The sequence below is a fragment of the Lathyrus oleraceus genome, chromosome 1, assembly GCF_024323335.1.
Source record: "Lathyrus oleraceus cultivar Zhongwan6 chromosome 1, CAAS_Psat_ZW6_1.0, whole genome shotgun sequence".
Lineage (NCBI taxonomy): Eukaryota > Viridiplantae > Streptophyta > Magnoliopsida > Fabales > Fabaceae > Lathyrus > Lathyrus oleraceus.
Genome location: NC_066579.1, coordinates 191,805,505 through 191,949,683, shown reverse-complemented (window position 1 = coordinate 191,949,683; position 144,179 = coordinate 191,805,505). Strand labels below are relative to the sequence as shown.

General features: G+C 36.8%; 2 pseudogenes; both read left to right on the top strand.

The window, feature by feature from the left end:
• Positions 1–34,840: 34,840 nt before the first annotated feature.
• On the top strand, positions 34,841–108,180 carry LOC127098974 (elongator complex protein 1-like; annotated as a pseudogene).
• A 729-nt stretch (positions 108,181–108,909) lies between these two features.
• LOC127098958 (elongator complex protein 1-like) lies at positions 108,910–122,383 on the top strand (annotated as a pseudogene).
• The last annotated feature ends 21,796 nt before the right edge of the window (positions 122,384–144,179 follow it).

Here is a 144,179-nt window from a genome sequence, read left to right as displayed (position 1 = left end):
TTCGCTTATAACACAAAGCTACTCCAGTCCACCCGGCCGAGGTGATTTCGCCTTCAACAAGGACTTAATCCACTAATCTTGAAAGATTACAAACAACGTCTAAGAGAAAAATCTCTTAGTCCTCTCAAGTATACAGACTACACAGAGTCACTTGAGGAAATCAACAAACAATAGATGAAAGATTTATGTAATCTAGAGTGCTTCTAAGATAAGCTAATATTACAATAGTAAGAACAAAGTGATTCACGTTATAAGCAAAAGCTTCGTGAAGATTTAGAGAGCAAGAATGTTTTCTTGTGCGTTGATGTTTCAGTATAATTTCTGCTTATTGGCTTACTGATGCTTCAAAGTTGATTGCAGCCCATTTTATATATCAGTTGAAGTAGTAGTTGAAATTGGTGGATATTAAAATGAATTTACGCCATCACTTAAATAGCTTCTGCAGGATAACTTTCTCTCCTTGAAATGACTACTTACCACAAGTAGTATCTTCTTTATTGAAATTGGAGATTAACGTCTCTTTCTTAATTAGGAAAACCATTTGCAAATCTTTACTTGACTTTAACGTTACTCTTTCATGATTAGCAATTCCATGCTCAGAGTATTTGTGTTTCTGGAGAATCTTGGAATCTTGCTTCTGATGTTAATCTCTTGTGAGTTCAGATAGTTTCTTCAGATAGCGCTGATAACTTCTGGAAGTTAGAGATAACGTTGTTCAGAGTCAGAACATCTAGAGCTTACTTCTTGTTTAGATGCTTCTGATACTTTGCTGTTTTGCTCAGAGTTAGACTTTTTGAACGTGTTTCCACTTCAGATGCTTCTGATCATATGATAATATGCTTCTGATCTGGTTCTGTATCTGATGACATCATCAGATTTCTTCCTTCTTTCTTTAGAACCCTGCACACTTAGAAACTTTTCGTTAGGGTGCCATTTTTGGTTTCATCCTTTGTTATCATCAAAATTAAGGAATCTGTTGTAGAACAATTTTTGTTCTTACAACACATTCTACTTTTTCTATCCTTTCAACTAAGTATCTCAAACATTGTTGCGTTCATCAACTAGAGATGTATGTGCTTCCTTAATAGATTCTAAAGCACGATTAAGATGATTTATCTCATGTTCAAGTTTTAAAATCATTTCTTTTTGGAGAGGAATTTTATCAAACGCTTTTAAAGAATCCACATACATGTCATTGAACTCTTTCGACAATTCACTATAATAATACTCATCATAGGGTTCAGAAGTATATACCTTTTAAGTTTCACATTTCTTACGTGCCATCAAACAAAAGTTGGCACACTCATCATCTAAACAAATTAGAGGATGAGCTCTCATCCTCTTCTTCTCATGCTATGTAGCCTCTACGAATTTTGGAGCTTTTTCCTTTCGTCTTGTAGAATTTCTTATCTTTATTTTTATGATGTTTGGTGAGACTTGGAAATGTGGTTCTATAATGTCCCGATTTTTCACATCCGTAACACATGATATATTTTTCTTGTGTTCTTTCACATCCGTAACACATTTCTGAAATTTACTAGTCCTTTGTCGGAATGCTTGAGTGTATTTCTCTTTAAGTATCTATTGTAGCGTTTGACAAATAAACCCATCACTTCATTTTAGAAGCTTCTTCGTTAGAGTTGTCACTTTCTTCCTTTGACGTCTTCCCTTTAGATGGCGAAGTTTTCAAAGAAAGATCTTGTTTCTGTTCTTTAACTTTCTCTTTTTTTTTCCGACTTTACTTTTCTATCAGAGAGTTGCTTAAATTAATTCTCATGCTCGGCTAACTTTCCAAACGGTTATGTAATATCCAAAGTACTAAGATCATTTGATTATTTTATAGCAGTAACCTTTGGTTTCCAGTCCATGCAGATAGATCTCAATATTTTTGAAGTATAATCTTTGTTAGAAAAGGTTTTACCCAAGTTGCTTAGTTTGTTGATTAAGTGGTGGGATCTAATTTTCATGGAATGCACGGATTCTATGGGTTCCACACAAAATAGTTTAGACTCCTCTATAAACATATTGATTTTTGAATCCTTGACGTCATTTTTTCCCTCATAGAGAGTTTGGATAGCGTCCCACATACCTTTAGCACTGGTATGATGTGAAATTAAGTAGAACACTTTCACGCTTAAAGCATAAGTATGTTCCTCTCTTTCAAATCATATGAATCCTTTTTGGTTTGATCAACTAACGAATCTTTTGAATGTTTAACAACGTCGTTCTCGCCCATAGGGATAAATGGTCCCTCGGTGACGACACACCACAAATTTTTGTCAACTAATAATAAGTGTATGTACATGTTCGCTTTCCAATAAGTATAATTTTTTCCTTTGAAAATATGTGCTCTATTATACGCTCCCTTAGGATCATCATCGTCCACCATATTCATAACTTTTGGATGTCTATTAGACACAATCAAAAGAGTGTCTCTTTAGAGGGGGGTGAAATGACCCTTCTTAAAAATTCAACCGTTTTTTCAAAAAAATAGAATATTAGATATTTTACAAAAGATGCGCGCGGAAGGTTTGAAGCAAATATATGAAAATTATACTATTAAAAATTTGATCATATTAACACTAAATTGATTCACAAACACCAAATATGATTTTATGGTGATACACAAGGTATTCAATTGATTTATTTGTATATTCCACGAGACGTGGTTATACAACAATTCAATGTTAATGAATTCTAACCTCAATTGTTTCTCAAATTTTAATCACCAATTCAGCTCGACAAAGTACCAATTCCAACAAAACCTAAGCTAACATAATAAATCGTTATCAATTGAATAAATGATAAACTACACTAGAATTGAAATGCATAAGCATGGAAATCCTAGGAAAATTCAATTCAAGAGTAAGGGAGAGAGATGACACCGAGATTTATAGTGCTTCAGTGCTCGTCCTCACTTTGCCTACGTGCACTCTTCAATGGTTTCCCATTGGTACCTGTATTTTACCTTTTTATTTTTACAAATATTGCAAGAGTTCATAAAATCACTGATCCATAATAATGCTAAGAAATATTAAATCCCATATATCTATCTTGACTTGTATACAATGTGATGTCAAACTCTCCTGCATAATCTTTACTCGATTAACGCTTCTTGAATCTTCCAATATCACAAATCTGCTCCAAGACTTTATGTGCAGCAATCAACCCTTTGATCCTACTGGTTCCTCGAGCAATGAATTGTCCTAATATTTGAGAAGAACTTGCCTTCCATACAGTCACTACTAAGATAATCTAGAGAGAAATACCTTCTTCTTTTCATTGGAATTTGTCAGCATTAATGACAACTGTAAGTTGAGTATGCGCCTAAGAGGGGGGAGGGGGGGGGGGTGAATTAGGTTCTTTGAAAACTTTTTCTGGTTTTAAGAAAAATTGTTCTTTCTTTTCTGGTGTTTGGTTATGCAATGAAACGGTAAAGTGCATAAAGTAAATAACACCAAGACGTATATGGGTTCCCCTCACAATCCGAGAGTACTTCAGTCCCCTTACCACATGTAAGAGATTTTATTATAGTTAGATCTTATGGACAAGACAACCTAGTATTTCTATACAGACTCTAACAAGAATACCAAGAACAATCCTCTTGGATTTTTCACTAAGTCCACTAAGACAATAATTCTCTCTTAATGACTCTTTTCTTTCCAACGGTCCTGGACAACAAGGATAATAAGGATAATGTAAGTTTTTACAAGTTTTTGATAGATGGAATAATATATCAATCTATTGATTGATCTTCTCCTTTTAAGTAATCAATTTTCTTTATGACATACAAGTGCTCTAACACTGATATTGATGAAACTATATGAATGTATATTGAAAATTATGTGTAGAAAGTTTCACTAGAAAATTTAATCCAAAACACTTGAGAGAATTTGAAAAGATGAAGAAAAAGATTGTTTGAAATATTTGTGTAAAGGAGGTGTGTTCAAATTCTGCAGAAATGTGTTATATATAACCGTTAGACACCTTTATAAATGATCATAATTCATGAATGGATGCCATGCTTCAAGAACACATTTCAGAAAATATTTTCATGAAAGAATACATTTATTTATGCCACTGGTTCAGTGGTAATTGATTACCCAATATGGTGTAATCGGTTACATCTGAGCCAACATTAATAAATTTGAAAATTTTAACTGTGTAATCGATTACCCATATCATGGTAACTGATTACTTGTTGTAAAATTGGTTACAGAAGGAAGCACGCATAGCTGGTAATCGATTACCTCAACCCTGGTAACCGATTACCATCAGGGCAGAGAGACATAATGAAGTAAAATTGAAATGTAAGACCAAATGAAAATATTTAAGAGGCCTAAATGAAACATGATATGTATGTATGAAAACCTTGAGCACTTGAATGAACATAAAGAGGTTGAGAACTTTATACCTTAATAATTTGATAAAATCAATAGAGATCTTCAAGACTTGAAATTCTTTTATAAGTGAAGCTTGACTTGTGCTTGAGTCTTGAACCATTCTTTTTGCGATGCACATTTTCTTGTAGAGCATTTCTTCATCAAAAACACTTTGAGAAGCTTGTCTTCACATTCTCCCCCTTTTTGATGATGACAACTCTTTATTGAAAGTTTTATTCAATCTTGCTTTCTCCAACACATGAAAACTCCCTCTTGCATTGTTATAGAGACATATAACATACAACAACCAAATATACCTTCTCCCCCTTTATCATTAGAAAAAGGATGGGAAATACTATATAATAAACAACATATATGTTGTATGATGATACGACATATAATATGAACACATACATACACTTCTAAAATAAAAGATTTAGGTAATGCGAGAGTGTACCTTTGTGTTTGCACTGATTAATTTTGAAGAATCAAATGTCACAATTATCTAAAATACCAAGTTCCCTTCAGATTTTGTAAAATGATTCCTTCGGGAGAGGTTTTATGAATATGTCGGTAAGCTGATTATGTGTATCCACGAATGAGACTTTAACATCTCCTTTGAGCACATGATCACACAAGAAGTGATGTCGAATGCCTATGTGTTTAGTATAAGAATGCATGATTGGATTCTTTTTTATATTTATTGCACTTATGTTGTCGCATCAAAGTGGTATACATCCGAGATTTAGTCTGAAATCACTCAGTTGTTTCTTTAGCCATAGAATATGGGCATAACAACTTCTTACTGCTATGTATTATGCTTCTGTTGTGCTAAGAGAAACACATGCTTGTTTCTTACATGCCCAAGAAACTAATGCATTTCCTAGGATGTGACATGTTCGACTTGTACTTTTTCTATCAGTTTTGCAACCTGCATAATCCGAATCAGAATATCCAACTAAATCACATATACTACCTTTTGGATACCATAGGCCGACATTCGTTGTTCCTTTGAGATAATTCATGATCCTTTTAACAGCGGTGAGATGCGATTCCTTTGGATTGGCTTGAAACCACGTACAAAGGCACACACTAAACATTATATCAGGACGGCTTACCATCAAATATAGTAAGGAACCAATCATACCTCGATACTTTGTGATATCAATCGAAACACCTGATTCATCTTAATCAACATAAGTTCCGGATCCCATTGGAGTAGACATTACCTTGCAACTATCCATGTCGAATGTTTTCAACAACTCTTTATAGTAATTTGATTGGTTGATGAAGATTCCATCCTTTAGTTGCTTAATTTGGAGTCCAAGAAAATAGTTCATCTTACCCATCATGGATATCTCAAATTCTCCTTGCATCGTCAATGAAAATTCTTCACACATTTCTTTGTTTGTTGAGCCGAATATGATGCCGTCAACATAGACTTGAACTGATAAAGTGTTACCTTTAATTTTATTAATAAACAAGGTCTTGTCAACTTTACCTTTTTCAAATCCCTTTTCACAAATAAAGTTGCTAAGAAGATCATACCATGCTCTTGGTGCTTGCTTTAGGCCATAAAGATTTTTCCTCAATTTGGAGACATGTGAAGGATTCTTGAAGTCTTTAAAGCACGGGGGTTATTTGACATAGACTTCTTTATTGATGTAGCCATTCAAGAATGCTCTCTTGACATCCATTTGGAATAACTAAAAATTTAATGAACAAGCATAATCAAGTAATGAACTGATAACTTTTAACCTTGCAACTGGAGCGAACGTTTTTTCAAAATCAATGCCTTCCTCTTGATTGTATCATTGGGCCACCAACCTTACTTTGTTTCGAACAATTATACCATTCTCATCAAGCTTGTTCTTAAACACTCATCTGGTACCTATGATGTGTTTACCACTTGACCTAGGGACAAAGTTCCCAAACTTGATTCCTTTCGAATTGGTTTAACTCTTCTTGCATAACAATTATCCATTGGTAGTCTCCTAAGGCTTCATCAACTTTAGAAGGTTCAATTTGTGAAAAAAAACACCATACTCAAGCATGCATCTTTGAGATTTAATCTAGTTTTTTAGGTAGATCATTATCATTTGACTCTTGTTGGATTGGTTCTTCATGATGTTCCGTTTGATTATCATTGATGACTTTGGAAGTATCTTCTTGAGGAACATCTATAATATTATCATCATCATCACACAAAACAACATCCTTCTTGGGAGGGTTAGTTTCATAAAAAGAAACATGCATAGGTTCTTCAATAGTTAAAGTTCGTTTATTATAAATTCTATATGCTTTACTAGAGAGATAATAGCTAAGAAAAATACCTTCATCAGACTTTTCATCAAACTTACCAAGGTTGTCTTTGTCATTGTTTAAGACAAAGCATTTGCATCCAAAGATGTGAAAATGAGCAATTTTTGGTTTCCTTTCTTTGAAAATTTTATAAGGAGTCTTTTTCAAAATAGGTCTTATAATAACTCTATTACTTACATAGCATGTCGTGCTTATCGCATCCCCCTAAAAGTATTTTGGAAGTTTCGAGTCGCTAAGCATTGTTCTTGCAAGCTCCACTAGTGACCTATTCTTTCTTTCCACCACTCCATTTTGTTGAGGAGTCCTTGGTGCCGATAAATTGTGAAATATTCCATGTTCTTCATAAAATTCGTCGAAAGGGGCGTTTTGGAATTCTCCGCCATGGTCGCTTCTTATGGAGGCAATTTTTAGTGATTTCTCATTTTGGATTTGCCTTGCATACTTCTTAAATGCCTTGAATGCATCACTTTTATGTACTAAAAAGAATGTCCAAGTATATATAGAGAAATCATCAACAATAACTAAAGCATATACATTACCTCCGAAGCTTCTTGTTCTTGATGGACCAAATAAGTCCATATGTAACAATTGTAGTGGCCTTGAAGTGGACACCACATTATTAGGTTTGAAAGTTGATTTGGTTTGCTTTGCCTTTTGACATGCATCGCATAATCTATCTTTGACAAACTTCATCTTAGGTAATTCAATGACAAGATCATGCTTGACTAGTTTATTCAAGTGTTCCATATGAATGTGAACAATTCTCTTATGCCATAGCCATGCGTCTTTTTTGTTCACCATAAGACATTTTACCTTCAAAGACACATCATCAAGGGAAATCATAAATATATTTTTAAATCTCGTACCTTTTAGTATTACATCATGTGTGACTTCATGTTCAATCAAGCACTCATCCTTGGTGAACTTGATTTTTAAGCCTTTGTCACAAAGTTGGCTAATACTTAGATGATTGTGCTTTAGTCCTTCAACATAAAAAAACATCTTCAATGGATGTGAAAGATGGTACTCCAATTTTTCCTATACCAAGAATTCTTCCTTTGTTGTTATCACCATAAGTCACATAACCATTGGCCTTTAATTCTAGATTTGAAAATTTGTTAATATCTCCCATCATATGCTTGGAACAACCACTATCGAGATACCAAAGATTTGATGTAGCTTTCAAGCATACCTACAAAACAAATTAAGTTTTTTAGGTACCCAAATTTCTTTGGGTCCTTCATAATTAGTGCCTTTCTTTACCCATACGTAATTCCCACTTCCTATGCTAAAGTTTCTAACATAGCATGCATTAGGCGTATGGTCAACTATTCCACAATAAAAACAAGTAGGTTCAAAATTTCTTATATATCTAGGAACATAAGATTTATTTTTAGCAAATATTTTCCTTTTAGGATAGTGATGAACAACTTTTTCTTTGGTTACTTTCTCTTTGGTAGATTGTTCACTAGCCTTAACAAAAATGGTTTGGTTAGAACTTGGTTTAGAAAATTTTGAGTAACCAAGACCACTTTTGTCATTTGAATATCTTTGATGGCTAAGAACATCTTCCAATCCAACTTGTCCTTTTTCATATCTTTCTAAAACTCTTTTTAGTTGGACAATTTGAAATGAAAGTGACTCACATATTTTACGTACAAAATTTGGTTTTTCACTAATCATATTTTATTTTTCATCATTGACATCTTTTTCCATTGTCACGACTTTTTCTTATAGAGATGAAATTTGTTTCTTTTGAGATGATATTGTTTTATACAAAATTTTGCATTCTTTAAGAAGTTCATTTATAGCAACTTATACATCACTATCATAAAGAGAACAATTGTTACTAACCTCATCTTCTTCATCATCAGAATGGTGTGAATCCATTAATGCTAGATTTGCACATTCATCGCTTTCCGATTTGGATGAAAAACTTAACTCATTATCTTCCCATGCAATATACGCTTTTTTACTCTTGGATTCCTTCTTGCCTTTAAAGCCACATTTCTTGGAGAGTTTCGGGCAATCCGGCTTTATATGACCTTGATTTCCACATTCATAGCATGTGACATCTTGTGTAGATGTGGAAGCCTCCCTTTTCCTGAAAGATTTCTTTCTATTTTCATAGTTAAATAATTTTTCATTTTTACCAAAGAACTTTCCGAGTCTTTTAACAAGAAGCATAAAATTCTCATATTCTTCAGGATCATCATTTGTTCGTTCTTCTTTTGAGTCGACTTTTAGAGCGATACCTTTGGACTTTTTCTCTTAATTTTCATGTTGTTCAAGTCTTCCAAGTTCCAATTCGTGTTCTTGAAGCTTTCCAAACAATGATGTGGATGTCATGGTCGAGAGACTCTTATTCATGGATATGGTTGTTACTTTTGGTTGCCATTCTCTTGTCAATGATTTAAGCACTATAAGGTTGAGATCATCATTTGTAAAGGTCTTTCTGAGTGTAATCAAATGATTCGTTAAATGGATGAATCTCTTCTGTAATGAAACAATGGGTTGTCTGGGAAGCATTCTGAACATTTCTTATTCTTGACTCATTGTGTTTAATCTGGATCTTTTAACTTCAGCGGTTCCTTCGTGAGTCTCCACCAAAGTGTCCCATATTTCTTTTTCTGATTGACATTGAGATATGCGGAAGAACTCATCCATACTTAATGCACTTTGAAGTATACTGATAGCTTTCTTTTCATGAAGTATTCTTTTCTTATGGTCTTCATCATATGAGCTGTTAACCTTAGGAGTGCCAACACCATTGACCATACTAATTGGATTATACGGACCATTTTCAACGGTTTCCCATATACCATCTCCTTGTGCTTCTAAACGTGCTTTCATGCGAATTTTCCAGAATTATAAATATTCTCCAAAAAATAGAGGGGGTTTGTTGCTACTACCACCATCTTAGAAAAACCGGGTTTGCGCTTGCGGAAGTCATCTTCTGGATCTGAGAAGCAAGTTACCAATAACCCGCTCTGATGCCAAATGTAAGTTGAGTATGCGCCTAAGAGGGGGGGTGAATTAGGTTCTTTGAAAACTTTTTCCGGTTTTATGAAAACTTGTTCTTTATTTTCTGGTTTGGTTATGCAATGAAACGGTAAAGTGCAGAAAGTAAAGAGCACCAAGACGTATACTGATTCCCCTCACAATCTGAGAGTACTTCAGTCCCCTTACCACATGTAAGAGATTTTATTATAGTTAGATCTTATGAACAATACAGCCTAGTCTTTCTATACAAACTCTAACAAGAATACCAAGAGCAATTCTCTTGGATTTTTTTACTAAGTCCACTAAGAGAACAATCCTCTCTTAATGACTCTCTTGTTTTCAACAGTCCTGGACAACAATGATAATAAGGATAAATTGAGTTTTTACATGTTTTTGACAGATGGAATAATATCTCAATCTATTGATTGATATTCTCTTTTTAAGTAATCAACTTTCTTTATGACATATAAGTGCTCTAACACTGATATGGATGAAACTATATGAATGTATATTGAAGATTCTGTGTAGAAAGTTTCACTAGAAAATTTAACCAAGAACACTTGAGAGAATTTGAAAAGATGAATAAAAAGATTGTTTAAAATATTTGTGTAAATGAGGTGTGTTCAAATTCTGCAGAAATGTGTTATATATAACCCTTAGACTGAAGGAGAATTGCGACCCAAAGCGCAGCGGAAATTAAAAATTTCTCCTTTAGAGATCCTTACGAATGGTCATGATCAGTGATAGAATATTTACCTCTTGTGACGGTTGAAACCTTTGGTGCAGATCTCTTGTGCCAATCAAAACCTTTGATGCAGATCCACGGAACGATCACGAACGTTGAACGATGACAACGTCTCTACTCAGTCCACACGAACGGGTTCCTTCAATCTCAGTGCTAGCTGGTACGAATGAAGGCTTTGAGTGAGAGAGAGAGAGAGTGATAGAAAACGAAAATAATGCAACCGCAAATTTTTGCTTCTGCACAAGGGTTCTATTTATAGAACCACTTGTGTGGGCTTCAAGCTAAAAGCCCACTTAAGTGTATTTTGGCCCATATCTTATAATATGCCCAAAATCACTTAAGCCCATGGTACCTTACCATATTTCGTATTCTACTCAAGTACACCGTACCTTACGATGTTCTATAATCCACTTAAGGGCACCGTACCTTACGATATTCCTTAGTTACTCTATCTCTCATCAATCCGTCCTTTGTGTGTGACCCTGTAGGTTTTCGTGACGTTGGCAATTATATTAAATCACGTATTTAACATAATAAACAGTGAGCGGTATCTAGCAACACATCACTGCTACCCAAGACACGAAAATGTCAAGTGATCTGACACAACCTTCTGTGATAATAATTATGTGTATAATTACCCTTTTGCCCTTATGTCTATATTGAACACAAGGCATAGACCGTGTCATCCTTGTCCAGTTCAATATTGGGCCCGTAGACATTTATCCTGTTATGCAGGATGGGCAAATTCCATCTAGGTCACTCATGTCCCTCAGCATGCTTTGTGGAGTACCCATCAACTGTCTTTATGGTTATCCAGTTACGGACAACGTTGGATCAGCAATAAAGCACTCGACTCTACATCTAGGATCCATAGTGGTTTCAGGTCGAAGAGTGGAATACACTATTATCACCATGAGAATAACTTATGACACCTTGCATAACTTTCTATATAGTATTCTCATAGCGGGTCAATCCGGTATAAATATTACTCCTAATATTCATACCTATGTTTAAGACTTGATAACTCTTTATCCATGATCCATGAGATGTGATCATCAGTCTACAAACATAATAGTCTTAATGCTTTAATGTTATCCCACTTCACACTAAAGCTCGACTACGGATACTTTAGGAATAGTGTCCTTATGTTCAATGTGTTCTCATGATTAAGTCACACTTAATACATTAAACGGACTATCTATTCCAGGGACTTTATTAATCAACCATAATAAAGAGAATGCCTTTTATTATTCGATACAAGTACCAAAATGTATTGGCCTCTAGGGCTTACACCAACACTGATATGGATGAAACTATATGAATGTATATTGAAGATTCTGTGTAGAAAGTTTCACTAGAAAATTTAACCAAGAACACTTGAGAGAATTTGAAAAGATGAATAAAAAGATTGTTTAAAATATTTGTGTAAATGAGGTGTGTTCAAATTCTGCAGAAATGTGTTATATATAACCCTTAGACGCCTTTCTAAATGGTCATAATTCATGAATGGATGTCATGCTTCAAGAACACATTTCAGAAAAGGTTTTCATGAAAGAATACCTTTCTGCCACTGGTTCAGTGTAATCGATTATCCAATATGGTGTAATCGGTTACACCTGAGCCAACGTTAATAAATCTGAAAATTTTAACTGTGTAATCGATTACCCATATCATGGTAACCAATTACCTGTTGTAAAATTGGTAACAGAAGGCAACATACACAGCTGGTAATCGATTACTTCAAACCTGGTAACCGATTACCATCAGGGCAGAGAGACAGAATGAAGTAAAATTGAAATGTAAGGCCAAATGAAAATGTTTAAGAGGCTTAAATGAAACATGATATGTATGTATGAAAACCTTGAGCACTTGAATGAACATAGAGAGGTTGATAACTTTATACCTTAATAATTTGATCAAATCAATAGAAATCTTCAAGACTTGAAATTCTTTTATAGGTGAAGCTTGACTTGTGCTTGAGTCTTAAACCATTCTTTTTGCGATGCACATTTGCTTGTAGAGCATGTCTTCATCAAAAACACTGTGAGAAGCTTGTCTTCACAACAACAACCTCAATCTTGCAAGCTACCTGAAAATATTTACCCACACTTCAAGAACGATTAGTTTTAAGATAATGTCTCCTTCAATCGATTATAAATCTATAATAATCAAGATCTAAAATCAAAAAGAAGTTGAAAAGGAAATAAAATTGTTGCACGAGTTTTGAACTTTCAAAAAATAGAGGGTGTTGGTTTTCATAGAAAATTATAGTGTTGATTATGAGATTCACTTTTGAAAAAAGATTTTATATGTGCTTAAGACTAAGCACTAAAAAAGGTTGAAAAAGCTAGTTAGATTCGAATCAAGAGAATTTCATGATTTGAATCAAATGAAACAGTGAAGTGGAATAAGAGAAAAATAGAGTTTTGACCCATTTTGCTATTGATTCAAATCAAGAGAAAATTTTGATTCGAATTGGAGACTTTGTGACTCGAATCTAGTGTTAATTCTGATTCGAATCAACTCAAGCAATACTAACATAAAAATGAGAGAAAACTTTCTAATTCAAATTAGGTGTAAAGTCTGACTCAAATCAAATTAACCATAGGTGACTAGAAAAATTCTTGATTCGAATCAGGTGTAACTTCTGATTCGAATCAAAGTGTTTGAAATTTTTTAGTTTGAATCAGGGAATCTGCTTGATTCAAATCAAACACGTAAATCTTAATTTTTCATAATTTTCAAAAGACTTTGAGATTTATCTTCCACCTGAGTTGAATCAATAACCCTCATAGTTTTTATTCCACTGACTCAGGAAATTGATTAAATGCATCACGATCAAGTTCAAACATAACTAATGGTTTATGCATGCTAAAAATGAATCACTTCAAAACAAGATCCAGAGAGGTGCAATCATGAAGGAGACTTAATAATCAAAAGTAAATGGGAATGAAAGTGATAAGACAATCAACAAAATCACTGTATTAGGGTACTCCCCTTGAATATATTAGGGACATGCAACTACACTGCTTGCTTTTGACTTTCAAATAAAAATATCACGATTACTTTATCCATATCATCGTTCATATAATCTATGAACATTTTTGCAATACGAAAAGAATTGGAAGAATCCATGCGAAAAAAATTAATATTGAATAATATGACATGTTATAGAAAGTGAAAAAGGTTGAGAAGGATTGTGAGACTTATTGTGTCATTAGTGATTACTTACAGGCCTAGTTTGAATAACTGTTAGTTCTAAAATACATAATCATATCAATTATAAGAATAGTTATAAGAATGTGTAATCCTACTAAAAATATTCAAAATACATAATCATATTAGCTAAGTCCATATTTTTCTCTAATCACGTCGCAAAAAAATACATGAGCTTGTAGTACTCTTTTGTGAGGATTTGTAGATTATTGATCTTCAATTTTTTTCTCTTTTTTCTCAGTCTCCTTAATATTTGCACCGACCTTTATCCTCTCGATCTCGACTTTTTCATCCTCAGTACATGAATAGTCTTATGCAAATACGGACATCAAATCATTTTTTTTAATTCATCTTTGGAATCATCATATTTGACATTAGGAGTAGACATTTCCACAAGTTTTTCTTTCCCCTTCCTTTTGGTTGTCTTTTGATTGATTGGACGGTGTAATAAAGTAGGTGATGGTGAATTCGTTGGTGTCGGTGGGTTATAAGGCGCATAATATGCTCTTGAAATTGGATTCTTTGTTATTTTTGGAGAACCTTATGATGAACTTGCAAGCCATTTAGGTTTATCTTTCAGTTATCTCCATGCACACTCAAATATAAACTTTTAACCTTCATCTTGGAAATAGATTTTAAGTGCAGATGCATGATACTATTCTCTGAGCTTTCACTTTTCTGTGTAGATACAACTTAATTGTAGAATCAATTTAAATTTTGAACAAATGGATTAATTTTGTGTCATCTACCTTTTAGGATAAGAGATCCATTTCTAAAATATGTGTTGATTTGTTGATTTAGAATATAAGGAGGACTTCTATCATTTTGTGTAAAATTAGAGCAATTATTATGTTGATTGGGGTTCATTGTCATATGAAACATGTAGACAAAAAATTAAAATGAGATAAAATAAATTGATCAAATCTAAACTAGATGTGAATGAAAAAATGTGATGGAATGAATTATCTATTTATACTAATATTAATAGTATTATTATTATTAGTATTTTTTATACAAGGGAGGGCCTAAGCCCCAAAAATAACAAACTAGACAGGAACAAATCTAGCCACAGCAGACCCAACTAAATCACCCTAAACAAATGCTCTATATAGGTCGAACACGATTCAAAGAAACAAATGCCCTTAGAATTTTGGATTCCTTTCTTTACAAGGGCATCCGACAAAGGTTAGATTCACGAAAGACATGTATGACTTTGATATCCTTGTCATCTTGAAAAAAAGATCTTATCTTCCTGAAGAGATTTCTTCCCATAATATTACTAGCTGAAGGCCTTCTAGCAAATCCCACAACTCAGCAATATACGCTTCACAGGTTCCTATATGCTTTGAAAAGTCCCCTATCTATTCTCCTTCATTTACTCTAACAATACAGCGACAACCAACTATTCCTCTATTGTCTCTAGCACCGTCAGAATTCAGTTTCACTCTCCCCACGCTAGGAGCTTCCCACTTGATATAGATCCATTCCTTATGAGGGTTCCTAGTTACAATAGTTGAAAGTTTCCCCTACATGGACTTGTTTGTAGATGATATTCACCATGTTCGAACGTCGAGAGTAATCTTCAGCATGATTCTCTTTATTATGCCAACACCATAAATTATAGGACGCCGTAGCCCAAAAAGACTTCCACTAAATATTTGAATTCCATCCCATATTATAATTCATGCTGTCTTCTATCCAATTGTCCAAATCACCTGCAAAAAAGAGCAAACGCATGTTAGTGTGCACCGCCGACAATCAGAGCAGCATATTCAGTTGGCAATCTCGGAGAACATGAAGTGCATCTTCCTCCTCATTGCCACAAAATCCACACATTGCACTGCCCAAACCCATCATGTTCTTCTTGCTATTTTCAAAAGTTTAGGTGTGGTAAATCCACCCACGAGATCATGTCCACATCCATCGTCCATCATGAATTGTCTACAAGAAGGGTGCATAATTTTCCCACGAGATTATGTCCACATCCATCGTCATAATTGTTCTTGCGACTTTAATTCGACTTAGTATTTTCTTAACGTGGAAAAGTATATGCATGGAGCTGGTCAATATCTCACGTCATGTTCATTTATGGAATAGGTTTGCTTGAGATTTGATGCCCGTAGTTTCACTAATTAATCTCACTAAATATATTATAACCAAATGAAGGGTATGTCTCTAGTAAATAAATTGTTGCTATATTATTTTGACAAATTTATTCAATGTAACGACATAAATTTTTCTTAAAATATTAGCTTAAGATTCTATTATGTATTTTAATTATTCTTGACAAACAATTGTTATTGTCAATATAAACTAATTTTTTGAGAAAATAATTATAACTTTTTGTGTTTTTTAAATTAAAAGAAACTTTGTAAAGGAAATTCTTGAATAATAAGAGGTGTCAAACAAACACCTACTTCTTTTATTATATATATATATATATATATATATATATATATATATATATATATATATATATATATATATATATATATATATATATATATATATATATATATATATAATATATATATATATATATATATATATATATATATATATATTATATATATATATATATATATATATATATATATATATATAAAAAGACAAGAAAGGAACTGAAGAAACGAAAGCTAACATGTTTTTCTTAAAAAATATTTTCCAAGATATCTATTTACTAATTCATTTTTTTTACTTATTTCCTAATGAATAAATAAAATAAATTGAAAGTGTCTGAATTTTATTTCTCCTAATTCAGTTATTCCACTAAGAATTTAAAATATGTAAACAAAGACACATTTTTTTTTGGATGTATACATATATTAAAAAAAGAATATAAAGTTCCAACAATACATACAAGAGATTTTGATACACATAAGAGATATCTAACTTGGCCAAAAAAAAGAAAGAAGAAAAGGACTCAAACCTTCCAAAAACATCCAACCCAACAATAAATACAAATAAAAGCACATCCAACAGACGGACCTACAAAAAGAAACTCTATATAAAAACACCATACCATTATGAGAAATAAGCTACATCCCAACATTAAGAACCATTATCGATAAAAATAGAACTCTGTAAAAATACATTAAGAACAACCTAACTTCATAAGAGTTTGAAGACACTCAAATCCCTATTGGTTCAAACAGAGAATATAGTTCTCCATATAACTAGAGAAACGATGAGAGTAGTTGATAGACTTTTAAAGATATTATTTGTGAAATATTTGATTGATCTCTAATATGGTCGAACGGTAGTTTCTTGGTTCGACAATCCGACATGATCATTAACATGTCGTTGAAGTCTGTTCACATGTTGTAGTTGAAGTATGCTAGAAATATTAGCTTATCGAATTGAGCATGTTTGTTATGCCCAATTATTTAAGTTAACTTATGTAATGGGTATGTGTGTAAAAGTCCATTAGTTTAGTGTGTTAGTTTTCTTATAAATATAATACTAGTCTCTCCTTATTGTATAACACAAATTCTAATTAGGGTGAGAGAGGTTATTTGCTACTCTGTAACACTTGTAATCTTATTTCCAAGAGAAAGTAAAGAATAACAGTTTATAACCAACTTGTTATGTTCTTCATGCTTCCCGTTTTTTCTACCCTTCTGGGTTTCTTTCCGATCAAGAAACCGATTATATTTTATTATTCTGGTATCGTTTTCACAATAAATTGGTGCGGTGAGCGTGGAGAAGATATCGTCAACAAAATATGACATTGAAAAGTTCACCGGAGTGAACGATTTCGGTATGTGGCGCTTGAAGATGAAAGCCCCCCTGGCTCAGCAGGATTGTTTAGAAGCATTAAAGGGAGCCGAAGTCATGGACGTTGCGTTAACAGACAAATAAAGAATGATTATGGTAGAGAAATCCCACATCGCTATCTTATTGAGCCTTGGTGATAAGGTTCTTCGACAGGTTTCGAAGGAGACGATGTCGTTGGGGTTATGGGTGAAACTCGAAAGTTTGTACATGACCAAATCATTGGTGAATCACCTCTACATGAAACAAGCTTTGTATTCATTCAAGATGAGTGACGACGAAGTTCTGGCTGAGCAGTTGGATATATTTAACAAGCTGATTCTTGATCTTGAAAATATTGATGTCAAGATCGAGGATAAAGATCAATCATTATTGATGTTGTGTGCTTTGCCTAGATTACATGCTCACTTCAAAGAAACTTTCTTGTATTGAAGAGAGAGTCTAACCTTTGAAGAAGTTAAATCAGCCTTGTATTCTAAGGATTTGAACGAACAAAAGGAGCACAAGCCATCTTCGACGGATGAAGGTCTGCCGATTAAGGAGAAATTCACAAAGAGAGGTGACAAGTTCGACAAGAAGAAAGGTAAAAGTCAGCAGAAGTCTTATAGTGGTGATGCATCTGGTGTTCGATGTTATCACTATAAGAATGAGGGTCATACAAGAAAAGTGTGCCCTGAACACCTGAAAGATCATAAAGGTAAGGATAATGGCAACACAACCATTGTTTAAGATGATTTCAACTTATTTGATGTTGTTGTGGTTTCAAGTTGCGACTCAAGTAAAGAGTGGATTATAGATTTAGGTTGCACTTGGCACATGACTCCAAACAAATAATTGTTCGAGGAACTATGTGATCAAGATGGTGGATTTGAATTGCTTGGAAACAATAAAGCTTGGAAGATTGCAAGTGTTGGATCTGTGAGATTCAAGCTTCATGATGAGTCAATAAGGTTGTTGACTGAAGTTAGGTATGTAACTGATTTAAAGAGAAAATTGATATATCTTGGTGAATTCGACAAGAAAGGATATATTTTCCAAGGAGAGAAAAGTATTCTAAAAGTCATGAAGGGGTCGAATGAAGTCTTAAGATGCGTGAAGAAACAATGTTTGTATACCCTTGAGGATGAAGTTGCCAGTGGTTATGCAGATGTTGCATCCACGAAACCTTTATCGAAGACAGAAATTTGGCACATGAGATTGGGTCATGTCAGTGAAAGGGTTCAGGTCGAATTGGGGAAATAAAATCCTCTTAGTGGAGACAAAGTCGAAAAGCTGAAGTTTTGTGAACCATGTGTACTTGGAAAATCTTGCAGAGTGAAGTTCAATAAAGGCAAACAAAGAACACATGGATCCCTTGATTATATCCATGTTGATCTTTGAGGGCCTCTAAGGTGTCCATCACATTCAGGAGCAAGGTATTTCCTATCCATAGTTGATGATTATTTTAGAAAGTTATGGGTATTCATCCAAAAGACTAAGGATGAAACTTTTAAGAACTTCAAAAGTTGGAAGACTCTGGTCGAAAATCAGACTGGCAGAAAGGTCAAGAGGTTGAGAACCGACAATGGCCTTTAATTTTACAATGAGGCGTTCAATAGTTGTTTTGCAGCCTCTGGTATTACAAATCACATAACTACTGCAGGTACTCCCTAACAAATGGTTTGGGTGAAATGTTTAATCGAACCATTTTGGAAAGAGTTAGATTCATGTTGACTAGTGATGGGTTAAAGAATGTGTTTGGGGTAGAGGTTATTTTGATAGTAACATATCTGATAAACAAATGTCATTCGATTGCGTTAGATATGAAAACACCTGAACAAGTTTGGTCGGGATACCCATCAGATCTCGATAAACTTAGAGTATTTGAATGCATAGTCTATGCTCTTATTAGGAAAGACAAGGTTGAACCTAGAGCTCTGAGATGCATATTGATGGGATACCCTGAAGGACTCAAAGCTTATAGACTATGGTGCCTAGAGCCAGGTCACAAGAGGTGTATCACCAGTCGAGATGTAGTTTTCAATGAAGCTTAGATGTCTTTCAAGAAAAATAATGACATTAATCAAAGTGCACAAATATTTAAAGAAGAGATAGAACAGGAAGACATTCCTGTTGAGGTGTAGCATGTTTATGTTGAATTGGGTATCCCAAATCAAGTCAAATAAGAAGCACAAGATGCTAAAGATACTGAGGAAGTTGAGAAAACTATCGATGACTACCTATTATTAAGAGATAGGCTGAGAAGATTCATCAAGCCACCTCAAAGACTTAGGTATGCACATCGCATAACTTATGCCTTCATCTCTGTAAGTGAGGTTCTAGATGAAAAACCTAAAGACTATAAGGAAGTTATGAGGAGTCAAAATAAGACAAAATGGATAAAGGCCATGGATGATGAGATGAAGTCTCTTCATGAAAACCAAACTTGGGTACTAATCAAGAAATCTGTTGGAGCCCGGTTAGTCAGTTGTAAGTGGGTTTTCAAAGTTAAGGAAGGAATCAAATGAGTGATGTCGAAGAGATACAAGGAAAGATTGGTCGCAAGGGGTTTTACTCAGAAAGAAGGTGTCGAGTTCAATGATGTATTCTCTCCTGTTGTGAAGCACAAGTCCATTTGAATGTTACTTGCCATGATGGCACAGATCGACCTAGAATTGGAATAAATGGATGTGAAGACTGCTTTCTTGTATGGAGATCTAGATGAAACAATTCTGATGAGGCAACATGAAGGGTATGCAGAAAAGGGAAAGGAAGATTATGTGTGCTAGATGAATAAATCTTTATATGGACTAAAACAGTCTCCTCGACAATGGAATAGGAGAATCGACAAGTTCATGGCACACATGGGTTTCATTAGAGGTCAGTTCAACCACTGTATTTACTTTAGATTTCGACATGAAAATTCATTTTTTATTTTGTTGCTTTATGTGGATGATATTCTCATATCAAACAACAATGTCGAGGATGTAATGAAGGTGAAGGTTGAACTTTATAAGGAGTTCGATATGAAGGATCTGGGAGATGCATCTAAGATTCTTGGGATTGACATCCGAAGAGACAGAAAGCAATCAAAATTATGTTTATCTCAAGAGACATACCTATGGAAGATTTTCGAAAATTTTGGTATGTCAAATTCAAAGCCTGTTGTGACTCCGACAAATCCTCAATTCAAGATGAGTACAGATCAGTGTCCCACTATTAAGGTCGAAAGAACTTATACGAATAGTATCCCATATGCTAACATAGTAGGTTCTTTGATGTATGATATGGTATGTACTAGACCCGACATAACATATGCCATAAGTCTTGTAAGCAGGTACATGACGAATCCTGGAAAGGCTCACCGGCAAGTATTGAAGTGTATTCTAATGTACATAAATGAGTCTCTAAACAGAGTACTGATTTATGGTGGAGCATGTGGTGAAAATAATAAAGCAGAAATCGAAGGGTATGTTGACTCTGATTATGCAGGTTGTATGGATTCCAGAAAAACTATTCCTGGATATGTGTTCACTATGTTTGGCACAACAATAATTTGGAAAGCAATACTTCAGAAGGTTGTTGCCTTATCAACCACTAAATCAAAATATATCACCCTCACTAAAGCTATGAATGAAACATTATGGCTTGAAGGTTTTTCTAAGGAGATGAAACTTCAAGGTCGAGTTATCAATATTAAATGTGATAGTCAAAGTGTTATACACTTGTCGAAGAATTCAACCTATCACGAGTGAACCAAGACAATCGATGTGAGGTTGCATTTCGTCAGAGGGTTAATCGAGCGTGAAGAAGTCCAAGTGTTGAAGGTTTCGACATATCACAATGTTGCTAATATGATCACCAAGACATTACCAAGTTGTGAGTTTTTCCAATGTATGCAGTTGATAAAGTTGCATGAAGAAAACTAGTTTGATCCCTTGATGTTATAGAGTTTGTTCTAAGGTGGAGATTTGTGAGATATTGGATCGAACTCTATTATGGTCGAAGGGTAGCTTCTTGGTTCCACAATTTGACATGATCATTAGCATGTCGTCGAAGTTTGTTCACATATTGTAGTCGAAGTATGCTAGGATTGTTAGCATGTCGAATTGGGCTTATTTGTTATGCTTAATTGTTTAAGTTAGCTTGTTCTCTGAGTTGTTAGACGGTAGGCCTAGATCTAGAGGGGGCGAATAAATCCCAAGTTAAAACTTTATCCGAAAATTTGACTTAGAAAAATTTATGGCGCGGAAGCAAGTTTCAAATATTTCCCGGATCGAAAATCGTCTAACCGAACCTGCTATTGAATATCCCTAATATGCGTAAATATGCCAATGTGATGATAATAATCTACAAGTCAATCAAAAAAAATTAAGCACAACTAATTGAATACTCTACAATAGTAAAAGTCTATCTCCAATGATATCCACACACAAAAAACTAAGTCAAACAATTTGGCGAACACTTGGTGTGCGGAAAAAAAGTGTGGAATTTTATATGGTGTTTGTTGTTTTAAGAAATCCAATCACAACCAAATGGTTAGGGATCAATACAATAAACAGAAGATTCAAAATATAATTAAAATTATGAACCAAATTATATTGATCCGATGATGAAAGCAATTAACAATTTGCAAAACAAAAAATAAAAGAGATAGAGATAGATAGAGAGAGAGTACACACGTATTTGTTTAAAAAGTTCCCCAATCGACCTCTTTATAGGTATGTTTGCCCTCAATTCGAATTCGAATTGAGATATTATTATAATAAATCTTACTTTGCAATTGTATGTATACAAGAGATGAGAGATTAAATCCCACAAACCTTAAGTTTGTTCTTAACTCTAGCACCTCCCAAAACCTTGATCAAAGATTGATCAAGACACCAACAATGCCGCATAAATTCACCTATTGTTTCTACTTCCTTCCACGGCCTCCTTGTCTCAAGGCTTTCACCCGATTGAATTAATCCCAAGCGCACACTTGTTGAATCCAAGATTTGTCAATATGATCCACTGTTTCACGCTACTCTCTTGCACGACACACCTAATTTCACAATCTTGTCTAAAACCTTTAAACCCTAAAGATCTTGAAGGAAATTCCCAAATCGGTTTTCTGATTTAAATCCCTCAAAGATATCAACCAATATTCTCAGTACAATAAACCTAATTGGACATTATCAATCCTAATCTAGATGGCGCCCAATCAAAAAATGATTATGTGTAGTTTGATTGTGTGTATGCATAAATTGAATTGAAGATGATGAGATGCTTTAAAATCATGGATTAACGTACGTTTTAGTCACTCTAGAAACCTTATTAGAGAATGATACATGTATATGGTATTTATATGTATATGACCAATAGAGAGCAAGAGGAATGCAAACAGAATGAAAACAAGAGTGATTTTTCAACTTTTTTGTTAAATAGGTCGACCTGTATGAGCCATGTGTCGACCTATTGAAGCAATGTGTCGACATGTATGAGGTCATGTGTCGACCTATCAAGGTAATGTGCTGCTTATAAGTCGGCCTATTCAGTTTGTACATAAAATAGAACCTTTTAGGCTTTAGTACTGCAGCATGTATGTCAACCTATTCCGCGCATGTGTCGACCTGTAATGTGAAATTTTCACCTAAAACTAGTTTTTCATGAATGATGCAATATTTTGATGCATAATCTTTTTCCAAACCATTTCCCTAATGCAAGAATTCTAAAGTGAACATCTACACTCAGATGATATCGTCCAATATACATAAACGCTAATTCCTAGTTTTGACAACATAAAAAAACTTATCTAAACGGAAATATGCACTCACATAAGTTAGCTTTTGTCATGGACCTGTGTGTAAAAGCCCATTAGTTTAGTGTGTTAGTTTTCTTATAAATAGCATACTAGTCTCTCATCATTGTACAAAGCAAATCTTAATTATGGTGAGAGAGGTTATTTGTTACTTTGTAACACTTGTAATCTTATTCCTAAGAGAAAGTAAAGAATAGAAGTTTATAATCAACTTGTTGTGTTCTTCTTGCTTCCCCATTTTTCCTATCCTTATGGGTTTCTTATCGATCAAGAAAACGATTATACTTTTTTATTCCAGTATTATTTTCACAACACTATTTATAAGTTAAAAATACTCATGTTCTACAAGTCCTTCATAGTTTGGCACCTATTTAGGGATACCAATGGGAAGGGTACTATAATTGTAACACCTCGATAAAACACATATCTAGAATAACATTATACAAAGAGTTAAATGGTAGTAAAATATACTAAATATGTTCCTTTATATAAGAGAAAATTCACTTTTTAAATTCATTAAATAATCAATGTATCTAGTATGTAAACCGACCAAATACATTGGTTATTCAATGAACCTAAAAAATGAGTTATCTCTTATACAAAGGAACAAAGGGAGTACATAAGTGCCTAGATGCCATTGTAAAATCATGTACAAATACACAAAAGGTATAAAATACGGTACATGATAAGCATCAATTCCTACACAAAATACTAATAAGATCAGCACAACGGGTGACAAAATGAAACATCAACATCATAGTCTTCAGGCGAGCTTGCCTTTTCCTTTCTCCTGTATCGAGCTGCCTGAATTCAACAATGAAAATGAGGTAAGATATTAATTTTAGTAGATTTTCCTATCTTATGGGTCCACTCAGCTCAACAGGGTTCACTAGCCTTATTTGTGTCTTAACAACATTACTTTCACGTGTTATACATAAAACTAAGGATATAAGAATTTAGCTTCACACAAACGTGAAATATAATTTCCTACTTAACTTTTCCATGCAGAACAATAGAAGCTACAAATTTTATCCATGCTGAATCGAATATAAGAACAACTAAATTTGTTACCCTCAAGGTAGGTTCTTAAGGAAATCATTACCCCCTTAGCATGACACCATGTCCACCTAAACAATATACATCGTTACCTGCCTCATTGGTTTCAGGATCAAGTCCTATTAAGACGATATCTAGAGGCCGCGTACCTTCCTTCTTTTGGGACTTACTCTCCTACTTTTCAAACTACAAAATAGGCAAGACACATGAATCAAACTTTCACCTACCCATTCACGTTTTCTCAAAATCTTTACATTGATTTCTATCAAAGGTTAAAGTGTTATTACTTCCTAACTTTCTCACCATCTGATTCTTTGTTAACTCCAAGCTTACTTACTCACCAAGTGTTATCCCTTAGGTAAGAATATGTATTCGTATCATCAGGGTTTCTCTCAACCTAATTGGTTTAGTATAGAGTCTTACTCTATCATTCATCACCGATTAAGCATCCAACTTCCTCACGAGTACGGGTACATTCTTACAATTGACTAGGGTTTCATTTATTGCACTTAGATTCAATGAGTCTCCAAGTGTTTCCGTTAGTTATCTTAGATAACACTTTCACACCTTTAAATCCTATAATACAATAAACATCCAAACATCGTCTAGGGTTTGGTTCGGGTTTATGCCACTTCATCATAATTTACATGCCAATAGATTTCAAGTAGTGGAACATGGCATGTCTACATGATATAACATTATTCATACTAGTACACAACTCCATTATTGCACAAGGAGGTCAACAAGTGAAAGTATGAAGAAAATAGGGGTTGCAATCGATTGACTCAAGGGATAAATCAATCATTGGGTCTGTGTTGTTCAAAAAAACTCCAAAGAAACAAGGGTGTCAATCGATTGAATCAAGGGAGCATCCAATTACTCGTTACATTTTGTAAAACAAAAATTGAATAATTTTAGGATGCTAATCGATTATATCAAGGGATCAATCGTTTTCTTCTGTGTAATTTTCCAGAAATTCACCCCTTATAATTGATTGCCTCGAACAATCAATTGATTGTAGCCATGAAGTTCATCAAAAAACCCATTCATACCCAGATTCCCCTCAATGAAACACACGATTAATCACTCATAACATTATCTAACATGTTCAAACAGGCCACAACACATCCAAACAACATATGCATGTCAAAGTTCAACAAAATTCCAAGAATTTCAAGCATTTCATCAAACAAGCAAGAAACATGATATTCAATCTAAATCCCACATGCACTATTTCCTAGAATTTCTACCCCGTGTGCTATATGCTAACTATGAAACTACCTAAGGATAGAAAAACCTGAGACTTGATAGAAAGAAGGATAAAAAGATGTTGATAAACACTTTCAAAAATTCAACTTCCTCCAAGAACCCCCAAGGCTTGAGCATGTAAGAATAACTTGGCTTGGTGAAAAACTCTCTCTCTCTCTCTCTCTCTCTCTCTCTCTCTCTCTCTCTCTATATATATATATATATATATATATATATATATATATATATATATATATATATATATAATATATATATATATATATATATATATATATATATATATATATATATATATATATATATATATATATATATATATATATATATATATATATATATATATATATATATATATATATATATATATATATATATATATATATACACACACACACACACACACTCACGACTCCCCCTCCACTTCTAGGGCAAGGTTCTGATTTCAATTAGAGTGGAGAGAGAATGAAATGGATAAAATAAGAGTTTTCTCACAATTTGGATTTTATGCACTCTCATGGATTTGGCCATTTTCCATTTGTCCATTAGCCAAATTCACTAATGCATGTCATTCACTCCAATTGTCATTAATCTAATGTATTTCCACTTAATTTACCAATTAGTGGATGATAAACATGTTTTGATGAAATAAGTTATTACACCCCCCTTAAATAAAAAATTTACCTCAAATTTAAAACACATATGAATAGGTGAGGGTGTGATTCTCGCATCTCAGACTCTAACTCCCAAGTTGCTTTGCCATGGTGTGAGTCTCCTGAGAGGTATTTCCTTCTTCCTTAATGCCTTAATCGTGCAATCCACAACCCGGCTCGATTGAGGTTGGAAGGAGAGGTATGATTCTACTTCAATAGTATCCGGAAGGATAGGTTAAAAATAATCAGGGACAACTTTTTGGAGTTGCGATACGTGGAAAAAATCATGAAGATCGGATAATTGAGGCAACAACACTAATTTGTATGCCACTTCACCTATCGGTCTTATGATCTGATACGGTCCAACGTATATCAGACTCAACTTCCTTGACTTGAAAGGTCCCTTTAGTTTTAACTTTAGGGTAACCTTTAAGAATATATGATCCCCCTCTCTGAACTCCAACATCCTTCTTCGTCGTTCTGCATTGCTTTTCTGACAATCTTGAGATTTCTTTATCTTGTTACAATTCCTTTTTATCTTTTCGATGGTTCCTTGGATAGTTTTCGGTCCAAGAATCCCTTTATCACTAAGGCTTGCATGTTAATTACATATTTTTTCATACAAGGCTTCAAAGGGAGCCATCCTGATGCTTGCATGGTAACTATTGTTGTAGGAAAACTCAACCAATGGTAAGTGATCCTCCTAACTCCCTCAACTTTCTAACACACAGACCCACAACAAATCTTCCAAGGTTTGAATCATTATCTCGGTTTGATCATCCCATTGAGGATGATTCGATGTGCTTAAGTTCAAATTCATCCCCATGGCATGATGAAAAGCTTTCCAAAATCTTGAAAGAAATTTCAAATCCCAATCGGAGACGATGCTAGAGGGAATACTATACAACCGTACAATTTCCACAATGAATAGTCTTGTGAGATGGATGACCTTTTACGTGGTTTTCACGACTAGGAAATGACTTGGTTTGGTTAACCGGTCCACAATCACCCAAATCGAGTTTGACCGGCGAGTGTACGCGGTAATCCCATAATGAAGTCCAAGGAAATACCTTCACATTTCCATTATGGAATTTCTAACGATTGTAGCATACCACTTGGCCTTTGGTGTTCGATCTTTACTTGCAGGAACACAACACACCTGACCTTTGATGTCGAAGAATCTTACAAGTCCTTACTTCTACCTCAAACATCCCTCTTCGACGGTATTACAATCTCGTCAATATCTGTTAAACTCCTCATACATTTAATTTTCTTTACGGTCGTCATTAAATGAGGTAAAGAAAAATAGTACTGTGTTGGTTGGTCTCCTATACGCCATTTATGTTCATCCTTATCGATTACTCTTTAATACGTTCTTAATGGTGGTGTTAGAAAATTAAAGCAGTTCGTTTTTTGTTTAGTTTTTGAGTTAGAAAAATACTAAATAGAAATTGGACATTCTTTCATTAAGATTGTTCAAAGACTTTAGGGTTTGAAAAGTCTTTAATTAATTAAAAGTATGGAAGGAAGTACATATTGATCCTTTGAGCCCGTAAATTAAAATATTTATGATCTTATTTATAAGATAAAATTTATTTTTTATATTTATTGGATAATCAATGTATTTAAATTGTATAATAGACTAAATATATTAATTATTTAATAAATTTAAAAAGTCAATTAAAATAATTCATATTTTATGTACGACAAGTATCTGAGTCATATTTTATTAATTAATCATTCAATTTTTTATTAAAATAAAATAATTGAATCTTTACCCGTACAATGACTTATAGTGAACTTATATGTACACAGTACTTTGACAGCATTCAAAACTTCTTTTTTCTCTTCCAAATACTTATACTATTGCTTAACCAAAGTACTTAATTAGTGATTAAATGTCATTATCAAATTTGAATAACGATTCGTCTTTTTTGAAATTATGTTACAGATTAGCTGGACATCATAATATACAACCAACCATGAAATTGCGCGTTAACATTTTTTATTGTTTACTGTCTAATCATCAGGGGAACCTATCCGGCGGCTATAGAAAATAATCATATTACTATTAAGCATAGTAAAGTAACAAATCTTGACAAAACATAAAACATATTTTGAATTTTATTTTAAAAATAATCAAAAATTTCAAATTAAATATTTCAATAACCAACATTTTCAATTAAATATCAAATTAGTCATGATTCAAATAAAAAAATATTATCACATGACAATGGCATATGCATATATTGATAAAGATGTGTGTCATTTCTACTGACGTATGAATGTATTATGCATTTTTTTTAAATTAAAATTATTATTAATTTTAAAAAACAATTGTAAAATAAAAAAAATACTAATATTATTAAATTTAAATAGAATTATAAGAAGGAAAACTTAGTAAATATATTTTAATCTAATTATTTGTGCTATGATTTTTTTTTGTTTAAAAGATAATTTTTTTTTGAAAGTTGAGTCTTTTACGCGAGTGGCCATTACAATAAAAAATCCGGGTGTTGATTTGTTAAAAAAACAGAAAATAAATCCAAAATCCTATGAAACATTTATATCCATGAGCGTTGCTAAAATATGTTTATACAAATTTTCTTTTTGTAATTTTATTTAAATTTAATAATCTTAGTCTATTTTTTTAATTTGGAAAACCTGTTTTTTTTTTTAAATTCACACGTTTATATGATCTTATTTTTTATTAAAGGTCATTTTCTACTATTCTATGATAAAAATAGGCGGATCGATACAAATGACCTTTATGGTCTTATTTGTTTTTACTAAAGGTCATTTTCTTGAGTCTTATGGTTTAATCTTAGTTTATTAGGTTGGATTGATAAAATTAGACTTAAAAATGTTTTCATTTTAGTTGGGAAATAATTTTTACCTCAATTGAAAATCCAAAATGATATAGAGCAAGGTGAAAAGTGTGTCATTTTTTTATGGATGACCATTAATTGAGACAAAAAACAATGATATATGTTATTTTTCTTCTCGATTGGGATATTAAAATGGATATGAATTTCTTTTTTTTACCTATGTTGAGATTGTTACTCGAGAGGATAGTAATTATTTTTTATCTTAGTTGAATAAACTGTAAGAGGTTATTTTTCAATTTAATTGTGATGCTAACCGATGTGAAATTTCTCATATTTTAAAAATATTTTTTCTTTAGTTATAATCTGTATATTATTAAAACATAATATATGACAAACATTACGATATATTTAAATGGATACAAGGTCAAAATAAAAACTATAGATATTCAAACATATACAAAGTGTCACAAAAATTACACATATTCAATTTTATAATAAATCTCAAACATATCAAATAGTTCAAAATCAATAAGGCAACAATCAACACACCATAAATTAGGGTGATTCATAAAACTCTAAAAAATAAGTTTTTCAAGGTAAATAGATAGCATATAAGTCTTCTTCTATGATTCATGTCATTAAATAACTATAAGTTGAACAAAATGTAAAAATACTTAGACTAGTAATAAAGTGGCATTCTATAAAAATTATCAATATATGTTTAATGAATCAAGAATAGTATATAAGTCTTCTTCTACATGCTTTCATGAATCAAGAATATCAAACGGTACAAAGTTTAATATATGTTTGATCATATAATATCTAAACTTATGTCTTGAACGGTACAAAGTCGTATAGTAAATATCCACTTACTTTAGGAATAATAAACTTAAATTTTTTATATCTAATACCATGCAATAAATGGTGTCTCTCTATAGTTTTATATGTTAAAAAAATTAATATTAAAATAAAAATAATTAATAATAAAGTGCACATTTTAGTATATATATATATATATATATATATATATATATATATATATATATATATATATATATATATATAGAGAGAGAGAGAGAGAGAGAGAGAGAGAGAGAGAGATAAAGAGAGAATATGAAATGACATAAAATATAAATTTATGTGTTAATTATATCATTTATATTTGAAATAATTAATATGTGTCTATTGAAAATAACATAATTACGCTATTTTTTACTAGGATAGCTAATTATTCCAATGATTAGCTCATGAACATGAGAATAATTAGTAAGGGATATAAAATTTATTGATAAATTAAAGAAAACAAAAATTCATATATACTCACACATGCAAAAATGATGCTAAGTAAAAATTATTATTCAACTCACTTAATTGATTTTGTATATAAGATTGAATATCGCTTGGTTGATTCCCTGAATATTGAATAAGTTAGGGGTCCAAAAATCCATACAAATAAGGCATATTTGTTTTTCTCCAAAAATGATGTATGTTCCAAAATGTTAAAACGAAAGTAAAATATTAAATTGAAATATGACATTAAAAACAATTGAGAAAAATAAATATAAGTTGACATTGTTGAATTGCAATTCCTTGTGTCGAATCAGGTTGCTCGGTAGAACAAGGATGTGTCAAATAACTTAGTGTGTCGAGTTGTATTAGTTTGTCGAAGTGTCGAAGCATGTTACTTCACATAGGATTTCGACTTAGGCCTATTTTTAGTAGTGTTAACTATTTTGGGCTTTTATAGTATTGAGCCTTGACTTAAGGAGTAAGTTAACCTAAATCTATAAATAGAGGGAGTAACCCCTATTCTTGTATGTAGATAATACAACATTACATTCACAGAATTTTGCAGTTGCAAAGTGAATAAAGAAGTTTTCCACAAGTTGTGGGCAGAGAGAAAACTCTGTAAGAAAATATTCTTCTTCTTCTCCATCGTTCCTTTCTTTCTTTTTCGATCGTTCTTTTCTTTTCATTGTCATTTTATGATTGATAACAATATTGTTCATTAAGATTGATAGAAATTATTCATAGGTTGTGGTGGATTTCCAACATCTGGTATCTAGAGATCCAGTTTGAGCGATCCGTGGGAAGAAAATCACGAAGGCAACGAATCATCCAAACATGCATTTTTCAGCGAATCTTCTGATTCTCAATAACAATAATTATGAGAATTGGTGCAAGTAGATGAAGGTTGTGTTATATTATCAAGATCTTTGGGATCTTGTGTAGAAAGGAGTAACAACGCTTGCAGAAAACGTGACAGATCAAGAAAGGGTTGCACATAAAGAATTGAAAAAGAAAGATTATAAAACTCTCTTTATAATCCATAAATGTGTTGATCCAGATAACTTTGAAAAGGTTAGTGATGTAGAGTCAGCGAAAGAAGCATGGAAAATTCTAGAGAAGTCGTTTGGAGGAGTGGAGAAGGTGAAAGAGGCGAGGTTACAAACTCACAAAAGGACGTATGGATTTCTTCGGATGGAAGATAATGAAAGCATAACTGATTTCTTCATTAAGGTTACGAAATTGGTGAATCAAATCAAGGTATGTGGAGAAGTGTTGACATCAAGATTTGTTGTTGGAAAGATCTTGAGGTCGTTGGCTCCAAAGTTCGGCCACGTGGTAGTAGCCATAGAAAAGTCAAAAGATTTGTCAAAACTGACAAAGGAAGAGCTTCAAGGGGCGCTTGAATCTCATGAACAAAGAATGGCTGAAAGAACTGCAAGAAAGTCGAAGAGTGATGTGGCTTTGCAGGCACAATCAACAAAAGAAAGGAAAAGCAAAAGAAGTTGGAATGGCAACAAAGGTAGATGAGGCTACACAAATTTGACTGGTCGAAATCATCAAGAAGGAAACTGGTTGAATCAAAGAAAACCCTGGAACCAAGGCAACCGCATCCAAGCTTAGCACAATCTTGATCACTAATATTATCGATCAAAGTTATAACTCGTCACATCGAGGGGTTATAACCCAGAGAGTATTGAGTTTGTATGAAGTTTGGAGCATTTTATTTGCCTGCATTTTAATTTTTCCGCCATTTATATTTCTTTACAAGTCTTCAGCAATTTATTTTGTACCAGATTCAAGCCTCCGTTTGGAGCAGGTTTTTATCATATTTCACATTTTATAACCGCTTTATTTATTTACTCGAACTTTATTTTCATCGCCTCGCACTACCTCTTTTATTTCCAAGCCTTATTTATCGCACCATATTATTTTAAACTACTTTTCTGTAATGTCTACTTCTAAGCTTCAAACTTATGTTTTCATGTTTGTCATAAACTACTTTTCTGTTTGTCATAAGCAAAGCAACTTGGGATATGAGGACCGTCACTTGACAGTACTCTAACTGTTGTTTCTTTAAGATTTTGATTGTGGGTTGTTTTGGTTTGAATACAATCTTTCTGAACTTAATTAAATCGGTCGCTACGAAAGTAGAGCCGTGAAAATGTCGGGTAAGATCGAAAGCTGTCTGATATTAAAGAATAAGATTGGTTTGTTTTTTATTAATGGATACCTCAAAAGCACTTTGTTAATTAACTAGGAAAGTCGAATATTTCTAGAAGGAGGTTTTAAAACTATTTGTGGACGCGTTTGTAGGTTTAGGATCCGGTTACCAGAGCGAAAGCTTGAGACCCTTTAAAGCTAAATTTTCCAATCAAAATTATTTTTCAACTGAGTAAAGAGTCTGATTTCTTAAAATAGGATTTACTATTTTAACGCAAAAAGTGTCGGTCACACGTGACAGTGGACGGTAAAAATTAGAAAGTCGAATCCGGTTCTGAATACGTGAAAGCGACAGTTCCTATTCAATTACATTCTTTTCAAAGTAGAAAATATTGCCCCATACAACGGTCCTATTTAGAAATAAGCTAGAGTATTGTTGTTTGATGAGAGCCACATCCCGATATTATTTATCTGAATTTATTAAATTTAATTATTTCATCTCTCATTTGCTTAATTAATTCTCCTTAGATAAACATTGTAGCAATTAGAAACGATAGATTGATAGTTAGGTTTATGTTGGATCGATATCTTTAAAACTACGCAATAGACTGTACACTTGTAGTTAGTTATTCCGATAGACTCGTAATCTCGCGAACAAGCTTTTGGCGTCGTTGTCGGGGACCAATAACATCATATTTTGTAACCTGTTATTACACCGTCTAAAGTAAGGCAACCCTCTCCAGTCAATACGAAGAACTCGCAGCATCGGAACTTTAGAAGATCCAATAAATGAACCAGAAAAGTACGTAAGAGCTCTACTTTTGCTCTAATGAATCAAAAGAGTAATGGTAGAAGACCAAAACCATAGGCCACTCAAAGAGTTTGCCCTACCCTCTAACGAAGAGCCTCATTCAAGTATTGTCAACCCATATATTACATCTAACAACTTTGAATTGAATCCTGCTTTGCTGCAAATCGTGCAACAGAACCAGTTCACTGGTCTCCCAACAGAGAACCCAAACCAGCACCTAAAAGTTTTCATTCAACTAGCCAAAACACTAAAATGCAATAACGTTGCTCATGAAGCGATACGGCTACGTTTATTCCCTTTATCCCTCAAAGACAGAGTGCGATCATGGCTAGATTCCCTTCCATCAAATTCCATCACTACTTGGAATGACCTGAAGAAAGTATTCCTTGCTAGATACTTTCCACCCAGTAAGATTGTCGTCATACTAGCTGAATCAAACCCATACCAGGCCAACTATGCCCAAGGAAACCCCTGTTCGAACACTTATAACCCTGGATGGAGGAATCACCCAAATTTCTCTTACAAGAACAATAACTCTGCTTTTTCCCATAACTCTACTCCTCAAAGACGAGAAAGCTTCCACGCCTAAAGACCCACACCACTGATACAAACTACACCTCAGAAGTCAAACCTTGAGAAGATCATAGAAGATTTTATCACGACTCAAACTCGACAGAATAAAGAATTCATGAATCAAAACGTCCATATTAATAAACTGATTTCGCAATTAGGAACCAAGGTTGATTATGTGGTGACCCACAACAAGATACCGGAAACCCAAATCTCTCAAGTAGCACACCAACAAGCTTCTCAAGCTACACCGGGAGGACTATTCCCTAGACAACCTCAACCTAACCCTGAAGGCCATGCTAACGCCATTTCGTTGCAAAGTGAAACTCAATATGATGGGCCTAAAATTTTAGAGCCACCAAAAGAAAATGTTGTGACTACCTCGGAAGAACAGAAAGAGGAACCCGCAGAACCTGAAAAACAAAGAAAAAGGATATTAATGATAAGGAGGCAGTAAATGATAACCAAGAGAATCAAACATATGTACCACCGCCACCCTACATACCACCGATTCCATATCCGTAAAGACTTAAATAGACTAAACATGACACCCAATACAAGAAGTTCGTGAAAGTAATTGAGAAACTTTACGTCAAGATACCCTTCACCGAAGCCATCACCCAAATACCATCATATGCCAAATTCCTAAAAGACATCTTAACAAACAAGGCAAGCTCGATGATCCCAAACACTTAGAATGCAATGCAATTGCCGAAAACAAATTAGCCAAGAAACAGAAAGATCCTGGAAGCTTTCAATACCATGTGTTCTATGAAGACATGTTATAGACAAAGCCTTATTGGATTTAGGAGCAAGCGTAAGTTTGATGCCTTTAGCAGTTTGTGAAAGGCTAGACCTAGGAGACATACAACCAACTACGATGTCCCTTCAATTGGATGATCGATCTGTTAAATACCCGATAGGTATATTAGGAGATATCCTAGTTAGAATCGAATAACTCTATATACCTATTGACTTTGTCGTAATGGATATTAAGGAGGACGAAGAAATCCCTATCCTTGTAGGTAGACCATTCTTATCAACTACTGAAGCCATGATAGATGTAAAAAGAGGGAAAATGACTTTCGAAGTAGGCGACGAGAAGGTAGATTTTATCATATCCAAATTTCTGAAAGTACCCGCCATGGATGAATCTTGTTGTGCAATTGATATCATTGGTGAATGCATAAGAGAATTAGATAAGGCGGAGCATATCCAAACAATAAAACTACCTTCGACGCCCATAATGGGAGATGATGGATTTAAGTAAGTTACACCTTACATAGACGATAGCCTTAAGGAATGATTAGCACTTACCCCTGACCATATGCCAAGCATTAAGAAACCCACAATAGAGCTTAAAGAATTGCCTAAGAACTTGAGATACAAGTATCTTGATGAAAAACTCAACCGTCTAATTATAGTAAATGCCAACCTTAACAGAGGCGAAACCGATCAACTCTTAGAGGTCTTAAGAAGATACCCTACAGCTCTAGGCTATACCATATCCAACTTGAAAGGAATAAGTCCCTCTGTGTGCATGCATCGGATTATGCTAGAGGAAGATTCTAAACCTTCTAGAGAACACCAAAGAAGGATAAATCCTATAATGTGTGATGTAGTCAAGAGGGAAGTATTAAAACTTCTAGATGTAGGAATTATCTACCAAATCTCCGATAGTAAATGGGTTAGTCCTGTGCATGTAGTACCAAAGAAAGGAGGTGTCACGGTCGTATAAAATGAGGAAGGAAAATTGGTAGCAAAACGCATAGAAAGCGGATGGCGCATGTGCATAGATTATAGAAGGATGAACAAAGTAACCTGAAAGGATCATTTGCCCCTTCCGTTTATTGATCAAATGTTATAACGTTTAGCTAGGCACTCTTACTTCTATTACTTAGACGGATATCCGGATTTTTCCAAATCCCCACCCACCCAGATGACCAAGAAAAACAATGTTCACATGTCCGTATGGCACTTTCGCTTATCGAAGAATGCCATTCGGACCCTATAACGCTCCCGCAACCTTCCAACGATGCATGATGTCCATATTCGCAGACTTACTGAATGAAATCATGGAAGTTTTCATGGATGACTTCTCGGTATACAGATCCAGTTTTAAAAACTGTCTGGATAACTTAGAGAGAATCCTAGAAAGATGCGTACAAGTTAATCTGGTGCTAAATTGGGAGAAATGTCATTTTATGGTTACATAAGGAATAATCCTAGGACACATAGTATAAAAAAGGGGAATTGAGGTTGATAGAGCTAAGATAGAGATAATTGAGAACCTCCAACCATCCAAAACAATTAGAGAAATTCGAAGTTTCCTTGGACATGCCGGTTTTTACCGACGCTTCATTAATGATTTCTCGAAGATAACTAAACCTTTAACCGGCCTCCTAATGAATGGCGTCGAATTAACCTTTGACGAAAAATGTCTAAAAGTATTTAATCTTCTTAAGAAAGCACTAATCACTGCACCTATTATGCAACCCCCCGATTGGAACCAACCTTTCGAGATTATGTGCGATACTAGTGATTTCGCTGTAGGCACAGTCTTAGGACAACGAAAGGATAAAATATTACATGTGATCTTCTATGCTAGCAGAACCTTAGATGCAACCCAACTAAATTACACAACAACAGAGAAGGAACTCCTAGTTGTGGTATTTACAATAGACAAATTTCAATCCTACTTAGTTGGAGCTAAAATCATCGTATATACAGACCATGCTGCCATACGATACTTATTGAGCAAAAAGGATGCAAAACCTAGACTGCTTTGTTGGATCCTTTTATTATAAGAATTTAACTTAGAGATCCGCGATAAGAAAGGGATTGAGAACGTGGTAGCTGACCATCTTTCTAGATTAGAGTACTTGAAACCCAACCATATCCCTATCAATGATGATTTTGCATATGATAGGTTGATAGCATCAATCGACAATTGAATAAGTCATGAAGAAGCCTTAGATAAGGTAGTGTTAAACATTGAATCTTCCCGTGTAGTGACCAGTGTACTTGGTACGCTGACTTCGTAAATTTTCTCGCGGCTAATATACTACCTCAGGGATTGATGTGCCAATAAAGAAAAATGTTTTTCCATGACGTGAAACATTTCTAATGGGACGAACCCCTTATCTTCAAGAGAGAAGCAAATGATATTTTTTCGTCGCTGTGTTCCTGAAGAGGAGCCACCAAATATCATAACTCATTTCCACTCTGCTCCTTATGGTGGGCATGCCAACACATCCAAAACTTGTGCTAAAAACCTCTAAGCAGGCCTTTAATGGCCAACTTTATGGCGTGATATGCATACCTTCATAATTAAATGCGATCGGTGCCAACACACTGGAAACATATCAAGGTGCGACGATATACCCCTAAAGAATATTCAGGAATTAGAAATCTTTGACGTTTGGGGTATTGATTTTATGGGTCCATTCCATTCATCTATGGGAAACAAGTACATACTCGTTGTTGTCGACTACGTGTCAAAATGGATAGAGGCCATCACCTTACCTACCAATGATGCACAAGTGGTAATTAGGATGTTTAAGAACCACATATTCCCTAGGTTCGGAACACCTCGCCTAGTTATAAGCGACGATGGATCTCATTTTATTTCAAGAATTTTTGAAAAACTCTTGAACGAATATGGCGTGCGACATAGAATAGATACACCCTATCATCCATAAACAAATGGACAAATATAAGTATCAAACCGTGAAATAAAACAAATTCTAGAAAAAATTGTCTCACTTTCCAGGAAAGATTGGTCCTCTAGACTTCAAGACACACTGAAGGCTTATAAGACTTCCTATAAAACCCCTATACGAACAACACCCTTCAATTTAGTCTATGGGAAATCATGTCAGTTACCCTTTGAACTAGAACATAAAGCATATTGGCCCATTAAGGCCCTAAAAATGGACTATTTAGAAGCTGGAAACAAACGACTGTTAGATATCCAAGAATTAGAGGAACTCCGACACGATGCCTATGAAAATTCTATAAGCTACGAAGAGTGAACCAAAGCATGACATGACAAACATATCACAAGAAAGGAATTTCGTGTAGGTGATATAGTAATTTTATTCAACTCTAGATTATGCCTACTTCTTGGTAAACTACGTTCCAGATGGACCAGGCCGTTCGAGGTCATAAAAGTCATGCCCTCTGGTGCAGTTGAGATTAAGAGACAATCAGCTGACCCGTTCATGGTTAATGGACAAAGACTGAAACACTGCACCAACAGTGATATACCTACCTATTATTCTCGCCATGACTTAATTGAACCACCATTTTCTACACAAACAGCCTGATTTACACCATTGTCGAGCTACCGACATTAAACAAAGTGTTACATGGGAGGCAACCCACAGTTTCATTGTCATTTATTTTTTTATATTTTTGCACTTTTCTTTTCTTCGAATAACGGTGATTTATTTTACTCCTAATAACAAGACTAACTTTTAATTGATTACATTACATGCCTAACTCAGACTAATTTTTCCTACTAATCATTTAAAGATAGAAGGTACTGACAACATGCAAGTTATTTTCAGAAATGAAGCTCAAAGAAGACGTTATGAAGTCTTGGCTACAATAACCATTTCACCAACCCGATACCCTGACTTCCCTAGCTTAATAGCCTTAGGTCTCTATGACAGTGTGAAGTACATGTTTAACTAGCTCAGTTGGGATCGTTTATCTGTGCACAAACACCCAACCTATAAGAACCTAACATTGGAATTCCTAAGCTCCTACCGATACAGCCTTAGTGCAGGAATAGACCGTGTCCAGGGCTTTACTACCTTCCGACTCTTTGGGAAGGAATAATGACTTACACATAATGAGTTAGCCAGACTTTTAGCTTTTCAGTGTGATCCCTAAGCCTACATTGACATACTAGTAGGTGATGATATGCAATGGGAACTTAATTTTTTTGGGGGTAGCATTACTGAATATTATCCTCCTGATTATGAAAGAATGAACCCCCTCTAATCCATAACCCTGCCACCAGGTATTTCTAGATGGTTGCGGCCCAAACCTTTTTTGGAAAATCTGAAAATATTAGACCTATCAGTAAAGAGGAAGTATTTCTCATATTTAGTATTTTTCAATCCCGATCCATATACTCTGTTGCTTTCTTGATGGTAGGTTTAGCCAAAATATCCACCCAAGTTATTGAGAACATTTATGTCGGTGGTATGGTCACCCATATCGCCATAACTTTAGGCCTTTGCAACCAAGTCGTGCATCTCAAACCTTTATGTGGTTATAACCTGATCAACATTGAACATTTCCTAAATAGAGGAGTACGAGGCAAGAAGGACCCAATACCTATAAGATTCTAGTCCTTCGAGAACTAGTACACCAATTCACTATCCCAAACCCGGACAGGACGTACAAACATAATCGTGACAACTGGCGATACCTTTTGGGAAATCAAGCAGAGTACCAATCATCTGATACTGAAGAAGCACCCTCATCACCTTTGGCTGAACCCATTAATCATGACCCACTTACCGCTGAACTTACTGCCATAAATATTGATATCTCAACTCTCAGTAACATTCTACATCACTTCGTGGATTCTATGCAAGAACAGATAGACCACACTTATCAAGAACTCTACTCCATCCGCAGATCTTTAGGCATTGAGGATAATGCTTAGTTCTTGTGCGGGGGAGGAACTTATTTTCATCATCATTAAATTTACTTTATTTTTATTTTACAATTATTTTACTCATTTCCATTATGCACCTTTGGGATTTTGCTCATTTTTCTAATCTTTAATGCATGTTTTGATTATTTCCCCTGCTTTCTTTTTCCTGTTTGCTAGATGAATTTATTACTTTTAGTCTTTATGCATGGTTTTTGCTGGTTATTAATGATTCCATTTCATGAGCCATACATTTTTTTCTTTTTAAGAGAAGAAGTGTTATTTGAAATTTCATGGCTATTACACAAGTTACAAAGAGGTTACAGAGACTTGGGAAAAACCCCAAAAAATCATTATCGTCTTAACACCATAAGTTTCTTAATTATGGAGATCAATTTGGATACTTGTTATGCCACGACCTTGAAATCTCCCCCCTAAATAAGTCTTTGAGTAGTTTATCTTAACAGTTAGCATCATCTAAATTACCATCGAGTAAGCGGACCGATGCAAATAGGTGAATGATCCCACGATAAAAAGAAAGAAAAGAGAAGCAAAAATCTGGAAAAGTAAGAAAAAGAAAGGAATCCTCCTTCTAATTTAGGTGATCCTCACCTGATCATTTAGCATAATGGCTGTGAAACCCCTAAGATTATTGCATATTCATCAGAATTTTTGACATAATATGGATCATGATCACTAACAGGTTTGGTTACTGTGTGTGAACAGATAACATGCTTAATGTGATTGCGCCTGAATGAAAAAGGAAGAATCATGGGACGAGTAAGTTAGGCCTGGGCCTAACGACATAATGCATATTGGTTTGTATAGAAAGGAGATTTATGATTGCAAACACGGAATGTGTTGTTATGATACCCTTGGTTTGCGAGTTAGTACCTATCAATATGAACTTGAGTGATTAGAGTCTTTAGCCTTAAACAATTGCAAAGGCACCGTTGTTTTTTTCTTCATAAGTGTTTGATTGGGGGTAAACAAAGGTTCAAGTATGAGGGAGTTTGATAACACCAAATTACACCGTTATTTGGACTCGTTTTGTACTTGTTTTATTATTGTTTTACCTCCATTTCTAGTGTTATGTGGGTACTTTGTCTGCATTTCAGGTATTTGACCATATAGGAGCCATGTACTATAAAACGAAGTAATTCAGATGTAAATCAAAGAAAAATGGGAAAATTACACACAAGGCGAGCTACATTGCATTCGCCATGGAGAATGCCATGTGAGAAATGATGTGTCCCACTCACCAATGGGCGGATTGACCCACTCTTCCACACGTTGGGAAGATGACGTTCGCCACCTTGACATGGCGTTCACCATCCTTTGTGAAGGACAAGCGGTTAGAAAATGGATTTTCTTGGTGTCCCACTCACCCCATGTACTACTACATTTTCTCCCAGGAATGGAGAACCACCCCAGCTTCATTTTCCAAGGCATCCAAGCTTAGCACAATCTTGACCATTAAAATTACCGATCAAAGTTATAACTCATCACATCGAGGGGTTATAACACCAGAGAGTATTGAGTTTGTACGAAGTTTGGAGCACTTTATTTTCCCGCATTTTAATCTTGCCACCATTTATATTTCTTTACAAGTCTTTAGAAATTTATTCTGTACCAGACTCAAGCCTCCGTTTGGAGAAGGTTTTTTTATCATATTTCGCATTTTATTACCGCTTTATTTATTTACTCGCACTTTATTTTCCTCGCCTCGCACTACTTCTTTTATTTCCAAGCCTTATTTATCGCATCATATTATTTTAAACTACTTTTTTGCAATGTCTACTTCTAAGCTTCAAACGTATGTTTTCATGTTTGTCATAAGCATGTCCAACTAATTTATGGATGTTGGGATGTGAGGAGCGTCACTTGATGATACTTTAATTGTTGTTTCTTTAGGATTTCGATTATGGGCTCTTTTGGTTTTAATGCAATCTTTATGAACTCAATTAAATCGGTCACTATGAAAGTAGAGCCGTGAAAACGTCGAGTAAGATCGAAAGTCATCTGATATTAAAGAATAAGATTGGTTTGTTTTTTATTAATGAATACCGCAAAAGCACTTTGTTAATTAACTATGGAAGTCTAGTATTTCTAGAAGGAGGTTTTAAAAATATTTGCGGACGCGTTTGTAGGTTTAGGATCCGGTTAACAGATCGAATACTTGGAACCCTTTTAAGTTAAACTTTCCAATCAAAATTACTTTTCAACTAAGTAAAGAGTCTAATTTATTAAAATAGGATTTACTACTTTAACTCAAAAAGTGTCGGTCACACGTGACAGTGGACGATATAAATTAGAGAGTCAAATCCGAATCTGAATACGGGAAAGCGACAGTTCCTGTTCAATTACATTATTTTCAAAGTAGAAACTATTGCCCCATACATCGGTCCTATTTAGAAACAATGTATTGTTGTTTGATGAGAGCCACGTCCTGGTATTATTTGTCTTAATTTATTAAAGTTATTTATTTCATCTCTTCTTCTCTTAATTAATTCGCCTTAGCTAAACATCGTAGCAACTAGAAATGATAGATTGACAGTTAGGTCTCTGTAGGATCAATATCTTTTAGAACTACACGATAGAATGTACACTTGCAATTAGTTATTTCGATAGACTCATAATCTTGCGAACAGTGGTGCCACCATACACTCTATAACAGAAAGGAAGAATAGAACCATCATAAATATGGTTAGAAGTATGTTGAAATGTAAGCATCTGAAGGAGAATTGTCATCCAAGACGCAGTGGAATTTAAAAATTTCTCCTTTAATGATCCTTACGAATGGGCATGATGAGTGATAGAATCGTTACCTCTTGTGGCGATCACGAACGTTGAACGACGACAACGTCTCTACTCAGTCCACACGAACGGATTCCTTCAATCTCAGTGCTAGCTGGTACGAATGAAGGCTTTGAGTGAGAGAGAGAGAGGGAAATGAAATTCCAAGTCTTCACTTGAGTCTGAGTCTGTGTTACAATACTTCTACCCAAGGGTTCTATTTATAGAACCACTTGTGTGGGCTTCAAGCTAAAAAGCCCACTTAAGTGTATTTTGGCCCATATCTTATAATATGCCCAAAATCACTTAAGCGTGTGGTACCTTACTATATTTCGTATTCCACTTAAGTGCACCGTACCTTACGGTGTTCCTTAGTTACTCTATTTCTCATCAATCCGTCCTTTGTGTGTGATCCTGTAGGTTTTCGCGATGTTGGCAATTATATTAAATCATGCATTTAACATAATAAACAGTGAGCAGTATCTAGCAACACATCACTGCTACCTAAGACACGAAAATGTCATGTGATCTGACAAAACCTCCTATGATAATAATTATGTGTATAATTACCCCTTTGCCCTTATGTCTATATTGAACACAAGGTATAGACCGTGTCATCCTTGTCCAGTTCAATATTAGACCCATAGAAATTTATCCTGTTACGCAGGATGGGCAAATTCCATCTAGGTCACTCATGTCCCTCAGCATGCTTCGTGGAGTACCCATCAACTGTCTTTATGGTTATCCAGTTACGGACAACGTTGGATCAGTAATAAAGCACTCAACTCTACATCTAGGATCCATAGTGGTTTCAGGTCGAAGAGTGGTATACACCATTATCACCATGAGAATAACTTATGACACTTTGCATAACTTTCTATATAGTATTCTCATAGCGGGTCAATCCGGTATAAATATTACTCTTAATATTCATACCTATGTTTAAGACTTGATAACTCTTTATCCATGGTCCATGAGATGTGATCATTAGTCTACAAACATAATATTCTTAATGCTTTAATGTTATCCCACTTCACAATAAAGCTCGACTACGAATACTTTAAGAATAGTGTCCTTATGTTTAATGTGATCTCATGATTAAGTCATACTTGATACATTAAACGGACTAGCTATTCTAGGGACTTTATTAATCAAACATAATAAAGAAAAAGCCTTTTATTAATTAATAAATAATTCGATACAAGTACCAAAAGTATTGGCCTCTAGGGCTTACACCAACAATATCTACCTAAATTATTATGGGGAGATGATATGTCGACTGCAACATATATCCTGAACATATGTATAACGAAGAAGCTAGAAGGAATCACGCTAGAAGAATGTTGGTTTGGTGTCAAGCCTAGCTTGAGTCATCTGAAGGTGTTTGGATCTATAGCACATAGACATGTATCAGATTAGTTAAGAAGAAAACTTGATGATAAGTCAAGCCAGAAGATCCTGATAGGATATCATTCGACTAGAGGATACAAGTTATTCGACCCAGTGAACAAGCAAGTGGTGATCAGCAGGGACATGATCAAAGATGAGCTTAAGGAATGGAATTAGACTGAGAATGTTAAGAAGGATTCAGTGAGAATCTTATGTGATGAACCAACTAGTGAAGTTGAAAGATAAGTTCGACAAGAAGTCGGAGGTGAAGCAGACCCAAGCAGACCTCAAAGAACAAGACACATGCCTACAAGGTTGCAAGAATGTATGATTACATCAGATGATGTGGTCAATGAAGAAGGTGAGCAAGTACACTATGATTTCGATGAAGATGTCAAACCAGTCAATGCAGATGAGGCATTGAAATATTCAAATTGGGTGAAAGCAACAGACAAAGAACTGAAGTCAATCAAAGTCAACAACACTTGGTCACTTGTTGAATTTCCCCAAGACAAGAAGGAAATCAATGTGAATTGGGTATACAAGGTGAAGTTGAATCCCAAAGGAGAAGTGACTCGACACAAGGAGAGACTTATGGAGAAAGGATTTCTTCATAAAGAAGGAATCAACTTCAACGAAGTTTTTGCACATGTTGCTAGGATCGAGACAATCAGGTTGGTTGTTAGTCTAGCAAACATGAACAACTGGGAGATGTATCATATGGGTGTGAAATGTGAATTTCTGAATTACCCCTTAGAAGAAGAAGTTTATGTTGCACAACTAGCTGGGTTTGTGAAACAAGGCGAAAAAAGAAAGGTGTACAGGCTGCATAAAGCCCTGTACGGACTTAAACAAGCTCCAAGAGCTTGGAACAAGAAGATATATGGATTTCAAAGAGAGAATGAATTTGTGAAGTGCAAAAATGAACATGGAGTATATGTAAGAAGAATCAAGAGCAAACTACTTATACTATGTCTCTATGTCGATGACTTGTTGATAACAGATAGCTGCAAGAAGGAGATCGAAGACTTCAAAGGTGATCTCAACAAGGAATTCAAAATGTCATATCTGGGTGACATTTCATATTTCCTTGTAATCGAATTCTACAAGAGTGGTAGAGGTTTGATGATGCATCCAAGAAGGTATGCAGGCGAAATACTCAAGAAATTTGAGATGTAAGATTGCAACCCAACTTCGACTCCAGTTGAGCCCAAATTACAACTGTCGAAAGATTAAGATGAAGATGATGTCGACCTAACCCAATATAGAAGACTTATTGGGTTACTTCAATACCTTTGTCACACAATGCCCGACTTAGCATACAGTGTAGGCATGGTGAGTAGATTCATGCAGAAGCCAAAGGTATCACATCTAGCAGCAACGAAGAGGATACCAAGGTATCTGAAAGGAACTCTCGACTATGGCATTTTGTTTCTTGCAGCTGATGAAGGAAAAGAATGCAAACTAGTGTGATACACTGACTCAAGTTGGTATAGTGATGTTGAGGATCGAAAATCCAGAGCTAGCTATGTGTTTATGCTAGGTGGTGCACCAGTTGCTTGGAGTTCGAGAAAGGAGCCGGTAATGGCATTATCATCGTGCGAAGAAGAATACATAGCTACTTGCCTTTGTACATGTTAAGTAACATGGATGATGAATCAGGTCGAATAGATAACAACAAAGAGTCATGGAGCAATTACCATGAAGATCGACATCATGTCAGCTATCAATCTGGAAAAGAATCTGATAGCGCATGGTCGAAGCAAGTACATCTAAATGAGGTTCCATTATCTTTGAGAGCAGGTAACAAAGTTGAACATGAATTTGGAAGACTGCATAACTAAGAATCAGATTGCAGACATCATGACGAAGGGAGTACATGTCGAAGTGTTCATAAGACTAAGAGCTATGATGGATGTAGATAGCTTAGAGACAATGAATTAGGTGGTGTGCTGAATTGCAATTCCTTGTGTCGAAGCAGGTTGCTCGACAAAACAAGGATGTGTTTAATATCCTAGTATGTTGAGTTGTATTAGTGTGTCGAAGTGTCGAAGCATGTTGCTTCATACAGAATTTCGACTTAGGCCTATTTTTAGTAGTGTTAACTATTTTGGGCTTTTATAGTTTTGGGCCTTGGATTAGGGAGTAAGCTAACCTAAATCTAAAAATAGAGGGAGTAACCCATATTCTTGTATGTAGATAATACAACATTGCATTCACATAATTTTGCATTTGCAAAGTGAATAAAGAAGTTTTCCACAGGTTGTGGGTAGAGAGAAAACTCTACAGAAAATATTCTTCTTCTTCTCCATCATTCCTTTCTTTCTTTCTCAATCATTCTTTTCTTTTCATTATCATTGCATGGTTGATAACAATCTTGTTCATCAAGATTGGTAGAAATTCTCTATAGGTTGTGGTGGATTTCCAACAGACATCACTTTTAAATTTTTACTTACTACACCAAAATGAAAGTACAGATAGGTCCATCCACTTAGTATTCCACACTAGATCTCTAATTCACTTGGGTGAAAGATAAAAAAGATTTACATGCTTTGGATCACACTCTAATAGTATTCTAATGGGATTTTTAACATCCAAGACCAAGCTTATCAATCTTTTTAATGCATCTAGTTGAGGAACTAACTTCTCATTCTTGTCCAGGGTGGATGAATAATTATATTTTGTGCTTTCACCCACAATTTTTTTCTAGAAAAATCTACTGGATTTGTATTTTGTTGGAAGATTAAACTCACTGATGCCAATTTTTTCATCATAGAAACAAAAAAAATATAACACATTATTTTAAAACTACAATTAAGAGCATGTAACACACATCATTTAGTTTTAAACAGAAAAACAAAAATGGAATTGCTAAAACTAAAATTATACATATTGCAATCATAGACTGTTCTATACTCTCTCCTCCCTATCTAAATATTGTCTAACCCTTTGATCAAGCATTTTTTCCATTTATTTTCAGTGCAAATCCTCATGCCTTAAAGATGATCTTAAGGATTGTCTTAGATTGATGTCTTTTCCAATACCACATACATGCATACCATGCTCATTTGTTTCAATATCTTATCCTAGTACATCATATCATGCCTATGGAACAAAAGCACATTCACCATTCTTTTCAACTAATAGGTTCTACAATACAAATAAAAGTTCATTACCAAAATGAAGTAATTTATCATTAATATTCTTGACAAAAGAATCTACTTACAATGTTCTCAACAACTAAGTGTGTAGCCTCTGATGCATACTCTCCTCCTGGCCTTTGTTGGACTCTCTTCCATTACTCATGTTATGGAGGTGGAGATGGACTGCAATCAAAAGAAGCATCTCCCAACTCTTCTTGTCTTTGTTTACTTTTTGAAATCATCATTATCGCCTCAAATTTTTCATATCCTCCACAAGAAAATCTATGTGAATATGTATTTTTAGCCTTATTTTACTTTACCTTTTCTTATCCTATTATAAACATAGTGAAAATTTTAATTTTTTAGGATGTATCATAAAAGGAAGTTTAAGGATCGATTTAAAATAGGGAAATGTCATTGTCTATTGCATACCGACGAAACTAGGAATGATGACGAAGACAATCACGTTATCAGACTCCAATGGTTTATATGACCAACAAAGAACATGTTGAGTATGCTCATGACCACCATATTCAACCAACATGTACGACATTCATTACACGCACTCCAAACCAGACCATAAGGAATTCAAAGTCAAGCCAATTGTCCAAGAACAACAAACAAAATGATTTATGTCTTTTCTTTACATCTCGTGATCTAAGATTGACCACTATTGTTCTTTATGATAAATTAGACCACAAAAAGATTGAAAATAAACCATAATATGGCTCCGCCCATAAAGGCTTGGGAGGGGGAACTATTGCATGTTGGGTAAAGGCTATATGCGGATTGGATTTTATCACCACTACTACAAATAATATATTTCATGACAAAAATTTCACTTCACCGAACAAAAAACTGAGGTATAATTCTAGGACGGACCATGTTTTTTTTGAATACCATATATTCCCCAAGTTTTTAAAAATAAATAAGGGGAAAACTAATTTAAGACATGTTTTGAATCCCATCAAATGCAGTTTATGTTTTTATTTCTTTAAAAGTGGTGTCTTTTTATTTTATTTTTTATTTTTAAATTAAATGATTTATTCATTTGGTTTCTTTAATAACCAAGGGATTAAGTAATCAGATTTTACGATAAAAGCACTCGTAAATTATGTTTTATCCTAAACCTAAATCATCTATAGCCACTCCAAACTCGTACACATCATTCTTTGGAATGGATTGCAAGATAAAAACGATCTTCAAAGTTCTGTGTTGTATGTTGTTCTTCTAACACCAACCTTGAACAAAACATTTGTTCTTCTCTTGCAATCTATCTCACATAGTATTGTTGTTGTTATTGTTTCCACCTCTTGCAAGACCATTGTTATATTTTGGAATAACCTTCCTATGTTGTCAATCAAAGAAAAAAATATTCAAGGTTCTGTGTTATATGTTGTTCTTGTAACACCAACCTTGACCAAAACATTTTTTCTTCTCTTGTAATCTATCTCACATAATGATGTGACTGTTGTTTCCACCTTTTACAAGACCATTGTTATAATTTATAATAACCTTCCTATGTTGTCAATCAAAGAAAACACTCCATAATTTATTTCATTCCTCGGTTGACAACATTTAGAACTTTATTCCTAAATATATTGTAAATTACAAGAAATGTTGTTATTTCATAATACAAGTCATTTGTTTGAATATTGCAGCAAAAAAATGATGAATGGTAAAAAATTGAAAAAGTACACAATACATATTACTTTCAATTTTTTATCATTCACCATTTTTTGCAAGTAATATATTCAATTCTTTTATAAAACCGATGGGAACACTACTATAATGACAAACTACTCCATGTTTTTTTTTTCTTTTTAAATATAACAAACTAGTCTGTTGGTTTTACAAGAAAACAGAGGGGGTAAACTAATCACGGAGATGCTTTGAATTAGTTTACCCATCGGTTTTGCGAGAAATCTGAGGGGTAAACTTATTCAGGATACATGCTTCGAATACAAACAACTTCAATTTATGTTTTTCATAAAAAAATAAGCCATTTGTCACCTTAGTTTTATTTACCAACCGATGTGAAACTGTTTACTATGATATATATATATATATATATATATATATATATATATATATATATATATTATATATATATATATATATATATATATATATATATATATATATATATATATATATATATATATATATATATATATATATATAAAATACATTTCATTACAAAACTTTTACCTCATCCAATAAAAACTGAGGTGTAATGCCAAAGCGCGTCATATTTATTATTATTTTTTAAATAAATATCACATATTTCATTGGTTTTTAAATATAAATGAGGGGAAAAATAATTCAGGACATGCTTCGAGTACCAACTACAACAGTTCATATTTTTATTTCTTTAAAAGTGGTGTATTTTTTTTTTTTAAATTAATGATTTATTTCATTGGTTATATTTTATAACTGAGAGATTATATTATCATATTTTACTATAAAAGCATTCGTTAATCATATTTTATCCTAAACCTAACTTATATGTAGTTGCTCCAAACTTGTATGCATCATTCTTTCGGATGGATTGTATGACATAAATTTTTTTCAATGTTATTCTATCTTGAATAAAACATTTTTTATGCTCTTGCAATCCATCCTTACATAATGGTTTTGATGTTGTTGTTGTATTTTTGGAATAATCTTCCTATGTTTTCAATCAAAGAAAATATTTCTTAATTTATTATTTTTCTCGGTTGACAATTTTGAGAAATTTATTGATAAACATTGTGTAAATTGCAAGCACAAATATCTTGTTCTATTTCATTTGAAAGCATTTGACATAAAAACATTTGCTCAAAATAATAAAATCTCGCCGAGATGGATTGTAAGTGTAGGAATTTTTTTTCTCTTGGTAGGAACATATAACTCAACAAAAATTTGAAAATATTTGTTTTTCTGCAAGAATCCATTGTTAAAATCTGAATTTGTTTAAACAATTTATTTTAAAATTTTGGCTAAACAATGTAATTAAAAAAAAACTTTTTCCCTCGATTTTTACAGAAATCGGGAGGCATGTGACGCTTGGGATGTAACATATTTTATTGTATTTTTTATTTAAAAAAACATATTTTACCTCGGTTTTGAGTAATAACCGAGGGAAAATATAAGTGTGTTTATTGAGTTTCTTCATTGTCCTTAAACAAATCTTTATCGTCCATTTAATGAGTATGAACGCTCAAGACATAACGATTAGTGATCCGAATAAAATCTAAAACCCCCATTATAGAAATATTCTTAATATTAAAAATTGATAAAGAAACATTTGACATGAAAATTTTGAAACTTAAAAAAATATTAATTTATTTGGGAAAACTTCTCTAGGATAGATTGCAAGAACAAAAAATTATTTGGGTTCAAGGTTTGAGTTCTTAAATAATCATATAACTGAATATTTATTTTATTTATCTAACTTTTTTTGTCTTATATCAGAAAAAAATGAATGCAAAATACATAGAGAATATATTGTATCCAACATTTAATCTTCCTCAAGATCAATGAAACGAGGATCCCTAGCATTTTCTCGTCCCTAAGATATCCAACATTTGTTCTTCACCGACAACGATGACGATGAACCAGATTCAAAATTTATTATATATTTTTACTTTAATATTCTGTGTAAACTATGTAATATTTTGTGTGAACAATGTAGTTTGTAAACAAATTAATTTATTAATATTCTGTGTAAACAATATAATGAGTATTTTAAAAAAAGAATATATATTTTTCCTCGATTTTAGACATAAACCGAGAGGTATGTGGAGTTAGTTTGAAAATATAAAAAATTTATTGCTGAAGATCAAACTAATGACCATTCCAACTATCCCCTCGGCTATTATAAAATCAAGGGGTAAAGTGAAAGCTTTTTATGACGCCTTTCGTTACCTCGCCTATGTAACCGAGGTTAAATCAACTTCGCGTCCGAGGTTAAATGTGTTTTCACTTCAAAAAAATTGACCTTTACCAACAGAATCCTAAAAAACATATACTAAAACAACACCCACAAAACCCTAACAAAGAGCTCTAAACAACGAGAGTCCTAAACACATATCATCCTCTAACTCCTAAAAAAGCAAAGAAATACAAAAATGATATGTTTAGGGCTCTTGTTTGCTTCTTCTACTTTTTCTTCTTCTTCTTCTTCTTCACATATCTGGTATGTCTAACATCGTTATTCATGTTATTGTAATGTTGTTGTTGTTGTTTTGTTGTTGTTATTGTTTGTTGTTATTATTGAAACCCGAAATCTTAGAGGTTTTAATCTTGTTACCCGTTAGAGGTCTAATCTTTTTGTTGTTGTTTAAATTGAGATTGATGTTATATGTTATTATTTTTGTTGAGATAAATACGTTATATGTTTATTGAGATTGATGTTATAAGTTTATTGTTGATGTTCTTGTATTTTTGTTGAGAGATTTTCTTAGTTGTTTGTTTAATGCTAATTTTTGTTAAGGCTGAGATAATGTTAATATTGTTGTTATTTATTGTTGTTTTTGAGTTGTTGATGTTACTGTTGTTGTTATTGTTGTTGTCGTCTTGTTGTTATACTTAGCAAAGTTTTGAAATATATATATTTAGGATTTAGTTGTTATTATTGAGTTTGAGATTGAGGCTAAAATTATGTTTTTTGTGATTCATTGTCTATCTTTTATCTTGTTCCTTTAAACATGTCAAAAGAATTTTATAGTGACTGAAAATACAATTGAGTTTATTATATATAATTTCGATGATAGAGAACACTACTGTTGTTGCTTACATTTAGGAATCAGTTTATTAATAATAGCTTTTCTTTTCAATTCACATTTTATTAGTAAGTTTTTTATTCAAACTATTTTAGGCAGACATAAGCATGATCATGAACAAGATATGATTCTTAATTTATTTAAGTGAGATTCATTTAAAAATAATAGGGATGATTGAATGGTGTACGTTACCCACCAAACATACCTAAAATCCACACAATAGAGTCAAAGTAGTTCGAATCATAGCCTCTCTATTATTTAGCTTTATTTTTTGGACTCTGCTGAATGTTCCTTTGTTGGGACAATTGCCTAACATGTACTACCAAAAGTCTATATGTATGTGAATGCCAACTTTTAAATGCTGACTTTTCCTTCATTGCTTTAAAGTATATTTTTTCTATTTAATTAGGTTTTGGGGATAACAGATCAAGTGAGCCAGTTATAGCTTATTGTTATTTAAAAATAATGTTAAGTGTTACCATTATAAATTTACTTTGAATTGGATTAGGATTATGATTATAAAATTATTTTAGAGTAACAACTAATGTCATATATATAAAATTATGATTATAAAATTATAGCTTATTGTTATTTAAAAATAATGTTAAGTGTTACCATATATATATATATATATATATATATATATATATATATATATATATATATATATATATATATATATATATATATATATATATATATATATATATATATATATATTCAGGATCCTGAATTTTTTTTATTTAAATAATCAGTATTTTTAAATTAAATCTCTAAATAACTAATTTTTATAAAAAAGACTAAAATAACCACCTTTCTTAACTGATGCGCCAGTTAAACTGGCGCAGCTAGCGAGGAGGCTCCATTGGAGCTGACACATGCTCCAAATGGCTATGCTTGTAGACGCCATGCCTCTTGGCGCATGCATGTGTGGTGCTACATGCATTGGCGCATGCGTACACTACATAGTGTATGCGCCAATGCATGTGGCGCATGTACCTTTAATTTTTTTTTTTAATTTTAAATGTTAATTTTACAGTTAAATAAAAAAAATACTGAAAATAAAAATTATATTTATGTTATAATGAAAAATTACATGGAATTGACAAGAAATTCAATGACCCGCACGATTAAAACGTCTCCTTGTTCCACATCCAGACGCGTTAGTCTGTCTTCGAGGTCTTCCACAATTTTTCTGAGGTGTTTGGGGTCTTTGAGTGCTGACATGATCCAATGGTTGTTGGTGGGAAGGTCCAACAGTATTTGCTAGATGTGTCATCATTTGTTCCCCATAGTTAGGGGGGTTCTCACCAATGGCGCTTCCATAATTGAGTTCGGTGCCCGTGTTGTCGTAGTTGGGTCATTGTGGTTGGGTGAATTGTGGACGATATGATTGCCTGAATTGGGACATTTAATCGGTCTGGAAACAAATAAATGGTTCCTGGGGTGTACTATAGTCAAACAATGGTTGGGTGTTGTGGTGATGGGATGTTTGGGTGGTCATTGGTAGGGGGCTACGATGGCATGAATTGTATGAATCATTTGGGCTATAGACTGTTGTGGTGGCTGCGTATGGTTGTTGGTGGGTAGGGTTTGATTCTTGGTTTTGAGGTTAAGCGTGTGGCATGAATGGGTTGCGAGGTTTGGTGTTTAGTTGTTGGGTGTATATGGTAGGGTGATGGTGTGATGTTGGTCGTTGGGTTTGGGTGGGTTGACATTGTTCTTGGATGGGGATTTGTTGTTGGGCATATGATGATGAAGCTAGTTGGCGTGGATCAATCAAATACCTTGGCTCAGACATAAATTGTGGCGTTATAACCGACCTAAACCATGTTATATATTGTTGAGTTGGTCTAACACCCTGTATGACTGATTCGTTTAAGATGTGTTATCGTCGATTCCTCCAATGACGACACATCTCTTTTGCGAAGTCCCTCCAGTCGAATAGTCCCATTGGGCATCGACTCTATATTGATGCCAATCTCCCAAACACGTCAGAGGTTCTAGAATTTGTTGTTGCATGCCGAACTACAGTTTTACCCGGTCACTCTGGTGCATCTCCACAGTAGTGAATCAGATAATTGGTGTTTTTTCTATCCAAACTGCATCATCATCATGGTTAACCTGATGATCAAGACCCATATATGGCCTCCAGATAAACTGTACAAGAATATGACATGATTAGATGATAAATAATTTGATGATTATTTTTAAATCAAAATAGAGTTGTGCAGGAGTACTACATCGTTTGGTCCAATGTGGTCCAATAGGTTGCGATAGACTACTACAACGTGTTTCGGACACCTGTTGTAGTTCATCCCTCTAACCGACCACCTAGATCAAAAACATTTGAAAAATATTATTTAGAGTTAGTTGTAATATAAAGTCTAATAATTAGATGGTAAACTTTTAAAATTACTTTGTTGCAAATGGGAATATAAATGACTTCTCGTTTACCAGGGCGAGTGACGATATTCTTGACCAACCCCATGCTTGTAGAAAATATGCGCATGAATAAAACGTACAAGTATTTTTTTGGTGTTTTTACACAACGCACTATATAGATGGGGAAAAACAGCTGAACCCTAACTATATGTGCTTACCTTATGTTTCGTAACAACGGTAAATACATAATATTTACCGTGTTACCAGTACTTTTGGGAAATAAAAAATTACCGAATAAAATTATAATATAACACCGGACTTTAATTATTTTTTCATACTCGGTAGATTCTTCGGTCAATGTTATACTCGCATAATATTGTTTGAGATATTTTAAGTTAATACATTGCCCCCTAGCTTGACTAGAAGTCTCTCCCGTAGCTTGGTCGTCACACAAAGGGACACCCAACAATTCATTGCAAATAGAGTTATCCTGCTTAACTCTACCATTTACGGCCTTACCATCGATACGTAGACCCAACAACATGTAGACGTCCTCAAGTGTGACGGTACACTCACCGAAAGGAAGGTGAAATGTGTGGGTCTCGGGTCTCTATCTCTCCAACAAAGCAAGAATAAAATTGCAGTCAACCGAGTATCAGGCTATGTTGAGGAGATTACCAAAATGCATCCTCGAATATATGGTTATATCAAAGGATCGTGGGGTACATATTCATGTACACGATATCAAAATCGTTTTGGGTCCCAATAAAACATAAGTAAGAAATAAAGTAAGAAGAAGTAATAAACAATAAGAACATAAGTAAGAAATATGTACGAAATAAGTAAGAAGAAGTAATAACATACAAATGTCGTGATATTGTCGATTGTTCCTTGATGTTCATCGCTCATAGTCAATAAAGACATAATGTTGTACTGGTTGAGTATTGCAGAGGTTGAGTGTTATAAAGGTGAAGTGTTGTAGAGGTTGATTGTTAGTGTTACAAATGTTAAGTGTTGTGAGTTGCTGCCCTATTTATAGATGAGATAGTGTTGCAGCATGTGAAGCATGGGATAGGGCGCATGCAGGTGAGAATAGGTGTATGCGCCTAAGGCTAGGGCGCATGCTTTGTTTAAGATATGCATGGTCATATTCCCCAAGGCTAGTGGCGCATGCATGCCTTTTTATGCATGCAAGGAAGATGCTCCTAAGGCTAGGGCGCGTGCCTTACTTTATGCGCCATTGGAAAGGGCATCTGCCTTGGATTATTAGGGCAAAGAAATCTTCTTTGCAGGAGCATGCTTGTAATGTTAGGGAAGAGATTCTTTGCATGCGCATGCTTTGCATTGTCTTGTCTGTGCATGGATTTTTTGTATTGCATTGTCTTGTCTTTACAGATTAATTATGTGATAAGTACATACACTGTCTCCTCTATTTAACTACATGCGAATAACAGATCAATGCATTCACCATCAATACCCATACAGATCAGTAGAAACACTAAACTTACATTTTAAAAAATGTCTTCCTCACCACATTACATGATCAGTACCCATACCGAAGGTGAAATATTTGAGCATCAATTATTCGGTTTTTATTTTCGCAACACAGAAGTTACCCGATTTACAATAAATGATCAAAATATTCATATTTGAAACAAATAATAGAAAAGATTTTGCAGTGTAGTCAGGTGGGCCAAATCAGCTACAAAAATCCGGTGTGGTTTGTAGACAAGCAGGTAAAGTTTTATCAGTTGAAGATTTTAGATGATGACGATGTTCATCATATGTTTGTCAGTCATTAACAATTTGGGTACAACAATATAGAGTTATATATATTACCACAACAACAACAAGTGTCTCAATTCATTGATCAGTCACAAGTGTTTTGTGAAACTGATGATGACAAACAAGCTGAAGTCAATGTTGTTGATGAGGAAGAAGAAGAAGAAGCCGAGTTATTGGTTGATTCAATGGTGAACGATGAAGAAGAAGAGGAGTCATTACCAGCTAGCAATGTATATTGCCCATATTAACACATGACAAACTTGAATTTGGGTGCCGATGAACCTTCATCAGATATATTTTACAATCCTTATGTGCAAATTCAAGGATCATTGAAAGAAGAAGACACGTTTCGAACAAAAGAAGATTGTGTAAAAGCTATTAAAAAGTATCATATGGATCTATCAGTTGATTACGGAGTTGATCGAACTAATGCAATGAGGTACAAGATTTATTGTCGATATGAGCGTTGCCTTTTCTGGTTGTCAGCTTCTTACCGGAAGAGGAGTGATTCTTGGGAGATTGGATCCATGGGTACAATTCACACATGCATGATCACAAACCCAATGCAAGACCATCGAAAACTTAGCTCTCAGTTAATATGCGATGAAATTTTGTCTGTCATTAGCGATAATCCGTCGTTTAAGGTTAGTACAATAATCTCGCATATTGTAACACAATACAACTATAGTTCATCATACAGGAAGGCTTGGATAGCTAGGTCAAAGGGATTGAAAAAGTGTATGGCAATTGGGAGGAGTGTTACAAACAACTTCCAAAATACTTGGTGGCTCTTAAATAGTATGCTCCAGGGACTATTGTCAAGTTGAAAGTGTTGTCGGCGTATACCCAAGACGGAACTTGTGTTATTGGAAATGGAATATTTCGTCGTCTCTTCTGAGCGTATCAACCATGCATCAAAGGTTTTTCTTTATGTAAACCTATTATACAAATTGATGGTACATGGTTGTATGGGAAATATAAAGGAACGATACTTATGACAGTGGCACAAGATGACAACACCAACATTTTTCCAATCGCCTTTGCCCTAGTTGAAGGGGAGACTGCTGAGGGATGGAGTTTTTTCCTAAAATATCTCCGATTGCACGTTGCTCCTCAACTTAACTTATGTTTGATCTCTGACCGACACCCTTCAATAGTGAGTGCCTACAAAAACATTGATAATGGATGGCAGGATCCTCCGTCGATGCATGTCTACTGCATTAGACATATCGCTCAAAATTTTATGCGGAAGATCAAAGACAAAACGTTGCGGAAGAAGGTTGTCAATGCATGTTACGCGTTAACAGAACCTTCTTTCAAACACTACCGCAAAGACATCTGATTATCAAACGTAGATGTAGTACCATGGATCGACAATATTCCATTGGAGAAGTAGACTAGGGCATATGACATCGGTTAACGTTGGAGCCACATGACAACAAATCTTGTGGAATCAATGAACTCTGTCTTCAAAGACATTTAAAACCAACCTATAACCGCTTTAGTGCAAGCAACAGATTTCAGGCTAGGGGCGCTGTTTGAGACCAGACGTTCCAAATGGAGTTCAATGTTGCAATCTAGGCATTTGTTCAGTGATGCTTAAATGAAATTCATTAGACACGAAGCTGCCAAAGCTAACACACACGTGGTCATGATGTTTGACCGTATTAAAGGTTGGTATAGTGTTGTTGAGTCCATGGATCACAATGAAGGCATGTCGTTGGGATAATACAGAGTGGAACTAGATAGAGGTTGGTGCGACTGTGAAAAGTTCCAAGCCTTTCGTAGGGATCCATCCTACTTTCTATCTGACGTTTACAAAGTCGTAAGCCTATCCAATGTTTACAAAATTATTTTTTCAGTTGTTGAAAAAGAGGATTACTGACATGAATATCAAGGGGTCATTCTCTAGAACAATGAAGTTATGCGAATAAAGAAAAAGGGACGCCCAAATAACACTCGTATTCGAACCGAAATGGATACGACGAACAAATTGGTTCGATTATGTAGTTCATGTCGCCAGCCCGTTCACAATCATACTAACTGTCCTAGTGTTGGAACAAGCACAACGAGATAATTTTACATGTATCTCTTTTGCTTTATATTAAAAATAATATTTATTTCATATGATAATTTTGTGAGGAAATACCATCACAAACAAATACAACACATTCAACACACAAGCAACACATAAACAACAATACAACATACCACAACAAATAAAATACCATTACTATAACTAAGCGATCACAACCATCAAAACAATTTTGAACATATTATACATCATTCTGTGAACGCCTATGTCAGTCTTAATATCCACCCATTCACGCACTTCTCCATTTTGGTTGAACGTGGACTCAAGCCATTGAATTCTTCTAATTCTTTCACCATCTGCAATTTCTCCATCTAACCAACGGTTCAACTTCCGATTAAGACGTTCAAATGAATCTATATTCCAAAGTCGAATCTTTATAGAAGGTGCGACTGCTGAAAAGATTAAACCGGCATTTCTCTTGTGAATGTATTCAAACATGATTAAAAAAACAAAATTGAAGGAGATTGAAGAAATTGAAGAAAAATAGAAGGATGGTAAGAAGTTATGTGAAATAATATGAGAGATTTGCATGGTGATATTTATATAAGAACCAAAGCATGCACGCGTCAATGCACTAGGCTCCACACACACACATAACACATGCATGTGCCAATGCATGTGGCGCATACACACATGCACACATGCATGCGCCAATGTATGTGGCCCTTACATGCATTGGTTTTGCATGCATGCGCCAAGGCTCTGGGAGTCTCCTTTGATGTTTAGTTGGATGCGTCAGTTCAACTGGCGCATAAGTAGGGAAAAGTGGTTATTTTGATATTTTTTTTTGAAAAACAGGTTGTTTAGGGATCTAAATTGAAAATACAGGTTATTTTAAAAAAAAATTGAATCCTGGTGTCTAAAAGTCTTTGATCAATAATATGAATATATAAATAATTATATAAATTATCTATTTTTTGGAAAAAAGAAATGGTCATATATCTATTTTTATTTTTTATTTAATTTAATATGATTATTTGATTTAATTTCATTAACAGTTGAGATTTATTGTAGATCTTTTAGACTTACATCTGATGTCAACGAATCCTTATATATATATATATATATATATATATATATTTATAATTATCTTTTATGTAATTATTTAATCCGTCAAAGAGGGTAAAAATAAATTAATTATATTAACTTTAGATAACATTTAACTTTCATTATTATCCTTATGGTCATTGAGTTTTGATAACTTTAAAATGATAGATGTTATCTCTAATGTTTTATAAATCAATAACAAACTATAATACAAAAAATAACTCTAATGAGAATAAATCAATTTATTTTGAATAAATATTACTTTCATGAATGATATCGAAAAAAAATATATTGTGAACAACAACAAATGAGAATATAATAAAAATAAGATAACAAATAACTATTTATATAATAATAAAATAAACTCAGGTTTACTATATCTAGTATCTGAATCACTAAAATTAAATCTAAAATGATTTTATAGTCATAACATCTAATATTTTCTTAAATGAGTTTTTCTTTAATTTTAAAATGTCAAATTTCAATCAAAATATCAACGAGAGACTATAAAATGCAAAAGGATAAAAATTAGAGGATTAAAATCGAGCAATAACAAATAGGAGTCAAAATAATGCAATTGTAAAATTTAAGAGACCAAAATTGTACTACAATCTTTTTTGTTTTAAACCTTTTTTCCTCGATCTAAATCAGACCTCCTTGAATGATCCTAAACATGGCCTCCCTCTACTGTCGCATCGGTGAACTCTCATGGTCATCCCTTCTTATTACTCCGTCTTCATCCAACTACTCTATCAACAAACGTACACGCATTTCTCAAGTCTAAGACAATACATGTGGCATTACTTTGAGAAGATTTTATAAACCTTGATTGGAAGGAAAATCAACTATTCATATACTCAAAATTCCAAAAAAAAATAATTTATAATAATTTTTATTTTGGAAATATTTATCTTAAAAGAGATCAAATGACAGAGATAAAACAACAAATTAATAGAAAAGAAAAGAGGCGGATACAACAACAACAATCAAGTCTTATCCTATTAACTGAAGCTGGCTATATGGATTAACTTTCACCATAATGTTCTATCAATGACTATGTTTTCATCTAAATTGTTAAACTCAAGATCTTTCTTAATAACTTCTCTTAAAGTTTTCCTAGGTATTCTTCGATCTCTAGCTATTTGACCCATTTCCATATGATCTATTCTCCTTACCACAAAATCTAAAAGTCTTCCTCTCTACATGCCCAAACAACCGAAGTCTATTCTCCACCATTTTTTTCACTATAGGGGTTACCCCAACACTCCCATTAATATTTTTCATTTATAATCTTAGCATGTTTATTCTTACCACACATTCAATGCAACATCGTCATCTCTGCTACCTTACTTTATTCTCATATTGATTCTTAAGTGCCAAACTTTATGTCTCCTACAATATCGCATGTCTTACCACAATTTGATAAGATTTTCCCTTTAACTTTAATGGTACCTTTTTGTCATATAAAAACTCTGAAACCCTCCTCCATTTCAACCACCAAGCTTGAATCCAATGGTTTACATCCCCTTCTCTTTCTCCATCGTTTTGTATTACGGACCAAAGATATTTAAACCGCGTCACTTGTGGGATGATATGGTTGTTGGTGTAAGGGCTAAAGGTCAAAAGTTTTATTAGAACTTGGTACTTGTATTAAATTATTTATTAATTAAAAGATATTTTTTATTATGTTTGTTTTTTCAAAATAATAAAGTCCCTAGAATAATTATTCCATTTAATGAAACATTAATTGTGACTTAATCATGAGATCTCATTAAACATAAAAACATTATTCTTAAAGTATTTGTAGTCAAGACTTATTGTGAAGTGGGATAACATTAAATCATTGAGACTATTATGTGGATAGATCCATGATCATATCTCATGGATAATGGATAAAGAGTTATCGAGTTTTCAAATATGTATGAATATTATGAATAATATTCATACTGGATTGACCGCTATTAGAATACTACATAAAATGCTATTCAAAGTGTCATAAGTTATTCTTATGGTGATAGTGGTGTATACCACCATTTACCTGAAACCACTATGGATCCTAGATGTGGAGTCGAGTCATTTATTGTTGATCAAATATCGCTAAATGGATGACCATAAATACATTTGATGGGTGTCATGCCCTAAAATTTTCCTTTCTCTTTGCACTTTTTCATCTAACCTATGACTTAAGATTCATCTACACACATTCATACTTCATTCACATGCATCATTCATTTGTGCTAACACTTGCTAATGATCAACACAATTTCAAAGCTTATGGATTGCAAGTTAGGGTTTGCTTGTGGTTCAAGCCCTAGAGATGTGGTATGGCTCATCATGGGGAATCATTTGGGGTGAAAACCTAATTTATTGATCTGTGGGCCATGGATTCAAAGAGATCATAACTTGCATTTATTAGGGCATCAAAACCTTAATTCTTGGCTTTGTTTCTCTGGGATCTTGTGATTGACTCTTGAGATTTGTTTTGATCCTCTAAACCCTAATTGGGGGCTCTTGTGTTAGGAGGTTGACTTTGGAGCTTCATGATTGGTTTGAAGACCTTGATTAGGGAGTGTGCATCATGAAACCCTAATAAAGGGTGCTTGATACTTATGTGTCATCTGAGGTTGACTTTTGATCATGGGGGTTGACTGAAACCCTAGCTCATTTAGGGAAAATTTCCTGACCATCTTTTCATGCATCATCAACTTTTAAACTTGCCATTGTGCAGGAGATTCATCTAACCTACATGCCCACTTATTTGGGAGTTCATCTGGATCAAGGCCTTTGTTTGCATCCATTCTTGTGGTGCTTTCAAGATCTTATATTTTGATTCATGGTCAGTGATTCCATCCATATGGTGTTTCCTTGGTCTTTGGGTCTCTTTGTTTTCAGCCCCACCATATAGTATTTCATTCCTTGGCCCCACCATATATGGATTCATGCCATCTTTACTCTTTGGTTCAAAGTTTATTTCCCTTATGAGTTCCTACAATACCTTTATCTTTTGGTGCCAATCATACTTCTCATCATTGCAACCATGATTTCTCACTCTTCTTGTTTATCTTGATAGAGCATGTGGATTACAATCTTTCCTTGCTTTGTTACGCATTAGTTCCACGAACTATGGAGTTATGACTTTCTTATTGCACAATGAGAATACGTAGGCACAAGGCTTCGAAGCCTTGACGAGCATCCTAATTGTTTCTTCTGCTTTAGGGCAACATTCATATCTTTCATGAACCATCATCTATCTTCAATCATAACCATCCATCTCAGTGACATATTGTTTCTCTTTGAAACCAAATACCATACCTCTTTGAGATTCCATACATACCCTCTTAGGATAATTGTCCACCTTTGTACCAAGAGATATTTGGCTTATTGCCAAACATTTAATTCTCTTTGTTTTTTTCCCTTCCATATAGTGGTTCATACCTTGGCCCCCCACATATTGGTTCATGCCACCTTTACTCTTAAATTTCAAATACCATTTCCTTTATGTATTCCAATAATACCTCTACCTTTGGTTCCAAAATATATCTTCTGTCACTTTTACCAAATCTTTCAGTGTCTTTCTACCTTATTTATTTCTCTATTCCTACCATTCACTTTCCAATATTCACTATTCACTATCTACATTCAATATCTTCTACCATTCATTCACTTCATGTGATATACTTTCTCTTTGAGCCAAATACACTATTTCTTTAAGCTCTATCCAGTGTCTGCCTTTGAATCGAGAGATGTTTGACTTATTGCCAAACATTTAATTTTCTTTGTTTTCGGCCCTTCCATATCGTGGTTCATGACTTGGCCCCCCACATGTTGGTTCATGCCACCTTTACTCTCTAATTCAGATCCTAACCCTATGGGTTCAAGAAACTTTATCATTTGGTTTAAAAGATACTTGTTATCACTCTTGTTTCATCTTCCACCATTAGTTCTATGAACTATGGAGTTCAGAATTCCTTATAGAACTATAAAGATACGTAGGCATGAGGGCCCTAATCCTCTCCGAGCACTCGATCTATTCCATTCTTTTCCCCTCTTATTCAGATCACCTTGCGAGTAATCTTTAGATAGTCACATCTATCCGAGCATAGAGAAATCAAAATGGTTCCCGTTGAGTACAACATATATGAGAGATGCTAATACCTTCCCCTTTCATAATCGAATTCCTTACCCATTTTCTCTTTCCCTCAGGTTTTATCGATGTTTTCCCTTTCCTTAGAGAATAAATAAAGTTCGATGGAGACTCTATTTGTATCTTCGTACGTCCGACGCGTTCAGGTATATTTCCACTAGCTTCAATGGGTACTCCACAAATCATTTTGAGGGACATGAGATACCTAAATGGAATTTTCCCATCATGTGTAACAGGATAAGTGTCTAAGGGTCCAATGTTGAACCGAACAATGGTAACACGATCTATGCCTTGTGCTCAATATAGTCACGTTGGAAAAAAGGTAATTGTACACATAAGCATTATCATGAAAATGTGTTGTCAGATCACATGAAATTTTTTGTGACTTAGGTAGCAATGATGTGTTTCTAGATACCACTCAGTTATATTAAATGTGTGATTTAATATAATTGTCAATGTCATGAGAATCTAAAGTGTCACACACATAAGGAAAGATTGATGAGAGATAGAATAAATAAGGAATATAGAACACTGTAAGATACATTGCACTTAAATGGAATATAGAATAAGATAAGGTATTATGTACTTAAGTGAAATACGATACACCGTAAGGTATGATGAACTTAAGTTGGCTTTTTATCTTGCAACCCACACAAGAACCCTTGTTTAGAAGCTTTGATACTTTATGAAATTCAGTTTGTGAAACCTGGATATAATCTCTCTCTCTCTCTCTCTCTCTCTCTCTCTCTCTCTCTCACACACACACACACACACACACACACACACACAAACACACACACACACACACACACAAACATATACGTACACACACACATACATACGCAGACACTCAAAGTCTTCAATCATAGAAGCTAACACTAAGATTAAAGGAACTTTGTTCGTGTTGACTGAGTAAATGCATTGTTCTTCATTCTACGCTTATGATCATTCATCTAATTCCGCATCAAAGGTTTTAATCTCCACCAGAGGTAGCTATTTCTATCACTGATCATGCATCATTCTTAAGGATCAACTAAAGGGAAATTTTTGTTTTTTGTTGTGCTTTCTATCACAATTTTCCTTCAATGGTCTCCAAATTTAACCTATGTAGATGTTTGATTGGCTGCATTTTATGGTAAAACACTAACTGGACTCTAATGTCTTGACTGATGTCGTGACATACTGTGGAGATGTTTGATTGACTGCATTATGTGTTAGATCATCTAATTGTACTATGATGTTTTGGCTGATGTCATGACATTCTGAGTAGTATACTACAGGTTTAGCTAATACAGGATTTATTAAATGTCAAACTGGATGTTATGACATTCATCCCTGTCAGCAGATACTGAGGAATAGAACAGTTGGTGTTCTGCTATAACTCACTATTTATTTTCAGTCTGTTTATCAAGAAAATAACAGACCTGGCATAAGGCCTACTATCTGAATGTCAAACTGGATGTTATGACATTCATCAGCGACAACATATACTGAATAATAGGTAGGTTGGTTTTCTGCTCTAGTTCAGTATGTATCTCAGTCTGTTTATGACTAACCTTGAGTTTGTTTTGTAGGCTTTGAGACTTGTACTTGGGCCTTGTGGCTTGCACCTTTGTACATTGCTTTGCTTGATTGTTGTTTGACTGTGTACAGTTAACTGTTGACCATTGTCTGTTTTACTTTTGTTTGAGTTGAGTACTGATTATGTTGGATTGTTTTCAGGTACCTTAGTTGCTATAGTTCCTTTGTGAACTTGCTTTTGCTTTGCTTGATAGCTTGAGCATTGAGGTATAATGACTCTAACTCCATGTAGTCTGGAAGACCTGGCCTGTTACTTGGCCAGGCACCTGTCTGAAGTCCTCCTTAAGAGGCAATGCTTGTGCTTGTTTATCTTTGTCCCCTGTACATATCAAAGACCTCCTAAGTGAAGAGGCATTGGCAGACACAAGAGATGTGTAGTCCATCTCCTGCTATTCAGTGTGTCATCCCTTGGCTCACATCACATGTTGATGCCTTGTGAATCCTAACCCAAGATCTATGTTGAGTCAGTCATAAGTGTAGAAGGGTTCCTTCTTTCTGAACCCACACTTCCTTTGTCTGAAGCTCTCCCTGGCCAGGGATAAGAGCTGTGAGGCACACCCCTCACTTCCCATTTCATCTGCTTCACCCTAACTCTCAATGTTAGGGTTAAGAGCTAACTTCACCCTGATATAGTGGCTTGTTTGTCGAGGTTGACATGACCCCTTGACTAAAGCCTAACCCCTGTGTGAGCCCACTTTGTTTGTATATAGTGTGTGCTATTTGTGATTGTTTGCTTTGATTGCTTGTGCTGCTTAGGATAGCTTGCTCCCTGTGCAAGTTAGATAGCAACCTTAACTTAGGGATGATATGAATGATAACATCTAGGCTCGAGTCGTAGTCTCCCTAGTTGTGTCTCCCTTTGTTATCTGGTTAGGCTAGTCCTTTGTCCCTGCGTAGGGGAACTACGTCGCCCTGATCCTCATACCAGATGAGGTACGTAGGCAGGAGATGAGCTGATCTCTCCGGGCGCCTTTTTTGGTTTTGTCTTGTGTGTGTTAGGAGATAGATGTAAGACCAGCGATTGGCATTCCGTATCCTCTTATTGTGTGCTTGGAGTCTGATGTAAGTCCAGTAATTGGCATTTGGTTTCCAGTATGGGTGTGTTTGGTTCGGAGTCTGACGTAAGCCCAGCGATTGGCAGTCGGTTTTCTGTGTGGTTTTGTTTGGCGTGCGTTAGCCGAGCTACGAGTGCTCTGATTCTTCTTTAGTCCGAGAAGATACGTATGCATAGGATGCGACATCCTAGCGAGCATGTTTTCCCCTAGTCCGAACTACGTCGACTCTGATGTCTATGCCTGATAGACTACGTAGGCCCAGGATGCGATATCCTGCCGAGTTAGTGTCGTTTGTTTTCTTGTGTCTCTTTCATCCAGTGTGTTTGTTTGTGAGCAGTTTTTAGCAACCATATTCCTTCCTTTTGTGCGTGGATCCTGTCGAGTACGACGGATGCGTAGGGGTGCTAATACCTTCCCTTTGCATAACCGACTCCCGATCCCATCTCTCTTTGGTCGCGAGACCATGTCTTTTCTAGGTTTACTTCGAGCGTTTCCTTGCCCTCTTTTGGGATAAATAACGCACGGTGGCGGCTCTGTTGTTTCGTTTTCCCACCGGTTTTTCGCGTAATGCGACAGTATGCCCCCAGACGTAGGTGAGTTGCACCGAACTGGGTTAACAATTGCTTGTGTTTTTACCTTCTGCTCACTATATTTTGTCTATTATAACTCAGTCTAGTTTTAGTCTGTTTATGAAGGGAATAACAGATATGACACATAGCCTGCAGTCTGAATGTAAAACAGAATGTTATGACATTCATTATTGACTGCTGATATTGATGGACTGGTTGGTCTGTTACAGTTCACTCATCTGTAATGTTGGGACAGGTGATGTTCAAACCAATGTTGAGACATCATGCTGATAACTGGGCAGGATAAATAAACATAAGGGCTATGTTTGATCTCTACTGTATGTTTGCACTAGATGGACAAAACTGGATGTTCTTCTTTCCATGGTGGTATATTAGCAGATGTTGTAACATCTATGAATGTGTGCATATGAGTACTGGATCATAATTTATATAACTGTCTTGTTGTATGTGCAACAATGTTAGATCAGATGTCATGATATGGAGTAGAACATCTGAACTCTGACTACACCAGAATTTCAACCTATAGGTTAGAAACGCTCCTCCTTTTTTTAAACTTACATTCAATATATTCCATCTTACTTCTACTTAGGAAAAATCCATGCATTTCTAAAGCTCGTCTCCAAGTCTTCAACCTCTTGTTTAAATCCTCCTTCGAATATCCCAATATGACTATATCATCTGCAAAATGTATGGATTTTTGGATGTGCTCCGTGAGTACATCCAAAATTAAAGTAAAAGGTAGGGGCTTAGGGTTAAACCTTCATGCAAACCTATTTTGATGGGGAAATCTTATGTATTTCCACCTTGTTCCTGCACACTAGTCGATTTCCCTTCATACATATCTTGGATATCTCGAATATATGTAATCCTAAACCCTTTCTTCTCTAATTCTTTCCATAAAATATATCTAGACACTCTATCATACGCCTTCTCCAAGCCAATAAAAATTAAGTGCAAGTCTTATTGCTCCATCCGATACCGCTTCATCATCGGTCGTAGTAGATAGATCTCTTCCATGGTCAACCTCTCGGGCATAAAACAAAATTTATTCTTAATGACTCGAGTCTCTTTTCTTAGTATCCATTCAATCACTCTTTCTCATAACTTTATGGTATGACTCATAAGTTTAATCCCTATATTATTTGCATAATTTTGTATATTCCCCTTGTTCTTATAGATTGAAACTAAAGTATTTCTTCCCCATTCATCTAGAATTTGCTTTAACCTTCTAATTTTATTAAAGAGTTTGGTAATCCACTCAATAATTCTAGCTCCAATAACCTTTCACACTTTAATAGGTATGTTGTCTGGTCCAACTGCTTTAATGTTACTCATCCTTTTCAACACTTTTATTACCTCTTGTTTCTGAATCTAACGGTAGCAATTATAGTTTTGATCCACTTCTCTAATGACAAGTCTGATAGAGTCTAGAGATATATCATATCCTTCATTGAATAAATTGTAGAAATATGTATTCCACCTATAATTTATATCCTTTTTTTAACCCAAACTTTGCCTTGTTCATCTTTAACATAATTCACTTGATCCAAATATCTTGTCTTTCTTTTTCTTCCCTTAGCAAGCCTATATATCAACTTTTCTCCCTACTTAGTACCCAAAGATTGGTATAATCCGTCAAAAGCTTGGTTCTTGCTTCAAAAATCACCACCTTCTTGGTCTTGTTCTTAGCTTTCTTATACCTTTACCATGTTTAAGTATTTTTGCACCTAGACCATTGTTTAAAACAATCCTTTTTAACTCTAACTTTACTCTTAACACTTTAATTCAACCACCGCACTTTTTTACCCCTTAGTCCAAAACCTATTGATTTTCTCGACATCTCTTTAGATACTTTTCTTATTTCTTAGGCCATTTTATTCCACATACAATTTGCACTTCCTCGTGGTTGCTCAAACCCTCCCTCCAAGATCTTTTGTTCCTTGTTTTTCACCCTTCAAATGCCACTACTTAATTCGTGGAGCTCCCATGTGACTTCTTCTCTTATATCTCCTATTGATTATTACATTTATAACTAATACTCTATGTTAGGTAGTCAAGTTGTCTCTCAGAATAACTTTACAATCCAGACAAATCTTCTGGTTCGACTTTCTGCTGGCTTTGTAACAACAAAGGAGAAGTTTGTTGCGATTTCTGAAGGCCCAAATCCAATTGGGTGCTTAGGTTATAAATAACATAGTGTAACCTAGGTTTTGTAAGCCTCTTAGAATGAAAAATAGGGGTATGTGTAAGGTAAACCTCCCAACCTATGGAAAGGTTACCATGTGTTTCTCAGTGTTCCAAAACTGAGAGTATTTGTGACTCAAAGCCTGTAGGCAAGAGTTTGTTATGATCTTGAATGAAGCTGTGAAGCAAGTTCAAGTGGTTTAGCATTACATTGTAAGTGTAGTGATAGGAATAGAAACTGGAGGTTTCTATCTAGGAGTTCCTAGGTATAGATTGCATTGGGTAGGGATTAAGTGAAGAGTTGTAAACGGGGGAGTTTAACTCTGGATTAATACTGGTGATAGTGGATCTTCTTCCTGGCTTGGTATGCCCCCAGACGTAGGTGAGTTGCACCGAATTGGGTTAACAATTGCTTGTGTTTTTACCTTCTGCTCACTATATTTTGTCTGTTATAACTCAGTCTGGTTTTAGTCTGTTTATGAAGGGAATAACAGATATGACACATAGCCTGCAGTCTGAATGTAAAACAGAATGTTATGACTTTCATTATTGACTGCTGATATTGATGGACTGGTTGGTCTGTTACAGTTCACTCATCTGTAATGTTGGGACAGGTGATGTTCAAACCAATGTTGAGACATCATGCTGATAACTGGGCAGGATAAATAAACATAAGGGCTATGTTTGATCTCTACTGTGTGTTTGCACTAGATGGACAGAACTGGATGTTCTTCTTTCCATGGTGGTATATTAGCAGATGTTGTAACATCTGTGAATGTGTGCATATGAGTACTGGATCATAATTTATATAACTGTCTTGCTGTATGTGCAACAATGTTAGATAAGATGTCATGATATGGAGTAGAACATCTGAACTCTGACTACACCAGAATTTCAAATGGTATCAGAGCAGGCATCCTGTTCTGGTTCTGGATGAGATCCATGGGTGATACTTTCTGGTATCTTGCAAGGAGTTATGTTAGTACTGATGTTGGAATCTGTGGAAGGTTCTGTGATCTCCCTGAATGGTCCCTTGAAGTAGGTGGATGGACTATTCATGACAGGAACTATGTGTACCTGTCTCTGGAGGTTGGCAATTGGCCTTGTGTGGGACAGCTGTGCTAAGTATTGAATCATATTCAAACTTGGTATGTTCTTGGAGGCTGATCTGGTGAAGTGTGTGTTCATAGGTTGAGTTGTATTATGATTTCCGCTGCATAATACCTGGCAAAACTCAAACTCCGATGTAGTTTCCCCTCATGTGGATGAAAGGCTGCTATATTCAAGATTTCATCATAATCTACTGAAGATGTCAAAGATACTTGAGTCTCCTCAAGTCCACTCATCATGACGTTCTCACTTCAGGATGGTAAGAATCACCTGATCACTGATTCTTTTACTCTCTTGGGTAGTGTATATGAAGACCTTGAATACTTTCAAGAAGGGTTTGTTCCAAGGAGGTGGAACTAATGTTCTATGTGATGTTAGAACATGTTGCTCAACAAGTATGCAGCTACTGGTTGAAGAGCAAATGTTATTAGGTGTCAAACAAAGGGATACTTTTGTTTGGAACCTACTCCTGACCTGGAAGAGGAGACATCTATTTGTGCTAAGTTGACAAGGGTAGGGTCAACTGTGTGTGTGCTCAAGAAAGTCACTTTTAGAAGTCTGATCTCTAGAAGTGGAGCTGGTTGAGATGTGACATTGTGCAATTTCCTGCTGGTTGTCTTATTCCTGTAGATTGATCAGGGTGGGATAGTTGTTCCCTGAAGTACTATGTTGTGTTGGAAGACAAGTCCCCTGGATGTTAGAAGTCAATAATGGGGTAACCTGATTGCTATATCATTTAAGAGGATTGGGACCATGAATCTTGTTATTCAAACACCACGCTCAGAAGTGGCAGTTCTTTCAAGGAGTGAGAATATGAAGATTCAGAAGTTGGTTGAGGTAGTATGATTTGGCAATGCATATCTACTATTGACTGGTGTTGTTTTCGTTCACTAGTACGTATGGTCAGCTGGAGTCTGATTGGTGTGATTGGAGTATGTATAGGTATAACTCATAGAGTTAGTTGCCATTGGTAGGGATGGTGTATGTCATGTTGAGACATTTGTGTATAATGCATGGATATTAGTGTGGAGTTTCCATGATTGTTAATTTGAGGGGGAGTTTTGGTTAACCTCCTCACGTTTGGTCAGCCTAGGGTCTGGTTGGCTGTTGACCTGTGTCACATGGGTTCTGGTGGTTGTGTGACACATTTGCAAGGAAGGATTCATCTCTCACATTCCTAAGGGTGAATTTAATCTGGGAAGTTTTTCAAAACTGTTGAGGTGCTTGCAAGCAGAAGATGTTGACACAAGAAGAGTATTTTCAAAGTACTCTTATGGTGGAAGTATCTGAAAGGAATATTGGGAAAAGATTTAAGATCAATGGCTACTTGTGCCAAGTACAAGTATTTAATTGATTATCCTTGGAGCTCAATATTACTGATGTTTTTAAAGAGGTTGGAACATCTCGTCTTCAATACCCTGTGCAGAATCACAGGAAGGATAGTACATTGGCTTATGATCTATCACTTTGGTGGCAGCAAAAGCATATGATCACTGAAAAGGTTTCCTGGCAAGAAACATGTTCAGCCTTGGTGTGTACAAGAAGAAGAAAACATCATAGTCCTGATGGTGGTTACTTGGATCAGTTTACTTCTGATCTAGGTAAGGAAGTGCATTGGCTAATGCACACTGTGAAGTTAAGAATAAGTGGCAGCATTCTTAACATCATGGAAACAGCCTTGCCTTAGGAAGTGGAATCCTTGGTATAGCTGAAGGGACAGTTTCTAACTAGTCCTTCTAAAGACTCATACATCAGAGTGTCTGATGTCTTTGGAGAAGAAGCAGGGATTCATCAAGGTGTGAGCTTGGATGACTTAACTGCAAACCTGCAGGATGGAGGTTGTTTACTCAAACTTGGTTCCACAATCAAGTCTATGAGAGCATTGAACTCTTGTTCTGTGTAGGGAGGAAGTTCTTTCAAGTGGCAGAAGAAGGAGCTGAATTCTACAGCTGGACGTTAAAACACAATGTTGTGACATTTGGTTCAACATCAGAATCTTAGTTGGTGAAGTGGCACATCAACTTAAGATAGAAGGGTCTACAGGGTTGTAGATTGGATACTTCAAAAAGGTCGTTCTCATTGCAGTTCTTTGGAGTTGCTGGATAGAAAGGATGTTACATGTTCATATCTTAGAAAATCTAAGTTTTGTTCAACATGTAGCTTGAAGTTCAAGTCTCACTTGGAAGATCAGAATATCTTTGGGAGAAGTCTGATAAACATGGATAGGTCAAAAGTGGCATTTGATTTTTTTCATATGAGGATTCATGAAGGAGGTAATCAACATTGGCATTTGGTCTATCTCAGAAGTGAGTTCGAAGAATCAAGATAATCAACATATGGCAGCTCATTATGCTTGAGGAAGGTCTGAGACAAATTACTTTGAGCATAAAAGTAGTAAGTTGAAGACATAAGGAGGTGTTTTCTATTCATCTCTTGGAGCTTGTGGTAGGAGTTCTGAGCTATCTATGGAAAATTATCTCGTGTAATGGGATGAGAATGTATATGTCCCAATTTGTGTCTGGTTCCTTTTGGGTCAAGCTGGTGACCCAGTGATATCTGAGGATTATCAGATGTTGTTCTTTGGATGTCCTAACTTATGTTAGAACATTTTGGTTCTCTGCTCTGGTTAGAAGAGAGATTGACACAGAGTGTGGATGTGTTCAGCCAAGAGGGTTAATCAGAGGGTGTGCTCTTGAAGACATGAAGATGCGTCTTATGTTTTCCATTCATCAAGTGGTCTGGGTTCTCTTTGAATCAGGAAGTATGTGAAGGTCCAACTTTGGGGTGTTGGATATGTTCATGTGTGATCTCCAAGTTTCAAGAGGAGAGTTGGTTGTTCATGGCAGGGGGAGTTTTTTCTTTGTGCTGCAAGTAATCATCAAGCTTGTGGTCTATATGTTCTCAGATAACAAGGTATGGCACCTGGTTAGTTATTGGGATGATGTGGTGTGTGTCAAGGCTGAGTGAGCAGAAGAATGTTTGACCGGATTGTTATTTCCTTCTGAAACTTACAGTCATAAGGAAATATGGATGTGGTGTGTCTCATTATGATATATTAGAATGAGCCTGTGTGTTACAGTTGTGTGGTACAGGTGCTGGAGTTACTGTTATTTGATGTATGCACAGATTTAGGGGGAGGAGGAGTACCCTTGTGGATTTGTGTGTCTTACTAGTTGCATCCTTAACTAGTAATTCTGTTTTTGGTGCACAAATTTAGGGGGAGGAGAAGTACCCTTGTGCATGTGTGTATTACTAGTAACTATAAAGCTAGTAATTGTGTTGCTTCTGTTGCTGTTTAAACTACTGTTATGCTGTTTAACTGTTGATAGTTTACCTTGTGAACAAAAAGGAAAGATAAAGGCAATTTTGGTACAACAAAGAGTGTTCACAAGATGTTATGTGTGATGTCTTAACATAAGATATCCTATGTACCTGCTGGAGTTCAAAAACATGGTCATGCAGTATTTGTTGGTCTGTAATATTAAGTGTTGCTTTGGAAACATTTTTGACAAAAAGGGGGAGTAACACCTGTGATGCCCCAGGACAACAGATTGTTTTGCTAAATAGATATTCAGGACAGATATTCAAGATCCTCTAATCCAGAGGTCATGCTGCAGCTGTGTTCCACTTCTATGAGTGTGAGTGTGTTTATGTGTGCTGCAATTAGAAGTTTTTATTTAACTTCTGTATGTGTGCTGCAATGTGAAGTTTTTATTTAACTTCTATCTGTGGTAAGTGTGCTGCTGCTCAGAGTGTATTAGCTAGGTTAATTTCCTGCTAGATGTGTGTTTTCCGCTGCTATGGACTCTGTTGTGATGCCAAGTTATTTTAGCCAAAAATTTGCCAAAGGGGGAGTTTGTAGATGTTTGAATGGGTGCATTTTATGGTAAAACACTAACTGGACTCTAATGTCTTGACTGATGTCGTGACATGCTGTGGAGATGTTTGATTGACTGCATTATATGTTAGATCATCTAACTGTACTCTGATGTCTTGGCTGATGTCATGACATTCTGAGTAGTATACTGCAGGTTTAGCTAATACAGGATTTAATGAATGTCAAACTGGATGTTATGACATTCATCCCTGTCAACAGATACTGAGGAATAGAACAGTTGGTGTTCTGCTATAACTCAGTATTTATTTTCAGTCTGTTTATCAAGAAAATAACAAACCTGGCATAAGGCCTACTGCCTGAATGTCAAACTGGATGTTATGACATTCATCAGCGACATCATATACTGAATAATAGGCAGGTTGGTTTTCTTCTTCAGTTCAGTATGTATCTCAGTATGTTTATCAAGAGAATAACAGACCTGGCATAAGGCCGTTGTGTAAATGTCAAACTGGATGTTTCGACATTTATTACTGTAAGCTGATATTGAAGTATAGACAGAATGGTCTGCTACAGTACATCATTTAGCACAGTCTGTTTTCAGGAAAATAACAGGCTTAGCATATGGTCTATGTTCTGGACGTCAAACTGAATGTTGTGACATTCATTCCTGACAGCATATGCTATTTGTGGAGGTCTTGAAGACTCAATCAGAATAAACAGTTTATAAATATGGAGATATTTTAGGAATTAAATATGGAGATATTTTAGGAACTAAATATGGAGATATTTTAGGAACTAAAAGATTGAAGACCTTGATTGTAGCAGAAACTTTCTGCTAGCTTTGTAACAACAAAGGAGAAGTTTGCTGCGATTTCTAAAGGCCCAAATCCAGTTGGGTGCTTAGGTTATAAATAACATAGTGTAACCTAGGTTTTGTAAGCCTCTTAGAATGAAAAATTAGGGGTATGTGTAAGGTAAACCTCCCAACCTGTGGGAAGGTTACCATGTGTTTCTCAGTGTTCCAAAACTGAGAGTATTTGTGAATCAAAGCCTGTAGGCAAGAGTTTGTTATGATCTTGAATGAAGTTGTGAAGCAAGTTCAAGTGGTTTAGCATTACATTGTAAGTGTAGTGATAGGAATGGAAACTGGAGGTTTCTATCTAGGAGTTCCTAGGTATAGATTTCATTGGGTAGGGATTAAGTGAAGAGTTGTAAACGGGGGAGTTTAACTCTGAATTAATACTGCTGATAGTGGATCTTCTTCCTGGCTTGGTATGTGTATCACCTCAAATTTGCACCTCCTATTTTGTACATTCATTTTCATTTTAGGTCATTGACATTAACATTGTCCACTGCATAGCATTGCATTGTCCATTTGCCCAAGTGCAAGTTCATCAGTCAACTGGTCAGGAGATCCAGTCAAGCAAGCAAGCAAGTGCATTCTCTATTGAAGCAAAGCCCTAGGGTTGGTTCATCAAGTTCACATGACCTAGGGATCATTTTGAAGAGGTTTGGCCAAAGATTGAATGATCAAAGCTCAACAGTCAAGCTGAATTTCATCTGAAACCCTAGAAAGTCAACCGTGGTCAACTGTGCATGAATTCATGGATTTGAAGGTGGGAAATGGTTTGAGAGGCCTTATTCATGTCCATACAAGTCTTATTTGACATTTCAAAGATCAACATTGAAGAATTTGAGGTCAGATGAAAAGTTTCCAAAAATAGTAAGTGACCTGTAATTTCAAACTGCCAAAAATGGAAAGGTCTTCTCCTCAAATTTACATCATTAAGGAAGCTTCAAATGAAATTTTGTCCAACATGAAAGTTAAAGATCTGGCTCTCACCTTTCCAAAAAGTCCAAGAACATGAATTTCTCATGTGTGGTTGAGAAATTATGATCAAATCATTGTTAAGATACTTTGAACTTCAAACTTGGATAACTTTCACACCACAAGGCCAAATGAAGTGGGGTTTTTTGCTACATTCTCCTTTTAACATGAGATATCATAATCATGCATTGCCATTCATCAAAAATCATCACAAAAATATTGCATTTTCCACTTGATTTGAATTTGAATTTTGGTGGGAAAAGTTGAAGTTGAAAAATAAGCATTGCATTCATTTCCAACCAATTTTATTTGCATCCAAACTGATTTTGAAGCCCATTCCAAGTGAAACACGAGCACTGTTCATGCCATGCACATGCATAAGGGGTGTTTTGGCCAAATTGCATAAACATGCTAATTTCACTAATCCACTTACATTTTGGTTAATGATGATTATGGACATGATTAACAGGTGCTATATATTCCTAATCCTAACTGAATTCATGATTAACACATCATTTGCACCAGATCTAGATCAAAAATTGGAAATTCTCACAACTTTCTCTCTCATTTTTTTTGCAAATTCTCCAAAAACCTTGCCTAGTTCATGATCTAGCATTGATCTACAAGCATAATTGAGGATCATTGAAGCAAGCAATCATCATTTTCGAAGCTGAATCAAGACTGTTGAAGTTCATGCACTTTCATGGCAGCTGGAGATTTCATCAAGATTAGGCGCGATTGAGCTGTTGTTCATCATCCTTTCATCTCTCTAATCATTATTGAGCGACTGTTTCACCTTGCCAAGGCCAGAAAACTGCAATTCCAGATCTGCAATCCTTTGAAGGTTAGAATTCGATCCTTGTAATTGTGGAAATTATGCTATGTGTTTTGTAGATCTTTGATCCATGAGCATGCTGAACTTTGTAGTTTTAAATTTCATCAAGTATTAAGAAAGTTATGTTGATTTTAATTGTGATGTGTGGAACTTATTTGACTCGATCTGGACATGTTAGTTAGAGTTAGGATAAATTGATGTTGGATTGTTGATGAGCATTAGATGATGAACACAATGGTATGCTGTTTGTTGATTTTGGTGATGATTTGTTCTTGAGCTGGAAAATTGATGATGAACATGATGAACACGTGAAGAACCCTAGCTTTTTCATTTCCAGATCGTATTTGATCTTCTCGCGCGCCTGTTTGCATGTATTTCGTGTTTTTTTGCCCATGCGCCAATCATGTCGTGCCACCTGTATTAGTGAAACGCAGCGCTTCATGTAGCGCGCGCTGGATTTGAATTCGAGCACGGTTCGATTCCGGCTCCAAGCATTTCTCACTTTTGGCTTTTGCATTTTCTTCATCATGCTACACATATTTCACTATACCTTGTTCATGCATTTTTATTTTTTATCTCCATTAAAAAATTCATAACTCTCAAAATATTAATCCAATTCACATGAGATTTTTTGTGCCATGTTCCTTATGATCTCTACTATTTTATGGTGATTTTTCCAGAAATTGTGCACGTGTGGTTTTTAATATGGCCTAGGGTTTGTTCATACATGTGTTTTGTTGTACCTTGCTTGCCATTTTGATTGTGAAATGATGATGCTTAATTCAATGGAGCTGAAAATTTGCATGCTTAAACTAGAGATCTTTAGGGATGTTTTGGCATAGAGTTTGTGATTTTATCATTTCTGGTTGTGGAGATATGCTATGATGAATGTAGGTGTGACAATTTGTATCACACCATTTCTTGTCCAACTTGTGGATTTTCATTACCATGCCATATGAACTTGAATTGATGTGAATTTTTGCATGTTGACTCTTCTGGATGTTAAGTTTGATCATGAATTTTTAGGGATTTGTTGAGTGCATTTCCAATTTGTTTGAGAATTTCTCTTCTGTTTGACCATTTGTGGACCTTTTGTGAGTCATGATCTTATATGATTTGTGAAATTCTTGATGTTTATTGGATGAACTTGAAATTTTGCACATGTATTCTAGACACCTTGAAGTTTGTCTTGGCTTTGGTTTGATGTCCATATCATGTTTGAATTCTGTTTTATGTTTGCTTGAAGTTGATGCATGATTTTGTGCCCTATTTGAGCTTGTATGTGCATACCTTGCCTTATGGATTTTATTTGACATGCTTCCACTTGTCCAAATGCATTGAATTTTGGTATTCTGATCATGTTATGAGTGCTGTTTAACCATGATTTTTCTGTAGATTTATTGAATTGTTTTTGAGTTGATATGGATTGAATCACTCTGTTTGGGTCTATGAGCTTCAAATTGCATGCTTTGCCTTCTTTGCCTCATGAAATGAAATTGGTACATGATATGAATATGAGGCCACTTGGATTTGTTTCTTATTGGATTAAACTTGATTCTTACCAATTTTCATGTTCTGTTTTGGTTTATTGCTCCCAATTTGACCCTAGGCCTTGTCCTAGTGGTTAGTGCTTAATGTTTGAGCTTTGTTTCAGGTCAAAGAGCACAATTGCTTATACTTGATGATGTGCACTCAATTGGAGTTGGTCCATTGCTTGTTTATGACTAACCTTGAGTTTGTTTTATAGGCTTTGAGACTTGTACTTGGGCCTTGTGGCTTGCACCTTTGTGCATTGCTTTGCTTGATTGTTGTTTGACTGTGTACAGTTAACTGTTGACCATTGTCTGTTTTACTTTTGTTTGAGTTGAGTACTGATTATGTTGGATTGTTTTCAGGTACCTTAGTTGCTATAGTTCCTTTGTGAACTTGCTTTTGCTTTGCTTGATAGCTTGAGCATTGAGGTATAATGACTCTAACTCCATGTAGTCTGGAAGACCTGGCCTGTTACTTGGCCAGGCACCTGTCTGAAGTCCTCCTTAAGAGGCAATGCTTGTGCTTGTTTATCTTTGTCCCCTGTACATATCAAAGACCTCCTAAGTGAAGAGGCATTGGCAGACACAAGAGATGTATAGTCCATCTCCTGCTATTCAGTGTGTCATCCCTTGGCTCACATCACATGTTGATGCCTTGTGGATCCTAACCCAAGATCTATGTTGAGTCAGTCATAAGTGTAGAAGGGTTCCTTCTTTCTGAACCCACACTTCCTTTGTCTGAAGCTCTCCCTGGCCAGGGATAAGAGCTGTGAGGCACACCCCTCACTTCCCATTTCATCTGCTTCACCCTAACTCTCAATGTTAGGGTTAAGAGCTAACTTCACCCTGATATAGTGGCTTGTTTGTCGAGGTTGACATGACCCCTTGACTAAAGCCTAACCCCTGTGTGAGCCCACTTTGTTTGTATATAGTGTGTGCTATTTGTGATTGTTTGCTTTGATTGCTTGTGCTGCTTAGGATAGCTTGCTCCCTGTGCAAGTTAGATAGCAACCTTAACTTAGGGATGATATGAATGATAACATCTAGGCTCGAGTCGTAGTCTCCCTAGTTGTGTCTCCCTTTGTTATCTGGTTAGGCTAGTCCTTTGTCCCTGCGTAGGGGAACTACGTCGCCCTGAACCTCATACCAGATGAGGTACGTAGGCAGGAGATGAGCTGATCTCTCCGGGCGCCTTTTTTGGTTTTGTCTTGTGTGTGTTAGGAGATGGATGTAAGACCAGCGATTGGCATTCCGTATCCTCTTGTTGTGTGCTTGGAGTCCGATGTAAGTCCAGTAATTGGTATTTGGTTTCCAGTGTGGGTGTGTTTGGTTCGGAGTCTGACGTAAGCCCAGCGATTGGCAGTCGGTTTCCCGTGTGGTTTTGTTTGGCGTGCGTTAGCCGAGCTACGAGTGCTCTGATTCTTCTTTAGCCTGAGAAGATACGTATGCATAGGATGCGACATCCTAGCGAGCATGTTTTCCCCTAGTCCGAACTACGTCGACTCTGATGTCTATGCCTGATAGACTACGTAGGCCCAGGATGCGATATCCTGCCGAGTTAGTGTCGTTTATTTTCTTGTGTCTCTTTCATCCAGTGTGTTTGTTTGTGAGCAGTTTTTAGCAACCATATTCCTTCCTTTTGTGCGTGGATCCTGTCGAGTACGACGGATGCGTAGGGGTGCTAATACCTTCCCTTCGCATAACCGACTCCGATCCCATCTCTCTTTGGTCGCGAGACCATGTCTTTTCCAGGTTTACTTCGAGCGTTTCCTTTCCCTCTTTTGGGATAAATAACGCACGGTGGCGGCTCTGTTGTTTCGTTTTCCCGCCGGTTTTTCGCGTAATGCGACAGTATGCCCCCAGACGTAGGTGAGTTGCACCGAACTGGGTTAACAATTGCTTGTGTTTTTACCTTCTGCTCACTATATTTTGTCTATTATAACTCAGTCTAGTTTTAGTCTGTTTATGAAGGGAATAACAGATATGACACATAGCCTGCAGTCTGAATGTAAAACAGAATGTTATGACATTCATTATTGACTGCTGATATTGATGGACTGGTTGGTCTGTTACAGTTCACTCATCTGTAATGTTGGGACAGGTGATGTTCAAACCAATGTTGAGACATCATGCTGATAACTGGGCAGGATAAATAAACATAAGGGCTATGTTTGATCTCTACTGTATGTTTGCACTAGATGGACAAAACTGGATGTTCTTCTTTCCATGGTGGTATATTAGCAGATGTTGTAACATCTGTGAATGTGTGCATATGAGTACTGGATCATAATTTATATAACTGTCTTGTTGTATGTGCAACAATGTTAGATCAGATGTCATGATATGGAGTAGAACATCTGAACTCTGACTACACCAGAATTTCAACCTATAGGTTAGAAACGCTCCTCCTTTTTTTAAACTTACATTCAATATATTCCATCTTACTTCTACTTAGGAAAAATCCATGCATTTCTAAAGCTCGTCTCCAAGTCTTCAACCTCTTGTTTAAATCCTCCTTCGAATATCCCAATATGACTATATCATCTGCAAAATGTATGGATTTTTGGATGTGCTCCGTGAGTACATCCAAAATTAAAGTAAAAGGTAGGGGCTTAGGGTTAAACCTTCATGCAAACCTATTTTGATGGGGAAATCTTATGTATTTCCACCTTGTTCCTGCACACTAGTCGATTTCCCTTCATACATATCTTGGATATCTCGAATATATGTAATCCTAAACCCTTTCTTCTCTAATTCTTTCCATAAAATATATCTAGACACTCTATCATACGCCTTCTCCAAGCCAATAAAAATTAAGTGCAAGTCTTATTGCTCCATCCGATACCGCTTCATCATCGGTCGTAGTAGATAGATCTCTTCCATGGTCAACCTCTCGGGCATAAAACAAAATTTATTCTTAATGACTCGAGTCTCTTTTCTTAGTATCCATTCAATCACTCTTTCTCATAACTTTATGGTATGACTCATAAGTTTAATCCCTATATTATTTGCATAATTTTGTATATTCCCCTTGTTCTTATAGATTGAAACTAAAGTATTTCTTCTCCATTCATCTAGAATTTGCTTTAACCTTCTAATTTTATTAAAGAGTTTGGTAATCCACTCAATAATTCTAGCTCCAATAACCTTCCACACTTTAATAGGTATGTTGTCTGGTCCAACTGCTTTAATGTTACTCATCCTTTTCAACACTTTTATTACCTCTTGTTTCTGAATCTAACGGTAGCAATTATAGTTTTGATCCACTTCTCTAATGACAAGTCTGATAGAGTCTAGAGATATATCATATCCTTCATTGAATAAATTGTAGAAATATGTATTCCACCTATAATTTATATCCTTTTTTTAACCCAAACTTTGCCTTGTTCATCTTTAACATAATTCACTTGATCCAAATATCTTGTCTTTCTTTTTCTTCCCTTAGCAAGCCTCTATATCAACTTTTCTCCCTACTTAGTACCCAAAGATTGGTATAATCCGTCAAAAGCTTGGTTCTTGCTTCAAAAATCACCACCTTCTTGGTCTTTTTCTTAGCTTTCTTATACCTTTACCATGTTTAAGTATTTTTGCACCTAGACCATTGTTTAAAACAATCCTTTTTAACTCTAACTTTACTCTTAACACTTTAATTCAACCACCGCACTTTTTTACCCCTTAGTCCAAAACCTATTGATTTTCCCGACGTCTCTTTAGATACTTTTCTTATTTCTTAGGCCATTTTATTCCACATACATTTTGCACTTCCTCGTGGTTGCTCAAACCCTCCCTCCAAGATCTTTTGTTCCTTGTTTTTCACCCTTCAAATGCCACTACTTAATTCGTGGAGCTCCCATGTGACTTCTTCTCTTATATCTCCTATTGATTATTACATTTATAACTAATACTCTATGTTAGGTAGTCAAGTTGTCTCTCAGAATAACTTTACAATCCAGACAAATCTTCTGGTTCGACTTTTTGCTGGCTTTGTAACAACAAAGGAGAAGTTTGCTGCGATTTCTGAAGGCCCAAATCCAATTGGGTGCTTAGGTTATAAATAACATAGTGTAACCTAGGTTTTGTAAGCCTCTTAGAATGAAAAATAGGGGTATGTGTAAGGTAAACCTCCCAACCTATGGAAAGGTTACCATGTGTTTCTCAGTGTTCCAAAACTGAGAGTATTTGTGACTCAAAGCCTGTAGGCAAGAGTTTGTTATGATCTTGAATGAAGCTGTGAAGCAAGTTCAAGTGGTTTAGCATTACATTGTAAGTGTAGTGATAGGAATGGAAACTAGAGGTTTCTATCTAGGAGTTCCTAGGTATAGATTGCATTGGGTAGGGATTAAGTGAAGAGTTGTAAACGGGGGAGTTTAACTCTGGATTAATACTGGTGATAGTGGATCTTCTTCCTGGCTTGGTATGCCCCCATACGTAGGTGAGTTGCACCGAATTGGGTTAACAATTGCTTGTGTTTTTACCTTCTGCTCACTATATTTTGTCTGTTATAACTCAGTCTGGTTTTAGTCTGTTTATGAAGGGAATAACAGATATGACACATAGCCTGCAGTCTGAATGTAAAACAGAATGTTATGACATTCATTATTGACTGCTGATATTGATGGACTGGTTGGTCTGTTAGAGTTCACTCATCTGTAATGTTGGGACAGGTGATGTTTAAACCAATGTTGAGACATCATGCTGATAACTGGGCAGGATAAATAAACATAAGGGCTATGTTTGATCTCTATTATGTGTTTGCACTAGATGGACAGAACTGGATGTTCTTCTTTCCATGGTGGTATATTAGCAGATGTTGTAACATCTGTGAATGTGTGCATATGAGTACTGGATCATAATTTATATAACTGTCTTGCTGTATGTGCAACAATGTTAGATCAGATGTCATGATATGGAGTAGAACATCTGAACTCTGACTACACCAGAATTTCAAATGGTATCAGAGCAGGCATCTTGTTCTGGTTCTGAATGAGATCCATGGGTGATACTTTCTGGTATCTTGCAAGGAGTTATGTTAGTACTGATGTTGGAATCTGTGGAAGGTTCTGTGATCTTCCTGAATGGTCCCTTGAAGTAGGTGGATGGACTATTCATGACAGGAACTGTGTGTACCTGTCTCTGGAGGTTGGCAATTGGCCTTGTGTGGGACAGCTGTGCTAAGTATTGAATCATATTCAAACTTGGTATGTTCTTGGAGGCTGATCTGGTGAAGTGTGTGTTCATAGGTTGAGTTGTATTATGATTTCCGCTGCATAATACCTGGCAAAACTCAAACTCCGATGTAGTTTCCCCTCATGTGGATGAAAGGCTGCTATATTCAAGATTTCATCATAATCTACTGAAGATGTCAAAGATACTTGAGTCTCCTCAAGTCCACTCATCATGACGTTCTCACTTCAGGATGGTAAGAATCACCTGATCACTGATTCTTTTACTCTCTTGGGTAGTGTATATGAAGACCTTGAATACTTTCAAGAAGGGTTTGTTCCAAGGAGGTGGAACTAATGTTCTATGTGATGTTAGAACATGTTATTCAACAAGTATGCAGCTACTGGTTGAAGAGCAGATGTTATTAGGTGTCAAACAAAGGGATACTTTTGTTTGGAACCTACTCCTGACCTGGAAGAGGAGACATCTGTTTGTGCTAAGTTGACAAGGGTAGGGTCAACTGTGTGTGTGCTCAAGAAAGTCACTTTTAGAAGTCTGATCTCTAGAAGTGGAGCTGGTTGAGATATGACATTGTGCAATTTCCTGCTGGTTGTCTTATTCCTGTAGATTGATCAGGGTGGGATAGTTGTTCCTTGAAGTACTATGTTGTGTTGGAAGACAAGTCCCCTGGATGTTAGAAGTCAATAATGGGGTAACCTGATTGCTATATCATTTAAGAGGATTGGGACCATGAATCTTGTTATTCAAACACCACGCTCAGAAGTGGCAGTTCTTTCAAGGAGTGAGAATATGAAGATTCAGAAGTTGGTTGAGGTAGTATGCTCTGGCAATGCATATCTACTATTGACTGGTGTTGTTTTCGTTCACTAGTACGTATGGTCAGCTGGAGTCTGATTGGTGTGATTGGAGTATGTATAGGTATAACTCATAGAGTTAGTTGCCATTGGTAGGGATGGTGTATGTCATGTTGAGACATTTGTGTACAATGCATGGATATTAGTGTGGAGTTTCCATGATTGTTAATTTGAGGGGGAGTTTTGGTTAACCTCCTCACGTTTGGTCAGCCTAGGGTCTGGTTGGCTGTTGACCTGTGTCACATGGGTTCTGGTGGTTGTGTGACACATTTGCAAGGAATGATTCATCTCTCACATTCCTAAGGGTGAATTTAATCTGGGAAGTTTTTCAAAACTGTTGAGGTGCTTGCAAGCAGAAGATGTTGACACAAGAAGAGTATTTTCAAAGTACTCTTATGGTGGAAGTATCTGAAAGGAATATTGGGAAAGGATTTAAGATCAATGGCTACTTGTGCCAAGTACAAGTATTTAATTGATTATCCTTGGAGCTCAATATTACTGATGTTTTTAAAGAGGTTGGAACATCTCGTCTTCAATACCCTGTGCAGAATCACAGGAAGGATAGTACATTGGCTTATGATCTATCACTTTGGTGGCAGCAAAAGCATATGATCACTGAAAAGGTTTCCTGGCAAGAAACATGTTCAGCCTTGGTGTGTACAAGAAGAAGAAAACATCATAGTCCTAATGGTGGTTACTTGGATCAGTTTACTTCTGATCTAGGTAAGGAAGTGCATTGGCTAATGCACACTGTGAAGTTAAGAATAAGTGGCAGCATTCTTAACATCATGGAAACAGCCTTGCCTTAGGAAGTGGAATCCTTGGCATAGCTGAAGGGACAGTTTCTAACTAGTCCTTCTGAAGACTCATACATCAGAGTGTCTGATGTCTTTGGAGAAGAAGCAGGGATTCATCAAGGTGTGAGCTTGGATGACTTAACTGCAAACCTGCAGGATGGAGGTTGTTTACTCAAACTTGGTTCCACAATCAAGTCTATGAGAGCATTAAACTCTTGTTCTGTGTAGGGAGGAAGTTCTTTCAAGTGGCAGAAGAAGGAGCTGAATTCTACAGCTGGATGTTAAAACACAATGTTGTGACAGTTGGTTCAACATCAGAATCTTAGTTGGTGAAGTGGCACATCAACTTAAGATAGAAGGGTCTACAGGGTTGTAGATTGGATACTTCAAAAAGGCCGTTCTCGTTGCAGTTCTTTGGAGTTGCTGGATAGAAAGGATGTTACATGTTCATATCTTAGAAAATCTAAGTTTTGTTCAACATGTAGCTTGAAGTTCAAGTCTCACTTGGAAGATCAGAATATCTTTGGGAGAAGTCTGATAAACATGGATAGGTCAAAAATGGCATTTTATTTTTTTCATATGAGGATTCATGAAGGAGGTAATCAACAATGGCATTTGGTCTATCTCAGAAGTGAGTTCGAAGAATCAAGATAATCAACATATGGCAGCTGATTATGCTTGAGGAAGGTCTGAGACAAATTACTTTGAGCATAAAAGTAGTAAGTTGAAGACATAAGGAGGTGTTTTCTATTCATCTCTTGGAGCTTGTGGTAGGAGTTCTGAGCTATCTATGGAAAATTATCTCGTGTAATGGGATGAGAATGTATATGTCCCAATTTGTGTCTGGTTCCTTTTGGGTCAAGCTGGTGACCCAGTGATATCTGAGGATTATCAGATGGTGTTCTTTGGAAGTCCTAACTTATGTTAGAACATTTTGGTTCTCTGCTCTGGTTAGAAGAGAGATTGACACAGAGTGTGGATGTGTTCAGCCAAGAGGGTTAATCAGAGGGTGTGCTCTTGAAGACATGAAGATGCGTCTTATGTTTTCCATTCATCAAGTGGTCTGGGTTCTCTTTGAATCAGGAAGTATGTGAAGGTCCAACTTTGGGGTGTTGGATATGTTCATGTGCGATCTCCAAGTTTCAAGAGGAGAGTTGGTTGTTCATGACAGGGGGAGTTTTTTCTTTGTGCTGCAAGTAATCATCAAGCTTGTGGTCTATATGTTCTCAGATAACAAGGTATGGCACCTGGTTAGTTATTGGGATGATGTGGTGTGTGTCAAGGCTGAGTGAGCAGAAGAATGTTTGACCGGATTGTTATTTCCTTCTGAAACTTACATTCATAAGGAAATATGGATGTGGTGTGTCTCATTATGATATATTAGAATGAGCCTGTGTGTTACAGTTGTGTGGTACAGGTGCTGGAGTTACTGTTATTTGATGTATGTGTAACACCTCAAAATTTGCCCTCCTCTCTTGGGACTAGCATAACATATTACATATCATCTTAGGTCATTAGGCATTGCATATTGCATAGCATGTGGTTACATTGTGCAAGCCATTCTCCCAAGTCTTGGTCAGAAGATTGGAGGTCATGTGCAAGCTAGGGTTTCATTGGACTAATCATTGATCATCTGAGGATGTGGAGGTCCAGATTAGGGTTTCATGATTCTCAAAGGATATTGGTCTTCATCTTGATTACAATGATTCATCATCATCATCATGGTTTGACATCATCAAGTGTTGAAGCAGATTCCTTGAGATTAGGGTTTTGACCTCTGGTCAACCCTAATCAGTTGCATTAGGCCAATCAGGGCAGGATCAGGAGATGGGGTCTATGATGTATATGGGGATCATCCCATGGTTTTATTGTGCATATTAAGGCTAGGGTTTCATCCTTGAGCCATTTCATCAGGAGATTGGGGCTCAAATTGATCAATGCTATGACAAATTCATCTATCAGTTGAAAAAGTCAACTGTGGTCAACTGTGCTTAATTTTATGGATTTGGAGGTAGAGGTGAGTTGAATACACTTCATTCATGTTGGAACAAGTGTTATTTGACATTTCAAAGCTCAGGAATGGAGAAAATAAAGTCAGGAGGAAAATTGCCAAAAATAGAAAGTGACTTATAATGGAAGTTTCCAAAAATGGAAAGTTTTGACCTCAAAATTACATGTCCAAGGAAGCTTCAAATGAAAATTTGTTCAACATGAAAGTTGTAGATCTTGTTCTCATATTTCCAAAAAGTCCAAGAACTTGAAATTCCCATGTATGGTTGGCAAGTTATGGTCCATTCAATTTCAAAAATGACCCATAATCAGAGGGGCATAACTTCCACATGGAGTGTCCAAATGGAGTGATCTTTTTATGTGCAAACTCCATTTGACATGTACTTTCATGGTGCATAATTGGAATTCATCAAAAATGGTCAATGCAAAAAGTCAATTTTCAAGTGTATAGTTAAAATCCAGGGGCAAAATGGTCCAACTTGAGAAATAATGAGAATTTTGGAATGGGGATTTTTGCAACACCACACAAATGCAATTTGAAAATTGTTGGAATGGTCATAACATGTTGAGGTCCATTATTTGGTTAAGCCATTTATGAAATGCACTTGAAAAGTATACAATTTACCATGACATAGTGAAAATCAAAAATACACAACCAATGACCATGGGACAAGTTGCAACACATCACACATGTCATTTTGAGAGTGTGTGAGCTGTCAATGAGCTGTCACAGGGCTTGAGTGAAAATACCATTTTGCCCTTGCTTAAGGAAATTACATTTTTGCTAATACAAGTCATTTTGGTTAATTCATGATTAAGGATGTAATTAGTTGGAAGTATATAATCTTAATCATAACTAACTTTGATCACAATCACAATTCACAAGAAATTGCAACCACTTTTCCCTCCAAATTCTCCAAAAACTCAAGAACACTCATCAAGCAAAAGTGAATCAATCTCTTCCAATTCTTCATCAAATCCGAAAATTCTTTTTGCTGCCTCTTCCTTGGATTTTCTTCTTGGACTGTTTCATCGATTCATCACCTAAAACCTCCAAATTCGTGACTGTTCAAGTGTTGGTTAACAATGGTGATTTGATTTTTCTTGCAATTGGAGTCGTGTTGGATTGATCTAGCTGTTGCATTCTCCTTGCTAAAGCTCATACTCCATCTGTTTCAAGGAATTGCGCTCCAAGAACACGAGATTCATCACTGCCTTCGAATTAAGGTGCCAAATCGAATCTCATGATTTTGTTAATTGTTGTATGCGTTTTGTAGTGTGTTTGACATAGATTATCATGATGTGCTTAGTTTTGATTAGGATGAAACGTAGGATGAGTTATTGTGAATTTTAGTTTTGATGACAAAACCTAAAATGCTCGATCCAGGAGATTTAGGAAGAATTAGTTAAAATCATCCATATATTCGTGATCCTCTCACTCAGACCTTTCCAATGGATATTCGCATGTTGATTTTAGTTGAATTTTGATGTTCTTGAGTTGGATGAATTTCTGGAGAAAAACGCGATGAAGGTGATGAGTTCCTGGAAAATTTTCTGTGTTCGATCCGTCTCAGTGCAAGGCCAATTTGAATTCATGTTTAGCGCGAAAATTGGACCAATCAGCACATGCCACTCCATTACTGAAACGCGGCGTTTTGGTCTTGGGACTTGATAATTACGAATTTGCCATTAATCCATTTTAATTAATAATAACACTTAATAATTATTCAATAATTAATCAAACTTAGAAAAATCATAAAAACATAATTACAAGTCCAAAAATAGTGAGGTTTTTTTTGATGGATTCCAATTTTCCCTAGAATTTTATAGGCATGGTTTCACAAGTTGTGCATGGAGAAATGTTGACCTGGCCTAGGGATCTTTGACTTGTGTGTATTTTTTACATGTTTTGCCATTTTCATTGTGAAATGCTCATACATTTAAAGAAATTCCTGAAATTTTTTGTGCTCATTCTGGACATGTTGATGGTGATTTCCATGTAAATTTTGTGATTTTTGGACACCTGATGATTGAGATATGATTTTTTGAATCTAGGTGTGACAATTTGTGTCACACCTAGCTAGGTCAAATTCATGAATTTATTTGCATGACCTATGATTGTTGGATTGGATTGAAATTTTGCATGGATGATTATTGACATGTTGAGATGTTATGTGAATTTTTCTGGATTTTTATATGGCATTTTCAATTTGATTGATATTTTTCTTCTCTGTTGGTTCATTATGCAACCTTGTATGATACAGGTTTGTATATCTTGTGTGAAATTCTCATATGGTTTTGGATGAATGTGAAATTTGGTATGTTGATTATAGACACATTGTAGGACATCAATGTTTTGGTCCCATTCATTTCTTAATTGATCTCACTCTGTTATGAATTTTTGAAGTGAATGCATGTGTTGATACCTTGAATTGGCTTGAATAATTGTGTCTGTATTTCTTGATTTTCATTGACCTAGTTCCTTTTGTCCAATTGAGCTGAAAATTGACATGCTATACCCTGAATATGTCCTGTTTAGGTGTGAATTATTTGAGGATTTTTGGAATTATTTTGTTATGCTTTTGATGGAATTCATTCTGTTTGGACATTGGATGTTGCATTTGACCTAGTTTGTGATGTTTTGGTCATGAAATGAATGTGGTGAATGATATGAGTATGGGATCAATTTCATTTGCTTTCTATTTGCATTAATTTGGTTTTGGTTGAGAATTGTTTGCTGTTTAGAATTTTTTCTCCCTTTTGGACCCTAGGCTTGGCCTAGTGGTCTAGTTTCTCACATTTGGTGTGGATTTTTAGGATGAAATGCATGATGCTTAAGGAGAATGCTTCAAGTCAATTAAATTGAGATTGTTGGATGTTTTGAACTAATTTGACTTTGTTTTGTAGGTTGTGAAGCTTGAGCTTGAGCTTATAGCTTGCACTTATGTGCATTAACCTGTGTTGCTTAATCTGTATAGTCTGACTGATTAACATTTGCTGTTTATGGTTGTTTGTCTGAGTACTGATGATACTTGATTGATTTCAGGTACATTTAGTCGCTTACAGTTCTTTAAGAACTTGCTTGCTGCTGCTTGGTTTTTTAAACCACTTGAGGTAGGACTTCTATTCTTCATGTAGTCTGGAAGACCTGGCCTGTTACTTGGCCAGGCAACTGTCTGAAGTCCTCCTTAAGAGGCGATGTTTGTGGTTGTTTACATTTGTGCCAAGCAGGTGAAAGACCTCTATGAGGCAATTGGTGGATCAAAGGGATATGCAATCTATCCCCCACTATTCTGTGAGTCGTCCCTCTGCTCACACGGCTGTGTGTTGATGCATTGGGACACAAACCCAAGATCTTGTGCTGTTGCATAATCGAGTCAGAGTCTTTGAGCGTAGAAGGGTCCCTCCATTCTGGACCCACGCTCCTTTGTCTGAAGCTCTCCCTGGTCAGGGATAAGAGCTGTGAGGTCTCATCCTCACTTCACCTTTCATCTGCTTCACCTTAGCCTCGTAATGGCAAGGTTAAGAGCGAATACTACCCATGTACAGATGGCTTGCTTCGGCAGTCAAACCCATTGTGTGAGCCTCACTTGATTGGTTATAGTGTGTGCTATGTGAATATTTGTTTGAAATGCTTTGTTTGCTCTGTTTGCCTGTATGCTTGTATGCTTGCTTCTTCCTGGATAGGATTAGCTTGCAGTTGTGCAAGTAGGTAGAAACCTGAACATAGGGTAATGATGCATGACAACACTAGGCTCGAGTCCAGCTCCCTGGTAGTGTGTCTTCCCTTGGTTTCTGGCTAGATTTTCTTTCCCTTGAGGGGGAACTACATCGCCCTGATCCTTGTTCCAGACGAGGTATGTAGGCAGGAGGTCGTGCGAGACCTCTCCGGGCACTTTTTTTCTTTTTTGCGTGTGTTTACTTGTTATCTGATTGTGTTTTGGTTCGGATGCCGACGTAAGCCCAGTGATTGGCGGTCGGGCTCCACGTTTGCCCTTTCGTGTGTTTTGGTTCGGATGCTGATGTAAGTCCAGTGATTGGCATTCAGGCTCCCAGTTTGCCTGTGTTTTTGTTTGCTTGTTTGGCGTGCGTGAGCCGAACTACAGTAGCTCTGATTCTCGTTCTAGATGAGATATGTAGGCATAGGATGCGATGTCCTATCGAGCTCCCTTTTCTTAACCCCACCTGCGTTCCCTGTGTGTGTGTGATGTTTAGCAACCTTTTCTTTTCTTAGAGCGTGGATCCCGTCGAGTACGACGGACGTGAGGGGTGCTAATACCTTCCCCTTGCGTAACCGACTCCCTTACCCTTTCTCTTCGGTCGCAAGACCATTTCCTTTCCAGGTTTCTCTGAGCGTTTCCTTTCCCTATCTTGGGACAAATAACGCGCAGTGGCGGCTATGTGTTGTGTTTTTTATTTGAGTTTCGCCGGTTGTTTTTTCGCGGATGCGACAGCTGGCGACTCTGCTGGGGACTATCAAGGTGTTGACCTGTGCTGGTCCATCTTCCCCGAGCGAGTCCTTCCTAGCGTTCTAGGATTAGTTTAGGTTGCTTGTTTTGCTTTATTTATTGCACTTATTATTCTAACCAGTGTATATATTTGCATAAATACTTGCATGCATCATACTATTATTGTTGCCGTCCTCTGTGCAGGTGGTTCCTCTGTTTTGGGGTGGGTGTTCTGAGTGGGGCTAAAACCCAGGCCCGAGTGTACACCTAGGATTAGTGTGGTCTCATGTCGCCTCCTTCATGTTAGGTCAATATGTACCTGGCGACGTGATGTACCACAAGTCGGACGAGGTTCATTTGATAGTGCTTGCCTCTGTGGGGTACTCCACTTTGGCTTAGTTACTTCATTTGAGCTGTTGACTCTGGTGACCGATCATTTCCCGGATCTTTGGTTTAGACGATCTCAGGAGGGCTACAATGGCACACCCGAAAGGGCAAACCCATTGAGTATCTCTGCCCGATTGTCGAGACTATTATCCGCCTTAGGATGACCTGATTAGAATTTACTTGTGAGGGGAGGGTGATTCTTTCAGATGCATGTTCAGGTGTATGTTCAGATGGTGACTAATTGTTCCGTGGATCAGAGTCATATTTATCAGTCGGATTTATGGTCATTTATTGCGGTGACGCCGGAGTGCTGTCCGTGATATTTATCAGTGGGGATCTGTTTATTTCAAGATTCCCTGGGCCGAGTTATTTATCAGTGGGGATCCGTTTATTTCAGGATTCCCCGGGCCGATTCAGAGATGGTATGGGTATCTGATCAGAGATTGTTTGGTAATGATGATGATGATGATGTATCTTTCTTCCGTTTATTTCGGAACCCTTGAGTCGGATTTGTGGTTACATTTTCGCCCTCAGATGGTTGTGATCAGTTCAGAGATCAGGGTTGTGATTCAGGGCAACAGATGTTCAGAAGACTTGGAGGATGGCACAATGCATTGCATTCATACATCTGCATCATTCTCACTTTGCATTCATCTGCACCAAACCTACGTTTAGCCATATGGGGAGTATTATTGATTGAGAATCTGGTTGAGAGACATCTTAAATGTCAGAATATGGATGTCAAAATGTTATCTGTCTCGATGAAACCAGGATCAAAAGACAGAATCTTCCTCATATGGATAGACGTTGCATTCATGCATATTAACCTGTTTGCTGTTTTGCAGGAATCATTGCTCGTGCTCGCAGAACTGTACCTTTGCACTCAACTCGTCCTCACAGATACTTCACCAGACGCAATAATCCCAGACTGATGGATCTTCCCAACGCCGACATCCTCGAACTGAAAGAGATGGTGAGGGATTTGTTCAGTGTTGTGCAAAGGCTTGCCTTGGGGCAGAAAGCCATGGCCGAGAGATCGGAAAGGATTGAGGGCTGGATGATCAAGGAGAAAGTTCAGGGAAAGGCTCTGTCATCCGAAGTAACAAATCCCTCTGGCTCTGTAGTGAAGAAATCCCTTGACAGTGGTCAGCCCAAGAAGAAGGTTGAATCAGGTGGTGCGCAGACTAGAAGAGAATGCGGTAAGGATCGTTACCACCCTTATGCTGCCACCGTAACCATTCCTGTTGGTGATTCATCTGCACAACAGCGGCAATCACCACCTCAACAGAGGACACAGAGAGTTGTGGGCCAAGTGAGAAGGAGGACGACAGATCGTCATTTCAATAAGCCGCCCGTGACTTACGCCTCTCTGTTTAAGAGGTTGAAGGATCTTGGATTGGTGCAGCCGAGGATGTTGACTCTATTGAAACCTGATCAGAGGCCTGCCAGTTACGATGAGAATGTCAGGTGCGAGTTCCATGCTGGGGCACCCGGACATCATGTTGAGGATTGCAAAGCTTTTAAGCATGTGGTCCAGGACTTGATGGATTCTAAGGCAATCAATTTTGCACCGACGACAGATAATAGTGCTAACCCCGTGACAAGGCATGGTCCTGTAAAAGTGGAAATGATGTCGAAGGACAAGAAAGGGATAAAGGTGACTGAGAAGGATCAGTTAAGAATGCCAATGTCCGTGGTCCCACAACGCCCGACAAAAAATGGAGCTTTCCCTCGTGTTGATGATTGTTGTGCAGCCATCGCTACAGAAGGGTGTGTGGTAATTGGGGGAACGGTCCAGAGAAAGATGAAAGCAGAAATGGACGATGTGAGACGTAAAACATCCAGTCTGGCAGCTGAAACCGTCAAGGTGGAAAAGGCCATTGGTGTTGAGAAAGAGAAAAAGCCGTCCATTTCTTCTTACAAGCAGGCATTGGAAGTGGTGAGAAATGGAGGGATCCCAGGCTGGGGACAGATCATAGGCATTATGGTAAAGGCGGATATGTTTGGGATTGGTTATCATCCGGGTCAAGACTCGTCTGAGCAGAACAGAGGACGTCGTCCGTCGTTCACCTTTGTCAGTGCTGGAATGCTAGATTCAGATCACGCCTATACAGTGGGTGAAGAGAGTAACAGCGACCGCGAACTGGAATCGTGGATAAAATCGTGTGTACCAGGGAACTGGAAGGCCTGAAGAATCAGCACTGTCACTCATCCGGAAGAGTAATGATTTCTGTTTTCGATTTTATCTGCATGAAAGCCATACGTGTTGCCCGACACGTAATGGTTCATTGTAAGGGCTACCTCATGTTTAAATTTGCATTTTCTGCATCATTAATAAATGGATGTTTTTCAGTCAAAAAACGGTGTTCCCTGTTTTTCATTTATTTTTGCAGTTTAAAAAACAAATAAAAATGGCAATGTTTGTTTTCATTTTTCTTTTTTGATTTGTCTCGTCCCAAATTCAAAAATAATTCTCCGGATCTCGTTGATAACAATTTGGTTACACCTCATATGACTTCGACAATCCAATCTATCTTGCTGAAGAAGAAGACGAAGAAGATTGTGATCTGCTGGAATTAGCCAGGTTGTTGAAACAAGAGGAGAGGGTGATTCAGCCGCATGCGGAGCGGATTGAGATTGTTATTCCAAGCACCACCGAGGTCAGGAAGGAAAAAAATTGGGGCCGCTTCAGAGGCAAGTCGAGAGCAGAATGGTAGCCTTGTTGAAGGAGTATGTGGATACTTTCGCCTGGTCATGTCAGAATATGCCAGGGTTGAACACCGATATCGTTGTGCACAAGCTGCCACGGAGAGAAGATTGTCCTCTAGAGAAGCAAAACGCCAGTGCCTGTATCAGAGAGCCATGGTGACTTTGTTTCATGATATGATTCATCATGGAATCAAATGCTATGCTATGACATGATAGCAAAGTCCCCAAACAAGAGAGGGGCATCTGGCAGATCTGGCCAAGCTGAGTGGACCAGTTGAGACAATTCAAACTGAGGTTGAATTCAAATAAGTGCACTATCAGGGTGCGGTCCGGTAAGCTGCTGGGGTTCATTGTAAAAAGAGGAATCGAGGTTGATCCTGCTTAAAAAAAAAAAAAAAGAAAAAAAAAAAAACAAGAAATGCCTGAACCGAGAATAAAGAAAGAAGGTTCGTGGTTTCTTAGAAAGATTGAACTACCTGTCATGGTTCACATCTCATCTAACACCCACGTGCGAACCCATATTCAGGATGTTGAAAAGAAAGATCAAACGGTCAGGTGAAATAATGATTGCCAAGGGGCATTGAAAGAATAAAAGAATAAGTTGCAGGAACCTCTGATTCTGATGCCTTATGTGGAGGGAGAAATTGTTAATCTGATACTTGACGGCCTTCGAGGGGTCTACGAGGTGTATTGGGTCAGCATGACGAGTCTTGTCGAAAAGAGCATGCAATTTACCTTAGCAAAAAGTTTATCGACTGTGAAACAGTACATTCACTGTTCGAGAAAACTTGATGTACTTTGGCATAGGCTGCTCGCCGGCTGAGACAGTATATGCTGGTTCATACCACTTTGTGGATTTCGAGATGGATTTGATCAAGTACATATCTGAAGAGCTAGCAATGACCGGACGGGTTGCGAAAGGGCCAATGATTTTGATTGAATACGATATTCGATATACCTCTCAGAAAGCAATCAAAGGGAGTGTATTGTCTGATTACATAGCCCAGCAACCCGTGGAGGATTATCAACCGATGAAGTTTGAGTTCCCTGATGAGGACATCTCGAGGTGCTCTAATCGAAAGATTGAGAGTAACCGATCCCGGAGGAGGGGCCTGACCCTGAATCCGAACGGATTCTGATGTCTGATGGGGAGGTTAAGGTGAATGAGCTTTTGTTGCCCGGATAGCATTTGAATGCGCCGACAATGTGGCAAGTACGAAGCTTGTATACCGGGTATCGAACCTCGGTGCGCCTACTGGGGCAACGCCTTTCTCATTGGTGTATGGAATGGAAGCTGTGTTACCCGTTGAGGTTCAGATTCCCTCTTTGAGAGTCCTGATGGACGTAAAATTGCAAGAGGCGGAATGGGTAAGGACCCGGTACGAAGAGTTGAGCCTGATAGAGGAAAAGAGGCTGGCGGCCATCTGTCATGGGCAGTTGTACCAGCAGAGGATGAAGCGTGCTTTCGACAAGAAGGTACGACCTCGGGTATATCACGTAGGTGATATGGTGCTGAAAAGGATCCTTCCTCCTCAAAATGATCGTAGGGGCAAATGGACACCGAATTATGAAGGTCCATTCGTGGTTAAGAAGGTTTTCTCTGGTGGAGCCTTGTTGCTAACGACCATGGATGGAGAAGATTTTCCATCCCCTGTGAATGCGGACGCAGTTAAAAAATACTTCGTATAATTGACCCGCTGGACGAAAAGAATAAAATAGTCCAGGCAAGAATGGGCATCCCGGCGAACCAAAAACAGAAAGAAAGGTTCGGGCAAAAATTAGGGATAAAAATGAAAAATGTACACCCGGCAAGTCGAAAACCTGAAAAGGTGACTTGGGCAAAAAAGGGTATCCCGGTGGACTGAAAACCCGAAAGGGCGGTCCAGGCAAAAGAGGGATTGAAACGAACAACTACGTCCCGCATGATCGTTTGCGCTTTGGTTAAGGCATCATGGATAATACCCGGTAGGGATCAATCGGAATCGTCTTGTTTAGAAGACAGAAAAGCACGGAGAGTCTGAGGACATATGGGGTGTAACCGAGTTGGAACTTGATGAGATTGCGGGTTTCACATTGCCATTAGGATAGATTTTTCCTTTTGAGTGCAATTACCTCTTTTCAGGAATTGCTTCCTTTTGTATTGCTCAATTTGAGCCACACTTTTCCAATCAATAAAATGCATATTCAGTCAAATAATTTTGTTTTTGTTTTTCATTACCGCTTTGATTGCAAAAACATCCAATTATTTTTGATAAAGAATCTTGCATTTTAACACATACAGGTTCCTTCCAATGCATGTTTATAAGATCGAAAGCTTGAAATCTTATTTGGAAGGTGGAGTGACCCAAGTGTTGAAATCTTGACACGCCTGGGGCACGATTTTATCTAACGATCTGTTTTGCAGGTGCTGTTAGGTGTTTTCACTCACTTGCAGGTTGTGATGTGGAAGCTGTTGGAAAGCAAATCTCCATGGAGTCCAATCAGGGACAAATGACGAAGAGACGTTGAGACGTACGACGATCCTTGAATGATAATCAAGAAGACTCTTCAAAATCGGGAGATTGGAAAGTCTGTAGAGATTCCCCGCAGGGTCCAATCAGGGATGAGTGAATGGGTAGAGAAGTGGCGAAGAGGCGTTGAGGCGTACGACGACCTTTGGAATTAATCAAGAAGACTCTTCAAAGTCGAAAGATTGAAATTTCTGTATAAATCCCAGGAGTACGTTTCTTGTCGAGCGCGGGGCGATTGGGAATACAAGATGATGGAGCAGAAAAGGTCCAGGCAAGTATGGGAATTCTCAAAAGTGGAAAGCTGATACGAGATTGGGAGGTGGATACCATGGTTCGACGAGTCGACGGGTGTTCTATACCAACTTTTCTCATTTCCCCAGCGAGGTCCCCAAGCAGAGCTGAGAGGACCAACTCCCTAGCAGATCCAATGGTCTGTGGATCCCCTAGCTGAGTCAGGATGATTATCCCCGGCAGGTAAATGGTGTTTCCTCGGCAGCCAAGCCTGAAGGTTGCTATTCCCCGAGTGGAGCGGGTTTCAATGAAATATATCTCCAGCAGTGTTCATCCTACTAGTGGATCGGATAATTTTCCGTGGCAGACTGATATCTGCATCCCCGGCTGAGTGTATCCTATGTGTGGATTGCATGGGTTGTCCCCAGCGGAGTAGCATTCGTTTTCCCTAGCAGGGTTTGGATGGTTATCCCCAGCAGGTGTCAGATCGATGCTTCCCCAGTTGCCAGGCCTGGAGGTGGCTGTTTTCCCAGCAGAGTATCTGTGAGCATTTCCCCAGTGAAGTCGTCAGGTATCTGTGAGGTTTTCTCGAAGCAGAGTCGGGATTGATATCCTCAGCAAGTCGAAGACTGTTGTATCCCCACAGAATGTTGGTGATTCTTATCCCCAGCAGTTTCCTGAGCGGATTGGGTGCAAAGGAGGTTCTTCCCCAGCAAGGGTTGCCTTTTTCCCAGCAGCAGTGCTTATTCCCCAGCAGGGTGGAGATTGGTGTATTGACGAGTTCCTCAGCAGAGTGTCTCGTGTTCCTCAGCAGAATCCCTTGAAGGGGATACTTTTTATACATTCATCATGAAAAATAGCATAGCATGTTGCATAAAAATAATAAAGCGCGTAGCATTTCCATGATTATGGAGCATTACGCAGAAAAAATCAATCATGCATCATATTGCACGCATAAGCTAGTCTCAAGCCGTGGTTACCGTTTGAGAGGTGGTTTTACCAGAAGTAGAGGTGTTACTCCGAGGAGTTTGGCCTCATGATTTGATCAAAGGTAATGTTCCCCAGTAGTGCGATATTGGAGGAAATGTTTCCGTCGGACAAAGATGGAAATAACATCAAAGGACGTTACGCGATCAGCGCGATTCAAGCCGTGGTTACCGCTTGGGATTTGGTTTTGCCGGACAGTGAAGACGATACTCCGAGGAGTTCAGCAGCGGGATTTTGGAGCAGCAGTATTTCCCAGTCATCAGTAAGTGTCTGGTCAAGCATTGTTTGGTGTCAGTAAACATCATCATTCGAGGTCCAGTAAACGTCGAGTTATTTCCCAGTCATTGTTTAATGTCTGGTCGATCTTTGTTTGATGTCTTGTCAACATCATTGCTTGATGTCCTGTCAACATCCTTGTTTGATGTCCTGTCAACGTCATTGTTTGATGTCCTGTCAACATCATTGTTTGATGTCCTGTCAACGTCATTGTTTGATGTCCTGTCAACATCATTGTTTGATGTCTTGTCAACATCATTGCTTGATGTCCTATCAACATCCTTGTTTGATGTCCTGTCAACGTCATTGTTTGATGTCCTGTCAACATCATTGTTTGATGTCCTGTCAACGTCATTGTTTGATGTCCTGTCAACATCATTGTTTGATGTCCTGTCAACATCCTTGTTTGATGTCCTGTCAACATCCTTGTTTGATGTCCTATCAACGTTATTGTTTGATGTCCTGTCAACATCCTTGTTTGATGTCCTGTCAACGTCCTTGTTTGATGTCCTGTCAACATCCTTGTTTGATGTCCTGTCAACATCCTTGTTTGATGTCCTGTCAACATCCTTGTTTGATGTCCTGTCAACATCCTTGTTTGATGCCTGTCAACATCATTGTTCGATGTCCAGTAAACGTCGAGTTTTCTCCCAGTCATCAGTCAGTGTCTGGTTGAAAGTGTTACTCTGAGGAGTTCAGCATCATGACGTCAGATCAGCAGTGTTCCCCAGTAGTGCGATACTGGAGGAAATTTTTCCGTCGGACGGAGATGGAAATAAAATCAAAGGACGTTACGCGATCAGCGCGATTTCGGGGTTCAAATGAAGAAAGGAGATGTTGCGACATTTTCTGGAGATCGGGGTTCAATCAGAGAAGAGTATATGCTGAGGCATTTTCTGGGGTTCAAATGAAGATTGGAGTTGAAGATTGTATCCAGGATGAGGTCCTCAGGATTATCTTCTGTTCATGTGTCACCTTAGACTCGGGCTGAGGCCAATGGAGGTCGTTATAGGTGTCTTCTGAGGAAGAGATACACATGTTACCTTCCTTAGTGAAGGTATACCCTCTGACATGTCGCCCTCAGAGTGGTTTGGTGTTGTTTCCGGCGTTGCCAGCGGAATTATCACGGAGAAAAGGAGATGTTGAGGCATTTTCTGGAGACGGGGTTCAAATGGAGAAAAGGAAATGTTGAGGCATTTTCTGGAGATGGGGTTCAAACGGAGAAAAGGAGATGTTGCGGCATTTTCTGGAGAACGGGGTTCACAATGGCGATCGTGAGTTATCGTCAGGCGACTGGGGTTCAAACTGGAGAATGGGGTTCATTATTTGGCAAATAGGAGAGCGGGGTTCAAATGCAGTGATTTGAGGATCATTTGCGCAATTCGGGGTTCAAGAAAATAAAAAATATTATCAGAAAAATTTTGGGGTTCAAGAAAAGCAAAAAAAAGGAAAAGAATAATAATCCCGAGCGGATGAGTGGTGTTCAGGCCATGGTTATCCCTGTGTTACCATTTATTTTGGTATCCGGGTCGATGTTTCTTTTTCGGCGATTCTGACAGGCGTTGTTAATTATTTTCCCATCAGAGTGCAAATTGTTCGTCTGTTCTTGGTATTCAATCACTCTTCATCCTGATCATCTGAAAGCCGAGGCTGTTCATATCGACAGGTTCACAGTGGATTGAATAGGGGCAGCTGTAACACCTCAAAATTTGCCCTCCTCTCTTGGGACTAGCATAACATATTACATATCATCTTAGGTCATTAGGCATTGCATATTGCATAGCATGTGGTTACATTGTGCAAGCCATTCTCCCAAGTCTTGGTCAGAAGATAGGAGGTCATGTGCAAGCTAGGGTTTCATTGGACTAATCATTGATCATCTGAGGATGTGGAGGTCCAGATTAGGGTTTCATGATTCTCAAAGGATATTGGTCTTCATCTTGATTACAATGATTCATCATCATCATCATGGTTTGACATCATCAAGTGTTGAAGCAGATTCCTTGAGATTAGGGTTTTGACCTCTGGTCAACCCTAATCAGTTGCATTAGGCCAATCAGGGCAGGATCAGGAGATGGGGTCTATGATGTATATGGGGATCATCCCATGGTTTTATTGTGCATATTAAGGCTAGGGTTTCATCCTTGAGCCATTTCATCAGGAGATTGGGGCTCAAATTGATCAATGCTATGACAAATTCATCTATCAGTTGAAAAAGTCAACTGTGGTCAACTGTGCTTAATTTTATGGATTTGGAGGTAGAGGTGAGTTGAATACACTTCATTCATGTTGGAACAAGTGTTATTTGACATTTCAAAGCTCAAGAATGGAGAAAATAAAGTCAGGAGGAAAATTGCCAAAAATAGAAAGTGACTTATAATGGAAGTTTCCAAAAATGGAAAGTTTTGACCTCAAAATTACATGTCCAAGGAAGCTTCAAATGAAAATTTGTTCAACATGAAAGTTGTAGATCTTGTTCTCATATTTCCAAAAAGTCCAAGAACTTGAAATTCCCATGTATGGTTGGCAAGTTATGGTCCATTCAATTTCAAAAATGACCCATAATCAGAGGGGCATAACTTCCAGATGGAGTGTCCAAATGGAGTGATCTTTTTATGTGCAAACTCCATTTGACATGTACTTTCATGGTGCATAATTGGAATTCATCAAAAATGGTCAATGCAAAAAGTCAATTTTCAAGTGTACAGTTAAAATCCAGGGGCAAAATGGTCCAACTTGAGAAATAATGAGAATTTTGGAACGGGGATTTTTGCAACACCTTACAAATGCAATTTGAAAATTGTTGGAATGGTCATAACATGTTGAGGTCCATTATTTGGTTAAGCCATTTATGAAATGCACTTGAAAAGTATACAATTTACCATGACATAGTGAAAATCAAAAATACACAACCAATGACCATGGGACAAGTTGCAACACATCACACATGTCATTTTGAGAGTGTGTGAGCTGTCAATGAGCTGTCACAGGGCTTGAGTGAAAATACCATTTTGCCCTTGCTTAAGGAAATTACATTTTTGCTAATACAAGTCATTTTGGTTAATTCATGATTAAGGATGTAATTAGTTGGAAGTATATAATCTTAATCATAACTAACTTTGATCACAATCACAATTCACAAGAAATTGCAACCACTTTTCCCTCCAAATTCTCCAAAAACTCAAGAACACTCATCAAGCAAAAGTGAATCAATCTCTTCCAATTCTTCATCAAATCCGAAAATTCTTTTTGCTGCCTCTTCCTTGGATCTTCTTCTTGGACTGTTTCATCGATTCATCACCTAAAACCTCCAAATTCGTGACTGTTCAAGTGTTGGTTAACAATGGTGATTTGATTTTTCTTGCAATTGGAGTCGTGTTGGATTGATCTAGCTGTTGCATTCTCCTTGCTAAAGCTCATACTCCATCTGTTTCAAGGAATTGCGCTCCAAGAACACGAGATTCATCACTGCCTTCGAATTAAGGTACCAAATCGAATCTCATGATTTTGTTAATTGTTGTATGCGTTTTGTAGTGTGTTTGACATAGATTATCATGATGTGCTTAGTTTTGATTAGGATGAAACGTAGGATGAGTTATTGTGAATTTTAGTTTTGATGACAAAACCTAAAATGCTCGATCCAGGAGATTTAGGAAGAATTAGTTAAAATCATCCATATATTCGTGATCCTCTCACTCAGACCTTTCCAACGGATATTCGCATGTTGATTTTAGTTGAATTTTGATGTTCTTGAGTTGGATGAATTTCTGGAGAAAAACGCGATGAAGGTGATGAGTTTCTGGAAAATTTTCTGTGTTCGATCCGTCTCAGTGCAAGGCCAATTTGAATTCATGTTTAGCGCGAAAATTGGACCAATCAGCGCATGCCACTCCATTACTGAAACGCGGCGTTTTGGTCTTGGGACTTGATAATTACGGATTTGCCATTAATCCATTTTAATTAATAATAACACTTAATAATTATTCAATAATTAATCAAACTTAGAAAAATCATAAAAACATAATTACAAGTCCAAAAATAGTGAGGTTTTTTTTGATGGATTCCAATTTTTCCCTAGAATTTTATAGGCATGGTTTCACAAGTTGTGCATGGAGAAATGTTGACCTGGCCTAGGGATCTTTGACTTGTGTGTATTTTTTACATGTTTTGCCATTTTCATTGTGAAATGCTCATACATTTAAAGAAATTCCTGAAATTGTTTGTGCTCATTCTGGACATGTTGATGGTGATTTCCATGTAAATTTTGTGATTTTTGGACACCTGATGATTGAGATATGATTTTTTGAATCTAGGTGTGACAATTTGTGTCACACCTAGCTAGGTCAAATTCATGAATCTATTTGCATGACCTATGATTGTTGGATTGGATTGAAATTTTGCATGGATGATTATTGACATGTTGAGATGTTATGTGAATTTTTCTGGATTTTTCTATGGAATTTTCAATTTGATTGATATTTTTCTTCTCTGTTGGTTCATTATGCAACCTTGTATGATACATATTTGTATATCTTGTGTGAAATTCTCATATGGTTTTGGATGAATGTGAAATTTGGTATGTTGATTATAGACACATTGTAGGACATCACTGTTTTGGTCCCATTCATTTCTTAATTGATCTCACTCTGTTATGAATTTTTGAAGTGAATGCATGTGTTGATACCTTGAATTGGCTTGAATAATTGTGTCTGTATTTCTTGATTTTCATTGACCTAGTTCCTTTTGTCCAATTGAGCTGAAACTTGACATGCTATACCCTGAATATGTCCTGTTTAGGTGTGAATTATTTGACGATTTTTGGAATTATTTTGGTATGCTTTTGATGGAATTCATTCTGTTTGGACATTGGATGTTGCATTTGACCTAGTTTGTGATGTTTTGGTCATGAAATGAATGTGGTGAATGATATGAGTATGGGATCAATTGCATTTGCTTTCTATTTGCATTAATTTGGTTTTGGTTGAGAATTGTTTGCTGTTTAGAATTTTTTCTCCCTTTTGGACCCTAGGCTTGGCCTAGTGGTCTAGTTTCTCACATTTGGTGTGGATTTTCAGGATGAAATGCATGATGCTTAAGGAGAATGCTTCAAGCCAATTAAATTGAGATTGTTGGATGTTTTGAACTAATTTGACTTTGTTTTGTAGGTTGTGAAGCTTGAGCTTGAGCTTATAGCTTGCACTTATGTGCATTAACCTGTGTTGCTTAATCTGTATAGTCTGACTGATTAACATTTGCTGTTTATGGTTGTTTGTCTGAGTACTGATGATACTTGATTGATTTCAGGTACATTTAGTCGCTTACAGTTCTTTAAGAACTTGCTTGCTGTTGCTTGGTTTTTTAAACCACTTGAGGTAGGACTTCTATTCTTCATGTAGTCTGGAAGACCTGGCCTGTTACTTGGCCAGGCAACTGTCTGAAGTCCTCCTTAAGAGGCGATATTTGTGGTTGTTTACATTTGTGCCAAGCAGGTGAAAGACCTCTATGAGGCAATTGGTGGATCAAAGGGATATGCAATCTATCCCCCACTATTCTGTGAGTCGTCCCTCTGCTCACACGGCTGTGTGTTGATGCATTGGGACACAAACCCAAGATCTTGTGCTGTTGCATAATCGAGTCAGAGTCTTTGAGCGTAGAAGGGTCCCTCCATTCTGGACCCACGCTCCTTTGTCTGAAGCTCTCCCTGGTCAGGGATAAGAGCTGTGAGGTCTCATCCTCACTTCACCTTTCATCTGCTTCACCTTAGCCTCGTAATGGCAAGGTTAAGAGCGAATACTACCCATGTACAGATGGCTTGCTTCGGCAGTCAAACCCATTGTGTGAGCCTCACTTGATTGGTTATAGTGTGTGCTATGTGAATATTTGTTTGAAGTGCTTTGTTTGCTCTGTTTGCCTGTATGCTTGTATGCTTGCTTCTTCCTGGATAGGATTAGCTTGCAGTTGTGCAAGTAGGTAGAAACCTGAACATAGGGTAATGATGCATGACAACACTAGGCTCGAGTCCAGCTCCCTGGTAGTGTGTCTTCCCTTGGTTTCTGGCTAGATTTTCTTTCCCTTGAGGGGGAACTACATCGCCCTGATCCTTGTTCCAGACGAGGTATGTAGGCAGGAGGTCGTGCGAGACCTCTCCGGGCACTTTTTTTCTTTTTTGCGTGTGTTTACTTGTTATCTGATTGTGTTTTGGTTCGGATGCCGACGTAAGCCCAGTGATTGGCGGTCGGGCTCCACGTTTGCCCTTTCGTGTGTTTTGGTTCGGATGCTGATGTAAGTCCAGTGATTGGCATTCAGGCTCCCAGTTTGCCTGTGTTTTTGTTTGCTTGTTTGGCGTGCGTGAGCCGAACTACAGTAGCTCTGATTCTCGTTCCAGACGAGATATGTAGGCATAGGATGCGATGTCCTATCGAGCTCCCTTCTATTAACCCCACCTGCGTTCCCTGTGTGTGTGTGATGTTTAGCAACCTTTTCTTTTCTTAGAGCGTGGATCCCGTCGAGTACGACGGACGTGAGGGGTGCTAATACCTTCCCCTTGCGTAACCGACTCCCTTACCCTTTCTCTTTGGTCGCAAGACCATTTCCTTTCCAGGTTTCTCTGAGCGTTTCCTTTCCCTATCTTGGGATAAATAACGCGCAGTGGCGGCTCTGTGTTGTGTTTTTTATTTGAGTTTCGCCGGTTGTTTTTTCGCGGATGCGACAGTATGCACAGATTTAGGGGGAGGAGGAGTACCCTTGTGGATTTGTGTGTCTTACTAGTTGCATCCTTAACTAGTAATTCTGTTTTTGGTGCACAAATTTAGGGGGGGGAGAAGTACCCTTGTGCATGTGTGTATTACTAGTAACTATAAAGCTAGTAATTGTGTTGCTTCTGTTGCTATTTAAACTACTGTTATGCTGTTTAACTGTTGATAGTTTACCTTGTGAACAAAAAGGAAAGATATAGGCAATTTTGGTACAACAAAGAGTGTTCACAAGATGTTATGTGTGATGTCTTAACATAAGATATCCTATGTACCTGCTGGAGTTCAAAAACATGGTCATGCAGTATTTGTTGGTCTGTAATATTAAGTGTTGCTTTGGCAACATTTTTGACAAAAAGGGGGAGTAACACTTGTGATGCCCCAGGACAACAGATTGTTTTGCTAAACAGATATTCAGGACAAATATTCAAGATCCTCTAATCCAGAGGTCATGCTGCAGCTGTGTTCCACTTCTATGAGTGTGAGTGTGTTTATGTGTGCTGCAATTAGAAGTTTTTATTTAACTTCTGTATGTGTGCTGCAATGTGAAGTTTTTATTTAACTTCTATCTGTGGTGAGTGTGCTGCTGCTCAGAGTGTATTAGCTAGGTTAATTTCCTGCTAGATGTGTGTTTTCCGCTGCTATGGACTCTGTTGTGATGCCAAGTTGTTTTAGCCAAAAATTTGCCAAAGGGGGAGTTTGTAGATGTTTGATTGGCTGCATTTTATGGTAAAACACTAACTGGACTCTAATGTCTTGACTGATGTCGTGACATGCTGTGGAGATGTTTGATTGACTGCATTATATGTTAGATCATCTAACTGTACTCTGATGTCTTGGCTGATGTCATGACATTCTGAGTAGTATACTGCAGGTTTAGCTAATACAGGATTTAATGAATGTCAAACTGGATGTTATGACATTCATCCCTGTCAGCAGATACTGAGGAATAGAACAGTTGGTGTTCTGCTATAACTCAGTATTTATTTTCAGTCTGTTTATCAAGAAAATAACAGACCTGGCATAAGGCCTACTGTCTGAATGTCAAACTGGATGTTATGACATTCATCAGCGACATCATATACTGAATAATAGGCAGGTTGGTTTTCTGCTTCAGTTCAGTATGTATCTCAGTATGTTTATCAAGAGAATAACAGACCTGGCATAAGGCCGTTGTGTAAATGTCAAACTGGATGTTTTGACATTTATTACTGTAAGCTGATATTGAAGTATAGACAGATTGGTCTGCTACAGTACAGCATTTAGCACAGTCTGTTTTCAGGAAAATAACAGACTTAGCATATGGTCTATGTTCTGGACGTCAAACTGAATTTTGTGACATTCATTCCTGACAGCATATGCTATTTGTGGAGGTCTTGAAGACTCAATCAGAATAAACAGTTTATAAATATGGAGATATTTTAGGAATTAAATATGGAGATATTTTAGGAACTAAATATGGAGATATTTTAGGAACTAAAAGATTGAAGACCTTGATTGTAGCAGAAACTTTCTGCTGGCTTTGTAACAACAAAGGAGAAGTTTGCTGCGATTTCTGAAGGCCCAAATCCAGTTGGGTGTGTCATACCCCGATTTTGGTCCTGAATTTTTTTCATTTTTATTTGGCACTTGGCCTAAAAATTCATTTGCACACATTCATTCCCAAATCCATTTTTTCCAATCCAATAACCCAACTCTATTTTTAAATCCATATCCAAAATCCATATCCATTTTCATTATTCATTTGGGACCAAGTTAAACCATAACCATCCAAATAGTTATACATTCCATACAATCAACTACATTTTCATTCATAACATTCCATACAATCAACTACATTTTCATTCACAACTTTCCATGCAAACCAATACAGAACCATTCCCATACAATATCCAATAAACCTTCCATTATTTTCTTTGAGAGGAATGGATTGGAAAGAAGCAAGTTTAGTGTTGGTGAAGAAGTTAATGCAAAAGTAAAATTTCTGAAGTGGAATTGCAGTTCTGATCTTCTTGCGGGTGTTGTAGATTGTGAAAATTATGATGCTATAAAGATATGGTATTTTAGCAACAATCATTGGTACGTGAAGCATGAAATTAGATACTTGAAGCAAGATGAAGTCAGGTTCATATGGAATCAAGAAAAACCTTTGCAGTTGATTTGTTGGACTCTTGGTGGTCAGGTTACAGTTTACAATTTTGTTTGGATTACAGCTGTTATGGACAATTCCGTTGCACTAGTCATCGATGGTTCTAATATTAATGTAACACCACTTTCCTTATCTTTAATGCCACCTCCCATGTATTTATTTAGCTTAAAATTTTCTTCCCATGTACGGGGGATGGCTGTATATTGTAAAAACTCCAAGAACAAGTTAGTTGCACTTCTTTCGGATGGTAGTTTATGTGTTGTAGAGCTTCCATCAATTGAAACCTGGGAAGAACTAGAGGGGAAAGAATTCATTGTTGAAGCCTCTCATACTGAAATGGTGTTCGGATCCATATTACATCTTGTATGGTTGGATTCACATAAGCTGTTATCTGTTTCACATTATGGTTTTAGTCATAGCAATGACTTATTCCAAACATCACTCAATAAGGATGCACTTCCAGGCTTCTTTTTGCAGGAAATAGAACTTGAATGTTCTGAGGATATTGTTCCAGGATTGCCGACATGTTCTGGCTGGCATGCAACAGTTTCAAAACAAAATAACCTTAAAGAGCTTGTTATTGGCATTGCTCCAAACCCTGCTAGTAAATCATCAGCATTTATGCAGTTTTCTGAGGGTAAAATCAAAGAGTATTCATCGAAAATGGGCACTGGTGGTGGATCTCTAGAGCAAGAATTTCAAGGATTTTCAGCAGTCTGCCCGAGGATGGGTGTAGCGTTGGTCAGAAGTGTTGGCCAGTCAAAACCTGTGCTTTTTGGACTGGATGAGATTGGCAGATTGCATACTAGCGGGGGTATAGTGGTTTGCAACAACTGCAGCAGTTTTTTCATTTTACTCAAATTTGGCAGACCAATAACAAAAAAAAAAGGAAGAAAATGAAAACTACATACATATATGGGAGAGAGGTGCTAAAATTGTTGGGGTTTTACATGGAGATGAAGCTGCGACTATACTGTAAACTACTCGGGGAAACCTAGAATGCAGGTCAACAATCCGGGTTACATAACTGAGTTTGTTTGTTCTATAAAGAATGAAAATGTTCTAGAGAAACTCTACAAAAATCATGTGTCTCTTCCCTGTTCAGAGTTTGCTAATGTTATGCTAGCCGGAGCCCTTGAAAATTGTCATGTTGATAACAAGGTTTCTTCGATTTTGATGGCCATAAGGAAAGCACTTCAGGAACACTTTACAGAAAGTCCTGCAAGGGAAACATGCTACAAAGGTGCCTGCTACTAGATGAAGCCATTTCCAAGCGATGAGGTTTCCAAAGACCAACCTGTTACCAGCTGCAACACAACCTTGCCAAGACCAAATGCAACCATCAGGTCCTGCATCTAACCCACTTGCAACATGAGCAAATTACCACGAACCATACGACCTGAACCTACAACAGACAAAAATCATGGGCATTATAATCAGAAGGAAAATGGTTCATGCAGTGTCTGCAGCAAGATAGTATAACAATGGAGAAAATAATTTTTGCGATGTTACCAAACCATCCACATCTTGCAGCCAACAGGAAACCAAAGTCCACAAATTCTTATAATCAGAATTCTAGACCTGCTACTGCACCTGAGGCTCCTCCCGTATCAGCTGAAGTACCTAGACAGTTACAGTTTGTGTCTAGTGCCCTTGACACTGAAGAAGCTACTTCAAAACCTCAGAGAAAGCTGGAGAATGTGCGTATTCCACAGCATCAACATGTGATACTTCCAAATCATATCATAGTACCAGATTCTGAGAAGAACAAGTTTTGCTTTGGAACTTTGGGAGTCAATTTTGGAGTTGATACAACAAGCTATGTTAGTGGCCCAGATAGTGAAAAGAGTTCCAATTCCACGCCACTTTCTGAAACTTCTCAGAATATTGAAGAAACTGTGGCAGCTCCAAGAATCAATTAACCATCTTCAGACTATAATAAACCAGTTTGCCAATGAGGCACTTAGAACTCTATGCCTTGCCTATATGGAATTGGAAAACGGGTTCTCGGCCGAAGACACCATTCCTGTTACTGGATTCACTTATATAGGAGTTATTGGTATCAAAGATCATGTTCGTCCTGGTGTTAAGGAGTTTGTAGCACTATGTCGTTCAGCTGGAATAACCGTAAGAATGGTTACAGGAGACAATATTAAACCTGCAAAAAACCAGTTGGCAACATCAGCATACACACTAAACCCAACATGTGTGAACTCTGCATAAAATGCCAACTCATGACCAAAAGGCTAGCCAAATGATGAAGCAAAAAACCAATGAACCAAACTTGAGCCACAATTCAAACAGATAAAGGCAAACATTTCAAGTGCAACAGGGCATGAACTTACAGCAAGTATACACAAACTTTGTGATGGATAACTGGAAACACGAGGGAATCTTCATCAAATCCTCAGCTTCTTCAATTTGTCCACTTGTAACCAATTTCACTACAGTAACAATTAATTACCAAAGCGTTAAAAATCCAGAATATCCCGATTAGGCAATAGAGACAAAACTCGAAGAGAAGGTTTGAGCTCAGATTACCTTTCCCGAATTGTAGCATCAAATAGGATAAAACTAATTCTGAGCAGACAAAAGCACTTCTGGAATTTTTCTTCTTTGAACTTTTGAGTGCCAAATCAAAACCCTAATCAGCAGAACATAAATAGAGAGGAAGAGTGAATCAGTGAAGAGAACGAAAAAAACTAGGGGCGGACCAAACCCACAAAAGAAACCTAAATCCCAAATCAAAAAACCAACAACGAAAAAACTTGGAGGCGGAATTGAAACTTGAAAGCAGAAAAACCCTAATCTTAAAATCAAAGACAAACCTATTTGGAAGAGTTGAAGGAGGAGGTTTGAGCTTCATCATTGCCGTCTTCACCGCCGGAGGTGAGCTCTTTTTGCTTCAACCATGATTTTTTTGTATGATTCTGAAGCGATTAAGTGAAGCGCGATCGAGAGAGAGATTCTTGAGGACGTGTTTGAGTGAGGTTGAGCGATGGGTAAGCGTTTGTTGAGGGTGAGAGCGAGAGAGCGATATCGAGAGAAGAGAGAAGCGAGTTCGTGAGAGGGGGGAGGTGACGACTGAGAGCGTGAGAGAAAAGTGAGATTGGGAGAGAATGACTCTGTTACTATTCCAATTTGTTTTTTTTAATTCATTTTAAACGGAATAAATTTTTTAGAAACCATTAAATTTTGTTTAAACTTCCTAAGTAGTTAATAAGTATTTTCTCATTCTCAATTCATATTCTGTTGAAGAACCCAACAGCCAGGCGGTTGGGTTTTAATTTTTGGTTCCCCATCATTTATTAGGATAGTCCAACAGACTCTTTTCTTTATTCTAATGTTTTATCTATTTTGGTTTATATATTTAAAGTAGCATCAAAATAATAAATAACCATGAGTGGTCTGGTGGAGAGGGGTGGTTTCCATAGTCTTGAGTGGAGTGGGTTCAATACTCATGTGTAGCATTTTTTTGTTTAGTATTTTATTTTTCTTTTAGCATTTTATTTTCCTTTAGTATTCTATTTCTTTTAACATTTTCTTTTTATGTTTATGCCTTTATTATACTCATAGTTTCATTTGTTAATAATGCAAATTTGTTTTCTTGTAATTTCATCATTCATTCAAAACCATTTTAAAACTATTAAAATCATATTTTCTCGATTTAATATCGAGCCCATTTTCCACACCTTTGTAAGTCGATTGCTTTTTAAGCATCGCCATCAACCTCACATAGCTTACTCTTGGGCTTTCTTACAATGAGCCGGTTTTCTTGCACTTACACTCATGCATTATTTGTTGATTGGACCCGATTTAATTATTCCAATACTTTAAATCCCCATTTGACAAAATGTACCCCACTCCCTCGATGTGTAATAATTCTACTGCTTTTCATTTCTTTATTTGCTTGACTGTTTAGTTAGCCACTAACCAAAGAGTAAAATCCACCATTTCTGAAAAAATACAAAAATATGACTCGATCCAACGTCGAGTATTTTCTCAATAAACAAATCAATTCATTTCGCCCTCCTATTCTATTCCTTTTCTTTCAAACTTTCATCAAATGCTTGATTCAACGTCAAGCCATTTTCTCTAATAAAAACTCAAAAAATATTAATTCATAAGTCAAGACTTTTTCAATAAAGATGGAAGTGGAACGTGGTGTATACCACGCACTCCTGAGACTAGGATTCGAGATGTATATCTCGCCAATCCTAGCTCTCGCCATCATCCAATTTACCCACTTTGCTCTATCAAACACTCATTCAAATCTTTCTCAAACGTCCATCAATACTTGATCTAGGTCAAGTCATTTTCACAACAAAAACTCAAAATACCTAATTCTTATTTAACACTTTTTCAATAAAGGTGGAAATGGAACATGGTGTATACCATGCACTCCTGAGGTTAAGATTCGAGACGTATGCCTCGCCAATCTTAACTCTCGCCATCGCCTAAAATTGTCAATGCGGTTTCTCCAAACCCTTTCTCAATCAAATTCAAAACACTTAATTCTCTATTAAACACTTTTACAAATATAGATGGAAATGGAACATGGTGTATACCATGCACTCCTGAGGCTAGGATTCGAGATGTATATCTCGCCAATCCTGGTTCTCGCCAATCCTGGTTCTCGCCATCACTCAAAGCACATCCAACCAATCAAACTCTTTTTCTCGCCGCCGTGCGACCAATCAAAAACCTTTTAAAATGAAAGATGTTTTGTCATAAGAGATACAAAACAATGTTTCAGATACATTTGTTGAGTAGAGATAGATGACGCTTTTCCGAATGTAGATTTGTAAATCCTAACACCTAAGTACATATTGCATGACAACTCTAGGGCAGAGCTTCCCCATTTCTTTTAGACCTTCTGTGCGTCTCCGATCTTGTGGCATGTCAATCCATCCTATTGCAAAGAGGTAACTGCCTAAGACTCGATTCAGCGAGCTGCGACACCTACTGCTAGGATGTGGACACATTGCCCACTCTCCTTTGACACAACTGGTGTCCTCCTTTGTAAGTCCATGTTCAGATGGCAAGCCCTATGTAGTCGAACTACGGCAACTCTGATTCTCATGTTCAGATGAGATACGTAGGCACAAGATGCGATGTCTTGCCGAGTTTGACTGACAACTAACAACTAATCCTTGTTTGCTTTCGCCCTCGTTGCGATTCTTTTCTCTCGCCCTCGTTGCGATCGAGACCTTCCCTTTCTCTTGCCCTAGTTGCAATCGAGACTTTTTTTCCCGTTAGTTAGCCGAACTACATTATGCTCTGATTCTCATTCCAGATGAGATATGTAGGCATAAGACGCGATGTCTTGGCGAGCACACATCTCTTTCACCCATAGGTAGCCGAGCTACGAAGACTCTGATTCTCATATTCATATGAGATACGTATGCAATGGATGCGATATCTGTGCGAGTCATTTTTATCTTGACCCTTTTAGTAAATAGTACATTAGATAAACACACACCCTTTAGACAAGAACAACAAGAGTGGATCCCGTAGAGTACTACGGATGCGTAGGGGTGCTAATACCTTCCCTTCGTATAATCGACTCCCGAACCCAAGATTTGGTTGCGAGACCTTGTCTTTTCCTTTCCTCTCTTCAGGTTTACTTCGAGCGTTTCCTTTCCCTCCTTTGGGATAAATAACGCACGGTGGCGACTCTTCTGTCATTTTCTTTCGCCGGTTGTTTTTTCGCACCTTTGTATTTTTCGGGTTGCGACAGCTGGCGACTCTGCTGGGGATCCGGTTTCCCTAAGCGAGTCCCTCCTAGCTTTTGTAGATTTCTTGTTTGTTGGGTGTTTATGCTTTTGTACAGTCGTTTACTTTCCACATTTACCTGCTTTATCTTATTGCATTCATGTACATATGTTTGTTGTATATGTGGGTTCCGTGGGTTGTTTGTTTGTTGGGGTGGGATGTTTTATGAGAGAGAAGCCCACTACCCAGGCTTGAGCGTACATATAGGTTTTAGAGTGGATAGTCATGAGGCTTGCGTGGCATGTTGCTGCGTTAAGTCGTTCATGAAGACCCACATCCAGACGAGGTTTCTTTGGATATGTTTAGTCCTATGGGTGTTCCATAACGACAAACGTTCCTTTAGAAATCGTCGACTCTGGTGACCATTTCCCGAGAACTCAGTCGAGGCCTCTCCTCCGAGACGCGTTTATGTTAGCTCTGGTGGGCGCATTCTCGCTGCTCAATCCGAGGACCCCGAGATTGGGAACTTGCTTTAGGATATCCTGTTGAGGGGAGTCAGCAGAGGTCTTTTATCCCGTAATAATGCCAAACCTTCAGTGGTAAACATATTATTCTCGACTGAAGGGCTAAAGCTGACAAACTTCTGTTCTTAGAACCTACCAGTGAGGGGCGGGCTAAATTCAGGGAACCTTAACCTCCAACCAACCCGGTTTTCTGGGGCAGAGTTTTGATCTTGTATTACATTCCTCAGTGGGTTTCTTTTCAGACAGTGCAACCCGACAGATGTTCAAGTAGATACAGCAGTCCTGATTTCCATGTCACTGCATTGCATCACATCATTCTACATTCATATCATTTAACACATGTTTATCTATTCCCAGGGGTTCATATCTTCTTCTTGATTCTAGTCGGGATTTTCTTCTTACACCGTTTATCAAATGTGAGACTGGAATCAAGGGGGTAGAATGCCTTTTGGAATTGATAAACATGTCAGTGCATTTGCATATCCCATAACATGTCACAATGCTGGGGCTGTCTCTTCAACTTTACATCAGAAGATTAAATTCCCAGTCAATGGGAGGATTATCACCGTCTGTGGTGAGGAGGACATCCTGGTCAGTAACCTGTCTACATTCGAGTATGTAGAAGTAGAGGGTGAAATTCATGAGACCCTGTGTCAGGCTTTGAGTCAGTTCAGATCAAGGATGCAGCTCCGATGGAAGAAGTTAAAGCGGGCGCCTCTATCTCATCCTTTAGGCAGGCGCAAGCCTTGGTGGATTCAGGTGTTGCTCCCGGTTGGGGACGTCTGTTGGAATTACCAATGAAGGACGACAAGTTCGGGATTGGGTATCAACCAGCGCTGACTTCTACAACTTCAGCACTTCAGACTCGTCAGGGGCCGATTACTTTCTCCAGTGCTGGCGTCATCCAATATGGCAAGACCTCTGCGATCAACGATGAAAATGGGGATAGTGATTGCGACATCGACAACTGGGTGCGTCCGAGGATCCCTGGTGAAGTCATCAACAAATGGTCTTCCGAGGAAATTGTCCAAGTCACTCTTCTAGAGGAGTAATTTTTCTTTGTTTATTCATGCATTTCCAAGTCTTACGTTCCGCCCAGGGCGTAATGACTCATTGTAGGGCTCATCTATGTGAATACCTGCATTGTTTATCATAAATGAAGGACGTCTTTTGCATTCAAATATTTTGTTCACTGTCTTTCTATTTTTTGCAGTTTTCAAAATTTCAAAAGAATAAAAATATTTGGCAATGTTTTGTTTAGTTTTCACTCACTGTTCACACTCATAAGCACATACCATCACTCATGCAGATGCACATCACCGGATCCTATTGATAACGATTCTGCTATGGCTCACTTCGACTTCGAAAACCCAATCTTCCAAGCTGAAGAAGAGGGTGGTGAAGACTGTGAACTCCCTGAAGAACTTGCCAGGCTATTAAAGCAAGAGGAAAGGGTCATTCAACCACATCAAGAGGCTACTGAAGTGATTAATCTCGGCACCGAGGGCGCCAAGAGAGAAATCAAGATAGGGGTTGCTTTGGAAGACGATGTAAAGAATGGGTTGATTGAACTGTTGCAAGAGTATGTTGATGTCTTCGCTTGGTCTTATCAGGATATGCCAGGGCTTGACACAAACATTGTGGTACACCGTTTACCTCTCAAAGAGGGTTGTCCTCCGGTCAAGCAGAAGCTCAGAAGAACAAGACCAGAGATGGCTGTCAAGATAAAAGAAGAAGTGCAAAAACAGTTGGATGCAGGGTTTCTAGCGGTTACCAATTATCCGCCATGGGTCGCAAACATCGTTCCAGTACCCAAGAAGGATGGAAAGGTACGGATGTGTGTCGACTACCGGGATCTGAACAGAGCTAGCCCTAAAGATGATTTCCCATTACCTCACATCGACGTTTTGGTGGATAACACAGCTCAGTTCTCGGTATTCTCCTTCATGGATGGCTTTTCTGGCTATAACCAAATCAAGATGGCACCAGAAGACATGGAGAAGACAACTTTCATAACCCCATGGTGCACCTTCTGCTATAAGGTGATGGCGTTTGGTCTGAAAAACACTAGGGCAACATATCAACGAGCTATGGTGACTCTGTTCCATGATATGATTCATCATGAAATCGAGGTTTATGTGGACGATATGATTGCCAAATCTCAGACAGAAGAAGAACATCTGGTGAATCTGCAGAAACTGTTTGAACGGTTAAGGAAATTCAAGTTGAGGCTTAATCCGAACAAGTGCACTTTTGGGGTGAGATTTGGAAAATTGCTGGGTTTTATTGTTAGCGGAAAAGGGATTGAGGTGGATCCTGACAAAGTGAAAGCAATATAGGAAATGCCTGAGCCAAGAACGGAGAAGCAAGTTCGTGGCTTCTTAGGGAGGTTGAACTACATTGCAAGGTTCATCTCTCACCTAACAGCCACGTGTGAGCCAATTTTCAAATTGCTGAGGAAAGATCAGGCTATCAGTTGGAATGACGATTGTCAAAGGGCTTTTGAAAAGATAAAAGAGTATTTGCAGAATCCCCCTATCCTCATGCCTCCAGTCCCAGGGAGGCCGTTGATTATGTACTTGACAGTACTCAACAATTCCATGGGTTGTGTTCTCGGTCAACACGACGAGACAGGTAGGAAAGAACATGCCATCTACTACTTGAGTAAGAAGTTCACAGATTGCGAGTCAAGATATTCGATGCTTGAAAAGACATGTTGTGCACTTGCATGGGCTGCTAAGCGTTTGAGACAATACATGTTGTCTCACACAACCTTACTGATCTCCAAGATGGATCCAGTCAAATACATATTCGAGAAGCCAGCTCTCACCGGAAGGGTGGCTCGTTGGCAAATGGTACTGACAGAGTACGATGTCCAGTATACATCCCAGAAAGCCATCAAAGGGAGTATTCTGTCAGACTATCTTGCTCAGCAGCCGATTGATGATTATGAGCCGATGAAGTTTGATTTTCCAGATGAAGACATCATGTTCCTCAAGATGAAAGACTGTGAAGAGCTAGTTGTTGAGGAGGGACCTGATCCAGACGAAAAGTGGACTTTGTTGTTTGATGGGGCCGTCAATGCCAGAGGAAGTGGAATTGGTGCTGTCATTACAACTCCGAAAGGTGCCCACATGCCTTTCACCGCTCGTCTGACTTTCGAGTGCACCAATAATGAAACTGAGTACGAGGCATGTATCTTGGGTATTGAGCAAGCCATTGATCTGAGAATCAAGACTCTGGACATCTTCGGAGATTCAGCCCTGGTGATTAATCAAGTGAATGGTGATTGGAATACTCTCCAGCCCACTCTGGTCCCCTACAGAGATTACACGAGAAGACTGTTGACTTTCTTCACAACAGTAAAGCTGTATCATATACCTCGTGATGAGAACCAGATGGCAGATGCTCTTGCTACTCTATCCTCCATGATCAAGGTGGTTCGGTGGAACCATGCTCCTAGGATCGATGTTATGCGCCTTGATAGGGCCGCGTATGTGTTTGCCGCTGAACTAATGGTTGATGACAAGCCCTAGTATCACGATATCAAGTGCTTTCTGAAGAATCAAGAGTACCCTGCAGGGGCATCCAACAATGACAGAAAGACTTTGAGAAGATTGGCAGGCTGTTTCTTCTTGAACAAAGACGATGTGCTGTATAAGAGGAACTTCGACATGGTTTTGCTCAGATGCGTGGACAAACACGAGGCGGACATGTTATTGCAGGAAGTTCATGAAGGTTCCTTCGGTACTCATGCCGGCGGACATGAAATGGCTAAGAAATTGTTGAGGGCGGGTTATTATTGGATGACCATGGAATCAGATTGTTTCAAGTATGCTCGGAAGTGTCATAAATGCCAGATTTATGCTGATAATGTGCATGTACCGCCGAATCCTCTGAATATGATGTCTTCGCCGTGGCCGTTTGCTATGTGGGGCATTGACATGATTGGAAAGATTGAGCCGACTGCTTCCAATGGGCATCGCTTCATCCTTGTTGCCATCGACTATTTCACCAAGTGGGTCGAAGCAGCGTCGTTCGCGAATGTCACCAGACATGTGGTTGCCTGTTTCATCAAGAAAGAAATCATTTGTCGCTATGGGATTCCCGAAAGAATCATTACTGATAATGGTTCCAATCTCAATAACAAAATGATGAGGGAGTTGTGCCAGAACTTCAACATTCAGCATCACAATTCTTCCTCCTATCGTCCTGAGATGAACGGTGTTGTTGAGGCAGCAAATAAGAACATAAAGAAGATTGTGCAGAAGATGGTCGTTACGTACAGAGATTGGCACGAGATGCTACCCTTCGCCTTGCATGGGTACCGCACTTCAGTACGTACGTCGACCGGGGCGACCCCTTACTCCCTGGTGTATGGTATGGAAGCAGTCCTACCTGTTGAAGTGGAGATTCCTTCTCTAAGAGTCCTGTTGGATGTCAAGCTAGATGAAGCTGAATGGATTCGGACAAGGTTCAATGAGTTGAGTCTTATCGAAGAGAAGCGAATGGCAGCCATTTGTCATGGGCAGTTGTATCAGAGTCGGATGAAGAGAGCCTTTGACTAGAAAGTGCGCCCTCGATGTTTCCAAGTCGGAGATTTGGTGTTGAAAAGGATCCTTCCTCCTCAGACAGATTACAGGGGCAAGTGGACTCCTAACTATGAGGGGCCGTATATCGTCACCAAGGTTTTCGATGGTGGGGCCTTAATGCTTGCAACGATGGATGGTGAAGACTTCACTTCCCCGGTAAACTCAGACGCAGTTAAAAAATACTTCGCATAAAATAGACCCGTTGGACGGTAAAAGAACAGTCCAGGCAAAAATGGGCATCCTGACGAACCAAGAAAATGAAAAGGTTCGGGCAAAAATTAGGGATTTAAAAATGAAAAGATCGTACACCCGGTAAGTTGAAAACCTGAAAAGGCAACTTAGGCAAAAATGGGTATCCCGGTGGATTGAAAACCCGAAAAGGGCGATCCAGGCAAAAGTTAGGGATTAATCGAATGACTGCGTTCTGAGTTAGTTCTGAATCTCATCTCATGTCGATGACTGGAAACTTTCAAAAGGTAGGAAACAGTCCAATCACCTTTTCAGAAGGCTGATCATCTGGAGGATCTTGAAGACGGGCAAGTCATAGCAGAATTGGAACCCAGTAGAAATCCATTTCACATTGCCACTAGATTAATTTCTGTTTTGCGATTACCTCTTCCTAGGGATTGCTTCCTGATGTAAATGCCTATTCAGAGGCCATTCAATCAATAAAATCATGTTATTCAGTATATCTCTGTTTTCATTTTTATTTTATTGTTTTGTTTGCAAAAATGACGTCCGAATTTTTTATAAACATTGCATCATGACACATAAGGGCTTTACAGGTATATGCTTAATAAACATTTAAAGTTGATGTGAATTTTAAGTGCTTTGGATCATCTATTCAGAACAGATACCCTCGGGGCATTTCCTAAGCATGTGTGTCAGACTATACACTCCCCAGCGGAGTTGACAGTACCAGACTGTATCTTCCCAGCAGAAGCAGCTGCTCCTCAGAGTTCGATGCCAGATCGAGGATTTCAATCCCAGATCGATGATCTCTTTCCTGGAAGCATAACCTCGGTACCGTATCGGTGTTTTCTCCCCCCTGCTGAGTCATCTCTCGTAGATTATGGTTGCTAGAACCACTATCGCTTCCCCCAACAACAGGTTTGGAGCGCCGTTCTCTCCCCAGTTAGAGTCTCGGTATCTCGTCATTTCCAGAACACCGCGTGGCCGGTCATTTCCCCACATAGTTCTTTATGCTGTGCATCTCCAACAGTAGTGTCGGGGTCCAGAAGATTGTGATCATTTCCCCAACAGGATTCCTTGCTTCAGCTTGGCATTTTCCCCAGCATTTTGCATCCCTCCATGTAGAATCATATTGCATTGCATCCTCCCAAATCGCGTAGCATTTCCATTTTCATGGAGCATTACGCCATCGCAAAATTCAAACATACGCATGTAAGCATAAAACATTCTCGGTATCCCAAGTGATAAGCTAGAAGTTTGTTCCCAGTGCTCAGACTGAAAGTTTGTTCATGGCTTATTATCCCCAGCATGGGTCGTTGGCCCACGTGCCGCCTCAATTATCATGTTCCCTATTTCTGTCGATGCTGACAGGCATGAACTTTTCCGGTATTCAGACCGAAGTGGCGTTCAGGCCAGTTTTCCGATATTCAGATCGAAGAAGTTTCCGACGATCAGGTCGACGCAACTTATGGCATTCAGGCCAGTTTTCCCGGTATTCAGACCGAAGTGGCGTTCAAGCCGATGTTCCGGTATTCAGACCGAAGTGGCGTTCAGGCCAGTTTTTCCGATGTTCAGATCGAAGAAGTTTTCGACGATCAGGTCGATGCAACTTGTGGCATTCAGGCCAGTTTCCGGTATCCAGACCGAAGTGGCATTCAGGCCAGTTTTTCCGATATTCAGATCGAAGAAGTTTCCGACGATCAGGTCGAAGTACTTGTGGCATTCAGGCCAGTTTCCGATTTTCAGATCGAAGAAGTTTCCGACATTCATGTCGATGCAACTTGTGGCATTCAGGCCAGTTTCTGGTATTCAGACCGAAGTGGCATTCAGGCCAGTTTCCGATTTTCAGATCGAAGAAGTTTCTGACATTCAGGTCGATGCAACTTGTGGCATTCAGGCCAGTTTCCGGTATTCAGACCGAAGTGGCATTCAGGCCAGTTTCCGATTTTCAGATCGAAGAAGTTTCCAACGATCAAGTCGAAGTACTTGTGGCATTCAGGATAGTTTTCCGATTTCCAGATCGAAGTGGTGTTCAGACCAAATTTCCGGTGATCAGACCAACATTAATACTCTCATATTCCGATGCTTAGTGTTCAGACTAATGTGCGGCGTTCAGGCCATGGGTATTCCTGTGTTACCATTTATTTTGGTATCCAGGTCAACTTTCTGTTTCGGTACTCAGGCCGATTTTCACCGTACCAGACAGATTCTTCTCTTGAGATTGCTTCTTTGCCGATTCTGACAGGCATTGTTAATTATTTTCCCAGCGGAGTGCAAATTGTCCGTCTGTTCTTGGTATTCAATCACTCTTCACCCTAATCGTCAGAAAGCCGAGGCTATTCATATCGACAGATTTACAGTGGGTTGAATAGGGACAACTGTAACATTTCAAAATTTGCCCTCCTTTTCTTTCAAAAAAAAAAGAATCACGCATCCATGCATATCATATCATATAATATCATATCATATTGTATCATATCATATCACATCATGTCATAGGGATTCAGGATCAAAATCCGGGTCTTCTTAGTATTTAACCATCTCCCACTATGATCATGTGAAGAGTGTCCTGCCTCATATTCTCTAGTTGAAGACGCTTAAATAGGGGCAACTGTCATACCCCGATTTTGGTCCTGAATTTTTTTCATTTTTATTTGGCACTTGGCCTAAAAATTCATTTGCACACATTCATTCCCAAATCCATTTTTTCCAATCCAATAACCCAACTCTATTTTTAAATCCATATCCAAAATCCATATCCATTTTCATTATTCATTTGGGACCAATTTAAACCATAACCATCCAAATAGTTATACATTCCATACAATCAACTACATTTTCATTCATAACATTCCATACAATCAACTACATTTTCATTCACAACTTTCCATGCAAACCAATACAGAACCATTCCCATACAATATCCAATAAACCTTCCATTGTTTTCTTTGAGAGGAATGGATTGGAAAGAAGCAAGTTTAGTGTTGGTGAAGGAGTTAATGCAAAAGTAAAATTTCTGAAGTGGAATTGCGGTTCTGATCTTCTTGCGGGTGTTGTAGATTGTGAAAATTATGATGCTATAAAGATATGGTATTTTAGCAACAATCATTGGTACGTGAAGCATGAAATTAGATACTTGAAGCAAGATGAAGTTAGGTTCATATGGAATCAAGAAAAACCTTTGCAGTTGATTTGTTGGACTCTTGGTGGTCAGGTTACAGTTTACAATTTTGTTTGGATTACAGCTGTTATGGACAATTCCGTTGCACTAGTCATCGATGGTTCTAATATTAATGTAACACCACTTTCCTTATCTTTAATGCCACCTCCCATGTATTTATTTAGCTTAAAATTTTCTTCCCATGTACGGGGGATGGCTGTATATTGTAAAAACTCCAAGAACAAGTTAGCTGCACTTCTTTCGGATGGTAGTTTATGTGTTGTAGAGCTTCCATCAATTGAAACCTGGGAAGAACTAGAGGGGAAAGAATTCATTGTTGAAGCCTCTCATACTAAAATGGTGTTCGGATCCATATTACATCTTGTATGGTTGGATTCACATAAGCTGTTATCTGTTTCACATTATGGTTTTAGTCATAGCAATGACTTATTCCAAACATCACTCAATAAGGATGCACTTCCAGGCTTCTTTTTGCAGGAAATAGAACTTGAATGTTCTGAGGATATTGTTCCAGGATTGCCGACATGTTCTGGCTGGCATGCAACAGTTTCAAAACAAAATAACCTTAAAGAGCTTGTTATTGGCATTGCTCCAAACCCTGCTAGTAAATCATCAGCATTTATGCAGTTTTCTGAGGGTAAAATCAAAGAGTATTCATCGAAAATGGGCACTGGTGGTGGATCTCTAGAGCAAGAATTTCAAGGATTTTCAGCAGTCTGCCCGAGGATGGGTGTAGCGTTGGTCAGAAGTGTTGGCCAGTCAAAACCTGTGCTTTTTGGACTGGATGAGATTGGCAGATTGCATACTAGCGGGGGTATAGTGATTTGCAACAACTGCAGCAGTTTTTTCATTTTACTCAAATTTGGCAGACCAATAACAAAAAAAAAGGAAGAAAATGAAAACTACATACATATATGGGAGAGAGGTGCTAAAATTGTTGGGGTTTTACATGGAGATGAAGCTGCGACTATACTGCAAACTACTCTGGGAAACCTAGAATGCAGGTCAACAATCCGGGTTACATAACTGAGTTTGTTTGTTCTATAAAGAATGAAAATGTTCTAGAGAAACTCTACAAAAATCATGTGTCTCTTCCCTGTTCAGAGTTTGCTAATGTTATGCTAGCCGGAGCCCTTGAAAATTGTCATGTTGATAACAAGGTTTCTTCGATTTTGATGGCCATAAGGAAAGCACTTCAGGAACACTTTACAGAAAGTCCTGCAAGGGAAACATGCTACAAAGGTGCATGCTACTAGATGAAGCCATTTCCAAGCGATGAGGTTTCCAAAGACCAACCTGTTACCAGCTGCAACACAACCTTGCCAAGACCAAATGCAACCATCAGGTCCTGCATCTAACCCACTTGCAACATGAGCAAATTACCACGAACCATACGACCTGAACCTACAACAGACAAAAATCATGGGCATTATAATCAGAAGGAAAATGGTTCATGCATTGTCTGCAGCAAGATAGTATAACAATGGAGAAAATAATTTTTACGATGTTACCAAACCATCCACATCTTGCAGCCAACAGGAAACCAAAGTCCACAAATTCTTATAATCAGAATTCTAGACCTGCTACTGCACCTGAGGCTCCTCCCGTATCAGCTGAAGTACCTAGACAGTTACAGTTTGTGTCTAGTGCCCTTGACACTAAAGAAGCTACTTCAAAACCTCAGAGAAAGCTGGAGAATGTGCGTATTCCACAGCATCAACATGTGATACTTCCAAATCATATCATAGTACCAGATTCTGAGAAGAACAAGTTTTGCTTTGGAACTTTGGGAGTCAATTTTGGAGTTGATACAACAAGCTATGTTAGTGGCCCAGATAGTGAAAAGAGTTCCAATTCCACGCCACTTTCTGAAACTTCTCAGAATATTGAAGACACTGTGGCAGCTCCAAGAATCAATTAACCATCTTCAGACTATAATAAACCAGTTTGCCAATGAGGCACTTAGAACTCTATGCCTTGCCTATATGGAATTGGAAAACGGGTTCTCTGCCGAAGACACCATTCCTGTTACTGGATTCACTTATATAGGAGTTATTGGTATCAAAGATCATGTTCGTCCTGGTGTTAAGGAGTTTGTAGCACTATGTCGTTCAGCTGGAATAACCGTAAGAATGGTTACAGGAGACAATATTAAACCTGCAAAAAACCAGTTGGCAACATCAGCATACACACTAAACCCAACATGTGTGAACTCTGCATAAAATGCCAACTCATGACCAAAAGGCTAGCCAAATGATGAAGCAAAAAACCAATGAACCAAACTTGAGCCACAATTCAAACAGATAAAGGCAAACATTTCAAGTGCAATAGGGCATGAACTTACAGCAAGTATACACAAAGTTTGTGATGGATAACTGGAAACACGAGGGAATCTTCATCAAATCCTCAGCTTCTTCAATTTGTCCACTTGTAACCAATTTCACTGCAGTAACAATTAATTACCAAAGCGTTAAAAATCCAGAATATCCCGATTAGGCAATAGAGACAAAACTCGAAGAGAAGGTTTGAGCTCAGATTACCTTTCCCGAATTGTAGCATCAAATAGGATAAAACTAATTCTGAGCAGACAAAAGCACTTCTGGAATTTTTCTTCTTTGAACTTTTGAGTGCCAAATCAAAACCCTAATCAGCAGAACATAAATAGAGAGGAAGAGTGAATCAGTGAAGAGAACGAAAAAAACTGGGGGCGGACCAAACCCACAAAAGAAACCTAAATCCCAAATCAAAAAACCAACAACGAAAAAACTTGGAGGCGGAATTGAAACTTGAAAGCAGAAAAACCCTAATCTTAAAATCAAAGACAAACCTATTTGGAAGAGTTGAAGGAGGAGGTTTGAGCTTCATCATTGCCGTCTTCACCGCCGGAGGTGAGCTCTTTTTGCTTCAACCATGATTTTTTTGTATGATTCTGAAGCGATTAAGTGAAGCGCGATCGAGAGAGAGATTCTTGAGGACGTGTTTGAGTGAGGTTGAGCGATGGGTAAACGTTTGTTGAGGGTGAGAGCGAGAGAGCGATATCGAGAGAAGAGAGAAGCGAGTTCGTGAGAGGGGGGAGGTGACGACTGAGAGCGTGAGAGAAAAGTGAGATTGGGAGAGAATGACTCTGTTACTATTCCAATTTGTTTTTTTAATTCATTTTAAACGGAATAAATTTTTTAGAAACCATTAAATTTTGTTTAAACTTCCTAAGTAGTTAATAAGTATTTTCTCATTCTCAATTCATATTCTGTTGAAGAACCCAACAGCCAGGCGGCTGGGTTTTAATTTTTGGTTCCCCATCATTTATTAGGATAGTCCAACAGACTCTTTTCTTTATTCTAATGTTTTATCTATTTTGGTTTATATATTTAAAGTAGCATCAAAATAATAAATAACCATGAGTGGTCTGGTGGAGAGGGGTGGTTTCCATAGTCTTGAGTGGAGTGGGTTCAATACTCATGTGTAGCATTTTTTTGTTTAGTATTTTATTTTTCTTTTAGCATTTTATTTTCCTTTAGTATTCTATTTCTTTTAACATTTTCTTTTTATGTTTATGCCTTTATTATACTCATAGTTTCATTTGTTAATAATGCAAATTTGTTTTCTTGTAATTTCATCATTCATTCAAAACCATTTTAAAACTATTAAAATCATATTTTCTCGATTTAATATCGAGCCCATTTTCCACACCTTTGTAAGTCGATTGCTTTTTAAGCATCGCCATCAACCTCACATAGCTTACTCTTGGGCTTTCTTACAATGAGCCGGTTTTCTTGCACTTACACACATGCATTATTTGTTGATTGGACCCGATTTAATTATTCCAATACTTTAAATCCCCATTTGACAAAATGTACCCCACTCCCTCGATGTGTAATAATTCTACTGCTTTTCATTTCTTTATTTGCTTGACTGTTTAGTTAGCCACTAACCAAAGAGTAAAATCCACCATTTCTGAAAAAATACAAAAATATGACTCGATCCAACGTCGAGTATTTTCTCAATAAACAAATCAATTCATTTCGCCCTCCTATTCTATTCCTTTTCTTTCAAACTTTCATCAAATGCTTGATTCAACGTCAAGCCATTTTCTCTAATAAAAACTCAAAAAATATTAATTCATAAGTCAAGACTTTTTCAATAAAGATGGAAGTGGAACGTGGTGTATACCACGCACTCCTGAGACTAGGATTCGAGATGTATATCTCGCCAATCCTAGCTCTCGCCATCATCCAATTTACCCACTTTGCTCTATCAAACACTCATTCAAATCTTTCTCAAACGTCCATCAATACTTGATCTAGGTCAAGTCATTTTCACAACAAAAACTCAAAATACCTAATTCTTATTTAACACTTTTTCAATAAAGGTGGAAATGGAACATGGTGTATACCATGCACTCCTGAGGTTAAGATTCGAGACGTATGCCTCGCCAATCTTAACTCTCGCCATCGCCTAAAATTGTCAATGCGGTTTCTCCAAACCCTTTCTCAATCAAATTCAAAACACTTAATTCTCTATTAAACACTTTTGCAAATAAAGATGGAAATGGAACATGGTGTATACCATGCACTCCTGAGGCTAGGATTCGAGATGTATATCTCGCCAATCCTGGTTCTCGCCATCACTCAAAGCACATCCAACCAATCAAACTCTTTTTCTCGCCGCCGTGCGACCAATCAAAAACCTTTTAAAATGAAAGATGTATTGTCATAAGAGATACAAAACAATGTTTCAGATACGTTTGTTGAGTAGAGATAGATGACGCTTTTCCGAATGTAGATTTGTAAATCCTAACACCTAAGTACATATTGCATGACAACTCTAGGGCAGAGCTTCCCCATTTCTTTTAGACCTTCCGTGCGTCTCCGATCTTGTGGCATGTCAATCCATCCTATTACAAAGAGGTAACTTCCTAAGACTCGATTCAGCGAGCTGCGACACCTACTGCTAGGATGTGGACACATTGCCCACTCTCCTTTGACACAACTGGTGTCCTCCTTTGTAAGTCCATGTTCAGATGGCAAGCCCTATGTAGTCGAACTACGGCAACTCTGATTCTCATGTTCAGATGAGATACGTAGGCACAAGATGCGATGTCTTGCCGAGTTTGACTGACAACTAACAACTAATCCTTGTTTGCTTTCGCCCTCGTTGCGATTCTTTTCTCTCGCCCTCGTTGCGATCGAGACCTTCTCTTTCTCTTGCCCTAGTTGCAATCGAGACTTTTTTTCCCGTTAGTTAGCCGAACTACATTATCATCTGATTCTCATTCCAGATGAGATATGTAGGCATAAGACGCGATGTCTTGGCGAGCACACATCTCTTTCACCCATAGGTAGCCGAGCTACGAAGACTCTGATTCTCATATTCATATGAGATACGTATGCAATGGATGCGATATCTGTGCGAGTCATTTTTCTCTTGACCCTTTTAGTAAATAGTACATTAGATAAACACACATCCCTTTAGACAAGAACAACAAGAGTGGATCCCGTAGAGTACTACGGATGCGTAGGGGTGCTAATACCTTCCCTTCGCATAATCGACTCCCGAACCCAAGATTTGGTTGCGAGACCTTGTCTTTTCCTTTCCTCTCTTCAGGTTTACTTCGAGCGTTTCCTTTCCCTCCTTTGGGATAAATAACACACGGTGGCGACTCTTCTGTCATTTTCTTTCGCCGGTTGTTTTTTCGCACCTTTGTATTTTTCGGGTTGCGACAGGGTGCTTAGGTTATAAATAGCATAGTGTAACCTAGGTTTTGTATGCCTCTTAGAATGAAAAATTAGGGGTATGTGTAAGGTAAACCTCCCAACCTGTGGGAAGGTTACCATGTGTTTCTCAGTGTTCCAAAACTGAGAGTATTTGTGACTCAAAGCCTGTAGGCAAGAGTTTGTTATGATCTTGAATGAAGCTGTGAAGCAAGTTCAAGTGGTTTAGCATTACATTGTAAGTGTAATGATAGGAATGGAAACTGGAGGTTTCTATCTAGGAGTTCCTAGGTATAGATTTCATTGGGTAGGGATTAAGTGAAGAGTTGTAAACGGGGGAGTTTAACTCTGAATTAATACTGCTGATAGTGGATCTTCTTCCTGGCTTGGTATGCCCCCAGACGTAGGTGAGTTGCACCGAACTGGGTTAACAATTGCTTGTGTTTTTACCTTCTGCTCACTATATTTTGTCTGTTATAACTCAGTCTGGTTTTAGTCTGTTTATGAAGGGAATAACAGATATGACACATAGCCTGCAGTCTGAATGTAAAACAGAATGTTATGACATTCATTATTGACTGCTGATATTGATGGACTGGTTGGTCTGTTATAGTTCACTCATCTATAATGTTGGGACAGGTGATGTTCAAACCAATGTTGAGACATCATGCTGATAACTGGGCAGGATAAATAAACATAAGGGCTATGTTTGATCTCTACTGTATGTTTGCACTAGATGGACAAAACTGGATGTTCTTCTTTCCGTGGTGGTATATTAGCAGATGTTGTAACATCTGTGAATGTGTGCATATGAGTACTGGATCATAATTTATATAACTGTCTTGCTGTATGTGCAACAATGTTAGATCAGATGTCATGATATGGAGTAGAACATCTGAACTCTGACTACACCAGAATTTCAACCTATAGGTTAGAAACGCTCCTCCTTTTTTTAAACTTACATTCCATATATTCCATCTTACTTCTACTTAGGAAAAATCCATGCATTTCTAAAGGTCGTCTCCAAGTCTTCAACCTCTTGTTTAAATCCTCCTTTGAATATCCCAATATGACTATATCATCTGCAAAATGTATGGATTTTTGGATGTGCTCCGTGAGTACATCCAAAATTAAAGTAAAAGGTAGGGGCTTAGGGTTAAACCTTCATGCAAACCTATTTTGATGGGGAAATCTTATGTATTTCCACCTTGTTCCTGCACACTAGTCGATTTCCCTTCATACATATCTTGGATATCTCGAATATATGTAATCCTAAACCCTTTCTTCTCTAATTCTTTCCATAAAATATATCTAGGCACTCTATCATACGCCTTCTCCAAGCCAATAAAAATTAAGTGCAAGTCTTATTGCTCCATCCGATACCACTTCATCATCGGTCGTAGTAGATAGATCTCTTCCACGGTCAACCTCTCGGGCATAAAACAAAATTTATTCTTAATGACTCGAGTCTCTTTTCTTAGTATCCATTCAATCACTCTTTCTCATAACTTTATGGTATGACTCATAAGTTTAATCCCTATATTATTTGCATAATTTTGTATATTCCCCTTGTTCTTATAGATTGAAACTAAAGTATTTCTTCTCCATTCATCTAGAATTTGCTTTAACCTTCTAATTTTATTAAAGAGTTTGGTAATCCACTCAATAATTCTAGCTCCAATAACCTTCCACACTTTAATAGGTATGTTGTCTGGTCCAACTGCTTTAATGTTACTCATCCTTTTCAACACTTTTATTACCTCTTGTTTCTGAATCTAACGGTAGCAATTATAGTTTTGATCCACTTCTCTAATTACAAGTCTGATAGAGTCTAGAGATATATCATATCCTTCATTGAATAAATTGTAGAAATATGTATTCCACCTATAATTTATATCCTTTTTTTAACCCAAACTTTGCCTTGTTCATCTTTAACATAATTCACTTGATCCAAATATCTTGTCTTTCTTTTTCTTCCCTTAGCAAGCCTATATATCAATTTTTCTCCCTACTTAGTACCCAAAGATTGGTATAATCCGTCAAAAGCTTGGTTCTTGCTTCAAAAATCACCACCTTCTTGGTCTTGTTCTTAGCTTTCTTATACCTTTACCATGTTTAAGTATTTTTGCACCTAGACCATTGTTTAAAACAATCCTTTTTAACTCTAACTTTACTCTTAACACTTTAATTCAACCACCGCACTTTTTTACCCCTTAGTCCAAAACCTATTGATTTTCCCGACGTCTCTTTAGATACTTTTCTTATTTCTTAGGCCATTTTATTCCACATACAATTTGCACTTCCTCGTGGTTGCTCAAACCCTCCCTCCAAGATCTTTTGTTCCTTGTTTTTCACCCTTCAAATGCCACTACTTAATTCGTGGAGCTCCCATGTGACTTCTTCTCTTATATCTCCTATTGATTATTACATTTATAACTAATACTCTATGTTAGGTAGTCAAGTTGTCTCTCAGAATAACTTTACAATCCAGACAAATCTTCTGGTTCGACTTCCTAATAAGGAAGAAATCTACCTGAGAATATGTCACTCATTCTTATATGTGATAAGATTCTCCTCTCTTTTTCTAAACCAGGTATTAGATATAGTAAGATCAAAGGTTGATAAAAACTCCAACATGGATTTACCCTCCTCATTTACCTCCCTGAGGCCATACCCACATGTACACCCTCAAATCCTCTTACTACACTTCCTACATGTTCATTTAGATCCCCTCCTAAAAAGAGATTCTCTCATTGGGATAAGCCTTGTAGTAAGCCTTCTAAATCCTCCCAAAAGTTTACCTTAAGGCGTTCTACTGACCCAACCTGAGGTACATATGCACTAATAACATTGAAAGTGTCTTGTTCCACTATAAATTTCAAGGATATGATTCTATCTTCTACTCCCTTCACATCCAGAACATCCTTTTTCCACTCCTTTTTTACAATAATCCCCACTCCATTTCTTGATCTAACTCTTCCGATGTACCAAAACTTAAATCTCAAGTTGTCTAATTCACTCACCTTTTCACATGTCTACTTAGTTTCTTGTAGGCACATGAAATTCATCTTCCTCCTAACCATAATATCCACCACTTTTACAGAAAATCCATTTCAAAACGGTTGGAAAAAGGATACCATCACGATCCACCAGCTGTTGCGAGGTAGGATATGGTTGTAAGTATGCTATTTTCTACCACGGGCGTGTGATCGTTGTGATTAACTAGGTAGAGCTCTATATATCACAATGGTTAGAATAAATAATTGTTGTGCAATATATATAAAAGTCATGGGTTTGAAACCTAGTGATTGTATGGTATCTAATTAATTGAAATGCTATCTAATAAAATGGTTATTGTAAATAACCATGGTGAAATACTTTGTTTTTTTTCAAATTTTATTTTATTTTTCCATATATTACAAACCTGTATTTTTTGTACTTGTATTTTATACATATATTACCTAAATATTTTTTACATCAAAGCCAAAAATATTATTTACAAACAAATATGTATATACCATTGTCATATATTACAAACATCAAATTAAGCCAAAACCATATATTTACAAATATCAAAGTCAAAGTTATACATTAGCACCCTTTTCAAGTAGAGCATTGAAAATAAAGCCCAACATTTACGGATGTCGTTTAAGTCACTGGGGGAGAAAGGTGTCATATCGTTAAGCATCTACAAAAAAGTACGAAGAAAACTTAATATCACATGACTTGAAATATAATTGAAAAAAACTTAAGCTAAAAGCATGTTATTGTGGATATTTTATGACATAATATATACCTAATCCTAAGAATCAAGAATGTCAGTAGACACAATGTTTAACATGTGTTTCATTACATAAGCCCACACTCGTATCCCACTGCTTGTCTCCTCGTCTATAAATTTACCCATTTCATGTATATATAACCACACATGCATGTAACTATATATATATATATATATATATATATATATATATATATATATATATATATATATATATATATATATATATATATATATATATATATATATATATATATATATATATATATATATATATATATATGGTAACTATCTTGTACGGTTCGGGGGGTAATCGGCGTACTCCGATCAGTGGGGGGGGGGAATCTTTGGCTCTATCGAACATACAGGGAATTGGAGGTAGCATTCCACCGATGTTAAGTCATGGACTGGTTCCTTCAGCCCTTTTTCTATGTGTTGGTGTTCTATATATAACCACACATGCATGTAACTATATATATATATATATATATATATATATATATATATATATATATATATATATATATATATATATATATATATATATATATATATATATATATATATATATATATATATATATATATATATATATATATATATATATATATATATATATTGTTGGAAATTATGAACAATAGTTGCCATGGGTATGTTCCAATATAACAAAAATGGGAAATTGAGTTAATGACAATAAATGCGTTGCAAATAGTCCCACGTAGAAAGTGGAGTTAACATTAAAAGCATTTATAAATACCTTGAAATGTTAAACTCACCAAAGGAGCCAAAGAGGATAAGGTGCCACATGTACATATGTGGTGGTCCCAAGCATTATGCCACATGTCACATCCAAACAACCCCTCTCCGGTGTAGCCACCGGCGACACCAGCTCCGGCTCCGAGACCGGGTCCGAGGGCGTGGGCATAGAGGCGCTAGTGGCACCTTGTAGACGACACTTGATCATTTAGGCATGACGCATCAGAGCAATCGTACTATTCGCGAGATTAATGAGGAAATATGGAAAACATTCAAATTCAAATTCAAGGCCAAAAAGGAAGGTATGAAGAAGTTTTTAATTTCTAAATATTTTTATGTTAAATTATAGACTGCAAGCCCATTATTCCCTAAGTGCATGAGTTGCAAGTCCTCGTGAATAAAATAAAAGCGGTGAAAATAGACATCTCTGAGACCTTTCAAGTCGGTGCAATCATTGCAAAATTTCCACCTTTGTGGAAATGCTATAGAAAGAAATTGCCACCTCGGTGCAATCTTCAAATTAAGGAGGAATTGAAGGAGAGGGAGAAATCAGAATCTGCGGGTCTTTCTAAAGCCAATGCTGTGACCACCAAAGGAAAGAAGAAGAGTGATGGCATTAAGAGTCATCTTGGACAAAAAAAGGAACATAACAAGTTCAAGAATTCTGACGGTCATAAGGGTCCGAAAAGCAAATGTTTTATTTATGGAAAACTTGGACACTGTGCTATAGATTGCAGGTATAACAAGTAAAAAAAAGAGATCAATGCAGTTCATGCAAATGATGACATCATTTCTATAGTGAGCAAAATTATGGCAATCAAAGGCAAAGTTCAAGGTTGGTAGTATGATACATGCGCTACGGTGCATGTCTCTTATGACAAGGCTACGTTCAAAACCTATTATGAGACAAACGATTGACAAGAAATGCATATGGGAAATGAAGTACGATCTAAAATTGTTAGAATCGAATCGGTTGAACTCAACTTCACTTCAGGAAAGAAAGTCACTCTTGTCAATGTGCTTCATATCCCTGACATGAATATGAATCTTGTTAGTGGGGATTTATTGGGAAAACCGGGCATTAAATCTGTTTATGTATCGTGCAAACTTATGTTGACTTGTAATGGTGTATTTATTGGAAAAGGATATTCCGTTGAGGGAATGATCAAACTATGTACTACCGACAATATTATTAATGAAATTTCTAGTTCCGCTTACATGCTTGAATCTGTTTCTTTATGGCATGATAGACTAACACATTCCGGTATTAGTTCTATGAAGATACTAACTAATTCTAGATTGATTTCATGTAATATAAATGATTTCAGAAAATGTGAATTATGTGTTAAATCAAAGATGATTAAGAAACCTTTCAAAAGTGTTGAAAGAAATACGAATCTACTTGATCTTGTACACTCCGATTTGTGCGAATTTAATGGCATGTTAACCTGTGGGGATATAGATATTTTATTACATTCATAGATGATTCTTCTATATACACACATGTATATCTCTTAAAGAATAAAGATGATGCTTTTAATGCCTTTAAGATTTATAAAGCAGAAGTGGAAAATCAATTAAGTAGAAGTATCAAAGTCCTTATGAGTGACAGGGCCGATGAATACTTTTCTACTGAATTCGATGCATTTTATGAAAAACACGGCATAATACATGAATGTTTGGAACCTCGCACACCATAACAAAATGGCATGGTCGAAGGAAATAATCAAACATATCAAGAGATGATGAATGTCATGTCAATGCATTCTAAATTACCCCTCAATTTGTAGGGTGAGGCCTTATTATCCGCTTGCCATATAATTAATAGAATTCCTTTAAAGAAAATTGGTATTTCTCCATATGAGACATGGAAAGGAAGAGCACCAAATATCGGTTACTTTAAAGTGTGGGTGTGTGTGGCTTATAGAATCTTAAATTTAGAGACTAATGTAATTATAAAATCTCGAGATGTAGAATTCTTTGAAAATCTTTTCACCAAGGATAAAGAATCAGAGTCGGCCACAACTAAAGAATCTTGTGGAAAAGATTCCTCTCGGATTGTAGAAATACAACCTGAAGGCACTTCTCGAATCATTGAATCACAAACTGAGCCTAGGATAAGCAAACAAAGAATCTAGGACCAGACGAAATTGATCCTCAATTTCTTTCCTTTTATCTAGTTGAAGGAAATTGTAATAATTATGTGCAAAGTATTCCGGTCATTTTTTAATTAGGGGATGATGCTAAAACTTACAAGGAAGCAATACCTTTAATGGTCTCCTCTTTTTGGAAGTACTTTATCCAAGATAAAATGGATTCAATTGTTTCAAACCACACTTGGGAACTTGTTGACTTACCAAAGGGATCATGGCCCATTGAATGCAAGTGGGTGTTTAAAAGGAAATATCATAGTGATGGTACCTTATACACTTATAAGGCCAGATTAGTGGCAAAAGGGTTTAGACAAAAGGAAGGTATAGATTACTTTAACACATATGCACCAGTAGCAAGGACAACCATAATTAGATTGTTGTTTGCCTTAGCCTATTTAAATAACCTTATAGTTCATCAGATGGGTGTTAAAACAACATTCCTAAATGGAGATCTTGATGAGGAAATCTACATGAAACAACCAGAAGGCTACGTGCTTCCTGGAAATGAACTAAAGGTGTGTAAGCTTGTCAAATCCTTATATGTCTTAAAACAAGCACCAAAACAATGGCATAAAAAATTGATTCTATGATACTTTCAAATGGATTTATTCCTAATTCTTGTGACAAGTGTTTATACACAAAAGTGTGCAAAACCACTATGATATTTCTTTGTCTCTATGTTGATGACTTGCTAATAATTAGCAACGAGTTGAATGGAATTCTAGAGACAAAGAGGTTTCTAACTTCCATTTTTAAAAGGAAAGATCTTGGACTTGTTGACACAATTCTAGGGATCAAAGTTAAGTGAAATAGTGGGGGTTATGAACTTAGTCAAACACGCTATATTGAGAAAATGCTTAATAAGTTCAAACACCTAATATTTAAGGAAGTAAGCACTCCATTTGATCATGTCATCAAACTTCAAAAGAACAATGGAAGAGCAGTAGCTAAATTGGAATATGCAAGTGTAATAGGGTGTCTTATGTACTTAATGCAATGTACCAGACCCGATATATCATTTGTAGTTAGTGAAATGAATAGATTTACTAGTAATCCAAGTAATGAACACTGGAAGGAAATCACGAGGTTTTTTGGCTATCTATTGAAAAACAAAAACCTAGGCCTTCATTATGGTAGGTTCCCTGCCATACTAAAAGGATATGCTGATGCGAGTTGGATATCTAATGTTAGAGATCATAAATCTACAACTGGGTGGATATTTACACTAGCTGGAGGAGAAATTTCTTGGAAGAGAAAGTAGTAAATATGATTACTCTTTCGAACATGGAATCAGAGTTCGTGGCTCTCGCTTCCGCTGGTCAAGCAGTAGAATGGTTGAGGGATCTTCTATTGGAAGTTCCATTGGCTAAAGACAATGTTTTAAAGGTGATGATACACTGCGATAGCCAAGCTAGTTTAGCAAGAGCATTCAACGAAGTGTACAATGGAAAGTCTATGAATATAGGACTTAGACACTCGTTTGTGATAAAAATGATTAAGGATGGAATCATTTCACTCACCTATATAAGAATAAGTTATAATTTGTCCGATCCATTTACTAAGCCAATGGCCAGAGACTTAGTAGAAACAACCTTGAGAGGCATGGGGTTGAAACTCCTTGAATAAGAGTTCCAACAACGGCGACAACCTAATCTTATGTTAATAGAACATTAACTTCAAGATTCAATGGGTAATAACAAGTCATTGATTTAGATGTAAGTCAGGCATTGGGTAATAATGTTGAGTATTTTAAATAGAGGGTTGATGTTTTTAAAACCTCTTAATGAAGTTCATAACCGAGGAAAAGTATCTCATGGAAAAGGATACAAGATGAACTTCACCTATGTGAATTTCGAGATGGTGTCGTCTCAAAGTGAGAGTTGGACTTTCGCTCATGAAAAATTCATGAAACAGGATAGCATATGGCCATAAATAAGTCATAAGAGAGATATGTAGAGGAAGAAACTTTAAAGAATGTGTGTAAGATAACGTCGGTCTAATCATATGGATTAATGGTTTAAAAGTATTGCTACCTAATATTCCGATTAAACTTTGTGTTATCCTCACTAAGGTTAAGTTTTAAATCGAAAGATACCTAACTATATTAACACCTTTTGTATCCCATTTTCTGGAATTAGTTTAGTCCTTATTAGAACAAGTGGGGGATTGTTCGAAATTATGAACAATAATTGCCATGAGTATGTTCCAATATGACAAAAATGGGCAATTGAGTTAATGACAATAAATGCATTGCAAATAGTCCCACATAGAAAGTGAAGCTAACATTAAAAACATTTATAAAGACCTTGAAACATTAAACTCACTAAAGGAGACAAAGAGGATAAGGTGTCAGATGTACATATGTGGTGGTCCCAAACATTATGCCACATGTCACATCCAAACAACCCCTGTCGGTGTAGCCACTAGCAACACTGGCTCCGGCTCCGGGACTGGGTCCGAGGGTGTGGGTGTAGAGGCGCTAGTGGTGGCTTACAGGTGGCACTTAAGCACTTAGGCACGACGCATCAGAGCAATCGGGCTATTCGCGACGTTAATGAGGTGACACTTGCAATATATGGTGAAAATGTGTTGTTTCATCAAGAGTTGCAAACTTATGAAACAACAAATGCATGGCCTATAACTATATGATTTTGAATTCGAAAATCATTCATTCAAAATCTACACATCCTCTTAAACATTCCAGACACACTTTCTTGCATTCGAGTTCTTCACCTGTCTTGTGGAGACTCGATTAAAAAGGCTGAATTATCCTGGGTATTCTTGCATTCCGACTCTAAGACATCAAAGAGAGTGCTTGAAATAGTTGTAAGAAAAATGACTTCGTTCACGATTCAACCTGGATCAATTCTTGTTGAAATATCTAACATACATACATACATATATATATATATATATATATATATATATATATATATATATATATATATATATATATATATATATATATATATATATATATATATATATATATATATATATATATATATATGAACAAAATTAAAATTATGATAACACAATGAAAACTATATTAAACATTCAATCTCCATAATAACAACAACAGAAAAAATTTACTAGCTAACAACAACAACAATATTAACTTAACAACTAACATAAATAAATTATATGCAGATGAATAAAGTGATTACATTAGCCTATGAATCACTAATTCCTTCAGAGATAATATACAACATATGTTTCATAACATAATATCCATACTCATATCGTTTGGGTTGTCACCGCGTCTACAAATAATTTTTATATAGTGATTAATATAGACAAAAAGAACAAATAATACATTTGCAAAAATAAAAGAATGTCAAAAATAATACCGCTTACTTTAGAGAAAATAAATTTATATTTTTTTATTTCTTAAATCATGACACATAAGATTGTATCCCACCACAACTCTACATTTTGGAAAAATTAAATATAAATAAATATTATTCAATAGTAAAGTGAACATTTTAGTAATATCTTTTTAATCAAGATGATTGCCTAACAAACATAGCATAATTATGTTGTTTTGCTTAGGACAAATAATTATTATTTGCCAATGATCACTATATGAACATCCCGAATAATTAATAATGGGTAGAAAATTTAATACTAAATAAGAGAAAATACAAATTCATATATACCTAGGAATTCATAAACGGTCCTAGGTAACAATCACTTTTCTCTTGAATTAACTTATTTTGTATATAAGTTTGGATATCATTTGATGCATGTTGGATATATTGAATATTGAAGGGGTCAAAGAAATGCTATTTTTGTAAATATCTTTCTCCACGAATCTGATGCATGTATCTAAATCTTAACATAAACATCAAATTTTGATGCGAGTCTTGACATTAAAATTATTTGAGAACAATGAATATAAATTGAAATCACCTTAAAATATGTACTTACGTGCATAGTAATTGTAGTATGCTTAAGTGAAGCTAATTAGTTCCCCGCACAAGATCCATATTACAACTCTTTTGAAATATACAAAGTTGATTTGGATCATATTATAATTGTATCTTGAAAGAGTCTCTCATATCTTTGACCACACTTGCTAATCTTTACAAAGGATCTGGTTGAGGCACTGGGGTCTCATTATTATGCTAGGGTTTGAGAACTGCCTTTTCGTGCTTGCACCATCCAAAAAAACTTCTCAGATATATTTAATAGATTTAAATTTGGCTAAGTGAGTATACTTATTGATTTCAATTGTCGCATCATAAAAATAGTAGCAACATAATACATAATATTAAGGACACAAATAAAAATAACACACAACAAATATCTTTAATCAGACAAATGAAAAAGGAAGTTCAAAAATCAAACTTATAATTACATCAATCACATCCTAGGTCAAAGTCTCCTGCATAATCACCTACCCACTTCTAATATTTCCTCAATCCTCTCATCCACCCTCTCCTCCAACCTCCATTCTAGATTCTCCTCTAGCCTCTAATCAACTAGCTCTTTAATATGTTTTTGGCACATTTCTTCACTCTTTTAAGATAATTCAAAAAATAACCTCAGGCCGCCACCTTGTCCAATACCACGAACACGCATACTATGTTCCTTTGTTCTAATCGCTTTATACCAATATGTCATGGTTGTTTTATGGGAAAAAGGCACCAACATTGAATTTTCCAACCACCAAATCCTACAACACAAATAAAAGTTCATTGTTCAAGAGAATTAACTATAGTTAATAATGTTAAAAAGATAATTTACTTATAATCATCTCAGGAACTACGCATGTAGCCTCTAAAGCGAACTCGGTCCTTAGTCTTTGATGTGCTCCTATGACACCCTAAAGTCCAAATTATTTTATGTATAATGCATGACTTTGGAATATTAATTTAATATAACAAACATGACATCACATAAAATCAAAATAACAAAAGCATTCCCATATATGAGAAGTTATTTAAACATTACCAAACATAATAATTTAAAAGTGAATCCTAACACTGATGTCACAATACCTGAGCCTTATTACAACTTGAACACTCTAACTAACTTAACACGTAAGCCAATATAAGTACAAATGAAGTCTAGGGGATTGATCTTTCACACCATCCTAAATGACCTTATAACAACATAATTATTCCTCAGTCTCAACCTAAAGATATCATGCATATAAATTCATACCATGGAAACATAGAAACGGAGGAGTGAGAATACATTCTACAATTTATAATGTATAGTAACAACAAAGGATAACATAAATCACAACACACAAACAATAACATAATCATACATAATCTCAACAAATCATACAAGATTACACAGAGTTACAAAATATTATGCATTATACACATGAAGGCTTATGTATTTCATTTTATCCTCAACTTCATATGCATGTGGTACCATTCACTTAATTCATAGAATATTCTATAAGTACATGCAAGTTAAATTCCTTACCACAACATTATCCATAACTTCTATAGTTTACGAGTACAAGTTACATATGTCCCGTAGTTCAACACTCTCGCTAAAATCAATAGTTTAGGAGTTCATGAGAGCTACATCTGTACTACAATACTCTCGATGAAATTTAATCTTGGAGTGCATGTGAGCTCCATATATACTACAACACTCTCTCTAAACTCAATAGTTTAGGAGTACATGAAACACTCTCTCTAGAAGCAAACCTAATTTGACTCTAGTATGATGCATGATGATAGACATACATTAATTCCTCCCGAATTTCCTTCATCTTTTGAAACACATTTATTGTGATTACTATGTTATGGTTTCATAACAGTTTTACCATACATTCACTTCTATTAGCACATTAGGGCTTCACAATAGTTTTATCATACATAAATATTTGATAGCCATATTAGGGCTAGACAATAGTTTTACCAAACATTGCATTCATGTCCTACTTTACCATGCAATAATTTAATAATCATGTAATTACACATGAATACAATTATCATGAAAATTTACCATAAGATAGATCTTTGAAATATCTTCCTAACGCAATTGATCCGACCTAAATCGGAGGTGCCAAACTAAAGTTGTTATTTTCAATTTTGTCTGAAATGTTTTTAACATTGGTAGTCGAATACCAAATAATGGTAGTCGACTATGACTCATCCAAATGTCAAAATTTCATGTTTTTAACACCGTTAGTCGAATACCAAATAGTGTTATTGGACTACTGTAGCGGTGTATTCGTCACTTTATGATTTATTGATTAAATCAAAAGTAAAGCATACAAAGAATCGAGTCGCCACCGCACTTTTATTTATCCAAAGGAATGGCTAAAAAACGAACAAAAGCCTAAGAAGTTTTACACATAGAAAACTAATGAAAAGATCAGAGATCTGGGTAAGGGGTTAATTACGCAATGGGAAGGTGTTAGGCACCCAAAACGTCCTAGGTACTCCTAGGGAGCCCTTTTCACAACTTGTTGTATGAAATGTTATTTGTTTATGAAATATTTATTGTGCAAACATGACTGAAGGAATGAGAGAAGAATGTACAAGTTATTATTTTTGTGTTTGAACGGATGAACCCGTTGCCTACGTACCTTTCCATGGAAGGTAAGGATCAAAACGCCGTAGTTCGGCTAAAAGATTTCCAAAATATGAGTGGATTTATTTTAAACAAAAGCCCTAAGGTCTTTCGTTATCCACGGGAGAAAACTCAACCTTATTCAAACAACAAGTCCACCATGTGAGAAAAGCTTCAACTTGCTAGTGAGGGGTTAACCCTATAATAAGCAAGGAAGTCTTACAATTCAATCACTAAGGACAAAAGGTGAGATTAACATCAACCAACTAGGATAAATCAAACCTATGGCTAATGTATGAAAACTTATCAAGAATGGACAAAGCCACAAAACAATTGAATGAGTGAAATTAACCAATTAGGATTTCTTCACAAAAATGGTCAAAGTATGATTAGAATTCAATTCAAAAGAAGTATTATGAAAATGAAGTTTGGAAAATCAAAGGCCTAGGGCCTAGGTTTCTAATTTGAAAACAAATGAGAATGTTTTCACAATAGCTTTCAAGTTTTGGATGCACATGCAAATGGAGGTTTAAAGAAACAAAAAAGTGGGAGAGTGAGGAAGTAAAACTTCTTAAATGTTCACCTCTTGAGATCATATGTAGATGATTCAAGTGATTCCTTTGGAATAGGCAACAAAACAATAAGCAAATAACAAGATGGATAAAGTAAATGGATACCGGATGCCAATCAATGGACTTACACCAATCTCACAAAAACAAAATGGATACCGGACGCCAATCAATGGACTTATTCCAATCTCCTAAAGCAAAGAGCAAACATGGATACCAGATGCCAATCAATGGACTTATACTAGTCTCACAAAACAAAATGAAACAAGGATACCAGATGCCAATCAATGGACTTATACTAGTCTCATAACAAAACATGGATACCAAATGCCAATCAATGGACTTGTACTAGTCTCCTACCATATCATAGGAGCAACTGCCAAGTAATGGACTTATGCTTGCTTCCTCCATGGACAAAATAAGATGCTACAAAGCAAAGTAATGAACAATGTTTATGAAATGATACAAGTAATGATGATAAATGCACAAAGGCACACTCAAGCAAATATGCACAGATGAATCAAGTAAGCAACAAACAAGTCAATTAGCACACACTATATACAATCAATTAGGCTCAAGCAAGGTTAGGCTTCACAGCCAACTGGAATGGGGTATTTTGAGCTCTTAACCCTAACATTGAGAGTTAGGGTGAAGCAGATGAAATGGAGATGAGGGGTGTGCCTCATAGCTCTTATCCCTGGTCAGGGAGAGCTTTGATTAATGGAAAGTGTGGGAGTTCAGAAAGTTGGAACTCTTCTCCACAAGTAGACTCTATAAGATCTTGGGTTATTATTCATCATGCATCAACACATGGTGTGAGCAAGGTGAATGACACACTGAGTAGCAGGAGATGGATTACACATCTCTTTTATCTGCCAATTGCCTCATAAGAGGACTTTTCCTGCTTGGCACAAAAATTAAACAATCACAAGCATTGCCTCTTAAGGAGGACTTCAGACAGGTGCCAACCAATAACAGTAGGTCTTCCAGACTACATGAAGATGAGAGATCATACCTAAGTGGTTAAGCAACCAAGCAAAAGCAAAGTTCAAATGAACTTAAAGCAACTTAGGTACCTGTGGAAACACTAAACAAATCAGTACAATACTCAGACAATCAGACAACAGTCAATAAGCAACAAATGATCTCAATGTACAAAAATGTGTAAACCAAAAGCAAAACTCAAATGAGTTAGCATCAACCTACAAAACACACAATGTTAGTAATCACAGGCAAACATCAATATTCAAATCATGAAGCATCACCAATTATGGAGCTTGAATGCTTAACCTGAAATCAAAGCTCAAACATAAGCAACAAACCACTAGGTCAAAGCCTAGGGTCAAAGATGGAGAAAAAATTCAAAACAGGAGCTGAAATTTAACATGAAGCAACTTCAGACACTTATTGACAAGTTCCAAAAGGTCTCACATCAAGATCATTAACCAAATTCATTTCATGATCAAATGAAGTTCAAGGCAATTTCAAAGCTCATATGTGATCAACATGAATGAAAAATGCAAATCAAATCAGAAATAATTCAAATAATTCTGAGAAACATTCATGCATATTCAAGACATCTAAAATATCCATCACACAAAAAATCAGAAGCATTGGACATCATTTGGTATGGAAATCACATGGCACAAGTTGAACATTCAAAGGTGTGACACAAATTGTCACACCAAGTTAGCACAAGCATAAAATAGAGATGATGCATAGGAAAAATACCAAACCAAAACCAAAATGTCCAGCAATGTGTCGAGTTTCATCATGCAAAATTTCACATTCATTGGATAAGAAACAAGTATTTCATGAAGGTATAAGCAAGGCAAGGTCAAACATGGACATATGATCAATCATTCTAGCACAAAATAAAATCCAGCCAAGCACAACTTTCCAATTTATGCTCATAAAAAACTAGACAACATGAGGAGAACATAGCAAAAAATTGGGATCAAATTGGTTGAGTTTTCAATTTTATATGATATTTTAAAGTTAAGGAAAAAATTGAAAATCAAAGATGAGCATAGCATGGTCAAAGGAGGGAAAATGAGTAAAATATGAAAGCATTTGAATAATTGCATCCGCTGGGAATCGAAATCAGACAGCATTCAAAAGTAGCGCGCGCTCAAAACGACATCGTATCAGCTCAAACCCTAGCGCGCCAAAACATTTCGTAGCTAAATCAAAGTTTCCTAGCTAATTGGCAGCGATTTCGTAGCAAATACTGGAAATGAAGAACATTCAAGGTTGAAGATGAAGATCATCATGATCTTCATCTGGATTTTCCAGAAAACTCAAAACACGTCCAAAAATCAAAATCAAGCATAGCATCATGTAGTGCATTCAACATACATCAAAGATCCACAATTATTTCATGCAAAAACATCCAAACACGCACGGATCGAAGAAAATAAGATTCAACATCAAAACTTCAATTAATCATATCTAGCTTAAAACATCATCAATTTGCACGATTCAAAGCTCAAACTCATCAGCATACTAAGATCTACAATAACATCATAATAGATTTTAAAATTAAGAGAATCGAATTGTGACCTCTTGAAGTGCAGAACTGGATTTGGCTTGATTCAAGGCTTGTGATAGCTCCAATGTTCCTCTATGATGCTTGTATAGGTGATTGAAGGAGAAATTGAAGCTTAGTTGCACACGAATCCACCAGATTTTGAAAATTCCATGGATGCTTCAAGCTTTGTGTATGCTTCAATATGGCACGGTTTCCTTTGATTTCACGTCCAATTCTTCTCAAGAACACTTCAGGATCATGAATCAAGCAATAGAAGAGCTTCTTGTGTGAAGATTTGCAAGAAAAATTCGAGAGAAAAGTTTGAAGAATTTTGGATCTAGATCTGAAAAATGAATGTTCCTCCCCTGAAAACAGTTATGCTTATGCTTAAATACCTCATGCTAATCATTCTGTAATCAAGCTTAAACCAAATGCTAATGAGATTAATCAAGTTTTGGAGTGTATGCACACATTGGGTTTTCACCCCCATGCATGAAGTAGCACGTGAACAGTGCTCAAATCTGATCCCAATCCACTCAAATAAGGCCCATGCAAGCTTTTGAGATGGTTTTGTATGCATTCAATCATTAAAAATGGTTTTATGAAATTTCTCTTCAAAAACTTCATGAATAAGCACATGATAATGCAAATAGAATTCAAGCCATGTAATGAATGTTTTGGAAACTACAAGTCATGAGGAGAAAATTGCAAAAAGAACCACCCATTTTGGAGCTTTGGTTGAAAAGTTATGTCCATTTGAAGTTCCATGCATACTTTGCCATGTTTTGATCATATCTCCTCAATCATACATTAGAAATTGATGATCTTGGGCTTTTTGGAAATGGGAGGGAAAGATATACAACTTTCATGTTCAACAAAATTTCATTTGAAGCTTTCTTGATGATGTAAGATTGAGTTGAAGTTGGTCCAAAATCTTTCCATTTTTGGAAAGTTCAAATTATAGGTCACTTGCTATTTTGGGAAATTTTTGACCTGACTTCAAATTCTT